The following is a 144,179-nucleotide window of genomic DNA, read 5'->3' on the forward strand; positions in this document are numbered from 1 at the left end:
GGACGGTGGCTTGATGTTCGGTGGTGGGGTCATGGTCCAGTGGGAGGTAGGAAGAAGTGTCCGTGAGTTGGCGTTGAGCTTCTGCAAGGTAGAGGTCGGTACGCCATACAACAACAGCACCACCCTTGTTTGCAGGTTTGATGACCATGTGGAGGTTAGACCTGAGAGAACGGAGTGCCTCAAGGTCAAAGAAGTGAGCCCGGAGGCGGAGGCGACGGAAGAAGAGCTCAATGTCATGCCGAGCACGAAATTCATTGAGGTGGGGGCGTAAGGGGATAAAACTGAGACCTTTGCTGAGTACAGAACGTTCAGCATCAGAGAGGGGGAGGTCAGAGGGTATAGTGAATACACAGCAAGGGGTCAGATAAGAAGGGGTGGGGTCAGAGGGAAGTGAAGCGGAAGGAGGATCTGAAGGGGCATTCATCCCCATCAGCTGCTGGAGCTTGCGTTCCTTGACAGCTGAAAGGAAGAAAAAAAGTTTTTTGTTAATGCGTCGGATGAGACGAAAGATAAAATGAAACTGCGGAGTAGAACAGCTTTGAGATAAGGTGAGGCGGTGCTGCTGGAGAGCGAGGTCCAGTGTGTGCATGTGTCGGCGCATAGCACTGAGTGTGGATCTCAGGATGCGGCGAGAGTAGCAGACGGAGGAATGTTGTATTTCTCGGAGATACCTGAAATTCTGGGTGGATTCAAAGCATGATGGGTGAAACTGCAGTTGGAATCCACGTGGAATAAGTCGGAGCCGGAGACAGTCACTGAGGAAGGAGATGTGGCTGTGAATATGAGTTTTGGTAGATACCTTATCAAACACCAGGAGGGACCAAATCTATTTTCCCTTCTGTAATTTATTTGTGTGTGTGTGATTTTCGAGTGCATGTGTAGTGTATTTTTAGTATTTTTAAATCGGGTTAGAGTGTTAAGTATAATAAACTTACCTCTGTCTTGTTTAAACTCAAGAAAACCTGTCCAATTGGTTCTTTCACAATCACAGTAAAGGAAAAAGGTAAAACAGTCTCAGAGGTGGTAAACATAACCACTGTTTAAAAGGAATAAACCCTGTTGCAATCAAATAATAGGGGCAAGAGGGGAGCCTGAGACCTCCTCCTCACCTGGCCGTAATAGAAATTTGGGGGCTATAGTCCAGGATCGTAACCCAATGACAAATGAGAAATTGGAAGTGGGAAACCAAATTGATCCCGATCAAAGTTCAGTACAGGTTTTCATGTGGCTTTTGCTGCTAGAATACTAACATGTCTACATCCGAGGCCAGTACCTTCCCAAGCCAGGGTGAAGTAACTTGGGATAGATTAAAGGCCCTAACTGTTGAAGAGTTGAGGGATGTAGTTGGCTAGTTAGGGATTACTTTCCCTGCAAAAGCTAAGAAATCCAAAATCCTAAGACTTGTGGCCAACCATTTTTCACTTGAACCTGAAAATTCAAAAACAGGGTTAGAGTCAGAAACAGACAGAGTAATGTTAGCAAAAGTACAATTAGAACAGAGGAGACTGGAGTTGGAATTCAAGAGCGAGAAAGAGCAGAAAGCGTATCAAGACATCCGACACTTAAGAGCCATGAGCACCCATGACAACCTGGGCGGCACAGTGGCGCAGTGGTTAGCACCGCAGCCTCACAGCTCCAGCGACCCGGGTTCAATTCTGGGTACTGCCTGTGTGGAGTTTGCAAGTTCTCCCTGTGTCTGCGTGGGTTTTCGCCGGGTGCTCCGGTTTCCTCCCACCACCAAAAGACTTGCAGGTTGATAGGTAAATTGGCCATTATAAATTGCCCCTAGTGTAGGTAGGTGGTAGGGGAATATAGGGACAGGTGGGGATGTGGTAGGAATATGGGATTAGTATAAATGGGTGGGTGATGGTCGGCACAGACTTGGTGGGCTGAAGGGCCTGTTTCAGTGCTGTATCTCTAAATAAATAAAATAAACCTCATGAACCCGTGCCAGCTGCAGTTGGCCTCTGAAGCATACCCAGTCCCAATTGACTGTGGCCAGTATAACCAAACTATAATGGGGGTAGTTCTCAGGATGCCAATGCTGGGCCAGCAACAATGGCTGGCGCCAGTATACTGGGTGGAAAATGTTGGGGTCATCTGAAATGGGGTACATGTGCTGCATCAAAAGGCTCCTCCGTATGTGGTTAAATGGGAGAGTTCCATGTCTGGCATGGACCTAAAAGGGTATCAGGAAAGGGGTGCGCATGTGGTGTTGTGCCCATACCATCTGAACGAATTTGACCGACCGCTGTGCGGGTTCGCATCGGAAGGTGCACACCCCATCAACTGCACTATGGAGGTGGTGGTTCAGGACCATGTTCCACCTCAGATGACATATGAGAGCAACGGAACATACTGTGTCACCACCAGCGCGAGCCGGTTTAGGCTAAACAATGACACCTGGTGCACTATCCAGGACCCGACCTTCTGTTTTAAGCCCCCGATGGAGGTTCAGATTTCGCAAGGAAAGGATAGTCCCCATCTGGGATCATACCTCAGTGAACCTCACCGTAGGCAGTGCCCTCCCAAACCTCCAAGAACACATAGCCCACTTTGAATATAATATTTCATCCCTGCCCGAGCACCTCACGAAATTGGTGAAGGAGGTGGAATTGTCTCAAAAACACTATTACACTCTTGAGCAGAGGAACAGAGACACAGGGAATGATATTAGGGAAATTGCCTCCCCATCCTGGTGGGATATTGGTTTCAATATTGAAATTCCTCCTAGATTTCAGTTGCTTCGCACATGTTGGTGATTGTACAAATGATTATAATATCATATGTGTTAAGATTGTCATGAAAACTGAAACGAAAAACCAAAGGCAAACATGGGGAAATGGTTAAGAAGGGGTTTGATAATGGATAAAGTGATTTGGCTGAGGCCACAATTCCCGTAAGCGACAGAAGATTTCATCTGAGGTAATACCTCTAGTATTCGAGATATTAAACAGGGGAGATGTGGGATTGGAATTCCTTCCCCCCCCCCACCCCACCCCAAAACTGGACTTTAAAACTGGACTTGATGAAATATGGGGCAAAACCCCAACCCACTCAGACAATAGTACTGTGAATAAAAGCCAAACCTCAACACAAAACAGGCAGGCTGCATTCCAAGGGGTCAATTTCAAACATTCCAACATCACAACAGACCTGATACTGTTAAAGGACTGGAATTTGGGACATTATCATAACAGTGACTCAAGATAACTGCCATTATGTAACCCAATTGAGGAGGCCATTGGTACAACTAACTGGTCCAAACCACAGCATTCACTCCTGTCAAGACAGGAGAGAAACCTTTTCATGTATATCAGCTCTGGAGCCTGGAATACCTCACCTTGGTGGAGTTCATTGTTCTTGGTCATGGAAATAACGTCAGCACCGAATGGATCTGTCTGGACCTGGCAGGTAACAGACGAAAGAGATTAAAAAGTGCTAAGCGCTGACCATCAAGCAGGATGGCTTCAGGGGATGTTTTTATGATATTTCGATAAGGATCATCATAAAAAGGACAAGATCAAAGGGTTTGGCACTGCAGTCATGAAGGAGGGTCAGGAACGGTCAACCTGGCTTGTGAACCTACAAATTCTCACCGGAAAGACCAACCGCATGGAGGATTGTATGTTACCAGCCAAATCCGAGGGGTATTTGGGGCTGAGAGTTTAAAGCAATTTTAGGTGTAACAACCAAATCCTGGGAGGGCTTGGGTTTTCACTTTCAGTGATCTGTGGACCTGTATGTCCACCTCTGACGTTCCAGTGAAAACAATCCGAGTTTATCCAACCTCTCCTCATCGCTAATACTCTCCAGACCAAGCAACGTGAGTTTGGGGCAGAAACATGGAGTTTTGCCTATGGTTTTTCAAAGAACAAAGAACAGTACAGCACAGGAACAGGCCATTCGGCCCTCCAAGCCTGCGCCGATATTGATGCCTGTCTAAACTAAAACCTTCTGCACTTCCGGGGTCGTATCCCTCTATTCCCATCCTATTCATGTATTTGTCAAGATGCCTCTTAAACGTCGCTATTGTACCTGCTTCCACCACCTCCCCTGGCAGCAAGTTCCAGGCACTCACCACCCTCTGTGTAAAAAACTTGCCTTGCACATCCCCTCTAAACCTTGCCCCTCGCACCTTAAACCTATGTCCCCTAGTAACTGACTCTTCCACCCTGGGAAAAAGCTTCTGACTATCCACTCTGTCCATGCCACTCATAACTTTGTAAACCTCTATCATATCGCCTCTCCACCTCCGTCGTTCCAGTGAAAACAATCCAAGTTTATCCAACCTCTCCTCATAGCTAATCTCTCCAGACCAGGCAACATCCTGGTAAACCTCTTCTGTACCCTCTCCAAAGCCTCCACATCCTTCTGGTAGTCTGGCGACCAGAATTGTACGCAATATTCCAAGTGTGGCCTAACTAAGATTCTGTACAGCTGCAGCATGACTTGCCAATTTTTATACTCAATGCCCCGACCGATGAAGGCAAGCATGCCGTATGCCTTCTTGACTACCTTATCCACCTGCGTTGCCACTTTCAGTGACCTGTGGACCTGTACGCCCAGATCTCTCTGCCTGTCAATACTCCTAAGGGTTCAGCCATTTACTGTCTACTTCCCACCTGCATTAGACCTTCCAAAATGCATTACCTCACATTTGTCCGGATTAAACTCCATCTGCCATTTCTCCGCCCAAGTCTCCAACCGATCCAAATCCTGCTGTATCCTCTGACAATCTTCATCACTATCTGCAACTCCACCAACCTTTGTGTCATCTGCAAACTTACTAATCAGACCAGCTACATTTTCCTCCAAATCATTTATATACACTACAAACAGCAAAGGTCCCAGCACTGATCCCTGCGGAACACCACTAGTCACAGCCCTCCATTCAGAAAAGCACCCTTCCACTGCTACCCTCTGCCTTCTATGACCTTTCGTAAAAGGTTTATCTTATAAGTTGTGGTGACTTGTGTGTTTGGGTGGGAGCTGAGGTTAAATCGTGGAGGGATTTAAATCGGACTAACCAATCAAAGTGTCATGTGGTGTCCTTTAAATTAGTTTAGAGATCTTTATATCAGGGTATTAGGAAGGTTTAATACACAAGTTTGTGGTTCAACCCTGTGTCTGTGCAATTTGTCCTTTATAAAAATCCTAAAGTCAAGAACCATCAGTAAGTGGGGAAATGGGAGCGGGAACCTCTTACAGAGACTTCACTGCAATATGGGAGCTACCTACCCTGCAGTTCTTAGGGCCTCTGAGCAGGAGCAGCAGCTCAATCTAGCCCAGCAGCCACAGCAACAGCTGCCTTCTCCACAGCCATATGCAGCTCCATGGGACAGAGGAAATGGACATAGAGCTGCACCTCGAAGGAGACGATACCCATAGCACAGGGTCTATAGGCCAAGGACCAGCTTCCTCGACATGTCTGAATAACGGTGCCTCATAACCTTAGGCTCTTGCAGCAGGTAATTACAGACATCTGCAGACTTCTGGAAGCAAATCTCTGCCCAAGAGGAGCAGATGCCCATGCACTGCCTGTGGCTGTCGAGGTGACCACCACCTCAATTTCTTTGTGCCCAGCTCCTTCCAGGGATCTGCTGGTGACATCTGCAGGATTTCACAATCTGCAGCCCGCCAACTATATTCATTTTGACACGGATGAGGCGATTCAAACCCAGAGAGCTGGCGGCTTGGCTTCATTCACAGGATTTCCAAAGGTCTAGTGGATGATTGGTTACACTCATGTGGCAAACAAGATGTCATCAGATCAGCCAGATGTATTTATTAATTGGAAAGGCTTCCACTCCCTTAATGTGCTGTTACCACCACAAGAACATCATGTATATCTTCACTATCTATCCAGGAAGCTGCAATGACTCTTTCATCCTTCGGCAGTCTATCGCATGTGTTCTCTCCATCAAACAACCTCAGTGGTTGTCTCCTGGGAAACAAGGGTTACGTACTCAAGACCTAGCTGCTGACCACAGTGAGGAACTCTACGACAGAGGCACAGGAGAGGTATAACAGGTGCCATGCCAGCACCAGTGCAACAATAGAGCTGTCCTGATCGATCCGGACCTGCTCTTCAACATGCCCCCACCAAAGGTGTCCAGGACTGTTGTGGTCTGCTGGGTCCTTCACAACATGGCACTGCAGAGGACTACAGTTGGCCCAAGAGGCAAGTGGAGTGTATCTGTCATCCTCAGAGGAGGAGGAGGATGTTGTGCCATCGGTGCCTTCAGCCGCATACCTGGCTGCCAGAGAAGCCCACAATGGACTCATCCAGGAATACTTCACTTGAAAAGTGTGCTTCCATCATTCTACGCTTTCCATTAAGACCCCTCTACAATACGCACCACCACCACACATCCCCCTCTCCACAACAAAAATACTTCCTTTCTGCAGTCGTCCAGCCAACCATCAAAGCCATACCCTTCCCTCCTCATCAAGTCTGATCATTACATTCACCGGAAGGAAACTGACCAAGGTAAATGGGGAATGCAACAAAGTGGAGGCCATGACAATGAGTAGTTCACATAATTTCATTGAAATAAAGAGCATTAATGAAACAGTTACACTGTTCTAAGCACCCAAGTGAACCCTTTTGTGCAACTAAGAAACTTCCTCTTATGCTATCTATTACTTATACATGGTGCTACCTCTCTGGCTTCAGCCGAGGTGGAGGCAGGCTGCTGTTTCCCTTTTCTGACTTGAGATGCCTGTGGCAGATGCCCTCTCGGTTTTGAAGCCTGTGAAGGCCCCGCCAAAGACTACCCCAACTGCAGACTTTGTCGTGGGGGCAGGAGGCAGCTTGCGTGGCTCTGTCTGAAGTGGGGTGGGAAAGGACCGAGAAGTAGGGGCACCTTGAGACAAGCCCCCCACTGCCATGTGCCCTTTCTCAATCTTCCCCCTCAGGGCCCAGCTGCACTTCCCTGCATGTGAATGTGGCATTCAGCCACCAAGGTGATGCTTTGATCAATCCTCTGTGAAGTGGCAGACAGAGTATGCCGGTCATTGGCCAGGGTCAGCAAGCACTTGGTGGCCTGCCAGGTCTGATTCTCCATGAGGGTGGCCACTCTTTCAATGGAGGAGGTCATAAGGGCAAATGCCTGAGACATCATGGCACTCATGCTTGAGATGAACTCCTCCATTCTCTCCGCAAGGGTGCACGCAGTCTCTGGAAATGCTGACAGAACCTCACACATTTCCCGTTGCTGTTCCACAAGTTCCCCTTAGTTGTTGACCCCTGAGGCTCAGCATCTGTATCCAGCTAAGTATACCTGGAGTGTCTTGTGCCCTCCATTGCTGTCTCTGTCTCCAGAACTTGCTTCTGTTCATGTGATCTGTTCCTCACCATGTGCCACCCGATCTATCTATACTGCTGGACCCACCAAAGTATGCATATTTGCATTGGTGGAGGATGTGCAGGAGTCACGTGATGGTGCATCCTCAGTGCTGATCCTCCTCAGAGAACTCTTCGGCCTCCTCTCTCATCTCCTCCATTGACCCCTCCATGAAATACCTGTGGAAAATGAAAGACACGTGTTTGTGCTGAACCTAAGTGAAAGAGGATTCCAGTTAGTATAGTGCAGATGATATTTCATGTCTTGGTGAGATTGATTCAACATGAGCCACAATTAAGTGCAAAGTAGCAGGGCTTCATCTAATCCTGTTGCTAGGTCTCTGGGCCACCGTCATCTCTCCATCGGCAGCAGCCAGTACTTGTGCCGCTCTGCCGATTCAAGTGCGTCCTCCTTCGTGGCCTGGGTGATATGGCAGCAGCTCCACCCCTGGTTCTCTGCCTGTCCTTACAGTTTGTGGGCTCTCTTATCCTGCATCGAGAGAAAGCAGATAGTTAAGAAAGTGAGAAGAGAAATGAGTGCTGAGGATGGACAGTAAACATTTGAGAAGGGTGATTGTAAGGAACGGGTATGACAGGGAAATAGGATGAGGTTGAGTGTGAATGCTGTCTCTTGAAATGGAAATTTGAGGAGGAAGGTGGAGAGAAAGGAATGCGTGAGATAACACAGTGCATTGGTCATTGGAGTGCTGTGCAGGAGAATGTGAGGGAGGTGAGACAGTGATGACTGCCAGGTGCAACAGTAACCTTGCTGGACTTCATGAGGTAATTAATCCTTTTCCAGCACTGGATCCAAGTCCTTCTGCTTACCGCCTCTGCTACTTGCAGCCACTCCTGCTCCTGGCTGGCCTCCTTCTACCATCCTCAGGGATGAGGACTTCTTTTCTGTTATATTTTCTATCATACTTAACACTCTAACCCAATTTAAAAATACTAAAAATACGCTACACATTCACGCACACATTCACACGAGAATCATATACACACAAATAGATTACAGGAGGGAAAATAGATTTGGTGGTTGGATTAAAGTCCAGAATAAATGGAACTTAAATACAGTCTGTAAAGTGGATGATCCAGTAGTCCTCAGATGAAGCTGTGTTTTTGAAGTTCTTGGTTGGTCAAAGTGTATTCTGGCTGGCTTGCTTTGCTCAGGGTTTTCCTGAAGACCAAATTTGTAGTTGGTTCTCTTCCCCTGGTTGCTGGCTGTAGCAGTCTGCAGGCTTGGAGGGTCCCCCAGTCACAGACAGTGTTTTAAACTTGATGTTTTCTCGGGAGAGAGCAAGAAGAGAGAGAGGGAGAGACAGAGAAGCAGCAGCCTTCTCCGCTGCTCAGTTATTCCTTGTCCACGATACGATACAGCCCCATATACAGCAGTTCGAATGCCCCTGCCCGAGCATAATTCCTCACCTTCTGATGAAGGATCACTGACCTGAAACATTAAGTCTTCTTCTCTCTCCACAGATGCTGCCAGACCTGCCGAGTATTTCCAGCATTTCTTGTTTTTATTTCAGATTTCCAGCATCTGCAGTATTTTGCTTTTATTATAATTCCTCACCATGATCTAGTCCCCTACCTTCCATTCCTGTACTCTCTGTGGCTCCAGCAGCATTTTGTTATTCTGATGCTGGCTCCCTATGTTATTCGCTGCCTCCCTATGTATTTCCCTCAAGGTCTCATAAAGATCCTTTACAAACCTATCCCGGTTGATCTCTCTGGTCTGGGTTTCGGTCAGGACTGGCACCAATACATGAGTCGGGGTCTGCATCGCCTTCCCGGTCATCAGTTCATGTGGAGAGTGCCCTGTGCTTTTAGAGAGGCTGACCCTGATGTTCATTAGGATTAGGGGCAGGACCTCGTCCCACTTCTTTGGGTGCTCCCCAGGAGTGGAAGGTAGGGGACCAGATTATGGTGAGGAATTATGCCCGGGTAGGTGCATTCGACCCGCTGTATATGGGGCCATACAGTATTGTGCACAAGGCAAGCCTTGTATACGCAGTGTGGCTCCCAAAATGGACAAAATGGTTCCATATTAACCAATGTAAACTCTATGACCCTGAGGAAAGGAAGGTAAAACAAATCAGGGCCAAAGGTACAATCATGAGCCTGATGAATGCGAGTCTTTCGCCCATGTTTTGGGATGATGACGAGGACCCAGACAACAGGGCGGTACGGAGGAGCAGTCGGACACCCCGACCCAGGGTACCTGGACACCTCCCCGCACACCAAACCCGAGCCGCAAGAGACCCCACCCTGATAGACAGGAAGGGGGAATGCGGTAAATGGGGCACCCCATGTAAATTTGTACATAACCAAAGTCTGACCTGTGGAGGGAGGACCCCTCACAGAGTAGTGCCATTTTTCTTCTTTTTCTCTTTTCTGTAGAAGAAAATCAGATTCAAGGTAACGAGATGGGGTGTACCCTGTGGCTGAGCATGGTGACAATCCTGGTGGGAGCCAGACAGAAGGATCGGGCGACACTGAGATGTTTTTCACCTACGGGTGTATGGGGGGAGCTGGTCCCATCGTAACACATTGGGGCAAGACAAGGGGCACAGATGGGGCAACGTATATTATTTATTTATTTATTATTTTTTTATTTATTTTATTTAGAGATACAGCACTGAAACAGACCCTTCGGCCCACCGAGTCTGTGCCGACCAACAACCACCCATTTATACTAACCCTACAGTAATCCCTTATTCCCTATCACCTACCTACACTAGGGGCAATTTACAATGGCCAATTTACCTATCACCTGCAAGTCTTTGGCTGTGGGAGGAAACCGGAGCACCCGGGGAAAACCCATGCAGACACAGGGAGAACTTGCAAACTCCACACAGGCAGTACCCTGAATCGAACCCGGATCCCTGGAGCTGTGAGGCTGCGGTGCTAACCACTGTGCCACTGTGCTGCCCCTGAGGGAAAATGGCTGGGTTGGTTGGGGTCAAATTCGACCAAATACTCCAACTCCACCGGATACCAGTTTGGTGAAGTATCAATGCCCTGCCCAAGGTTAAATATTACAGCCAGCAAGCTACAGGTGAAAGAGGGAAGGCAAGCGTGCCTGGAGTGCAGGGGGAGCATGGAGCAAGGATGGTGGTGGTGGTTGCGAAAAACGGATTGGACTAAGGGTGATGTATTTGAGTTCAATGCGAAGTCCCTCTCTGCCTCCCTGGGGAAACCATTGTTTCTGAGGTCGCAACATCAGATCTCCCTGTACCTTCACTTCTACCCCTGCTACCCTACCACAATCGTGCCAGTGGTTTGCAAATACGGCAAAATTATCTTGCACACACTTCCGATATGTGGCGGGGTATTTTGGACTAACTGTTCTAAATCGTAGCTTCCCCTCGGCTGCATAGTGCAGACATTACCCTTCACCTTGTTGTCCTCGGGGACTACAAAAATCTCCTCTAGCTCGTCTGAGTCCACTGCCCCCCATAGACAATGGTTTTTCATGTCTACAGTGACATGAAGTCAGTCCTCAGGACCCCCATGCCGGCCTGTTCCCATTGCATCAGCACGCATTTCCACTTAGTGGCAAGGGGTCCTAACTCTATTGACAGGGGGTTCGACACTGTTCCAGCCTTCTCTTTCCCTGTGAAGCCCATTAATTTAAACGGAGTCCCACTCGATCAGGGAGAAGTGGTCGGATTAGGTGAGTGGACTACTGTGCTGGAAGCTCTGGAATCCACTAGATACTCCCCCCAAATGTCCTGTACTTTCATTTTTACGCAGGGTCTCCCCCATTCATTGTATTTGAGTGGGCACAAGTGCTCAGGCTGGGCACGGCTTAGTCATTGGGAAGGAGTGGGTGTGTTGGGCCTCTCACTGCTCATTGCAGCGTCCAGTTTTCCCTGTCCTTTGCCCATAACCTGTTGTAATGCAGTCACCAGAAGTTTTACTGGGTCATCTACACTCTCCTCTGCCTCCACTTCCAGAAGCTCCGCTCCTGGGGAACCCCTGTTTACCTTCTCCTACTCTTCCCCATGGCTTTGGTCCTGAGGAACCCTCATTTCCTGGTTTCCTCTCTTTCGGAAATGTACACTCCCTGAGCCAGTGCCCTGTCCCCCCCTTCTTGCTTCCATTCTCTTCTGCCACCCCAACTTCCCTTCATCTCATGCATCCTTCCCTTCTGATTCAATCCCTCACCCCAGTCAGCTTTAAATGCTAGGGTCAGCTTCCTCAGTACCCCTGCCTCAGTGTTTGTTAGGTCTTCGGGGTCAAATCATGACTCCGCCATCGTTCTGATCCATGGCAGACTGTGGGTTACTAGGGTCCTCAGCCAATGGTTTCTGGAGGCCCCTACCAGTTGCAAATAGCCCTGGTTCCTCCCTGTAGCCAACAAATACACCGGCCATAATCTGTCCGCAAACACATCCGGTGCCTCACCCGCTAGCTGCCGGGTCTGCTTGACCTGTGAGAATGGGCTGCCCTGACCATGTCCCAACGCAACCAAAATCTCATCCTTCAGACCATTTACATTGCCCCTTCCCATCTTAGTGGCTGCAGACAAGCTTTGGTACACCTTCCCGTCTAGAGAGAACAAGATCAGCTTTTTCATCTATTCCTCATCGCAATTGTTGATCCCCCCCTATCTGCTGTCTGCTAACGAAGTGGACAGAGGCATCCCCTCGGTGTTTCAGCCTCGGCACGCCGGCCAGCATTTCCTGTAACTGTAGGATAGTATAGGGAACCACATAGTCACTCTGCAATGGCGCCGGACTGCCGCCTGCTGGGGGCGGGCCAAACTTCTGCTGTCGCAGGTGGGACATCGGTCTTGGTGGACCCGGTGCCTCGGGAACTGGCCGACTCCCACTGTACTGGATCCCGTCATCGGACTCTTTCCCCTTTTCATCCCGTCAATACCACCTTCTGGCGCCATGAGACAAGCCATACCCCTGGCTGCTGATAATGCGAGAGTTAGCTTCCGAATCGTCTCCCTACAGGATCCATGGTCAGCCTCTACGTAGGCCCGACTCTGAGCTACGCTGTAAGCTGCCTTGACATCTTTCAGCTACCCCTCAACCTTGCCAGCCCTCTCCAGATTCCTGGCACTTTGTTCACTGAGCCTGGCACTCTCTCCTACTCTCCGTAACCTAACACTGTAAATACTCTACTGCGCGTCTTGAAGTCTCCTCCTGCGCTTTCCTCTCCTGCCTTTCACTGCTTAATTCTGCCACCAGTTGATCCACCACAGCGTCTCTATCACCTGCTCTGTTCTCCAACTCCACCTTCTCCTCCTGTACCTACTTGAGTTTCTCTGTTAAAATCTGAATCTGCCTCTGCATATACAGTAGCCAGACTGCCTTTTGCTTTGACTTCTTGTGCGTGCTACTACCCGCCCATTCCATTGCTTGCTTCTCTGGACAGTCAGCACACATCAGTTCCTGCACCCATGATGCAGAAAGGTTTAACTTGCTTCCCACATACTTGGATACCCTATCCCCCATTGAGGATTTCTTGCCCTTGGTCCTATCCATAATTTGGCCTTGACCTTAATGTCCGGCGACTGTCGCCAGATATGTAAGTGGTTCCCGCTCCCATTCCCCCCCTTACTGATGGATCTTGACTTTAGGATTTTTATAAAGGACAAATTGAATAGACACAGGGGTGGGCTGAACCACAAACTTGTTTATTAAAACCCTCCTTACACCCTGATACAAAGACCTCTAATCTAATTTAAAGGACACCGCACGACACTTTGATTGGTCAGTCTGATTTAAATCCCTCCACGATTTAAGCTCAGCTCCCATCCAAACACACAAGTCACCACAACTTATAAGATAAACCTTTTACGAAAAACCATAGGCAAAACCCCACGTTTCTGCCCCAAACTCACTCAATTCAAAACCCAAACCCTCCCAGGATTTGGTTGTTACACTTAAAATTGCTTTAAACTCTCAGCCCCAAATACCCCTTGGATTTGGCTGATAACTGACAATCCTCCTTGTGACTGGTACTTCCGGTGAGAATTTGTAGGTCCACAGGCCAGGTTGACCGTTCCTGACCCTCCTTCATGACTGCAGTGCCAAACCCTTTGATCTTGTCCTTTTTATGATGATCCTTTTCGAAATACCATGAACACATCTTCTGAAGCTATCCTGCCTGATGGTCAGCGCTTAGCACCTTTTAATCTCTTTTGTCTGTTACCTACCGGGTCCAGACAGATCCATTCGGTGCTGCCGTTATTTCCATGACCGAGAACAATGAACTCCGCCAAGATGAGGTATTCCAGGCTCCAGAGCTGATATACCTGAAAAGGTTTCTCTCCTGTCTTGACCGGAGTGCATGCTGTGGTCCGGGGCTGATTAGTTGTAACAATGGCCTCTGCAATTACTTAATTGGGTTACGTGACAGTAGTTACCCTGTGTCACTGTTATGATAATGTCCCAAATTCCAGTCCTTTAACAGTATCAGGTCTGTTGTGATGTTGGAATGTTTGAAATTGACCCCTTGGAATGCAGCCTGCCTCTGTGTTTTGTGATGAGGTTTGGCTTTTATTCACAGTACTAGTGTCGGTGGGGGTTGGAGTTTTCCCCATATTTCATCAAGTCCAGTTTTAAAGTCCAGTTGCGGGAGGGGGAAGGAATTCCAATCCCACATCTCACAGGCAAGAAGTTGAGATTTGGCTCAGTAGACTCCAAGGGACTTGAAAGTCACTGGGCAAAGTGGCTATTCCCAAAGAAAATAGTGAATTCAGGCTGAAAGGCTAGCAATGACGCGAATAGTTCTTTCACTTTGTCCAACCACTAGCTTGCCAATTTCAGCCTTTATACTGTTGCTAGCAGTCAACAATGACTTCCTACTGTGCACTTGCCTCTTTCACCCTGGCAAGATGTTAAAACAGTGTGGAGCCCATGCATTGGCAGGGAAAGTCAGCGTGCCAGGTTGCAGATTGAAATGTCTTATTTGGTTTCCTGACAGATCCAAGGGGGTTCCCTGTTTGCCTCGGAACAGGCACTGGTGAAACCCGGAAGAGAGCGAGAAGATGTTGGGATCCCGATCCAATGTCCCTTTTAGGGGATTTAACTTCCCGCATGCAACTGAATCTGCCTCCCATTACCTGGGAAAATTCCACCGGATGATTCTATGATCATCCAATTGGAATACCCAAGCAGTGCTCCTGTTGTACTGTGATACTTTAAAATGAATGCTCAAGCGTAAATCCAATTTAAGAAATGTTGCCCTCGTGGTGTTCTCCTTCCCCCACCTCCTGCCACTTTCCTCCTTCCCTCCCAGCAAAAGCTGCTGACACTCCAAGAACATCCAACCACCCTTTGATAACTGACGGATAAAAATGTTGTCCTTCAATCTGAGCCTGTTGTAAACTCTGTGCCATGCATGTCAGAAAATAATTTCGTTAGCTGGGCTTATGTTATTGAGTGAGGTCTGATTTGTGCCCAGGCGCATTCATTACTTAAGGGCAGCACAGAAGCAGGATTGCTTTATCGATTGCTCAGTTTTTTCTGCTGCTTCTTAATTCCTCGTTTTCCTAATCCACTTTACTTGATTTTGTAAGTTGATTTGTATGTTACCCGCTTCTAAAGTTACAATTTGTTACTGGTTCCCAAATATAAAATTGTGAACCAATTAGCTTCAATATACCTTACCTTCCGGGAGCAGAACAGAGAGGAGCGGAGCGGACCTGTGGGGAAAACGCCAAGAGCGGAGCCTATAAATCAAACCCGAGGATCGAGGCCCAGTCTCTTACCTTCTGGGAATGGAGAGGAGAGGAGCTCTTCCGGCGCGCTGGAGTTTTGAAAAAAAAAGCGAACAGAGATGTCAGAGGAGAGCTGCAAGGTGATTAGATGGTGAGTAGCAGCTGTTAGTGTATTTAAATATCTTTAAAAAAATAAGGGGAAAGTTTGTTTTTTGTTGAAAAAAAAACCTCTGGTGATAAGGTGAGTACTACTAAAGTTTTTTTTAAGGACTTTAGATTGGAGTGGGTAGAACAAGGCCCCTAGTGTAATTAGTATTTTTTAATTAAGGGAGTAACTAATTAATCTAAGGGTAAGTCATGACAGGAGAGCTCAGCCCCGTGATTTGCTCCTCCTGTGCTATGTGGGAAATCAGGGATGCTTTCAGTGTCCCTGACGACCATGTGTGCATCAAGTGTATCCAGCTGCAGCTACTGGCTACCCGCATTATGGAGCTGGAGCTGCGGGTGGATTCACTGTGGAGCATCCGCGATGCTGAGGACGTTGTGGATAGCACGTTTAGTGAGGTAGTCACACCGCAGGTAATGGCTGCACAGGCAGAAAAGAGATGGGTGACCACCAGACGGAGTAGTAGGCGCAGGCAGGTAGTGCAGGGGTCCCCTGTGGCCATCCCCCTCTCAAACAGATATACCGCTTTGAATACTGTTGGCGGGATGACCTCCCAGGGGAAAGCAGCAACAGCCAAGTTCGTGGCACCACGGAGGGCTCTGCTGCACAGCAGGAGAGGAAAAGGGGTGGGAGAGCTATAATGATTGGGGATTCTATCGTAAGGGGTGCAGATAGGCGTTTCTGTGGCCACAAACAAGACTCCAGGATGGTATGTTGCCTCCCTGGTGCTAGGGTCAAGGATGTCTCAGAGTGGCTGCAGGACATTCTGAAAGGGGAGGGTGAGCAGCCAGAGGTCGTGGTCCATATTGGTACTAACAACATAGGCAGGAAGAGAGATGAGGTTCTGCAAAGTGAAAATAGGGAGTTAGGCAGAAGGTTAAAAAGGAGGATAAGGCAAATGAATGCGTGGCTGAAGAGCTGGTGTAGGAGGGAGGGCTTCAGTTACTTGGATCATTGGGATCTCTTCTGGTGCAGAGGTGACCTGTACAAGAAGGACAGGTTTCATCTAAACTGGAAGAGATCCAATATCCTTTTGGGGAGGTTTGCTAGTACTACTTGGGAGGGTTTAAACTAGTCTTGCAGTGGGGTGGGACCCAAAGTAGTAGTCTCTCTGATGAGATAGTTGAGGCAAATGTAAAGGTTAAAGCGAGCAAGTCCAGTAGGCAGGCTGGGCAGGGGCAGGACAGGGAGCGTGGAAGGTCTGGTAGGCTAAACTGCATTTACTTTAATGCAAGAAGCCTTACAGGTAAGGCAGATGAACTCAGAGCATGGATTGGTACATGGGATTGTGATATTATAGCTATTACGGAAACGTGGTTGAGGGATGGGTAGGACTGGCAGCTCAATGTTCCGGGGTACCGATGCTTCCGGCGTGACAGAGGTGGAGGTAAGAGAGGAGGGGGAGTTGCACTATTGATTAGGGAGGACATCACGGCAATACTTAGAGAGGATATCCCGGGGGGAATGTCCAGCGAGGCCATATGGGTAGAATTTAGAAATAAGAAAGGGGTGATCACTTTGATGGGATTATACTATAGGCCCCCCAATAGTCAGAGGGAAGTGGAGGAGCATATATGTAGGGAAATCACAGATAGGTGTAGGAATTATAGGGTTGTAATAGTAGGTGATTTTAACTTCCCTAATATTGACTGGGACTGCCTTAGTGCTGAGGGATCAGATGGGGAAGAATTTGTTAAGTGTGTCCAGGATAGTTTTCTGAAGCAGTATGTGGATAGCCCTACTAGAGAAGGGACTACACTCGACCTCCTCTTAGGAAATGAAGATGGGCAGGTGGTTGATGTGTCAGTGGGGGAGCACTTTGGGACCAGTGACCATAACTCTATTAGCTTCAAGATAGTTATGGAAAAGGATAGGACTGGTCCTCAGGTTGAAGTCCTAATTTGAGGGAAGGCTAATTTCGATGGCATCAGACAGGAACTCTCAAAAGTTGAATGGGAGAGGCTGTTTACAGGTAGAGGGACGTCTGGCAAGTGGGAGGCTTTTAAAAGTGAGATAGGAAGAGTTCAGGGCCGGCATGTTTCTGTTAGATGGAAGGGCAAGGCTGGCAAGTTTAGGGAACCTTGGTTGACGAGGGATATTGAGGGTCTGGCCAGGACAAAGAAGGAGGCATATGTCAGGTATAGGCAGCTGGGATCAAGCGAGTCCCTCGAGGAGTATAGGGGATGTAGGATTACACTTAAGAAGGAAATTAGGAGGACGAAAAGGGGCCATGAGATTTCCCTGGCACATAAGATAAAGGAGAATCCTAAAAGATTCTATAAGTATATTAAGTGTAAAAGGGTAGCTAGGGAGAGAGTAGGTCCCCTTAAGGATCAGTGTGGTAATCTATGTGTGGAGCCACAGGGAATGGGCGAGGTCTTAAATGAATACTTCTCATCTGTATTTACTGTGGAGTAGTTCATGGAAGCTAGTGAGTTCAAGGGAGGGAACAGCGATATCCTAGAGCATATCAACATTACAAAGGAGGAGGTGTTGGAGGGTTTGAAGTGCATTAAGGTGGATAAATCCCCAGGGCCTGACCAGGTGTATCCTAGGATGCTATAGGAAGCAAGGGAGGAGATTGCTGGGGCCCTGGCAGAGATTTTTGTATCATCGTTAGCCACAGGTGAGGTACCGGAAGACTGGAAGATAGCTAATGTTGTGCCTTTATTTAAGAAGGCAGCTGTGATAAGCCAGGGAACTACAGGCCGGTGAGCCTTACATCAGTGGTGGGAAAGTTATTGGAAGGGATTCTGAGAGACAGGATTTATATGCATTTGGAAAGGCATGGTCTGATTAGGGATAGTCAGCATGGCTTTGTGCATGGGAAATCATGTCTCACGAATTTGATTGAGTTTTTGAGGAGGTGACCAAGAGGATTGATGAGGCAGGGCGATGGACGTTGTCTACATTGACTTTAGCAAGGCCTTTGACAAGGTCCCGCATGGTAGGCTGGTCCAGAAGGTTCGAACACATGGGATCCAGGGTGAGCTAGCAAATTGGATACAAAATTGGCTTGGTGATAGGAGGCAGAGGGTGGTAGTGGAAGGTTGTTTTTCAGATTGGAGGCCAGTGACCAGTGGTGTGCCACAGGGATTGGTGCTGGGCCCTCTGTTGTTTGTCATATATATTAATGACTTGGATGTGATTGTAAAGGGCATGATTAGTAAGTTTGCAGATGACACCAAAATTGGTCGTATTGTGGACAGTGAAGAAGGTTGTCTAAGGTTACAGCAGGATATAGATCAACTGGGAAAGTGGGCAAGGGAGTGGCAAATGGAATTTAATGCAGAAAAGTGTGAAGTGAGGCATTTTGGGAAGTTAAACCAGGGCAGGACATATACAGTGAATGGCAGGGCCCTGGGGAGTGTTGTTGAGCGGAGAGACCTTGGGGTGCAAGTACATAGTTCCCTGAAAGTGGCAACACAGGTAGACAGGGTGGTGAAGAAGGCGTATGGCATGCTTGCCTTCATCAGCCAAAGCATTGAATACAAGAGCTGGGACGTCATGCTACAGTTGTGCATAACGTTGGTTAGGCCGCATTTGGAGTACTGTGTGCAGTTCTGGTCACCGCACTACAGGAAAGATGTGATTAAGCTAGAGAGGGTGCAGAAAAGATTCACAAGGATGTTGCCTGGTTTGGAGGGCTTGAGTTATAACGAGAGATTGGATAGGCTGGGTCTGTTTTCCCTGGAGCGAAGGAGGCTGAGAGGGTACATGATAGAGGTGTATAAATTTATGAGAGGCATAGATAGGGTAGATAGCCAGAATCTGTTTCCCATGGTAGGGGTGACTAAAACTAGAGGGCATAGATTTAAGGTGAGAGGGAGGAGGTTTAAAGGGGATCAAAGTGGTAAATTTTTCACACAAAGATTAGTTGGTATCTGGAATGAGCTGCCAGAGGAGGTGGTGGAAGCAGGAACAGTAGCAACATTTAAGAGGCATCTGAACAGGTACTTGAATGAGCAAGGCATAGAGGGATATGGAATTATTGCAGACAGGTGGGATTAGTATAGATAGGCATTATGGTTGGCATGGACACGGTGGGCCAAAGGGCCTGTTTCTATGCTGTACGACTCTATGACTCTATATTTGCACACACACAGGTAAGGTAGATATATAAATATAAATAATGGTGCCACAATGTGGCCTGAGCCATTTTAACACCCAGGTCTCATTAAAGGAGGCAACAGAGCTGGCGTGAGTGAATGGAAACCATGAGGTGGGAGTGTGATTTCAGACAGCAGTAGGCCTCTGCCAGGGTCCTGGAATTCAGGTAAGCTGATCAAAAGTGGGATACCAGGGAGATTGAGATGACTTTATATTCAGGGAAGATGAGAAATACCAGATCAGGGGAAGCATAATGTTTCCTTGCAGGGCCAGGAGGAGTACCCCTGCACCACCTGGCCAATGCTTGCTGGCCCCCAAGAAAACATTAAAAAAAATCAAGCTTACTTGAGCTGCTTCTGGCTCTGATCCTGCTTGCTGCTAAGTTATGGTGACTATTAGCACTTTGCTAAAAATGCATTGTAGTCTGAATGACATCATCGGTCCCTGATTTTTAAATATTATTGAGGTACCTGCTTGGGATGCCTTCTCCGTGGCCTAACTCAGCAGGGGGAGTGGCGAGAAAGTGACTGGAATGCAGAGGATAGTACCTAGCTGCCATATTAAACTTCTCCATCCAGACCAGGCGGGCAGGGTTAATATCGAGTCTATTAACATTCGGATATTGCAGATAATATATAGATAAATTTCATACAAGAATCTATGAGTCACAGAATTGTTGCAGCACAGAAAGAAGCCATTCAGCCTATTGTGTCTGCGCTGGCTCTCCAAAAGAGCAATTTACCTAATACCACTTCTCCTCCTTCTTCCATAGCCCTCCACATTTGTCCTTTTCAGATAACAATCCAATTCCCTCTTGAAAGCCTCAATTGAACCTGCCTCCACCGCACTCTCAAGTAGTGCATTCCAGATCCTAACCACTCGCTGCGTGAAAAAGTTGTTCCTTATGTTGCCATTGCTTCTTTTACCAATTACCTTAAATCTGCCGATTACCTTCATCGGCCGAAGCATTGAGTACAAGAGTTGTGAATCTTGTTCACAATCCTTCCACTAAATGGGAACAGTTTCTCCCTATCTACTCTGTCCAGACCCCTCATGATTTTGAATACCTCTATCAAATCTCTTCTCAACCTTCTCTTCTAAAAGGAAAACAGTCCCAACTTCTCCAACCTATCTACCTAACTTAAGTTCCTCATTCCTGGAATCATTCTTGTGAATCTTTTCTGCACACTCTCTAATGCCTTCACATTTTTCCTAAAGTGTGGTGCCCAGAACTGGACACAATACTCCAGTTGAGGCCAAACCAGTGTTTTATACAAGTTTAACATAACTTCCTTGCTTTTGTGCTCTATGCCCCCTATTAATAAAGCCTAGGATGCTGTAAACTTTATTAACCACTCGCTCAACATATCCTGCCACCATCAATGATTTATGCAGATATACACTTAGGACCCTCTGCTCCTGCACTCCCTTTAGAATTGTACTCTTTACTTTATATTGTCTCTTTGCGTTCTTCCTACCAAAATGAATCAATTCACACATTGTTTGCAATGCTTTTGAAATGCTTCATACTTAACAGAAGATCTCCTAGCAAGTCGGAGCATATGTTGTTTTGTAATAATAGGATTATTAAGCCATGTGAGGCACAATTTATTATCAGGATCAGTGATTTATGAGGAATGGTTCAGACTTTCCTGCACTCTGCAGTAGCTTTGCTGCCATAGCCGTGGCAGGGTGAACTTTCTGATCTAGCCTAGCCCAATTGACCAAACACTAACCACATTGAATTTGCCCCTGATATATGTGTGCATTGCAGACAGTCTTTTGTAGAAATAGTCTCTTGGATTGACTTGGAATGATATGATGAGATGCAAACTTAATGTTGTGATAACCTTTACTTCTGTGGGAAAATCTGTCCCTGATTCAGGTGTTGTGTGCCAATCATTGGGCAGCAGATGCACCAACATCAGAAGCCTGAGGATTGAAGTATATTTATCTTGGCCTCCTCAGACTAAATCATGGAGTTGTGGGCGCCAATCAGGCATTCCGATGCAGCTTGCTTGTTGGGGCATAGAGGGCTAACTTCACCCTACGCTGAGATACAGAAAGGGGAGGGGTGAGCAGGAGGAGTGGGAAGGGGATGAGGGCTGCTCCATCTGACTCCACAAATCCTAAAAAATTTAGACCTTTTTTGATTGGCCTTCAGCAGTTCGTTTAAGGCTGCTCAAGACCCGGGAATGCTAGTCAGAGTTTACGCATCGCTAGCCCCAACTAGGAAAAACAAATTTAGGGGCCTCACTTTAATATTGAAATGAGGCCTGTGCTCAGCGGCTGCCTGAATAAAGGCCCCAAGAAATTTAGGCATGATCCAAGCACCCATGCAAATTGGATACAGGCCTCTGTGCTGCTCAAATGATTATTGCTGCACCAGTTTTTGGCCCATGAAACAGCTGTAGCCGTGTTAAATTTAGACCCAGAGGACCGAATATTCGACTTGAACTGGCAGTAAAATTAGCACTAGGAGTGAATTTCCTCAGGGTTTCTTCCATTTTGCTGCCATAACTTTGGCAGACAGTAAACAGAATTTCTGCTGAACCTCCACCCAAGTTACAGCAGTGGAGTGAGAGAACCCCCAGAATCACAACGGAAATTAAGAGAGATTTATTGTCATGTTTGCCACAGGCAAAACATCAAACTGATGTCAACCCAATTTGACGATGTAGTATACTATATTGATGTATCTTACTTTATGGCAAAAATGGATTTTAAAAATTGATATATAAATTCTTCATGTCCTTCTGTGTCTTGCGTTCAGCTTCCTTCCCACACCAACCCATTATCAAGTCCACTTTAATTCAGCATTAAAGTACCACCAAGTTATGGCAGTGTAGCAAAGCAATGAAGAAATTCATCCCGATAGTCCATATTCATACAGTCATTGCGGCACAGCAGGAAGCCATTCGGCTCATCAGTCCATGCCGGCTCTCTGTAAAGCAATCCGGTCTATCCCCATAGCCCTGCAAGTTTATTTCCCTCAGGTGCCCATCCTTGTAGGCAGAGTGTTTTAGGTCATTACCAGTCGCTGCATTAAAAATAGCTCTTCCTCGTATCCCTCCTGCATCTCTTTCCCAAAACCTTAAATCTGTGTGTCCTAGTCCTTGTGTCACCAACTAATGGGAACAGTTCTTCTTTGTCTACCTTATCTAAACCTTTCATCATCTTGTATACCTATCAGATCTCCCCTCAATCTCCTTTGCTCCAAGGACGACAGCCTCAGCTTCTCTAACGTAACCTTGTAGCTAAAATCCCTCATCCCTGGAACCATTCTGGCAAATCTCCTCTGCACCCTCTTGGACCCTTATATCCTTCATAAAGTGAGGTGACCAGAACTAGATGCAATACTCTAGTTGTGGGATAACCTTAGCTTTATAAAGGTTCAGCGTAACTTCCCTGCTGTTGTACTCAATACCTCTATTTACGAAGCCCAAGATCCCATATGATTTGCTAACCACTCTCTCAAAGTGTCCTGCCACCTTCAAAGATCAATGCACTTAAACCCCCAGGTCCCTCTATGTTGGTACACTCAATTGTGCCATATAGTTTATATTGCCTCTCTCTATCCCTTCTGCCAAAATGCTTCATCTCACAGGTCTCTGTATTAAATTCCATCTGCCACTTGTCTGCCCATACTGCTGTCCTATCTATGTCCTGTTGAAGGTGATTGGAATCATCCTCACTGTCTGCCATACCTCCAGGTTTGGTATCATTGACAAATTTTGAAATTTTTCTCTGTATTCCAATATCCAAAGCAGTGGTCCCAGCATTGGCCCTTAGGGAACACCACTGTCTACCATTCTCCAGTCTGAAAAATGATCATTTCCACAACTCGCTGTTTTCTATCCTTAACCAATTTTTTTATCCAAGCTGACACTGACCCTCCTATTACATGATCCTCAATTTTGTTAACTAGCCTTTTATGTGGTACTTAGGCAACTGCTGTCTTAAAATCCACATGGACAACATCCCTTGTTTTCCCCACACTAACCTCTGTTACTTCATCAACATTTCAATTAGATTAATCAATCACAAAGTGCTTTTTACAAATACATGCTGACATAGTGGTAATGTCACAGAACCAGAAAACCCGGCTAATGCTCTGGGGTGATGGGTTCAAATCCCACTATGGCAGCTGGTAGAATTTAAATTCAATTAATTAGTGCTAAAAAAATCCAGCTGAAAGCTAGTCTCAGGTAATGGTGATTACGAAGCTATCATCAATTGTTGTAAAAACCCATCAGGTTCAGAAATGCCCTTTAGGGAAGAGAATCTGTCGTCCTTACCTGGTCTGGCCTACATGTGACTCCAGCACAACAATATGGGTGCTGTCTGAAATGGTCAAGCAAGCCATTCAGTTGTACAAAGCCACTGCACAAAAGTTGAAAAGGAATAAAACCATATGGAACACCTGGCATTGACGTAGGCACTGGAAATGACAACAGCAAACCCAGTTCTGTTGACCCTGCAAAGTCCTCCTTACTAACATCTGGGGACTTGTGCCAAAGTTGGGAGAGTTGTCCCACAGACTAGTCAAGTAACAGTCTGACATAGTGCTAGTCATGGAAGCATATGTTGCCTCCAATGTCCCAGACTTAACCATTCCTGGTGTATCCTGTCCCACCAGTCATTTCTAAAGCCTTACTCACCACTGATGATAAACTGACTGGCCTGTACAACAACAAATTTACATTTATAAAGCACCTATAACATAATAAAATGTCGCAAGGTGCTTCACAGGAGCATTATAAACAAAGTATGACACCAAGCCACAAAAAGGAGATATTAGGTCAGATGACCAAATGCTTGGTCAAAGAGGTAGGTTTTAAGGAGTGTCTTAAAGGAGGAAAGAGAGGCGGAGAGGTGTAGGAAGGGTTTTCCCGAGCTTAGGGCCTAGCCAACTGAAGGCGCAGCCACAAATAGTGGAGTGATTAAAATCAGGGATGCACAAGAGGCCAGAATTAGAGGAGCACAGATATCTTGGAGGGTTGTGGGGATGGAGGAGATTACAAAGATAGGGAGGGGCGAGGCCATGGAGTGATTTGAAAACAAGGATTAGTTACGAGGACTGCCCTTACACCCTTACTTGAACAAGGCACATTTGGCACTCTCCAATCCTCTGGCACATTCCCCATATCTAGGGAATATTGGAAGATTATGGCAAACCCCTCTGCTATCTCCACTCCCACTTCCTTTAGCAACCTTGGATGCATGCCATCCAGTCTAGGCAACTTATCCACTCTAAGCATAGCCAGCCTTTCCAGTACATCCTATGAATTTTCACCCCATCCATTAGCTCTATCATCTCCGCTTCTACCGATATTTTGTCAGCATCCTCTTCCTTAGTAAACACTGATACAAAATACTCATTAAGTATGTTAGCCTTGCGCTGTGGCTCTAAGCATATCAAGCTCTATGTCCCGAATAGGCCCCACCTCACCTCTTACTATCCACTTATGATTTGCATGCCGGTAAAAGATTTTTGGATTCCCTTTTATGTGAACTGCCATTCCATTCTCATATTCTCTCTTTGCCGGTCTTATTTTCCTCTTCATTTCCCCTCTCAATTTATTGTATTTGGCCTGTTTCTCAATTGAAAAATTCACCTGACATGCATCATACATCTTTTTTTGTTTCTCTACATTCTCTATCTCCCTTGTCATCTAAGGAGCCTTGGCTTTGCTTCCTTTACCTTTACCCTTGTTGGAATGAACCTAGCCTGTACGTGAAACATCTCCTCCTTAAAGATCACCCATTGCTCCATGACAGTTTTTCCTGTCAATCTTTGGTTCCATTTTACCCTGGCTAGATCCCTTCTCTTCGCTCTTCCAATTTAGAATTTCTACTTTAGATTGTTCCTTGTTCTACATTGCTCATCTAAATCTTTATGATGCAATGATCACTCTTACCAAAGTGTTCCCCCACAGATATTTGGTCCACTTGGACTACTTCATTCCCCAGCACCAGATCCAGCAATGCCTCCTTCCAGTTTGACCGAGAACATAGTGGTCAAGGAAGTTCTCCTGAACACATTTCAGAAATTCCTCCCCCTCCTTCCCTTTGCTATAACATTATCTCAATTAACATTTGGGTAATTGAAGTCCTCCAATATCACCACTCTATAGTTCCTGCGCATCTCTATGATTTCCTTGCAGATTTGCTCCTCTATCTTTCACTATTTGGAGGCCTATAGAATACCCTCATTACATGATCATACCCTTTTTGCTTCTCAACTTGCACCAAATTGATTCTGTCTTTGTCCCCTCAAGGACATCCTCCCTTTCCAACAAGACAATGTTTTCCCTAATCAGTACTGCCACCCACCTCCCTTTTTTCCTTCCCTGTCTTTTCTGAACAATTTGTATCTTTGAATATTAAGTCTCCAGTCCTCACTATTTTTAAGCCATGTTTCTGTTATTGCCACTACATCATATTCCTACAGGGCTATTTGTGCTTGTAGCTCACCAATCTTATTCACAACACTTTACAAGTTTACATACATGCATTGTAAACCTGTCTTTGTATTCCTCATAGTCCTTCTTTGTCTGCTTCTATCTAATATGGTATTACTTCCTTCTTTGATACAGTCAAACACATTCACTCCTTTATGCACTTTATTTTTCTTTCCTACGTCAATCTGCTGGTGCCCAGCCCCCTGCCAATTTAGTTTAAACCTGCCCCAACCACATGAGTGAAGGTCCCAGCCCTGTTGAGGTGCAACCCATCCCTTTTGAATAGATGCCTCTTGCCCCAGAACTGATCCCAATTTCCCAAGAATCTGAAGCCCTCCCTCCTGCACTAGGCCTCAAGCCATGCATTGATCCTCCCTATCTTCCTATTTCTACTCTCGCTAGCAGTTGGCACTGGGAATAATCCAGAGATTACAACCATCAAGGTCCTACTTTTCAACTTCCTGCCTAGCTCCTGAAAATCTGACTGTAGGACCTGCTGTCTGTATGTCGTTGGTACCAACGTGTACACTGGTTCACTCCCTTCCCCCTACAGAATATCCTGCACACTCCATGCTGTCCCTTACCCTGGCACGAGGGAGGCAACACACAATACGGGACTCACGATGATTGTTATAGAAATATCTGTCTGTCCCCTAACTATGGAATGAGCTATAATGATACATTTATTCTCTTTGCTAGTCCCTCCTGTGAAGTCCCTTGTCCATTGGTACCATGGTCTGAACTGCACTCCTTTAAGGTGTTGTCACTCCCAGCAGTCGCCAAAGCTGAGTACCAGTTTAAGAGTGGCACACACCCGAAGAATCCTGCAGCTCCTGCCTCTTCCTACTCTTCCGGATGGCCATCCATCTACTATCCTGATCTCTCACTGCCCATGGGGTGACCACCTCCTGCAACGTATGATCCAGGAAACTCTCATCCTCCCTCATGCTCCAGCTGGCCCTCAAGCTCGGAAATCCTGAGCTCAAGCTGCTGGGGACACGTGGTCCACCAAAACACAAGTAGTATCTTGAATTTCCCACATGGCACAGGAGTTGTAAGCAACAAGTCTCAGCTGCCTATCCATGGTCCAAAAAATCTCTATTTCCTCTTTTATAATCTAGTTAGTACTTTGCATAAACTATTAATTTTAATTATTACCTCTAGACCTGCTCTGTGCTAATACTCCTTTTAATTCACTCACTGTTGTACTTATCTCCATTGAAATTTTATTAATTAGTTTGTTATTGTAATTAATAAGCTATAAATTTAATACAGTACTTTATAGTTTTCCAGTCCTCGCTTAAACTGCCCTATTTTAGAGAGGGAAGAAAACCTTAAAACTCACCAACCAATCAATTGTGTAATATAGTTATAAACACACACAATTTGCATTTTCTCCACAATATTGCTAAAAATATTAAATTTTTCCTTCATATTTTACCTTTAGTTATTGTCCCCAAGTTACTTTTCTTTCTTTCATCACTAACTTAAATCTAGCACACTATCATTAGCTCTCACTGCAGGTGCACAAGATCTTGTCTAATGATATTGTGATTGGTGATACTCAAGTGCTTAGCAGTCTGCAGATTTTACATTAAGCTGTGTCCTTCTTCAAGCTTTAAGTAGGGCAACTTTATGCTGATTATATTGATCTTCTCCTTCCATTTCTAACCTCCAGTACTTCATTTCTCATTTATATGCGTGCCATTGGTATTATGATCCCGAAAGTCATTTCTCTTAATTCCCGATTTTTACCTGAAGAACATTTTGCACTTTACTAGTGCCTTTAATGAAAGTTCTTTTGGGCCTCCTTATCTCGAGAGACAATGGATACGCGCCTGGAGGTGGTCAGTGGTTTGTGAAGCAGCGCCTGGAGTGGCTATAAAGGCCAATTCTGGAGTGACAGGCTCTTCCACAGGTGCTGCAGAGAAATTTGTTTGTTGGGGCTGTTGCACAGTTGGCTCTCCCCTTGCGCCTCTGTCTTTTTTCCTGCCAACTACTAAGTCTCTTCGACTCGCCACAATTTAGCCCTGTCTTTATGGCTGCCCGCCAGCTCTGGCGAATGCTGGCAACTGACTCCCACGACTTGTGATCAATGTCACACGATTTCATGTCGCGTTTGCAGACGTCTTTATAACGGAGACATGGACGGCCGGTGGGTCTGATACCAGTGGCGAGCTCGCTGTACAATGTGTCTTTGGGGATCCTGCCATCTTCCATGCGGCTCACATGGCCAAGCCATCTCAAGCGCCGCTGACTCAGTAGTGTGTATAAGCTGGGGGTGTTGGCCGCTTCAAGGACTTCTGTGTTGGAGATATAGTCCTGCCACCTGATGCCAAGTATTCTCCGAAGGCAGCGAAGATGGAATGAATTGAGACGTCGCTCTTGGCTGGCATACGTTGTCCAGGCCTCGCTGCCGTAGAGCAAGGTACTGAGGACACAGGCCTGATACACTCGGACTTTTGTGTTCCGTGTCAGTGCGCCATTTTCCCACACTCTCTTGGCCAGTCTGGACATAGCAGTGGAAGCCTTACCCATGCGCTTGTTGATTTCTGCATCTAGAGACAGGTTACTGGTGATAGTTGAGCCTAGGTAGGTGAACTCTTGAACCACTTCCAGAGCGTGGTCGCCAATATTGATGGATGGAGCATTTCTGACATCCTGCCCCATGATGTTCATTTTCTTGAGGCTGATGGTTAGGCCAAATTCATTGCAGGCAGACGCAAACCTGTCGATGAGACTCTGCAGGCATTCTTCAGTGTGAGATGTTAAAGCAGCATCGTCAGCAAAGAGGAGTTCTCTGATGAGGACTTTCCGTACTTTGGACTTCGCTCTTAGACGGGCAAGGTTGAACAACCTGCCCCCTGATCTTGTGTGGAGGAAAATTCCTTCTTCAGAGGATTTGAACGCATGTGAAAGCAGCAGGGAGAAGAAAATCCCAAAAAGTGTGGGTGCGAGAACACAGCCCTGTTTCACACCACTCAGGATAGGAAAGGGCTCTGATGAGGAGCCACCATGTTGAATTGTGCCTTTCATATTGTCATGGAATGAGGTGATGATACTTAGTAGCTTTGGTGGACATCCGATCTTTTCTAGTAGTCTGAAGAGACCACGTCTGCTGACGAGGTCAAAGGCTTTGGTGAGATCAATGAAAGCAATGTAGAGGGGCATCTGTTGTTCACGGCATTTCTCCTGTATCTGACGAAGGGAGAACAGCATGTCAACGGTCGATCTCTCTGCACGAAAGCCACACTGTGCCTCAGGGTAGACGCGCTCGGCCAGCTTCTGGAGCCTGTTCAGAGCGACTCGAGCAAAGACTTTCCCCACTATGCTGAGCAGGGAGATTCCACGGTAGTTGTTGCAGTCACCGCGGTCACCTTTGTTTTTATAGAGGGTGATGATGTTGGCATCGCGCATGTCCTGGGGTACTGCTCCCTCGTCCCAGCACAGGCATAGCAGTTCATGTAGTGCTGAGAGTATAGCAGGCTTGGCACTCTTGATTATTTCAGGGGTAATGCTGTCCTTCCCGGGGGCTTTTCCGCTGGCTAGGGAATCAATGGCATCACTGAGTTCCGCTTTGGTTGGCTGTATGTCCAGCTCATCCATGACTGGTAGAGGCTGGGCTGCATTGAGGGCAGTCTCAGTGACAGCATTCTCCCTGGAGTACAGTTCTAGGTAGTGCTCAACCCAGCGGTCCATCTGTTTGCGTTGGTCAGTGATTATGTCCCCCGATTTAGATTTGAGGGGGGTGATCTTCTTGATGGTTGGCCCAAGAGCTCTCTTCATGCCATCATACATTCCTCTGATGTTTCCGGTGTCTGAGGCCAGCTGAATATGACTGCATAGGTGTTGCCAGTAGTCGTTTGCGCAACGCCTAGCTGTTCTTTGTGCAGTACTTCTGGCTGCTTTAAGTGCTGCGGATGTTAAATCGCTGGGGGCTTTCTTGTAGTTCAAAAGTGCAATGCGCTTAGCGGCTATGACAGGTTCCAGCTCTTCATTATGAGATTGAAACCAGTCTGCATTTCTCTTCGCACTTTTGCCGTAGGTGGTCAAAGCTGACTCATAGATGGCGTCTCTGATGTGGGCCCACTTGGTCTCAGCATCCCCTGTGGGAGTGTTTTGAAGGGCTGTTACAAGTGAATTTAGAAATTTTTGTAACAGCTGTGGGTGAGAAATTCTGCTCGTGTTGATGCGCGGGTGGCCCTTCTGCTTGGAATGATGCAACTTCTTTGGTCTGAGTCTAACCTTGCTGCACACCAGGGAGTGGTCGGTGTCGCAGTCCGCACTGTGGAAGCTGCGTGTGATTTGAACACTGTTTAAGGCGGCTCTCCTTGTGACAATGAGGTCTAGCTGGTGCCAACGACGTGATCTTGGGTGCCTCCATGAAACCTGGTGACAGGGTTTAGTGTGAAAGAACGAGTTGGTGATGCAGAGGTTATGATAGGTACACAACTCAAGCAGTCTCTGCCCGTTCTCATTCATCCTTCCAACGCCATAGCGCCCAAGGCAGGAGGGCCATGAGTCATGGTCGGCCCCAACCCTGGCATTAAAGTCCCCCAGCAGGAATAGGTGTTCGGTGTTGGGGATGCTGCTAATGATGTTATGGAGTTGTTCATAGAACTGGTCTTTAGCTTCAGGTGCGGAGCAGAGTGTTGGAGCATAGATGCTGAGTAGGTGTACTGGACCAGAGGTGGTGAGCAGTCGGATGGACAGTATGCGTTCCGAGCCATTTGAGGGAGGCTCTATCATGCTGAGCAAGGAGTTTCTGATGGCGAAGCCCACTCCATGCTGTCTTGGTTCTTCAGGATCCCTGCCCTGCCAGAAGAAGGTGTAGTCTTGCTCTGCTAGAGAGCCACTCGCGGGGAGGCGAGTCTCCTGAAGTGCTGCAATGTCCACATTGAATCTACTGAGCTCGTTGTTAATGATGGCGGTCTTCCGAGAATCGTTGATTTGTGTAAGGTCTTCCGACAGGCCAGGACACATAGTTCTGACGTTCCAGCTTGCAAAGCGAAGGGCTGGTACCTTCTTTCCTTTTTTCATGTTGTTTGGTGCGGTGTATCAGTCCACCTTTCGGGCAATGACCCTGAGCTCCAAGCACCCATTGAAGCAGGCAGACTGTGGCGGGACAGAACCTTATTGACCGGGGGCTGCCCGGTTTGAGGCGGGCGGTAGCTGTCCAGTGAGGTGCAATGACCTCTCCCACCGACAAAGGCAACCCGTGGCGCCCAGTTTCTACGCCAATTTATCTGGACTTATAACCCGTAACTGCTGCCTTCCGTGTTGTTTTAGTCGCTGTGAGGCAACTATGGAGTGACCTCTCCATGGCGCATGCCTGGGCAAATTTATGGAGGTTGAGAGTTGCCCAGTCGTCAAAACCCCCCTCTCGGCCTTTCTGGTGGGGTCCAAAGGAGTGCAGGACACGACGTTTGGCACCGGTATGGCTGCAGGAACTGCCGGAAACATGCCAAAGGTGACACATGACCGCCTACGGGGTTCCGCTCCGGATTTTCTGTTAGGGTTTACTCCCTTAGCCTTGGTCTCTCCCGAGACGCCCACAAGGCAGTGGGGTTGTTGGGGCCCCTACACAGGTGTAGGATGGTGCCGGTGGGAGGAGGGGATGCAAGGGGGAGGGGTAGAGGGAGGGGGTGGGGGGGGGGTGCAGGGGAAGGGGGTGCGGGGTGAAGATGGTGCGAGGGGGGGGCGGGCTGGGACGGGGTTGTGAGGGGGTGAGCTGAGAGGGTGGAGCAGGGAAGGGGACGGGGGTGGGGGGGGTGGAAGGGGGGTAAAGGGGAGGGGAGGGGGGGTGGAATCTGGTGCAGGTAATAAGCCATTTCCTCAGTGCCCACCATCGACGTATGTCCCAAAAGTATGTCCCAACATACTTTGTGGAGCGGCTTGAGGGGGGAAGAATGTAGAAAAATGAATAAAGGAGTGGATGTAAAGTAATAATGTGAGAGTTAGTAGAAGTGATCAAAAGCCTGATCAAAAAGTTGGATTTGAGGTTTCCAAAGGCAGAGAGAGAGATAGGAACATAGCAACATAGGAACAGGAGTAGGTCATTCAGCCCATCGAGCCTGCCCCATCATTCTATACGATCATGGATGATCATTCACTTCAATGCCTTTTTCCCACACTATCCTCATATACCCTTTTGTCATTGGTATTTCGAAACCTGTCACTCTCTGCTTTAAACATACTCAATGACTGAGCTTCCACAGCCCTCTGGGGTAGTAAATTCCAAAGATTCACAAGCCTTTGAGTAAAGAAATTTCTCCACATTTCTGTCCTTAGTGGCTTCCCCCTTATTTTGAAATTGTGTTCCCTGGTTCTAGACTCCCCAGCCAGGGGAACCATCTTAGCTGCATCTACCCTGTCTATCCCTTTAAGTATTTTGTAGGTTTCAATGAGATCACCTCTCATTCTTTGAAACTCTAGAAAATACAGGTCCGGTTTCCCCAATCTCTCTTCATAGGACAGTCCTGTCATCCCAGGAACAAATCTGGTGAACCTTTGTTGCACTCCCTCTATGGCAAGGGGGACAAAACTGCACACAGTACTCCAGGTGCGGTTTAACCAAGGTTCTATACAATTGAAGCAAGACTTCACTACTCCTGTACTCAAATCCTTTTGCAATAAATGCTAACATACCATTAGCCTTCTTAATTGCTGCTGCACCTACATGTTAGCTTTCAGAGACTTATTGACAAGGACACCCAGGTCCCTTTGTACATATACACTTTCTAATCTCTTACCATTTAAGAAATACTACCAAAGTGGATAACCTCACATTTTTCCACATTATATTCCTTCTGCCACATTCTTGCCCATTCACTAAGTCTGTCCACTTTGCATCTTCCTCACAACACATCTTCCCACCTAGTTTTGTGTCATCCACGAACTTGGAAAAACTACATTTGGTCCCCACATGCAAATCATTGATATATATTGTGAACAGCTAGGGCCCAAGCACTGATCCCTGTGGTACCCCACTAGTCACAGCCTGCCAATGCGAGAATGACCTGTTTATTCCTACTATCTGCTTTCTGTCTGTTAACCAATCCTTAATTCATGCCAGTATATTACCTCCTACCCCATGTGCTTTAATTTTGCTAACCAACCTCCTGTGGGGGATTTTATCAAAAGCCTTTTGAAAATCCAAGTATACCACGTTCACTGACTCCCCTTTATCAATTCTGTTAGTAACACCCTCAAAAAACTCCAACAGGTTTGTCAAACATGATTTCCCATTCATAAATCCATGTTGACTATGCCCGATCAGATCTTTATTATCCAAGTGGCCATTTATCACATCCTTTAGAATAGATTTGAGCATTTTCCCAACAACTGATGTAAGGCTAACAGGTCTGTAATTCCCTGTTTTCTCTCTCCTTCCCTTCTTGAATAGTGGGGTGACATTTGCTACCTTCCAATCTGCAGCAACCACTCCAGAATCTACAGAATTTTGGAAGATAATCGCCAATGCATCCATTATCACCATAGCTACCTTTTTCAACACTCTGGGATGTAGAATATCAGGTCCTGGGGACTTATCAACCTTCAGCCCTATTAATTTCTCCAATACAACCTTCTTACTAATACTAATTTCCTTCATTTTCTCATTCTCCCTAAGCCCTTGGATTTCTAATTCTGGGAGATTTCTTGTATCTTCCTCAGTGAAGACAGATACAAAGCAATCATTTAGCTTCTCTGCCATTTCTTTATTCCCCATTATAAATTCTCCTGACTCTGCCTGTAATGGACCCACGTTTGTCTGAGCCAAATGTTTCCTTTTTTTGTACCTGTAGAAGCTTTTGCAGTCCATTTTTATATTTTTTGCTAGCTTACATTCATATTCTATTCTCCCTTTCTTTATCAGTTTCTTCGTCCTACTTTGCTGTTTTTTAAAGTCCTCCCAATCCTCAGGTTTACTACTATTTCTGGCAACTTTATAGGCCTTTTCTTTCAACCTTATACAATCCTTAGCTTCCTTTGTTATCCACGATTGACTGCCTTTACCTTTGGGGTTTTTGTGCCTTGAAGGAATGTATAGTTGCTGTAAACTATGTAATATTTCTTTAAAGACTATCCATTGCCTATGTACTGACATACCTTTTAATGTATTTTCCAATCCACCTGAGCCAATTTGCCCCTCGTACCTTCATAATTTCCTTTGTTCAAATTTATCACCCTGGCTTCAGGTGAACTACCTCACTTTCAAGCATAATGTAAAATTCTATCATATTATGGTCACTCATCCCTAAATTTTTTTTACAACAAGATTATTAATTAGCCCTTTCTCATTACATAATGCCAGATCTAAAATAGCCTGTTCTCTCGTCGGTTCCTCAACATACTACTCTACAAAAGCATTCCTAACACACTCCAGAAAATCATCCTCCAGAACAATAGTGTCCATTAGGTTTGCCCAGTCTATATGCAGATTGAAGTCACCCATGATTACTGTATTACCCATGCTACATGCTTCTATAATCTCCTGATTAATACCATGCCCCACACTACCACTACTGTTTGGTGGCCTATAAACAACTCCTACCAATGTTTGCCACCCCTTGCTGTTTCTTAGCTCCACCCAAACAGATTCCACATTTTGTTCTTCCAATCTGAGATCCTCCCTTATTAATGTACTGATCCCATCCCTTAACATCAGCGCAACACCATCTCCTTTTCCTTTTTGCCTATCCTTCCGAAATGTTGAATATTCTTGAATATTCAGTTCCCAGTCTTGGTCACCCTGTAGCCACTGTTATGACCCAGTGAGAAAGAGGTCTAGGGGTGCCTCTCAGCCTTCACCTGGTCTTACTGTAACAGGGTTTTATTTTAAACATACTGTATTTTTAGCTCCCCCTTGGTGAATCCTTGTGCACCGCTTTCCAATTATCAGGCAAATAAACCAGCACAAACAGATTTTCTTAGGTTTAAAGAAGAAAAGTTAAAATTCATTAAACTTAAACATAAAATCTAATTCGGTTGACGCCTATGGATACACAACGTGCCCACGCTAGTGTGTGTATGTGACACACACATGCAAATAGAGACAGAAAAGAGCAGAAGAAAAAATAAAGTGGAAAAGCTTGACACAATATCTGAAGCGTTTTTGTTCCGGTTCTTCAAGCTCACTGCAGAGTCCTTGATTGTAGGTAGATCTTGCTTTTCGTTAAGGCCTAGTATTCTTCTTAAACCTTGTTCACTGTAGGAGGCACTTCTGTCTTGGGGTTCATGTGGCTTCAGTGGATTCAGAGGCTTGTGAGAAAGAGATGGGAGCAAACAGGAGAGATCTTCACAGTCCAGGAGCAAACTGTCTTTCTGAGTTCAAACTCTCTGTGGGCTAGTTTAAAAGAAAACTCTGGAACAGTCATGTGACCAGCTGGTCTAACCAGTCCTGGCCCTTGTGGATTGTATCCTCCATAGCAGGCCCTGGAATGCGCTTCCTCACCTTCGATGTCTGTTAGTATGTAAATGTTTTTTTTCCAGCCACGGCTGATCTGTTTAACAACAGATCACTCCAACAACAGTTAAAAATCAATCATCATAACAAAATTAATGTGCCTCATTCTTGGCAGGTGGGGGCCTAGCTTGACACCACATTTCCGTTATGACAATTAGATCATACACATTTACCTCTATTTGGGCCTTTAAATCATCCACCTTGTTGCGAATGCTGCGTGCATTCATGTAGTGTATCCTTAACCTTGTCTTTTTGACATTCTGCATTCTAAGCCTAGTTGATGCTCGCTTTTGTTTCGCCTGCCTTCTAATGTCACTTGCTGCTTTTCTACCTCCTGTTACCAGCTTTACTTCCTTCCAAATTGAGCTACCCCTCAGGTTCCCATTCCCCTGATAAGCTAGTTTAAACCCTCCCCAACAGCACTAGCAAATCTGCCCGTGAGGATGTTAGTTCCGGTCCTGTTAAGGTGTAGCCCATTCATCTTGTACAGGTCCCACCTGTCCCAGAACTGGTCCCAATGCCTCAGAAATCTGATGCCCTCCCTGCTACACCAATTCTCCAGCCATGTGTTCAATTGATCAATCCTCCTATTACTATGCTCACTGGCATGTGGCACTGGGAGTAATCCTGAGATTACTGCTTTGAAGGTCCTGCTTTTTAATTTCCTTCCTAACCCCTAAAATCTGCTCTTAGGTCCTTATCCTTCTTCCAACCTATGTCAATGGTACCAATGTGGACCACGACCTCTGGCTGTTCACCCTCCCCCACAAGGATGTCCTACAGTTGCTCTGTGACATCCTTGACCCTGGCACCACACACCATCCTGGAGCCACGTTTACTGTGGCAGAAATGCCTGTCTGATCCCCTGATTATCAAATCCCCTATCACTATTGCTCTTCCACTCTTCTTCCTCCCTTCCTGTGCAGTTGAACCACCAGTGGTGCCACGGACTTTGCTCTGGCTGCACTCCCCCGAGGAACCATCGTTCTCGCCAGTATCCAAAATGGAAAACCGATTAGCAAGCAAGATAGACTCAGGGGACTCCTGCACTGCCTGCCTGGTTCTCTTAGACTGCCTGGTGGTCACCCATTCCCCCTCTGTCTGCATGCTCCTATCATGTGCTGTGACTAGCTCCCTAATTGTGCTATCCATTTAGTCCTCTGCCTCACAAATGCACAACAGAGACTGCAGCCCCCGCTCGAGTTCCAAAACCTGGAGCCCAAGCTTCTGCAGCTGGTGACACTTGCTGCAGATGTGTTCGTCTAGGACATGTGATGCATCCATGATTTCCCACATACCGCAGGATGTATTTTCCACTTGGCCGAGCTGACCTGCCATAACGTAACTTTAAAAACTTTTTATTACAATGAGAAGTAAAATAACTTACCAGTTACTCACCAATCAACTTCTTCCCCTGTACCGAAGAGGGAGGCAGCTACTGGATGCTGATAAAGGGTAGAAGAAAGAAAGAAAGAAAGGAGCCCCTCCTTCAGGCACCAAACTCCCACTTTACAGTCTGTGCACTCAAATTTATTTTTTTCTTAATTTCTAGTTCCCCTCCTTACCAAATTCCCTCAATTACCAAACTCCCTTCATAACACTCTGTGCCCTCCTCCAGCAGCACCCAATGCAGACAAGCAACACTGAGAGTCCCCTGAATCTGTACTCTGAAAACAATGCTGTGTCAGCTCTGCTAGAGCTCTGCTGGAGCTCAGAAACCAGTTTAAGCTAGCTACCTAATTAACTAGCTACAGCTACTTTGAGTGTTCGTATGCCCCTGTTTAAAACTGCAAGAAACCTAACTTACCTCTTAACTGAAACAGGAATTTCAATTAATTGCTAGATGTAAACAAAACAAAACAAAAATTAGTCTCGAGAGATTAATCCTTAAAATCCACTCACTTACCAAACTCTCTTTTTCATACTTAGTGTAGATATGGGGATGGTGAGGGATATTTGGAGGGAGTTCTAGAAACTGGGTCCAACACAGTGGAAGGCTGTTTCCTCAATGTGGGGTGAAAGGTGATGCACAGAAAGCCAGAATTGGAGGATCTCCTCTAATTTCTCAATTCCTCAATTTCCTTATTACTTATCTAATCCAATTCTATGCACTTTGTGATGCTATATTTTGTTAATTAAAGACAGAAATAAAGGACATTTTATTCCTTTTAAAAGATAGGCATAAATTTTAAAATGGCACTACTTTGCTGTTGAAAATGGAAACAAGTCGAAGAAGTTTTGTGGGGAGAGAAACCTAAGACCTCTGTATGGTGCCATTGAGTCCTGATTTGAAACTCATTGATGATTTGCTGCAGGTTGAAAAAAGATATTCACTAATTCAAGAGCACTCAAGATGTCTAAAATCAAATGCAGCCAAAAGTCTGCAGCCCTTTTGGCACACTGCAGCTGCAATTCCAGCAGGAGTCTGGCAGAAGAGCTAGAAATTAGGCTGGACCAAGATACACTGGTCCTGGCCCTATGTGTAAATATGTAGGATGGTCTGTTAAAGGTGACTTTTCATTCTTGGTGGTAGGAGCAGAAAGTCACATATTTGAAATGAATGGTGTTGGCATAAAAAGGGAGGTGTGGTGATGAAATACTGCCGTGATTACCTGATGAATATCACTAGCATTTGACATGAAAGTTATTCTCTGAGTTCTCTTGATGCTGAGGAACCATTTCATGGCTAATCTTTTCTTAATGATGAGGCAATGAAGAGCACAGCAAACAACCAGAATGCATTAGCCACACTCAGGAGCATGTAGAAAAGCCCCTCCTAGCCTATCAATACTGTGGAACCTTGCCTTCAGTACCCCTGTAATCCGTTCAGTAACTGCTCTGGTGAGTGCATAGGCCTCACTGCAGGTTTCTTCTGCTGGTGAGTTTGACATTCGAATTGGGGTCATGAGCTGTCGAAGCAAGGTGGACCCTGTCACCCAGAAGCCATCCTGATACTCCACTGACTCCTTGAGTATAGATGGGAGGCTGGAGTTTCTCATGATCAACATGTTGTGACAACTCACTGCAGATTTGGCATCGATGTACAGAATTTATTGCAGCTGATCACAGACTATTGGGATATTGAGAAACTGGAATCCCTTTCCATTGAGGAAATTCAATGGTTCAAATGTAGGAACCTGCTGTGCTACGTCAGCACCATCTATTTATTTTTATTTTTATTTAGAGATACAGCACTGAAACAGGCTCTTCGGCCCTCCGAGTCTGTGCCGACCAACAACCACCCATTTTATACTAACCCTACAGTAATCCCATATTCCCTACCACCTACACTAGGGGCTATTTACAATGGCCAATTTACCTATCACCTGCAAGTCTTTGGCTGTGGGAGGAAACCGGAGCACCTGGCGAAAACCCACGCGGTCACAGGGAGAACTTGCAAACTCTGCACAGGCAGTACCCAGAATCGAACCTGGGTCCCTGGAGCTGTGAGGCTGCAGTGCTAACCACTGCGCCACTGTGCCGCCCCACTATTGCCCACCAATCCTCAGGAAAATTGACAAGCTGGAACTGAATCACCCTGTCAGGCTACTGCCTAGGAGTCATCACAAAATGGATCAGTTGTCCAGCTCTATTGGATACGTGAATGAATGTTAACTTGTCGGGAAAGGAGCATACCATCGTTCAAAGCCGAATGTGTCAATTTTCCACTCTGTTCCTGCTGAATCCCCATTTTATTGCCATTGGTTTCAACAGTGGATGAGGCTCATGGGCAGAGTCTAATTAATAAACACAATTAGAATTGCATGACATACATAGACCCAGGTGGAATTTTAACCCACTCTTGACTGATGCTGTCCCACCAGATAAAGCTGTCAGATAGCCAGTGAGCCTCTGAAATGTGTATTTTTAAAAGGAGGATCAGGACACGCAAGAGCTCCCCACCAGGAATGTCCAGGCCTCTGCTCCCTCTGGATCCCCATAGCTAGAGGACCCTTGCAACAACCAACCCACCCCCCTCAACCCCACTGCCCCCAACATCCCCTCCTTCCCAGAAATAACCCTTCTGCAAGCAACCATCTCTTGGTACCAGCAGGTGGCCTTTGGACCACCTAATCTTCCTTTCCTCTCTTGCCCCACACCCCCCCACACCTACTAGCCAGCTGGCACATTCTGCCCAAAACGGGCAGGCAGTTAAAATCTGTCAGGTTTCTGATGAAGGTTTCCATGTGGGATTGCTGTCCAATCCTGCCAGTTTCACATCAGAAGATAAATCGACTCTTTGGTATTGGTGACCTGTCATGTGTGGAACTGCACAGCTCCCTGACTGACATTGCATAAGCTCCGGTAGCAGTTTAGAGAATACGTGCAGCATTACTGTTGACTTTGACAGCCATAACAACTTGCATTTATATAACACCATTAATATAGTAAAATATCGCAAGGCATGTCACAGTAATCAGTAAAAAAAATTGTCACCAACCAAAGTGTTTGGCTACTTGACCGGGGTTAAAGGCACAGAATCACAGAATCGTTACAGTGCAGAAGGAGGCCATTTGGCACTTTGTGTCCACACCAGCTCTCTGAAGGAGCAACTCCCTCAGTTCCATTCCCCCGCCTTCTCCCCATTACCCTGCACATCCTTCCTTTTCATATAACTGTCTACTTCCCTCTTGAATGCTTCAATTGAACCTGCCTCCGCCACATTCTCAGGCAGTGCATTCCAGACCTTAACCACTCGCTGCGTGAAAAAGTTTTTCCTCATGTCACTTTTGCTTCTCTTACCAAATACTTTAAATCTGTGCCCTCTTGTTCTCAATCCTTTCACGAGAGGGACCAGTTTCTCTCTATCTACTCTGTCCAGACTCCTCATGATTTGGAATACCTCTATCAAATCACCTCTCAGCCTTCTCTTCTCCAAGGAAAATAGTCCTAACTTCTCCAATCTATCTTCATAACTGAAGTTCCTCATCCCTGGAGCCATCTCGTGAACCTTTTCTGTACTCGCTCCAATGCCCTCAGGTCTTTCCTCAAGTGTGGCGCCCAGAACTGGACACAATACTCCAGCTGAGGCCGAACTAGTGTATTATACAAGTTCAACATAACTTCCTTGCTCTTGTACTCTATGCCCCTATTAGTAAAGCCCAGGATATTGTATGCTTTATTAACTGTTCTCTCATCCTGTCCTGCCACATTCAATGACTTATGCACATATACCCAGGTCCCTCTGCTCCTGAACCCCCTTTTAGAATTGTACCCTTTATTTTATATTGTCTCTCCATGTTCTTCCTACCAAAATGAATCACTTCACATTTCTCTGCATTGAACTTCATCTGCAAGCTGTCTGTCCATTCCACCAACTTGTCTATGTCCTTTTGAAGTCCTACACCATCCTCCTCACAGTTCACGATGCCTCCAAGTTTTGTGTCATCTGCAAACTTTGAAAATGTTCCCTGTACATCAAGGTCTAGGTCATTAATATATATCAGGAAAAGCAAGGGTCCCAACATTGATCCCTGGGAACTCTACTACAAACCTTCCTCCAGCCCGAAAAACATTCATTAACTACTACTCTTTGTTTCCTGTCACTCAGCCAATTTCATATCCATATTGCTACTGTCCCTTTTTTTCTATAAGCTACAAGTTTGCTCACAAGTCTGTTGTGTGGCACTGTATCTAACGCCTTTTGAAAGTCCATGTACACCACATCAATAGCATTGCCCTCATCAACCCTCTCTGTTACCTCCTCAAAAATCTCCAGCAAGTTAGTTAAATTTGATTTTCCCTTAAGAAATCCATGCTGGCTTTCTTTAATTAACACTCAGTTGTCATTGTGACCATTAATTTTGTCCTGAATTATTCTTTCTCGAAATTTCCCCACCACCAAAGTTAAACTGACTGGCCTGTATTTGCTGGGCTTATCTTTACACCCTTTTTTGAACAAGGGTGTAATGTTTGCAATTCTCCAGTCCTCTGGCACCACCCCCGAGTCTAGGAACACTGAAAAATTATGGCCATGGGAACATAGATACTGGAGTGGAACTTTCAGCCCCTCAAGCCTGTTCTGACATTCAGTCAGATCGTGGCTGATCTGTATCTTAACCCCTTCTACCTGCCTTGTTTCCATAACCCTTAACACCCTTGCTTAATGAGGAAGAGGAAGGCAGCATAGTTCTTCCAGGGGCTTAGTAGTGAAGCAAAGTAGCTGAAGGCAGGGCTTTTTACTCAGTCCTTCATAAGATCTTTGTGGCCTATAACTCTTCTGAGGGATAATTGCAGATTGGCTTAATCCTCCTTTAATGCTGCCTTACTCTAATTTGTTCCTTTCTGGTCTTTTCAGCTTATATAGAAACACAGAAAATAGGAGCAGGTACAGGTCATTTGGCCCTTAGAGCCTGCTCCGCTATTCATTATGATCATGGCTGATCATCCAACTCAGTGACCTATTCCGGCTTTCCCCCCATATCCTTTGATCCCTTTTGCCCCAAGAGCTATATCTAACTCCTTCTTGAACACATACAGTGTTTTGGCCTCAACTGCTTTTTGTGGTAGCGAATTCCACAGGCTCACCACTCTCTGGGTGAAGAAATTTCTCCTCATCTCAAACCTAAAGGTTTACCCCATATCCTTAGACTATGACTCCTGGTTCTGGACTCCCCAACCATCAGGAACATCCTTCCTGCATCTACCCTGTCAAGTCCTGTTAGAATTTTATAGGTTTCTATGAGATCCCCCCCTCACTCTTCTGAACTCCAGCTTCTTCCAGTAGAATAGCCAACGGGAAACCTCCATTGTGACTTCCCATTCCAGTCAATCCCTTACTGTGGGTGGGGTGTCAAAAATAGGCTGTAAAGAAGAGACCTTCAGACTGCATTATAAGTATAGCTCAATAGCATCTCAATGCAAAAGATAATTCCACCCCACCAGGTAAAGCTGTCAGGAAGCTAGATTCTTCAAAAATGTTGGTAAATGTGAGAAATGGGCAAAAGTTCAGAATGTTGGAAGTGCCGTTAAAGCGTTCACTTTTGCCATTGCTTCAGCTGCTAAGAAAGCAGCACCTCATTTATATGTGTCTAACTTCCCCTGATAAAAATGATTTGTAATTAAGTGCACATCCCAGGAACTCTGACTGCTTCCCATAAAGAACTCATTAGCATGATGCCAGTGAAGGGGCAGATGTAGCTCCTGGATCTTTCCATAGCAACCAGGCTCATAATTTTCAGTGGCACCAATTATTAGCATAGTTCCCATGAAAGATGCTGTTAAAAATTCGACGGAGTTCACTGATGTCCTTCAGAAAGGAGAACCTGGCACTCCTAGCTGGTCTGGCCTACACATGACTCCAGCCTCATATTATGACAAGCCACTCAGTTATAACACACTTGTTTCCAGAAGAAAGTCCACCACCACCTTCTTAGGGCAACTAGGGATGGACAATAAAATGTTAGCTTGCAAGCATCACCCACATTGTTGCCTGTGGTCAAAATTAGTTAAGGGAAACCCATTAGTATTGATTTGAATGTTGGGAATCAAATAATGCCTGTTTTGCTTCCCATGCAAAGGAATGCTTTCCATCACCTGGTAGCAGCTGTTTCATAAATGATGTTTGATAAAGGAAAAAATGGCTGCATTTCCCCTTTGTCAATCAACAACAACAACTTATCTTTATATAGCACCTTTAGCATAATAAAATGTTCCAAGGAGCTTCACAGAAGCATTATAAAACAAAATATGATACTGAGCCACATAAGGTAGGTCAGATGACCAAATGCTTGGTAGGTAGGTTTTAAGGAGTGTCTTAAAGGAGGAAAGTGAGGTACAGAAGCAGAAAGGTGTAGGGAAGGTATTCCAGAGCTTAGGGCCTAGGTAACTGAAGGCACACAATAGTGGAGTGGTTAAAATCCGGGATGCTCACGAGGTCAGAATTAGAGGAGCGCAGATATCTTGGAGGGTTGTGGGCTTGGAGGAGGTTACAGAGATAGGGAGGGGCGAGGCTATGGAGGAATTTGAAAACAAGGATGAGGGTTTTAAGATCAAGATGTTGTTTGACCTGGAGTCATTGTAGGTTAGTGACGTGACTTGGTGCAAGTTGAGACACGGGCAGCAGAGTTTTAGATGACCTTAAGTTTATGGGGATGGAATGTGGGAGACCAGCCAGGAATACATTGGAATAGTCAAGTTTGGAGATAATAAATCCATGAATGAGGGTTTCAACAGCAGATGAACTGAGACGGGGTGAAGTCGGGCAATGTTACGGAGGTGGAAATAGGCGGTCTTAATGATGGCACGAGTATGTGGTCAGAAGCCCATCTCAGGGTTCAATGTGTCACCAAGGTTGCAAACAGACTGGTTTAATCTCAGATTGTTGCCAGGGAGGGGGATGGAGTCAGTAGCGAGAGAACAGGGTTTGGAGAGGACTGAAAACAATGGCTTTTTATGTTCCCGATATTTAATTGGAGGAAATTTCTGCTCATTAGTACTGGGTGTCTGATAAACAGTCTGATAACTTAGCAACAGTGGAGAAGTTGAAAGGTGGTGGTGAGGTAGAGCTGGGAGTTGTCAGCATACAACATGTGAAAACTAAAGGTGTGCTTTTGGATGATGTCGCTGAAGGGCAGCAAGGAGATGAGAAACAGGATAGATCCTTGGGGGACATTGCGGGAGCAGGAAGAGATGCAATGGCAACTGATTCTCCGGCTAATCAGAAAGATATTTTCACCTGTGCAGCAAGTGAAAAATACATAAGCGGATATTTCCATGATCCAGAACTCCCAAAGGAAAGTGGCACTTGAAGGTGATGGTGGAGGAGAGAGCCAGAGTGTTACAGAGGAATGGCCCCTTCAGAGACCAGAGAGGCAAAGCAGAGGGGAAAACGTGTTTGGTGTGGAATCATGTTGAAGGTGACAGAAATAGACAATGGTGAACTAGCAAATTCGAAGGCTGGTGGGGTGGACGATTGCCAAATTGTGCACAAGATAACAAAACAGCTAAAGAGATGAGTGACTAGTTAATCTGTTGAGTAGGAAGCATTATTGTGTCTCTTTCATGTCTTTTCAAGATTACAATGAAACTCTGGCCTGTTTTCCCTGCCCACTGTAGCCTGCCAGAATTAGACGTTACTCACTTAAGGGACAGAAGCCTAGTATTATTGGTCTATTCACTTTTTACACCAATATGGTCTGCGATCTGGTGCAGCTGGGGAGTTCACAAGGTGAATATCAGCCCCAGTGGATTAAAAGACTTCTTGACCACTGAGAATTTTACCTCTTCCTTGGTAGCAAATTTAGAAATAAAGAACTCACATTTATAAACCACCTTATCACATCACTCAGGACATCCTGAAGCACTTCACATACAATGAATTACTTCTTGAAATGTTGTCATTTCTAGAATGTAAACAAACATGGCATCAAATTTAGACTCATAGAGTTATACAGCACAGAAACAGGCCCTTCGGCCCATTGTGTCCGTGCTGGCCATCAAGCACCTATCCTAATCCAATTTTCCAGCAATTGGCCCATAGCCTTGTATGCTATGGCACTTCAAGTGCTCATCTAAATACTTCTTAAATGTTGGGAGGGTTCCGTCCTCGACCACCTCTCCTCCCCAGGCAGCGTGTTCCAGATTCCAACCACCCTCTGGATGAAAAGATTTTTCCTCAAATCCCCTCTAAACCTCCTGCCCTTTACCTTAAATCTATGCCTCCTGGTTATTGGCACCTCCGCTAAGGGAAAAAGTTTCTTCCTATCTATCCTATCTATGTCCCTCATAATTTTGTATACCTCAATCAGGTCCCACCTCAGCCTTCTCTGCTCTAAGGAAAACAACCCTAGCCTATCCAGTCTCTCTTCATAGCTGAAATGCTCCAGCCCAGACAACATCCTGGTGAATCTCCTCTGCACCCTCTCCAGTGCAATCACACCCTTCCTATAGTGTGGTCACCAGAACTATACACAGTACTCCATGCATTTTATACATCATAACCTCCCTGCTCTTATATTCTATGCCTCGGCTAATAAAGGCAAGTATCCCATATGCCTTCCTAACCACCTTATCTACCTGTGCTGCTGCCCTCAGTGATCTATGGACAAGTACACTAAGGTCCCTCTACCCTCTGTACTTCCTAGGGTCCTACCATCCATTGTATATTCCCTTGCCTTGTTAGTCCTCCCAAAATGCATCACCTCACACTTCTCAGGATTAAATTCCATTTGCCACTGCTCTGCCCAACTTACCAGCCCATCTATATCGTCCTGTAATCTATGGCTTTCCTCCTCACTATTTATGACACCACCAATTTTCGTGTCATCTGCGAACTTACTGATCATACCTCCTAATTTGATTTCACTATATGCAAATGAGATGAATGGCAGTTAATTTGTGTTTAATGGTGTTTACTGAGGGAGAAATATTAGCCAGGACAGCATGAATTAGAGAATTGAGAGCAGAGATATTTTTGCTCGTGCACATTGCTCCAGATTTTCCAGTGATCAAAAGTGCTGCAAATGGGGCTTGTTCACCTCAGTACATGGTTCACATTCACATTAAGTGAGTCTTTACACTCGAAGAAGACAGTTGCAATATTTACCGTTCTTTATTTACTTAAAATTGAGTTGATTTCACTGTCTTCCCTTTAGTGAATTTCTTGGAGTCAAAGAATTTAGCCATATATTTAACCACAGCTCTTACTGCAGGATGAATTTTTCAGAGCACTCTTATCACAGCCCAGCGCAGAGAAACCATAATGCTTCCAGCTGCTAAATCTGTGATACTCATTTTTGAAACTATTCAACCTTTGCTTAATGCCTAAATTGATAGTTAACATTATTGCTGGTTATCATCACTGACAAATGGTGCTCATCATCACAGACCAAGGGTGGTTATCATTACTATCCAATGATGATTATCACTGAAGATGCTGATGATTGCTGGGGGTAATTATCATTCATGGTGGTTATTGTCACTGTCTAGTGCAAGCTATCATCACTGATGGTGGTTAACATCACAGCCTATGAAGAAAGTCTTGCGTTTTTATAGTGTCTTTCATGACCTCAAGATGTCTCAAAATGATTTACAGCCAATTAAGTACTTTTGAAGCATAGTTACTGTTATAATGTAGGAAAAACAAGAGCCAATTTTGCATGCAGCAAGCTCTTACATAGAGAAGTATGATAGTGACCAGACAATCTGCTTTTTGTGCTGTTGATTGAGGGATAAGCATTAGTCAGGACACAGAATCACAGAATTGTTACAGTGCAGAAGGAGGCCATTCAGTCCATCATGTCTGCACCAACTCTGAAAGAGCAATTCCCTCAGTTCCATTCCCCTGCCTTCTCCCCGTTACCCTGCACATCCTTCCTTTTCATATAACTGTCTAATTCCCTTTTGAGTGCTTCAATTGAACTTGCCTCCACCACGTTCTCACGAGGCACATTCCAAACCTTAACCACTCGCTTCGTGAAAAAGTTTTTCCTCATGTCACTTTTGCTTCTCTTACCAAATGCCCCTTCTCCCTCTCCACCTCCATCTCTCCCACTCCTTCCCTCTCCCCCTCCTCCTCCCTCTCCCTCCCTCCCTCTCTCCCCCGCTCCCTCCCTCCCTCTCCCCCCCACTCCCTCTCTCCCCCACTCCCTCTCTCCCCCCTCCCCCTCCCTTTCTTTCCTTCCCTCTCTCCCCTTCCCCTCTATCCTTCACCTCCTCTCTCTCTCCTTCCCTTCTCTCTCCCTCCTCTCTCTCTTTCTCCCTCCCTCTCCTCCCCTCTCCCATTCTCTCTCCCCCTCTCCCTCCTCTTTCCCCTCTCTCTCCCTCCTCTCTCTCCTTCCTATCTCTCTCTCCCTCCCCTCTCTCACTCTTCCTCCCTCTCACTCTTCCTCCTCCCTCCACACATTCTTTATTTCCCCCTCCACCTCTCTCTCCTTCCCACCCTTCTCCCCCCTTCATCTCCTTCTCCCCCCCCCTCCTTTCTCCCTATCCCTCTCTCCTCTCTCTCTCTTTTACTCCTCTCTCTCCTTCCTCTCTCTCCCTCCTCCCTCTCTCCTTCCCTCTCTCTCTCTCTCTTCCTCTGTCTCCCTCCCCCCTCTCTCCTCTTCTCCCCTCTCTCCCCTTCTCCCCTCTCTCCCCCTTCTCCCCTCTCTCCCTTCCTCTCTCTCCCGCTCCTCCCTCTCTCCTCTCCTCTCTCCGCTACCACCTCTCTCCTCACTCTCTATCCCCTCTCCCCCTGACCCTCCCTCTCCCCTCCCTCTTTCCCCATCTCCCTCCCCTCCCTCTTCCCTCCCTCCTCCCCTCTCCCCTCCCCCTCCTCCTCTCCCTCCCTCCTCCTCCCCTCCCTCCTCCCTCCATCTTTTCTCCCTCCCTCCTTTCTCCCTCCTCCCTCCCTCCCTCCTTTCTCCCTCCTCTCTGAACATCTCTCTCTCTCTCCCTCCCTCCTCTCTCTCTGCCTTCCCTCTCTGTCTCTGACATTTGCAGAGCATGGGCACCCAGGGATAACTCCCCTCCCCATCTTTTAAATAGCACTATGGAATCTTTTACATCTACCTGAGAAGGCAGATGGAACCTCGGTTTAAAATCTCATCCAAAATACGACACATGGTGTCCAGCCTAGAATTTATGCTTAATCCACAACCTCAGAGGCGAATGTGTCGCCAGCTGAGCCACTGCTGGCTTGCAGTTGTTATCATCACTGTCTAGCAGTGGCTATCGTCACTGGTGGCGGTTATCATCATTATCAAATGGTTGTTATCATCACTGGATAGTGGTGGAACAGGCTCGAGGGGCTGAATGGCCTATCCCTGTTTCTATGTTCCCAGCAGTGGTTATCACTGTTTGGTTGTTGTCATCACTGTCTAGCAGTGGTTACCAACACTGTCTGTCTATGGTTATTATCACTGTCTCGTGTTGGTTACCATTACTGGTGAAGGTTGCCATCATTGTCTAGGAGTGGTTACTGTTACTGACTGTTGGTGGTTACTGTCACTGTCTAGCAGTGGTTACTGACACTATCTGCCATTGGTTATCATCACTGTCTAGTGTAGTTAACATTGCTGTCTCACAGTGGTTATCATTACTGTCTAGCACTAGTTACCATAAATTTCTGGTAATAGTTATCATTACTGTCTAGTGGTAACTGCAGTTACTGTCTAGCTGTGGCTAATGTCACTTTCTAGCGGTGGTCACTGTCACTGTCTTGCTGTGGTTACCATCATTTTTTTTTTGATTCACTCATAGTTTGTGGGCGCCACTGGAAGCCCAGCATTTATTGTCCATCCTTAATTGCCTTTGAGAAAGTGGTAGTGAGCCAACTTCTTGAACCACTGCAGTCCTTGTGGTGTAGATACACCTACAGTGCTGTTAGGGAAAGAGTTCCAGGATTTTGGGCCAGTAACAGTGAAGGAACAGTGATATATTCCCAAGCCAGAGTGGTGTTTGACTTGGAGAGGAACTTGCAGGTGTTGGTGCTTAATTGTGCCTGCTGCCCTTGTCCTTCTTGGTGGTAGAGGTCGCGGGTTTGGAAGGTGCTGTAGGAGAAGCCTTGCAGAGTTGCTGCAGTGCATCTTGTAGATGGTGGTGAATGGGATGCCAATCAAGTGGGCTGCTTTGTCATGGATGGTGTTGAGCTTCTTGAGTAATGTTGTAACTGCACTTATCCAGGCAAAGGAACATAGGAAGATAGAAACAGGAGTAGGCCATTCAGCCCCTCGAGCCTGTCCTGCCATCCAATGAGCTCTAGACCTTAGGACTCTTGTACCCAAACCCCAACCCCCAAACCCAACCGACCCCAATCCCACTTCTGTCACCTCTTAGATCTCTTTTGGTACATAAACTCCCCAAATGGTCCCCACCCCGAGACCTCCAACCCAACAATATGCCAATCCAAACCCTGGGAGCCTCCCCATCATGCTCCTACATTTCACATTCACTGCTGCCAACTATCACGCACACCATCTACAAATGTGCCATACTCTAAAATCACTCAATGCTACCAAAGCCCAACACTCACTTAACTTTTACAGAACAACCAGAACCAGCAAATGGAGAGTATTCCAACACACTCCTGACTTGTGCCATGTAGATGGTGAAAAGGCTTTAGGGAGGTGAGTTACTCACCACAGAATACCCAGCTTTTGTCCTACTCTTGTAGCCACAGCATTTATGTGGCTGCTCCAGTTAAAGTTCTGGTCAATGTTGAGCCCCCAGAATGTTGATGGTGGAACGGTAATGCCATTGAATGTCAAGGGGTTGTGGTTAGATTCTCTCCTGTTGGAGATGGTCATTGCCTGGCAATTGTGCGGTGCAAGTGTAACTTGCCACTTATCAGCCCAAGCCTGAATGTTGTCCAGGTCTTGCTGCATACAGGCATGGATTGTTGCAGCATCTGAGCAGTTGCGAATGGTACTGAACATAATGCAATCATCAACGAACATACCCACTTCTGACTTTATGTTGGAAGAAAGGTTATTGTGAAACAGATGAAGATGTTTCAGCCTAGGATACTACCCTGAGGAACTCCTGTAGCGAGATGATTGGCCTCCAACAACAACAGCCATCTTTCTATGTACTAGGTATGACTAACAAGTGGAATTTTTTCCCCCCTGATTCCCATTGACTTCAATTTTGCTCGGACTCCTGATGCCACACATATGCTGTCTTGGGGGCAACCCTAGCACGCACAACTCACAGCTCACACATACTAACAGCTGGTCAAACATGACAACCATATCACTCAAATATATGGCAGGACACTAACTGACATACTGATACTTCCCTCTTTCTTGCAGGAGAAGGTGGCACAAAACAGCAGCACTAGGAAAGAACTGGATGAGGGCCTGTATGTTTTAACGCTCTTGAAGGAAACTGTGCACGCCATAATGGGAATGGGCATCACTGAGGATGTGGCTATGGTGTGGCTGGAGGCATCAATGATGAGGGTATCTTTATATCTAACCCTCCTCCTGCTCAAAAGGGAGGGAGGAACTCAAAACAATTTCTATCAGCAAAGAAAAAGTACTTGGAAAACTAATGGGACTAAAGGCTGACAGGTCCCCTGGACCCGATGACCTGCATCCTAGGGTTTTAAAAGAAGTGCTGCAGAAATAACTGGAGACATTGCTTGTAGTCTTCCAAAATTCCCTAGATTCTGGAAAGGTCCCAGTGGACTGGAAAACTGCAAATGTAACAATGTAACACCTCTATTCAAGAAAGGTGGTGGGGGGGGGGGGGGGCGTGGGGTGCATTGGTGGGGGTGTGACAGAAAGCAGGAAATTATAGGCCAGTTAGCCTAACATCTATCATTGGGACAATGCTAGAATCCAATATTATGGAAGCAGTAGCAGGACATTTAGAAATCAAACAGAGTCAACATGGTATTATGAAAGTGAAATTGTGTTTGACAAATTTATTAGTGTTCTTTAAGGATGTAGCAAGCAGGGTGTATAAAGGGAAACCAGTTGATGTAGCACATTTGGATTTCCAAAAGGCATTCAATAAGGTGCCACATAAAAGGTTACTGCACAAGATAAGAGCTCATGGTTTTGGGGGTAGAGGATTAGCTAACTGACAGGAAACAGAGTCAGGATAAATGGAGGAGGTTAGCAAACAGTAATTAGTGGAGTGCCACAGGGATCAGTGCTAGGGCCTCAACTATTTAGGATCTATATTAATGACTTGGATGTTGGGACCAAGTGTATTGTAGCCAAATTCATTGACACAACAAAAATAGGCAGGAAAGCAAGTTGTGAGGAGAACACAAAGTGTCTGCAAAGAGATTATAGATAGGTTAAAGTGAGTAGGCAAAAAATTGACAGATGGAGTATAATGTGGGGAATTGTGAGGTTGTCCACTTTGGCAGGAAGAATAGAAAAGCAGAATATTATTTAAATGGAGAGAGACTGCACAATGCTACAGTACAAAGAGATCTGGGTGTCCTTGTACATGAATCACAAAAGGTTAACATGCAGGTACAGCAAGTAATTAGGAAGGCAAATGGAATTTTGGCATTTATTGCAAGGGGGATGGAGTATAAAGTGGGGAAGTCTTGCTACAACTGTATAGGGAACTGGTGAGACCACACCAGGGTTCTGCGTACAGTTTTGGTCTCCTTACTTAAGAAAGGATATACTTGCATTGGAAGCAGTTCAGTGAAGTTTCACTAGGCTGATTCCTGCCACAAAGGGGTTTTCTTATGAGGAAAGGTTAAGCTGGTTAGGCCTATACCCATTGGAGGTTAGAAGAATGAGAGGTGATCTAATTGAAACATATAAGATTCTGAGGGGGCTTGACGGGGCACAAGGCTGCAGGAGCCAGAGCATGGGGAAAGACTTCAATGGGCCAGGGTCCAGAAGAAGCCTGATGGGTGTACATACCCAAATACTTGGTGTACTGAAAAACCTGCCAGATAGTTTGCTTTCAGTGTCAAGAAGCATGGAGGACTCCAGCACCAACTTGGCACAAGTCTTTGCGCTGAGCTCAGAGACCATCCTTTCTATCAAAACCTCCAACAGCACACTGTGGAACCCCCCATGATACAACTTAATGGCTGATGTCACCACTTCCATCAAAGGTCTGAGTGCTGCCATGTAAGCTCAGACCTCTGCCATCATGGCTGCAGACACCACTGTTCAAAGGGGCTTCCAGTGTATCATAGAAGTCCATCAATCTGTTTCCCAACAGATCAGTAGGATTGCTGAGGTGCCACCCAGGTAGAGTGGCTGTAGCTCCATGGAACACAAGCCTGCTGTCCTCTCTCAGAATCACAGTATTCCTGCTCCCATCCTGACCACTCCACCAGTGCTCTTGCTGTTGCTGCCACCCAGGCCTAGCTGGTGCAGTCAGAAGCTGGGCCTCTAGTCCCAGAAATGCTTGAGATGGCCCTCAAAGATCATCTACAGTCTCCTCAATTAAAGCTTATCAGCCTTCCGCCATTCTTGCTGCAGCCATTGGGGAATCACCCTCAGTGGAGAACTAGGATAGACAAAGGTATACGGAAGACAGGCATTGAGGAAGTGCACAAGGGGGATTATTTTTGTATGCATTATGTCATGATTGAATTTATAAAATTGGCAATGTGCATTTTTTGGCAGTTCTCGTTTTTGTGTTGTCGGAAAGAGGACAAAGTGATGGTCAGTGATGGAGGAAAGGTAAGGAGCTGTTGGTGAATGGGAAGGTGTAATTGAGATTACTCGTTTTGCTTATTAATTATTTGAGCACATAGAGCCAGGACAGAAAGGAGCCTATCTATGTTGTAGCCTCCCTTCCTCTCCACATTCCTCCACTTCCTGATGGACTTCCTCTTCCTCCTCTTCCTCATGCTCCTCTTTCTCAGCTTCTCGCCTGCTAAGTGTTGGTAAGAGCTGTTCTTCATAAAGGCGAGGTTGCCCAGCATGCAGCATATTACTAGAAATCCTGCAGGGTTTCTCCAGAGCAGTGCAGGCAGCAGAAGTGTTGCTTGAAGACACTGATTGTTTACTCTATAATGTTCCTTGTGACAATATTGCTGTTGTTGTAGGCCTGCTGTGCATGTTAGTATGGGTTCTGGACAGGAGTCATGAGTGGATAACTCTTTCAGCCAGTAGCCAGCCTTGACTTCCTGTGGTGGATTAAATACTGACAGCACAGAGGACTGCTCCAGAGTGAAGCAATTGTGACTACTGCCAGGGTAATGAGCATTCACCTGCATGATGCACACTAGCTGCACATTGAGGGAATGAAATACCTTTCAGTTCATGAAAATGACCGAGTTCACATGAGATACATGCAAGGAAATGTGTGTGCAGTCAATGGCACTCAGCACCATTGGGAAGCCTGCAGTCTATGCAAAACCTTGTGCTCAGTCTGCCTGCTTGTCTCTGATAAAAAGGAATGAAATCAAACTGTGTCTCTGTGTATAGAGACACTCAGTAACCTCCCTTATGCAGCAGTATACTGCAAACTCTGAGATGTTGCTTTCTTCTCCAGCAGCAGCCTGGAAGGAGCCAATCACAGTCACCTTGATAGCCACAAGTAATGCTGCTCTTGCTCCACTTTGAGGTTGCCATTGTGGCTGCAGCAGTTGGCAGATTTCAGTCACATTGTCCTTTGTGAAGTGAAGAAGTCTCAAGCATTGGTCCTCATTGAGGTTGAGGTAAGAGACTTGCTCCCTAAAGACTCTCAACAGATATGGCCTCCTGCTGAGAGTCTTTCTCTCCACCTCCTCCTCCCTCTTCTAGCAGCTTGACCTTCTCTTCAGGGCCTCTCTTCATTCACCCAGTCATACTCAAATCCCAGAGGAAGCCCAATTCGGATACCCATGTTTGGAAGCAACTTGTTTCAATACAAGCTTTTAAATCTCAAAAAAGTACTTCAGCACCAGCCAGACCAGTCCTTGTAGATCATTCAAACTTTAGTCAAATATAGGAAAGCTTCGAAAGCATGTACACTTGCGCCCGCAGCCAGAAGAAATAATCCAGCAACTAACTTGTAAGTATGTAGTTTATGTACCTTTTAATGCTGTTAGGGGTGTTGGAAGGGCAGGGGGTTCTTTTATTTCGTTTCACGTCTGTTCAGCTGTGAGAAGTTAAGGCAGAGCGTAGGCTGAAGTGTGGAGTTCAAAAATGGCAGTGCTACTGTCAAATCAACACAGTACACTGATTGCATCATAATCTGCCTGCCCCGCATGCTGCCAGCGGTCATTAGGTGCACGTGCGCACAAACCCCTTTACCAGGATGGTGTCCAGCGCTCTTTTCATTGGATGTGTGCACAGTCATCTCCAACCCCATTTTCAAGTGTTATATGGCTGTGTAGCATCTAAAACACAGGTACTACAAAGCTCACTTTCTCCCATAATATTTACAGCACAAAAATAGGCCATTCAGCTCAATAGGTCCATCCCAATGTTTATGTTCCATAGGATCTTTCTCCTGTCTTTCTTTATCTAACCTTATCCTTCTATCCTTCTATTGCTTTCCCCCCCCATGTGCTTCTCTAGCATCCCTTTAAATGCATTTATGCTATTCACCTCAACAACTATTTGTAGTAGCAAGTTCTACATTCTCACCACTTTCTGTGTAAACACGTTTCTCCTGAATTTCCTATTGGATTTATTAGTGACTGTCTTATATTTATGGCCCCTCAGTTCTGGTTCCCTTGTAGGTGAAAACATCATCTCTACATCTGCCCAATCAAACCCTTTTTGTAATCTTAAAGAACTCTATTGGGTCACCTGTCTGCCTTTTCTATTCTAGAGAGAGGCCTAGCCTGTTCAATCTTTCCTGATAGGTATAATCTCTCGGTTCTGGTAGCATTCTGGTAAATCATTTTTGAACCTTCTTCAGTACCTCTATATCCTTGTTATAACATTGAGACCAGAACTGTTCACAGTGTGGTCTAGGCAAGGTTCTGTACAAGTTTAACATAACTTCTCTGCTTCTCAATTGTATCCCTGTAGAAATGAACCCCAGTGCTTTGTTTGCTTTTTAAACGCCCTTATTCACCTGGGCAACTATTTTTGGTGACCTATGTATCACTTGACTCTGGGAAGATTTAGTTTCCCTTGACAACTAATAAGCAGACTTAGGCTATGTTGATTGGATGCTAAATCCAAGCCACAGAGACCACCCTGATGTACGCTTCAGTTTTTCTCCATGCTCAACCTATATGGTACAATATTATATGGTTAACCCTGGTTTTTGGCTGCAAAGAAAGCGCCATAAAAGTAACAACAAAATAAATAGCAAAACTGTACTTTTACTTATTCATACACTATGCAGAACTTATTGAGTTAGTGAACATAGAAATAAATGTTTTAGCTGAATAAACTGGTAGAATGTTTGGTTAGGTAGCTAATGGCAAATTGTGTATATGAGTTAGCCATTGCATCTTCAAATATATTAAATATTGCAAAATGCTTTCATCTACTTAAATTGAATATTACTGTAAAATCAATCAGTGGGCAAAATGATCTTGTTCCCTCCACAGTACTGCAGAATATAGTTGAGAAGCTGGGATCTATGTTATAAATAGTCTGGTTCAGTCAGAAGCTGCTGCCGCAGTCTCTGTAGGTACTGCACCTGTGAGATGATGTATACTCGTCCACCTGAGTACTGTGTAGTCATATTACTCTGCTATGGTAGCTGGTTTCTTTTTCTGACTTGGGATTGCCATAGGTTCCACTCCAGACTGTCTGGATTGTATTGTAAACTGACATTATATCACCAGTTAGGCTGGGCGTGATCTGTCTGCAGCCTGGAGGAGTCTCTTTTAAACCTCCTCTACTCCCACCACCAGTTACTCTTTGACCGTGCTGCAGTTTGCCTTTAGTCATTTGTTTCCTAGAGAGAAAAACAGCAAGTCACGGGCAGGCTCTGAATATTATGAGCTTTATTCATTTTTTTCTTTGATTCACACTGTTACCAAGGTGACAGGGATGATCAGTCCCTCACTGAAGCAACAAAGGCATATTACACAGTTCTGATGATGGAGGAGTGCACCATTCCATAAAACTGGGATATAACAGGTAATTTTCTTTTCTTTTTAGACTTTATGTGAGCATTAAAAATGTAAGTCACCCTCAGAGCCAACTTGTCCCCGTAAAAAGATAAAACTGAACAGGAGCAGTCTGGTCTTGCTGTTAAACATGGCTAGATGATGCAAGTCAGAATGTTCCCTGGAAGAGTCTGTAACAAGACAGCAGACAGTTTATTTCATACAGATCAGATCTTCTACAAATATGAGTGCAACCTTTTGTAAATGAGCTTTGATGGAGGCCTGGTATTTTTCCATCATTATTGCATCAAAATACTGGCAGGTACCCAGCATGAAATGATGTTGGTGTAACATTTGAAAGATTTACAGCATGTTAAGAAAAAAGAACAATGGGGTATGTTGTAAGTCGTTACGCATGCATCTCAAAATAAATCCCATTTGATTGGAATCTGCAAACACACATCAGTTCTGTTTGGTCAATGATGCTGGATTTCAGCACTTGGTGCTTGTGCATTTGTTGATCACACCAGCACCAATGCAAGCTTCAAGGTCAATTCATATCTTCAAATTGGGGTGCAAATGGTACTGAGCTATGAATGTTAAGCACCCACAGGTTAGGGAGAGGAGGGGGAGGAAGGAAATGGGGATATAGAATTGCAAAAGTAGACTGTATGTTAATTTATTATTTCTCAAGCAAGATCAAAGCTGTACAAAGGATATAGCATAGTTGTCTCTTTCAAGCATAAAGAATGACTGACAAACTGTTCCGTGCTTCTGAATATTTTATAACACTAAATTTACAGAACATACGTTTTGCAGAGGAAAATAAAGTGTTTTTTTAAGAAAGCTAAAAGACCATGGAAATTTAAAGAGTTAATATCCAAACAGGCGAGAAGCAGATACACTATGCAGACCAATCCTGGTTAGTTTGGCGAGTTATATGAAAAAAACTTTATGGTGTCATTTGAGATGGTCTTCTAAAGTTTTCAGCTGGAATTTAGGCCACCAGAATCTCCTCTAGTCTAAAGGTGATCAATCATGCATGGGGAGCAAGGAAAGAAAATAATACAGTACAACACAAAAGATAGAGAAGAAGACTGTCAAAAACACTTGTATCTCTTTCACCTACCTGATTTATGTTGGAGCCCTATAATGACTAACTCTAAAGAACAGTTACAAACATGATCTTTCTTTTCCGAAACAGATGACAGACATAGTACTGCTCATTCAAAAAATACAGTGTGCTTGTATTGGATGGAAAATTACAAGTGTTAGACTGCAAAGGGAAACCTGTTTCCAATTCATGGGATTATAAATGCTTTGATCCCATTCATTGTAAACAGTTTTACTCAGCTTCTAATATTCTCAAAGCTTTTCATAAATAGCACATTCTGGGGGCACTTGGCATTTCATTGTGTATCTTGGTGCTTATTACAGGCATATTACATTTATTCTGAAGCAAGTGTTTGACACATTCAAATTCCAATGAAGGGCTAATATCAGAAATGGTGAAAATGCTCTGCAATTGTAGTCAATCAAAAAATTCCATTGGTTGTGAAATTGGCAACTTAATACAAAACAAAAATATATATTTTTAAAATCTTCACAAGCTGGAATTAGCCATGATGGTGGGTGGGATGATAAAATAACATTAAAAGCAACACAATTACTAATATTAAAAACAGGTTTTCCTTCCTGTGCAATTTATTTGCCCGTTGAACACCGTAAAACACTTTGAACACAGTAAAATGAAAAACAAACGTGAAGGAACCAGTGGCCGTGGTAGGGTTTTATGAGCAGCTGTATCTGCTTCTTTGTTCTAATCCACCCTACAGGCTAGGAACCACTGTAAAAAACTAATGACCTGCAGGTACAAATATGATTTCTGTTCTTTTTGCAAAATGTATACTGTGCAAAGAAAGATACAACACAAATGTCATTTTTGATCTTAACCTTTTTCAAATTGATTTTGTGGGATAGAAATTGGTAAGCTTTGTGCCCATTTTATATCAGAAAACAGGCGCAATGATGATGAATTTAGCAGTGCAATAGCCTGCACCGCATTTGCATGAGTGTTCGGACCACTGCTATTCATCTGGGCCTTTAATCCAGCATCCCTGGCAGTGGCCTAAAACAGGTGTAAGACTCCTTACACAAGTTAATGAGAGGCCTAACACCTGTTTTAAGACCCTTCTATGAAGTTGGACAGCCCTGAGCGGAGAACGCAATGGACAGGCCTACTCTGCTCACATTTTCCAGGTGTGGATGTGGCCTCGGAACTGGCTGTCATTGAAAAGGTCATTGAGTCATTATGGCACAGAAGGAGGCCATTTGGCCCATTGAGTCTATGCCGGCTCTCCGTAGAGCAATCCATTCAGTCCCATTCCCCTGCTCTATCCCTTTAGCCCTGCAAGTTTATTTCCTTCAAGTGTCCATCCAATTTCCTTTTGAAATTATTCATCTCCGCTTCCACCACCCTTGTAGATAGCGAGTTCAAGGTCATTACCACTCGCTGTTTAAAAAAAGTTCTTTCTCACATGCCCCCTGCATCTCTTGTCCAAAATCTTAAATCTGTGTCCCCTAGTCCTTGTATCACCAGCTAATGGGAACAGTTTTTTTCTTGTCAGCCTTATCTAAACCTGTCATAATCTTGTACACCTCTATCAAATCTCCCCTCAGTCTCCTTTGCTCCAAGGAGAACAACCCCAGCTTTTCCAATCTAACCCTGTAGCTAAAATCCTTCATCCCTGGAACCATTCTGGTAAATCGTCTCTGCACCCTCTCAAGGACCCTCATATCCTTCCTAACGTGTGGTGACCAGAACTGGATGCAATACTCTAGTTGTGGCCTAACCAGAGCTTTATAAAGGTTCAGCATAAATTCCCTGCTTTTGTACTCAATACCTGTATTTACGAAGCCCAAGATCCCTTTTGATTGAGTAATCACTCTCTCAATATGTCCTGCTACCTTCAAAGATCTATGCACAAAAACCCCCCAGGTACCCCTGTTCCTGCACACTCTTTAGAATTATGTCTATATTGTGCGATTATCCCTTCTGCCAAATGCATCACCTCGCAATTCTCTGTATTAAATTCCATTTAACACTTGTCTGTTCATTCTGCTAGCCTCTCTATGTCCTGCTGCAGTCAATTTGTATTATCCTCACGGTTTGCCACACCTCCAAGTTTAGTATCATTGGTAAATTTTGAAATTTTTCTCTGTAATCCAATATCCAAGTAATTTTACTCTGTATTCCAATATCCAAGGTAAGTAAAACAGTTTTTAAAAAAACATAATGCCGAGCCAGGAGGAGCACTGCTGCTTCTCCTAGTTCCACAGTACACCTGAGGGCTACTATCAGCCCATAATGCCATCCCCTCATATTTCCCATTACCACATGAAACATACCTAAAGGCTGCTGTCAGCAAGGAAAGTGGCTGGAATTGAACTGTTTGAAGTCAGTAGGATACCTCTCAATGCACAACAGGCACCAGCAGCTTATTTAAATTATGGAAATGTGTCCCAAGGCACCAATTTCATGTGAGCTTGGTCTTCCTGGTTGGGGTGCGCACTGTTAGTTATGCACCCAAAAATGGGTCATATCAAATTTCTACCCCAGTTCCTCTTGCAGGTATCATTGCCCTGGGCAGAACTATTGTGAAAACAAAAAGGAAATAGAAATTGGCCATTTCCAATTCTAGCAACAGGAGATAGGCACTTTCTGTTCCTATTTTATAATGTACCAATCATTCAAAGATGAAATAATGAAACAGCAGTTTTTGACTCTTGCAGTGAGCCTATGATTTGATTGTAGCTCTCTGCAAAATCCTGCCACTGCAGTTAAATTGAACTCTCATCATCCTTCTGAGCATATCCACCCACACCCGAATTATAATATTCTAAATTTCACCCAGCCAACCTAAATTGCTCATGGCAGGTTGATGGATACTATTTGTGTTTGAGGTCTCATCTCTAAATAATAAAGTTCCTGTGGGTAAATGGTGCCTTGGAAATCTGATGTAGTAAGAGAGCGAGTGCCAGCTCAGGACAAACGCATTGTGAGCAGAATAAATAGACGTGAATCATTAACTCTTTCACGGCTGCAGTAACATTTCTGCCATTAAATACCAATTACATCAAAGTGGCATATATTGAGATCTTAGATTTGCATTTAATTTTTTTTAAATTGTTTATAAAATATTAATTTTCACTTTAACAGTCTCAGAAGATGAATTATGCCAGGGATGGGAAACCATAGATTTGAGGAGAGACTTGAGATACTGGGACATTGTCACTGCAGCAGAGAAGGCGAAGAGGAGATGTAATAGGTTTTTTAAACATTGTGAAGGGTTTATATAGGGTCAATAGCAGAAGATTATTTCCTTTAGTTAACAAGTCAATGATGAAGAGTCACCAATTTAAAATTGAGAGTGAGGAAGAGGGGTTAGGAGAAATTTCTTTACGGAGAGAATTTTGAAGTGTGGAATGCTTTGCCACAAGATGTGTTTGAGGCATAGATTATTGTATATTTCAAGACAAAAGTAGATAAATACTGAAGTAACAGAATATACAAGACTATGGGGAGCAGGCAGGGCAATGGGATTAGTTTTGAATTGCTCCAACAAAAGCTGGCACAGTTTCAATGGTCCAGATAGACTCCTTCTATGCTGTAAATTCCTATAGTTCCAAGAGCAGAATGTCACACAAATGACTTGGTATCTTTCCACTGATCACTTAAGAGTTTTAGTTGTTAAGTGTGAGTCAAACCATAACAGACCTGACATCTGTAGCTGGTTGACTTTATTTGATTGACCTTAATGACTTTTCAGCAGTAAATTTACAGTATTAACATTGGGTTTGTTGTTTTCACTAAAAAGTAACACCATTAGCAGTAAATTATGCCAACCAAATGTAATCAAGCACCTGGAAATTAGCTTCTTTGCCTTTCCCAAAGGATTTGGCACTGCTTCTGTTATTCAAGGCTACGAGAAAACTAAGCTTCAGAAGCGCAAGCAATGGGGGAGGTGGTGGCATAGTGGTATTGTCACTGGACTACTAATCCAAAGACCCAGGGTATTTCTCTGCGGACATGAGTTTAAATCCCACCATGGTAGAAGGTGGAATTTGAATTCAATTAATAAATCTGGAATTAAAAACTAGTCTAATAATGGCAATTGTTGTAAAAACCCATCTGGTTCACTAATGTCCTTTAGGGAAGGAAATCTGCTGTCCTTACCTGGTCTGGCCTAAATGTGACTCCAGACCCACAGTAATGTGGTTGACTCTTCACTGCCCTCTGAAAAGGAGTAACAAGCCATTCAGTTGTACAAAACCACAGTGTGGCACTACCACTGTGCTAAATGGGATAGATTTTGAACAGATCTAGCAATGCAAAACAGGGCATCCATGAGGTGCTGTGGGCCATCAGCAGCAGCAGAATTGTAGTCAACCACAATCTGTAACCTCATAGCCCGGCATATCTCCCACGCTACCATTAACCATCAAGCCAGGAGACCAACCCTGGTTCAATGAAGAGTGCAGGAGGGCATGCCAGGAACAGCACCAGGCATACCGCAAAATGAGGTATCAACCTGGTGAAGCTGCAACACACGACTATCTACGTGCCAAACTGCGTAAGCAGCATGCGATAGAGCTAAGCGATCCCATAACCAACGGATCAGATCTAAGCACTGCAGTCCTGCCACATGCAGCCGTGAATGGTGTTGGATAATTAAACAACTTTCTGGAGGAGGAGCCTCCACAAATATCCCCATCCTCATGTTGGGGGAGCCCAGCACATCAGTGCGAAAGATAAGACTGAAGCATTTGCAACAATCTTCAGCTAGAAGTGCCGAGTTGATGATCCATCTCGGCCTCCACCTGAAGTCCCCAGCATCACAGATGGCAGACTTCAGCCAATTCGATTCACTCCACGTGATATCAAGAAACGACTGAACGCACCGGATACTGCAAAGGCTATGGGCCCTGACAATATTCCGGCAATACTACTGAAGACCTGTGCTCCAGAACTTGCTGCACCCCTAGCCAAGCTGTTCCAGTACAGCTACAACACTGGCATCTACCCGACAATGTGGAAAATTGCCCAGCTATGTCCTGTACACAAACAGCAGGACAAGTCCAACCCGGCCAATTACCGCCCCATCAGTCTACTCTCAGTCATCAGTAAAGTGATGGAAGGTGTAATCGAAAGTGCTATCAAGCGGCACTTGCTTAGCAATAACCTGCTCAGTGATGCTCAGTTTATGTTCCGCCAGGGCCACTCAGCACCTGACCTCATTACAGCCTTGGTTCAAATATGGACAAAAGAACTGAACTCAAGAAGTGAGGTGAGAGTGACTGCCCTTGAAATCAAGGCAGCAGTTGACTAAGTATGGCATCAAGGAGCCCTAGCAAAACTGAGGTCAATGGGAATCAGGGGGAAAACTCTGCTGGTTGGAGTCATACCTAGCACAAAGGAAGATGGTTGTGGTTGTTGGAGGTCAATCATCTCAGCTCCAGGACATCACTGCAGGAGTTCCTCAGGGTAGTGTCCTAGACCCAACCATCTTCAGCTGCTTCATCAATGACCTTCCCTGAATCATAAGGCCAGAAGTGGGGATGTTCGCTGATGATTGCACAATGTTCAACATCATTCACAACTCCTCAGATACTGAAGCAGTCCGTGCAGAAATGCAGCAAGACCTGGACAATATCCAGATAAGTAGCAAGTAACATTCGCGCCACACAAGTGCCAGGCAATGACCATCTTGAACAAGAGAAAATCTAACCATCTCCCCTTGACATTCAATGGCATTACCATCGCTGAATCCCCCACTATCAACATCCTAGGGGTTACCATTGACGAGAAACTGAACTGAAGTAGCCATATAAATACCGTGGCTGCAAGAGCAGGTCAGAGGCTAGGAAGGGTCACTGACCTGAAAGATGAACTCTGCTTCTCTCTCCACAGATGCTATCAGACCTGCTGAGTATTTCCAGAATTTCTTGTTTTTATTTCAGAATTGCAGCATCTGCAGTATTTTGCTTTTATTATCAGAGGGTAGGAATCCTGCTCACCTCCTGACTCCTCAAAGCCTGTCCACCATCTAAAAGGCACAGTCAGGAGTGTGATGGAATACTGTCCACTTGCCTGGATGGGTGCTGCTCCAACAACACTCAAGAAGCTCAACATCATCCAGGACAAAGCAGCCCGCTTGATTGGCACCCCATCGACAAACATTCACTCCCTCCATCACCGACGCACTGTGGCAGCAGTGTATACCATCTACAAGATGTAGTGCAGCAATGCACCAAGGCTCCTTAGACAGCACCTTCCAAACCCTCTACCTCTAGAAGGACAAGCGCAGCAAATGCATGGGAACACCACCACCTGCAAGTTCCCCTCAAAGTGACACACCATCCTGACTTGGAGCTATATCGCCGTTCCTTCACCGTCGCTGGGTCAAAATCCTGGAACTCCATTCCTAACAGCACTGTGGGTGTCCCTACCTCACATGGACTGTAGCGGTTCAGAAGGCAGCTCACCACCACCTTCTCAAGGGCAATTAGGGATAGGCAATAAATGCTGTCCTGGCCAGCGAAGCCCACATCCCATAAAAGAATTTAAAAAAAGAAATGGAGTCAGTATTTAATGCACTATGTAGTATTGGCTTCCACAAGACAGTGGGGTGATCTTGTTTCTGTCATCTTCTGAAAATGGTGCAGGTGGGGTGTAACAGAGTGCTAAATCAGATGGAAATCAGTTCTGTTTAACCACCTATGTTTAGTCCCACTCAAACTTCCATTTGGTTCTGGAGATGTGAGTTCACAGCATGTTAAAGTTATGTTTTTAGGCTATTTCTGAGCCTTTATTTGTTAGTCTTTCAGCTGGTACTCAGGATTTCATGATCCTTTGTGCCAGTTGTTAATTATTTTTGCTCCCACCACCACTCCTGACAGCTATTGGTTTTACTGGCTTATTTGGAAGAAGAGGGGAACCTATGGAGGAATGCCAGGCTGATTAGGCTGTCGAAGAAATGCTCCATGACTTCAGGCAATCACCCACCCTGACATATCTGCAAAGATGGGTGAAATTATCTAAATTTGGCACACGCAATGCTGTCGGAGACTCCTCTTCCCAAAGAAAGCTATACGAGCAAACCTCTGATTGTATTACCTGATATCTGATTGATATGTGGGTGCCTGTTGAAATGTTTGGCTGCATGCTTCTTCAGAAAACCTAATCACAGTATATTGTGCTGCACATGGTATTGTATGAAAGAAAACATACCTCAGTATGAACATAGAAGCAGAGGAGTCAGTCATACAGCCCCTTGAGCCTGCTGCACCAGTCAATTATATCATGGTTGATCTGCACCTCTACTCTATTTTCTTGTCACTGCTCCATATTCCTTGATACTCTTACCTAACAAAAATCTATCAATCTCATTCTTGAAAGCTCCAGATATCCTAGCATCCACAGCTATTTGGGGGAGAAATTTCCATATTTCTACTAGTCTCTTTGAAAGCATGCTTGCTAATTTTACTCCTGAATGGCCTAGCTCTAATTTTAATATTATGTCCTGTTGTTCTTTGATTCCCCCACATTAGCTGACCATCACGATGTCAATAACCATTTCTGCAGGTCCTGGCCCACCTACCTGGCAACCACCATGCAGACCAACCTTCTCGGCCTCTGGGTCAGTCGAGGCAGATGCAGAACTGCTGCAAGAACATCTGTAGCTACGCAGCATAGGTACATGCAGGGACATTAACACAGTCAGCCTAGGTCTGTAATTTAGCTGCACGTAGTGTTGCTGAACATTGAATGTTGGCTCCTCATATTATGAGGCATTAAGGCCTGAACTCCTAAGTGCCTCACTGTACATTAGAACATAACCCTGAATCACCCATTATGATTAGAGTCTGATTACCTGTTGTGTCCTATACTCATTAAGGCCCAAGTTTACATTATTAGTTGTTCCCATAATGCATCTGAAGTGCCTGCACATACCAGATACTCGGTGCCCATACAAAACAATTGCTTCTTGAGACACCTCTTTCATTTACATTCTTATTGTTAAAGGTGTATTTTTTTTTTGATTTCTGTGTAGCTCCTTATATTCATTGTTTTGTGATGTTATTGCTACTGGAGAAAAGAAATTAGCAAGACAATACTTATATAGAATAGAATCATAGAATGGTTACAACACAGAAAGAGTCCATTCGGCCCATCGTGTACATGCCGGCTATCTGTAGAGCCACTCAGCTAGTCCCACTTCCCCACCCCACCCATGCCCTTTCCCCTTAGCCCTGCAAATTTCTTCTCTTCAGTCCATTATTTAAAAGCCACGACTGAATCTGCCTCCACCACACTCAGGCTGTGCATTCCAGATCCTAACCACTCGCTGCGTAAAGAAGTTTTTCCTCATATCACCTCTGGTCCTTTTATCAATCACCTTATTGGATCTATTCTGGCAGCTTTTTGAAGTTGCACTGCTTCTTTTATATGTTCCTGCTTTCATAGTGAACAGCATTCTGTGCTGCTTTCAGAGCAGCCATCGGTCTCCCCTTGTGCATATCTCTTTGTCTGCAGGTTCTGGAGGAAGAGGATCACAAGACCCACGTCATTCAAGTGTTTGGTGCCTCAGGAGATCAGCAAGGACCTTTACACCACCAACTGTGTACACATCAATACTTAGACCTGTCAGATGAAGTCTGTATACAGATACCACCCCTCTCCAAAGAGGTCTTCACTGGACTTTGCATAATCCTGCAGAGAGACCACTTCAGCAACAGTGTTTAGGGTAATGCTTCAGTACTGCTCAGAAAAGATGTCCAATATTATTGTAGCCTGTTGTGTATTACATTAACGTTATCTGCAAAAGGGCCTGAACATGGAGTAGGCTATGGCAGGCACAGAATATTAGTGTCAGTAATGATGACCCTGGCTAACAACCAAAGACATGTCTGTCAAAGTAGCAGCAAATCAGCCAGCAAGGCAGTTCTAATGAAAGATCATTGACCTCAAAAGTTAACTCCGTTTCCCTCTCCACAAATGCTGCCAGACCTGAGTATTTCTAGCATTTTCTGTTTTTATTTCAGACTTTCAGTATCTGCAGTATTTTGATTTTGTGTTGTTGCAGTCAGCAAGACAATCTCTCATAGAAGATACTGTCATTTAACAGCATGAATAACGAAAGCACAACAGTCTTTAAACATGGGTTTAATAGTTCAGTCAAATAAAGTCACACTCCTGTTCTCCTGAGCCCAATCTTGAAGACTTTAGAATATAGCAGCATTTCATTGCCTTCACAGCATAAGTACTCCTAGGATACAGTAGAGGATGAGTCACGCTAAATTTTTATTCATCTCAACTGTGTGGTGCTAATGTATTCAGCCTTGACTCTTGCTCTTGCCTTCGAACTAGAAGGTTGTGAGTTCAAGACTTGAGCACAAAACTTAAGCTTACACTTCAGTGCAGTACTTAGGGAGTGCTGCAGTGTTGGAGGTGCTATCTTTCGGCTGAGATGTTAAACCAAGATCCTTTCAGATGGCTTTAAAAATCCCATAGCATTATTTGAAGAAGAGCAGGAGAGTTCTCCTGGTGATCTGATCATTTATTTCATTGCTGCGTGTGGGATCTTGCTATGTGAAAATTGGCTGCCGTGTTTCCACATTACAACAGTTAAAGTATTTAATTGGCTACGGAGCTGTTTGGGAGGCCTTATCGTCATGAAAGTTCTATAAAAATACAGGCTCGCTCTTTCTTTCTTTACCCCATGCTTCACCTCTGCAACAGTGTAAGGTCCATACCTCCTACTTCCTAGTCATGTGCTCCTTTCAGCTGTTTCCCCAGTGAAAAGTATTGATACATTTCTGATTTGTGGTACACCCAGACTGCTGGTTTGCCAGTAACAGAAGTTACCACTACAATTTATCGTCAGTTCAAAGTGTTTTCACCCTTTCTTTGGTGATAGTGTAATACGGGCAATATTGATTCAGCTGTCTGTTATATAGCTCTCCGGATTTTTATTTTGTTGAACTATTACACTATGATGCAACGTCAAAGTGACTTCCATGCAACATAAATAGTTTGTTCATGCTCTATCTGACCTTGAAGCACGACTAATTGAGACTTCCTCCTCCAGAGAGTCTCACTGCCCTTCATTCTGATGTCAGGTCATGCCTTAGCTCTGGATTCAGATTGAATTTACACTGCAGCATAGCGCAAACATTTTGTCCCAAACTTGTAGCATAAATGCTCCCTGAGAATATTCCTGCTATCCACTGGATGTTTCTTGGTCAGTCAGATATAATTTATTTATATTCAAGTAAATTACTGTCTCCCTGGGCTGGATAGTTTTTCTAAATTTCACACAATATGATGGTGAAATAAACACTAATATTAAAGTAACAAAATTACTCCAATACAAAAGCAAAATACTGCAGATGCTGGAAATCTGAAATAACAGAAAATGCAGGAAATACTCAGCAGGTCAGGCAGCATCTGTGGAGAGAGAAACAGAGTTAACGTTCGAGGTTGATAATCTTTCATCAGAACTGGGAAAAGTTAGAAATGTAATAGGCTTTGAGCAAATGAAAGGGGGAGGGTGGAAAAAATCTGCGAAAGGGTGGCGGGCAGGAGAGATTTAATGACAAAAGTGTGCATGGTGCAAGGCCGAAGGGAATGGTAATGGGACAAGTAAAGGAACAAAATTTCTCTAATGTTACAAGTTGCTTTTTCATTGTAGTTAGTCCCAAATAACTTGCAAACAACAGTTAAAACAAGGTTTTAATTAAAATTAAAGAAAACATTCTGCTCATCTTTCTAGCACCCATATCTTTTTATTTTATTAATTTTACTTTATTTGCACCTAATCTAACTGTCTAACTTGTTTTTATCCTTTTAAAGATTACATTTAAGACATCTTAAAGAAACACTTGCATTTATATAGTGCCTTTCACAACCTCAGGTCATTTCAATGTGCTTTACAGTCAATTAAGTACTTTTTTTTGAAGTGTAATGTAGGAAACATGGCAGCCAGTATGTGCATAATAAGGTCCCTTATACAATGTGATAATGGCCAGACAGGGCTTGTTTCGTGAGGTGTTGCTTGAGAGATTTATATTGGCCCTGACACTGGGGAGAACTCTCCTTTTCTTCAAAATAGTGTCACTTATTATATCCATCCATGAGGCCAGACAGGGCTCCCCACTGTGTACCTGCCTCCCTTCACCCGGTGTGCCCCAGACAATGCGTGCCGCCCGTGTGACCCCGCAAAAATCACAACATCCACCATTAACGAGCTCTTAATGAGTTCCTTAACCAGCTTAATTCGTCTTAATCAGGGATCAGGCCGTATGCGGGGCCTCAGTCCCCTGCCCTGGTGACATGGCCGGTGCTGGGCAACCAACATGCTGAACAGTGCTGGTATTTTGGATCCTGGCCGCCTCCGACCTGAAAATCCACCCCTATACCTCTTCAGTCATTTAACCATCACCTGTTTTCCATTTGAAGCTTTTTAGAGGTCACTCTCCTTCCTCTCTCATGTGTATGTGAATGACTATTTTTCTCTCCCTTTTCTCTTTGTTATATTTCTTTTGAAAGCTATTCATCTGCAATTGTTTTCAGTTCTAACGAAGGGTCCACGCCTGAAGCCGTAACATGTCAGGTTCTCTTCATAGATGTTGCCTGACTTGCTGAGTGTTTCCAGTATGTTCTGGGTTTTATTTCAGAATTCCGGTATTTGCAGCATTTTAATTTTAATTATCTTAACTGGAGTCTGAGATAAAATGGATATCTCAGTCAGGTGGCATGTTCAATGAATCATGAACAATACAGTAGAAGCACGCTTGGCAGGAACTTGCAAATGATTTTGCAAAACTTATGATCGTAAGAGACCCCTTTCTCTCCCTTCCAATCACAGCACGAGGCATAAAATTAGCCATATTGAATGATATAGGATTTGCAGCACAGAAACAAGCCATTTGACCCACCTGGTCTAAGCCAGTGTTTATGCTCCACATGACCCTCCTCACACCTTACTTCATCTATCCTTATCAGTTTAACTCTCTTCCGTTTCCCTCATGTACTTATCTAGCTTCTCCTTAAAAACAATGCTATTCAACTCAACGCACTCCAGTTCCAGACAACCATATCTGCAGTAAGTCTCTTCGGCTCAGAGTTGTTGAGCTGGAATCTGAGTTGCAGACATTGCGAGGTATCAAGGTGGAAGAAAGTTACCTGGATGCTTTGTTCCGGGAGGCAGTCACACCCCTTAGGTTAAGTAGAACTTTAGAGTTGGTTAATGGTCAGGAACAGGAGGGTGTGGCTATGAGTCAGGTAGGTATGGGGATCCAGCATGTAGTGGTGGAGGAGCCTCAGCCCTTGACTTTGACCAACAGGTACAAGGTGCTTGCTACCTGTATGGATAAGAACAAGGACTGCAGGGTGCATGAACAAGTTGACCAGGGCATCTTAATCCAAGATGTCATTCAAATGGGGGGACTGAAGAGGAATATGGTACTGATTGGGGACAGTATAGACATGGGCATAGATACTGTTCTTCGCAGCCATGGCCGGGAGCTCTGAAGGTTGTGTTGCTTGCCCGGTGCCATGGCTAAGGACATCTCCTCACAGCTGATGGCGAACTTGGAGTAGGAGGGGCAGGATCCAGTTGTCATGTAGGAACCAACAACATAAGTAGAACTAGTAATGATGTTCTGCTGAGAGAGTTTGAGGAGTTAGGGTCTAAATTAAAATGCAGAACCTCAAAGGTAATAATCTCTGGATTGTTGCCTGATCCATGCGCCAATTGGCACAGGCTCAAGCAGACTAGAGTATTAAACACGTGGCTTAAAGAGTGGGTGTGGGATGAAGTGGTTTCGATTCATGGGGCACTGGCACCAGTACTCGGGAAAGAGGGAGTTGTTCCATTGGGATTGGCTGCACTTAAACCGGGCTGGAATCAGTCTCCTGGAAAATCGTCGGGCTTTAAACTAACAGAGGTGGGGAGGGTTCAAGTGAAGGTAGTTTTAGAAATCCAGTGAGAAATGTTGGGACAGTAGAACTGTGTAGCAATGTGAGTAAAAACAAGCAGAGTGGGACAGGAAGCAACAGAGTGTTTAATGGCAATAATGCATCAGTGAATAAGCTCCATGAAAAGAATAGTAGTAAAAAAAATTAAAGGCTCTTTATCTGAATGTGTGAAACTTCCCCAATAAGATAGATGAACTAGTGGCACAAACAGAGGTAAATGGTTTATATCTAATCGACATTACAGAGTCTTTATTTGATTCGCTCATCGAATGTGGACATCGCTGGCTGGGCCAGCATTTATTGCCCATCCCTAATTTCCCTTGAGAAGGCAGTGGTGAGCTTCCTTCTTGAACTGCTGCAGTCTTTGGGGTGTAGGTACACCTACAGTGCTGTTAGGAAGGAGTTCCAGGATTTTGACCCAGCTACAGTGAAGGAACAGCGATATAGTTCCAAGTCAGGATAGAGGGCGGCTTGGAGGGGAACTTGCAGATGGTGGTGTTCCCATGCATCTGCTGCCCTTGTCCTTCTAGATGGTAGAGGTCGAGGGTTTGGAAGGTGTTGTCGAAGGAGCCTTGGTGAATTGCTGCAGTGCATCTTGTAGACGGTACACACTGCTGCCACTGTGTATTGCTGGTGAAGGGAGTGAATGTTGAAGGTGGTGGATGCGGTGCCAATCAAGCGGGCTGCTTTGTCCATGGTGTTGAGCTTCTTAAGTGTTGTTGGAGCTGCACCCATCCAGGTAAGTGTAGAGTATTCCATCACACTCCTGACTTGTGCCTTGTAGATGGTGGACAGGCATTGGGGAGTCATGCGGTGAGTTACTCACCGCAGAATTCCTAGCCTCTGACCTGCTGCTTTAGCCACAAGATTTATGTGGCTGATGTAGTTCAGTTTCTGGTCAATGGTAACCCCCAGGATGTTTTTTGAGGGGGATTGAGTGATGGTAATGCCATTGAACATTAAGGGCGATGGTCAGATTCTCTCTTGTTTGAGATGGTCATTACCTGGCACTTGTGTGGTGTGAATAGTACTTGACATTTATCAGCCCAAGCCTGAATGTTGTCCAGGTCTTGCTACACCTGGACAGGGGCTGCTTTATTATCTGAGGAGCCGTGAATGTTGCTGAACATTGTGCAATCATCAATGAACATCCCCACTTCTAACCTTATGATTGAAGGAAGGTCATTGATGAAGCAGCTGAAGATGGTTGGGCCTAGGACACTACCCTGAGGAACACCTGCAGTGATGTCCAGGGACTGAGATGATTGACCTCCAACAACCACCACCATCTTCCTTTGTGCTAGATATGACTCCAACCAGCGGAGAGTTTTCCCCCTGATTCTCATTGTCTTCAGTTTTGCTAGGGCTCCTTGATGCCATACTCGGTCAAATGCTGCCTTGATGTCAAGGGCAGTCACTGTCACCTCACCTCTTGAGTTCAGCTGTTTTGTCCATGTTTGGACAAAGGTTGTAATGAGGTCAGGAGCTGAGTGGCCCTGGCAGAACCCAAACGGAGCATCAGTTAACAGGTTATTGCTGAGCAAGTGCTGCTTGATGGCATTGTTAACGACCCCTTCCATCACTTTGCTGATGATCGGGCGTAGACTGATAGAGCAGTAATTGGCCGGGTTGGATCTGTCCTGCTTTTTCAGTACAGGACATACTTGGGCAATTTTCCTCATTGTCGGGTAGATGCCCATGTTGCAGCTGTACTGGAACAGCTTGGCTAGGGGCGTGGCTAGTTCTGGAGCACAAGTCTTTAGTACTATTGCCGGAATGTTGTCAGGGCCCATAGCCTTTGCAGTATCCAGACCCTTCAGCCATTTCTTGATATCATGTAGATTGAATCAGTTGGCTGAAGACTGGCATCTGTGATGCTGGGGACCTCTGGAAGAGGCCGAGATGGATCATCCACTCGGCACTTCTGGCTGGAGATGGATCATCCACTTGGCACTTCTGGCTGAAGATGGATGCAAATGCTTCAGCCTTGTCTTTTGCACTGATGTGCTGGGCTCCCCCATCTTTGAGGATGGGGATATTTGTGGAGGCTCCTCCTCCAGGTAGTTGTTTAATTGTCCACCAACATTCATGACTGGTTGTGGCAGGACTGCAGAGCTTGGATCTGATCTGTTGGTTATGGGATTGCTTAGCCCTATCACATGCTGCTTCCGCTGTTTGGCATGAAAGTAGTTCTGTGTTGTAGCTTCACCAGGCCGACACCTCATTTTTAGGTATGCCTGGTGCTGCTCCTGACATGCTGTCCTGCACTCTTCATTGAACCCGGGTTGGTCACCTGGCTTGATGGTAATGGTGGAGTCGGGGATATGCTGAGCCATGAAGTTACAGATTGTGGTTGAATACAATTCTGCTGCTGCTAATGGCCCACAGCGCCTCATGGATGCCCAGTTTTGAGTTGCTAGATCTGTTCAAAATCTATTCCATTTAACATGGTGATAGTGCCACACAACACGATAGTGGATATCCTCAATGTGAAATGGGCAGATGCATCTGTGACAGGTAGATTGGCGAGGACAAGGTCAAGTAGGTTTTTCCCTCTTTTGGTTCCCTCACCACCTGCTGCATACCCAGTCTAGCAACTATGTCCTTTAGGACTTGGCCAGCTTGGTCAGTAGTGGTGCTACCGAGCCATTCTTGATGGTGGACATTGAAGTCCCCACCTAGAGTACATTCTGTGCCCTTGCTACCCTCAGTGCCTCTTCCAGTTTGTGTTCAATATGGAGAAGCACTAATTCCTCAGCTGAGGGAGCGTGGTAGGTGGTAATCAGCAGGAGGTTCCCTTGCCCATGTTTGACCTGATGCCATGAGACTTCATGGGGTCTGGAGTCAATGTTGAGGACTCCCAGGGCAACTCCCTCCTGACTGTATACCACTGTGCTGCCATCTCTGATAGGTCTGTCCTGCCGATGAGACAGGACATACTCAGGGATGGTGATGGCGGTGTCAGGGACATTGTCTGTAAGGTATGATTCTGTGAGTATGACTATGTCAGGCATTTGCTTGATTAGTCTGTGGGACAGTTCTCCCAATTTTGGCACAAGCCCCCCAGATGTTAGTAAGGAGGACTTTGCAGGGTTGACTGGGTGGGTTTGCTGTTGTCGTTTCCAGTGCCTAGGTCGATGCTGGGTGGTCCGTCTAGTTTCATTCCTTTTCTTACACTTTGCAGCTGTTTAATACAACTGAGTGACTTGCTAGGCCATTTCAGAGGGCCTTTTAAGAGTCAACCATATTGCTTTGGGTCTGGAGTCACATGTAGGCCAGACCAGGTAAGGACGGCAGATTTCCTTCCCTAAAGGACATTAGTGAACCAGTTGGGTTTTTACAACAATCGACAATAGTTTCCTGATCATGATTAGACTAGCTTTGTTTTCCAGATTTATTAATTGAATTCAAATTTTATCATCTGCTGTGGTAGGATTCGAACCCATATCCCAGAACATTAGCCTGGGGCTCTGGGTTACTCGTCCAGTGACATCACCACTATGCCACCGCCTCCCCTGAACATTGCTATAAGGTGACTAAGATTGGGAAATAAGTATTTCAGGTGTACAACATTTCAAAAAGACAGAATGGAAAAGAAGGAGGAGTTACCCTGACTGTAAAGGATGACATAAGGACAGTAATGAGAAATGATCTTGGCTCAGAAGATCAGGAAGTATAGTCAGTATGGGTGGAGATTAGGATTAGCAAGGGTTAGAAAATGCTGGTGGGAGTAGTTTATAGGCCCCCCCAATAATAGTTATACCGTTGGACAGAGCATTAAGCAAGAAATTATTGAGCTTGTAACAAAGTAATTGTGGGTGACTTTAATCTTCACATCAACTGGACCAATCAGATTGGCAAAGGTTGTCTGGAAGATGCATTTATAGAATGCTTTTGTGACAGTTTCCTAGAACAATACGTTGTGGAACCAATCTAGGGATAAAGCTATTTTAGATCTAGTATTGTGCAATGAGGTAGGGTTAATTAGTAATCTCATAGTAAAAGATCTGCTGGGAAAATGTAGTCATAATACAACTGAATTCCATGTTATGGTTGAAAGTGGCAAACTCCAATCCCAAACACGAATCTTAAACTTGAACAAAGTCAATTACTTCGGTATGAGGAGAGAGCTGGCTAAGGTTGATTGGATAAATAGACTACAAGGTATGACAGTAAATAAACAGTGCGAAACGTTTAAAGAAAGAATTTAAAATGTTCAACAAAATTACATTCCATTAAAAATAAAAACTCAGTATGAGAGATCCATCTGTAGCTTACTAAGAAAGTTAAGGATAGCATCAGATTAAAAGAAGAGGCTTATAATGTTTCAAAGGATAGTAGTAAGCCTGAGAATGGGAAGTGTTTTAGAAACCAGGAAAGAGCCATCAAAATAAAAACATAAAGTGCTGGAAATACTCAGCAGGTCTGGCAGCATCTGTGGAGAGAGAGAAAGAGAGAATGTTTCAGGTCGATGTCCTTTCATCAGAACTGGCAAAGGTTAGAAATGTAATAGGTTTTGAGCACATGAAAGGGGGGAGAGGGAAAGAAGGACAAAAGGGAAGCGTGTTTCAAAAGTCCTCTTCAAACCTCCAACAGAAGGTGAAAAACAGAAGGTGAGTATGCCTTTAAGTAGCACTCAAAATCCTCAGCAACAACTTGTTTACTCCTCCTCAGCTGGTCACTGTTTGGAAAGGGTATTAGGTCAAGTGCTATCCACCAAAATGCCATGCAACTTCTTTCATGAGTGTTAACAGGCAATTTAGTAACAATCAGTGCCTTAATAATCTTCTGCTTGGCTGTTCATACTTCAACTCCTTTACCAAGATGTTGTCTTGTGCTAAATGTGGGCTAAACTGGGATTTCAGCTCAAGACTCCACGTTGGCCATCTCAGAGGCTCTTTAGTGCTGAAAGGAATCAGTGAAACTGAGGAACCCCACCAGCACCATGTCTTTGTTTATTTTAACCTTGAAGTTAGAGCTAGGCCATTCAGGGGTAATGTCAGGCAGCAGTTCTTCACTTAAAAGGTAGTGGAAATCTGGAACTATCTCTCCCCCAAAATGCTGTTGAGGCTAGGTCAATTTAAAATTTCAAAACTGAGGTTCGTAGAATTTTCTTGGGCAAAGGGTTAAGGACCAAGGCAGGTAGATGGAGTTAAGATATAGATCAGCCCTGATCAACTGAGTGGCAAAACAGGCTCTGGGGACTGAAAGGCCTACTCCAATACTACATGCTGGTAGTCCTGCCACTGCTGGTCCTCTCGTGTCTACCAGGTGTCACGAGAGTTTTTTTTTTAAACTGAGAAGTATGTATGCCTTTAAGATTGAGAAAAAGGATTTCTCTGAGAACAGTGAATGCTGAACTGGGTGGGGCAATTGCAAGGCAATCTGTTTTTCCAAGCCACTCAGCAGAGAGAAATGACTGTCACATGACTGGCTGCTGGGGCATTTTTAGTTTCTCTTTTGCAAGAAGAGACCAGTTTTGGCTGGAAACTGTTTTGGAGACCAGAGAAAGAGACCTCTATCTGAAAGAAAGTAAAAAACCAGTTTGCTGTTATAAACTGGGTAGGAATACAGCCCAGAAAGCTTTATCTCTTGGGGAATAATTCCTGTATTAAGTGAAATTCAAATTTCTTCATGAAGTTAAAGAAACTTTTGAAGGAATTGCAAATCTAAGGTATGGGAGCTAAAACCCTTGTTGCTGTTTATGCCTGAAGAGAGAGAAAAGACCCAGGAAGAGGAGTTGTAACATTCTGTGGAGAATCACTGCTTTGGAGAAAGGCTCCTTTGATGATAGGAAGCCTTGCATTGTGAAGGGTGGAAAGATTTCTGTTGTCTTCAGTCTCTGGAAACTCTCTGCCTCAAAAGTGAGTCCGGTTGCCTTTTTTGTGTGATTGAAAGATCCTGAAACCTCAAGAAAGCTTCTGCTGTTGGACTGCTACTTCTACATCCAAGTAGGGCTGTTGCTGCAACCTTTTGCTGGGAGATCTGTATGACACTTACCCAGTAGAAACTGCTCACTAATTTCACCTGGAAACTTCGAGTGGCATCTGACTATTCAACTCTGGGACACCTCACCATTCTGGAAATACTCTACCAGAAGTTACAACCTAGTTATTTTGTTATTCCTAAGAAACCATTGCAACTTAAGCCAATCTTTTAAAACCGGCTAACCGTTGGGTTTTGAATGTATGTGTGTGCATGAGGGATAGGAAGAATAAGAAGTTATAAAATCTGTTCATACATATGAATTTATCTCATCATTGTTTAAAATTGGTTTATTAAGAAATAGTTAACTTGCTGTTTAAAGAAACCTGGTTTGGTATGCTTTATTCTGGGGAATAAATACAGTGTTTACTTTGGCTAATTTCTGGTAGGTGGGAAAATTTACTAATATATTGTGACCTGTGGAGTAGTGGGACTGAATTAACAGTGCATTACTCCTGCCTTGGTCGTAACACAGGTAAAATATTTGTGGTTTCCATGCTGCCTTGCCATAGCTGCATTGCATTGTTAGTGTGCCACTGCAAAGGATGGGCGACCCGTTGTATGCAGATAATCTTGCAATTGTTGGTTGTATCATTGATTTCCAACAGCTCCAGTACATATCCTTCAGGATTCGGACTGGTAGGATATTTGCACTAGCTCTGGAATCAATCTTAATCTTGAATGTATGTTTGCCAGCTTTCTTTGGGCGTGTGATGTTAATGGTAGCAAAAGTTTCCAGTTGTTTGACTTTATCAACATGATGTGTCAGGTTCACAATGTGGAATACTTGCTCATCTTCTGAGTCTTGTCTTGGGTCTGTTTTGCTGTGGACTTCGTGTATCTGCTTGCATTTAAGCAGGTCTCCAGCGCTTTCCTTGCTGTTGGTGGCCTGTTTTCTATTTATTTGTGTCTTACCATGACTTCTAGCTGTGTCGTTGGAGCCAGATTTCTTGCATTGGTGGGCCCAGTGTCCTTTTGCACTGCATGCCTTGCACAGGTCTTGAAATGCAGGGCAGTTTCGCGGTGAGGGGGGCCAACCACACTTATCACACAGCTTGCTTGCCCTTTTCAACCTGGTTATGGTGCCGATGCTGTTGGCTGCAGCTAATGCTTGTAGATGCTGTTGTCTAGCTACAATGGCTTTGTATTTTCTGCCATCTTCTAGCAGTGTATCAATGCTGTGATCTTTTTCCCCAAGAGGTCTGTCTCAACATCCATTGAAGGGTTTCAGACAATCACTAGTTCCATTATTCGGTCCGATAACTCAGTTTCTGAAAAATCACATTTACTGCCCTTACTATGGCATCTACTGATGAATCAATTGATTCCTGTGGTTGTTGCCTGTAGGACATCAATTCCAGGTAGTGAATTCTAAAATTCACTCTTAATCGGAGCTGATCTTCTAGCACTTTCCATATCTTTGCAGGATCTTTCTGGTCCTCTTCAAATAAGCCAGACATATTGATTCTGTGTAATCCCTCATTTCCAACTGCTCTTAGTATTTTTACAGCTTGTTTTTCTAGTTCTGCAATCACTTGGTCTGTGAAGCATAACTGTGTTCTTTGGTTGAAAAGTAGGAACTCAGGCTATCCATGGCCTTTCAGTTCATGCTGGGAAATTTGGTATCCATCTTTCTGCTGTTTTTCTGCTGAAAACTTGCTTTAAGACTTGTTCTATAATTCTGCGTTGTTTCCCCTTTAAGAAACTCTTATTTAGACTAGCTGCTTGGATTGAGAGGAGCAGATGTTTGGCAGTGCTCTGTGTTTATCTTGCTTGTAGCACTTAAGCCTGTCTGTTTATATAGCTGTTCAGTTGCTTTTTTTTTGCTATAGTTTAAGTTCTTCACGCTCAAGTGATTTAATGGCATTTTATAGCTGTGGCTGCACAAATGGAAGATCGTCTTCACGCTCGAGTGCTTTAATGAGTTTTTAAAACTTTTGGCTGCATGGATGAGGCTCTGCAGTGATTGGGGTTTTGCTATTGGACGACTCCTGTAATGGCATCGACTTCAATCAGCTTGGGAGAAGAATCGCATTTTCCCCGTTTTTTTTTTATGGCTAGTTTAGAAAAAGCAATCTTTTAAGCTTTTTTTTTAAAGCAGTATCCCTCGACGTTCAGCACAATAAATCACCCGATTTACTTGTAACCTGCCATTCTGTGCTCTGTCTTCTACAGCCGGAGGTGAGTTCTTTTTTCTGTCCACTGTTTAGGCCAGTATTTCTGTTGAACTTTCTCTCTAGTGGCTGTAGGAAGGTCGTTTCCAAAGCTGTTTTACCTGCGGTCTTCAAACTTAGACTTTGTCTTTTCACCACAGCTGCCACCATGTAATGAGTTCTTTATATTGTCTGATGCAACATAAATGAGATGCATAGGGCCCAGTTATGCTGAAGATCTCTAACAGGTTTATTACAGCTAAATTATTATGTAGAGAGCAAACTATTTACAGAACCTTCCTCTGTGTTGCAGAGCGACTCTGGATTATAGTCACATGACTGCATCCTGGTATTTAGCTCATTACCATGCTAATATCTTAAAAGGACATCACTCTTCAAGGCAATCACACACCAAACCCATGCTGTATAATTTTGGTGTCCAGAGTTACTGTGTTTCGTGATCACATTCGCCTTGGTTTTTGCTCCCAGGCAGAATGCAGAAAAGTGATTCATGTGCTCATCCAGGAACGACTTAGTTGATTTTAATGGCCCATTCTCATTGATATTTGACCAGCAGACATCCCAACCAAAACAACTGGGAGATTGGTGCCAGACCATAAAATTCATGCTGGTTGGAAGCAGCTACCAAGGACAAAAGGAAACTGTCCCTGGAGTTTGTAAGTAGATAAGTTCAGGTAGGAGAAGCCCAAGATTTCGTTATGCATCCTGGAGGAGCATTCCTGCTCTTCCTGACTCACAAGAAAACTAATAAACAACTTACCTTAATAGAAAATCATAATACTTTGGATGCTGGAAATCTGAAATATAAACTGAAAATTCTGGAAATACTTAGCAGGGCAGGCATCTTCTGTGGAGAGAGAAAGTTAATATTTCAGGTCAATGACCTTTCATCAAAACTGGAAAAGATTAGAGATGCCACAAGTTTTAAGCAAATACACAGGCAGGGAAAACTGGGATTTGTGAAGAACAAAGGGGAAAGTCTGTGATAGGGTGGAAGGCTTGTGAGATTAAGTGACAAAAGGGATGATGGTGCCAAACAAAATGAGATAGTAATGGGACCAGTAAAGAAGCAAAAGGGGCTAGAGGAGTTGTAAATGACAACAGCAGAATCATTAACAGCAGCTGCTGTCTAAGAAAATGGGGGCAGTGGCAATGATCAAAATTGTTGAACTCAGTGAGTTCAGGAGGCAGTAAAGTACCTTATCCAAAGATGAGGTGCTGTTCCTCGAGCTTCTGTTGAACGTCATTAGAAAATTATAGGAGGCTGAGGACTGAGAGGTCAGAGTGAGAGTGGGGCGGAGAATTAAAATAACACCTGTTCTGCCACTGAATTTGCAGGATCTTGTAGAGGCAGCACTGGTGATATCTCTCCAAGGCTTTAAATTTTTATTGCAACTTAATCAAATTGATCAACTACTAAGTAAGACTAGATCAATGAATTAGTATAAAACTAAAGCCATCTTGATAATTTATCTTATAGTTACAATCGGTGTTCAATTAATCAAATTTAGGGATAAAGTTAAAATTAAATAGAAAGGGAGAGCAATACTAAAGGGTTCTGACTTTTTCATTAAATTAAAATCTGAGGTATATGGATAATAAGACTTAAATAAATCATTTAAGTTAACATCCCTATAAAACAAAGTGAAGTCAGCTGAATGATGAATAGTCGCTGAACAAAGAACAAAGAACAGTACAGCACAGGAACAGGCCATTCGGCCCTCCAAGCCTGTGCCGATCTTGATGCTTGCCTAAACTAAAACCTTCTGCACTTCCGGGGAAATCTTTATTTATTTAAGTATTAGGTTTACTTCTGTTAAGTGAGATAATTTTCTAATAAATCGAAGTATGGCAGGGCATCTCAATCTCTTGGCATGCACATTCTGTTCCAAGTGGGAACTCCAGGACAATTCTCATATCCTGGACAACCACATGTGCAGGAAGTGTCATCAGCTGGAGTGGTTCAAGCTCCAAGTTTCGGAGCTTGAGTGGCAGGCGGCATCACTGTGGCGTATCCGTGAGGTTGATGGTTTCATGGATATTATGTTTCTGCTTACTGTTATACCACTTTAACAGTCTGAGTACTTCACACATCATCACAGGAAGTGTCATCAACCAAGACGTGATAGCTCAGTTGAAATTGTTAGTCACCTAGTCAAATGCGTATGATAGAGCTCTCTAGTAAACCTGTTACTTAATAGTAAAGAACCCATTCTTTAATTACTTTTCAACTCAAGATTGTTTGGTGCCTTATTGCTGAAGAAGGCAGTAACACAACAGTCACCCCTCAACTTAAGGTTATGCAGGCAGATAGTAAATGGGTGACCACCAGGCAGTCAAGGAGGACCAGACAGGAACTCCAGGAGTCCCTTAAGTGCATCAGGCTCTCCAACCAGTATTCTGTTCTGAATACTAGTGAGAGTGATGGTTCCTCTGGAGAGTGCAGCCAGAGCCAAGTCCACAAAACCACGGCTGGCTCAGATGTACAGGGGATTGGGAGGAAGATTGGGAAAGCAATAGCGATAGGGGATTCTATAGTTAGGGGAACAAATTGCTATTTCCGCAGCCATAGACGTGAATCCAGGATGGTATGTTGCCTCCCTGGTGGCAGGGTTCAAAGATGTCACTGAGTGACTGCAGAGCACTCTGAGGGGGGAGGGTGAACAGTCAGCGGTGGTGGTCCATATAGATACCAACGACATAGGTAGAAAGAGGGATGAGTTTTTTCAGGCAGATTTTAGGAAGCCAGGAAAGAACTTAAGAAACAGGATCTGTAAGATCTTGAGGTTATTTCTGGTGTCACGCGCTAGTGAGTATAGAAATAGAAGGATAGAGCAGATGAATGTGTACTGGAGAGATAGTGCAGGAGGGAGAGCTTTAGATTCCTGGAACATTGGGAGTGGTTCTGGGAGAGATGGGTTGTACGGGCCGGATGGGTTGCACCTGAATAGAACCAGGACCGATGACATTGCGGGTCAGTTGCTAGTACTATTGGGGAGGGTTTAAACTAACTTGGTAGAGGATGGGAACCAAGAGGCAATATTATAGAGAAAAATGAGGTACACAAAGAATTGGGAGAAACAAAGCACTCGACTAAGAAATAGTAAAGTATTAGGTGGGGTCAGAGTAATAGGGAATAAGGTCTAAATTAGGTTTACAGTATATGTATGTAAACACATGGAATGTAGTAAATAAGGTAAGTGAGCTGTAGGCGTAGGTAGCCGCATGGGAGTATGATGACGTGGCAATAATGGCTCAAAAAAGGGCAGAATAGGTACTAAATATTCCTGAATACAAGCTGTTCAGGAAAGATAGGGAATGAAAGAAAGGAGGAGGGCTGGCAGCATTGACTAAGGAGAATATTATAGTACTGGAGAGAGAGGATGTCCTAGAGGGGTCAAGGACAGAATCTATTTAGTTAGAGATAAGAAACAATATGAGGTACCATTACACTACTGGATGTATTCTATAGGCCTCCAACAAATTTGCAAGGAAATTGCAGAGAGTTACAAAAACTATAGAGTCGCTATAATGGAGGACTTTAATTATCCTAATATAAACTGGGATAGTAATAATGTAAAAGGCAGAGAGGGGGGATAGTTTCTAAAGGCTGTTGAGAATTTTCTACATCAGTATGTTTCCAGTCCAACGAGGAAGGAGGCATTTCTGGATCTGCTTTCTATGGAATGAGGTGAGACAATTGGATCAAGTGTCAGTAGGGGAACATTTAGGGGACAGTGATCATAGTATCATGAGGTTTAGCTTAGCAATGGAAAAGGACAAGGAGCAATCCAGAGTAAAAATAATTAATTCGGGGAGGGCCAATTTCAATGGGGTAAGAATGGATCTCGCCCAGGTAAATTGAACAAGATGAGTAAGATGAAGCAGAAAAAGGGGGTGTATGACAGATGTCAGGTTGATAATACAAGTGAGCACCAGGCTGAGTATAGAAAGTTCAGAGGAGAAGTGAGAGAAGAAAGAAGAGCAGCAAAGAGAGCAAAAGAGAAGAGATCGGTGACCCACATAAAAGGGAATCCAAAAGTTGTCTTGTGGTATATAAATGGTAAAAAGGGTGTAAAAGGAGGAGTAGGGGCAGTTAGGGACCAAAAAGGGGATTTACGCATGGAGGCAGAGGACATGGCTGAAGTACTAAATGACTACTTTCATCTTTCTTTACCAAGGAAGAAAATTCTGCCAAAGTCTAAGAAAGAGGAGGTAGTTAAGACACTGGATGGGCTAAAAATTGATAGAGAAGATATTAGAAAGGCTGGCTGTACGTAAAGTAGATGAGTCACCAGGACTGGATCAGATGCATCTGAGGATACTGAGGGAAGTAAGGGTGGAAATTGCAGAGGCACTGGCCATAATCTTCCAATACTCCATAGATTGGCCAGAGGGCTGAAGAATTGCAAATGTTACACCTCTGTTCAAAAAAGGGGTTAAGGATAAACCCAGCAACTACAGGCCAGTCAGCTTAACCTTGGTGGTGGGAAAGCTTTTAGAAACGATAATCTGGAACAAAGTTAACAGTCACTTGGACAAATGTGGGTTAATTAATGAAAGCCAGCACAGAGTTGTTAAGGGCAAATTGCGATTAACTAACTTGATTGACTTTTTCGATTGAAGTAACAGAGGGTTAATGAGGGTAATACAGTTGATGTAATATGCAAGGAGTTCCAAAAGACGTTTGATAAAGTCCAACATAATATGCTTGTCAACAAAGTTAATGCCCATGGAATAAAAAGGACAGGGACAACATGGTATGAAGTTGGCTGAGTGACAAGAAACAGAGTAGTGATTAATGGTTATTTTTCAGAGGGATGTGGCAAGAATTGACCACAATAGACCAGTGGGAGCCAAAGGTCAGCAATGTGTCCGTACATGAACAGCAGTGTCTGTGGTAAAAATTTTGAAGTTCATGACTAGTAATTTCGGGGATGAGAAATTTCCCACTGGCTTCTTCCAGACTAGTCTGACTTTTAAAAATTCGCAACGTCAGTTTCATAGCTGACAGATACCTAGAGCAGAGACGATACCTCTGGACTTAGAACAAGTTCGTGATTTTCAGGCGGGTTCCAATTGATTTTAAAAGTTGCGAGAGGGAGAGGGACCACATATCTCACTAATTAGGGAGAAATGCATTTTAAATCAGACTCTGTTTTGATGGCATTAGGATGGCTGTACACTTTATACACAGATTCATTGCCCCCATGTCCGTGGCTGAGTCAATAGTTTTGTTAAATGTCCATGGTGCAACATGTTGGTGCCTATCCCACTTTATTATCAAACAAGACTTATCCAGTAATGAAGCAAAGCTTTAACACACATTGAAATATGAAAGTTCCCCTTTTAAACTCCCCACACACATACTCATGTACACACTGAAAAAAATACAGAAATTCTCTCTGCAGAGGTCTGTTACAAAAAAAAGACAAAAATGAATACTTTAGCCAAGACTTGCTAATTCTTGAAGAAAAAAGAAAAGATAAGGAAGGAAGTCAGTTGTCCCTTTTGGTCTGGTGTCCAGGTATATGGAGACAGGTCACTGGGATGTTTTCAGAAGCAATTCACTCTGGAGATGTTTAGAAATCAGGAGGAAATCGTGTGGCATCAGAAGTTTCATCCAACACGCACTTGAATCGCAGGGTTTTTCCAAAGGCAGGAGGAAAGAGGAGCTGACACATTGTCCTTCTCAGGGTCTCTTAGAGAAATGCAGGCAAAATGAGTTGGGGTTTCTATTTTCCTTGGCAGTCAAAACACCAACTGTCTTCAAAACAGTTCACAGTCCAACTGAAAAAAAACAATATCCAAACCCCAAACAGCAGTTCAGAACCTCCTGACCATTCATAAATCTCAACATGTCACTTCTCTGTAAACATCTTCCCCAGGTTGCCAAGGTTTCTGTTTATTGAGCATAAAGCACATGATTACCAGCAAAGGTTGTTTTCAAACAACATCTCAAGTGTCCTTTCAGTGGACTTGGTAAAAAAAAAACACGTCCACGACATTTTTTCAGTCTGAAAACACAAGTCCTCAAAAAAAAACTAATGGAAGCACTTCCATAACACTTCCAGCCTTGGATGAATGAAACACCATTTTTAAATGCGTCTCATTACATAGAGTGAAAAAAATATGAAAACACGTTTTCACACTCATGTTCATTCACTCTTTACCTGTAGCCAATACAGTTCTGCTTTGTACCATCTTGCACTCAGATAACCCAAAGCAAAGTTAAATTCTAAATAAAGGATCTGCAAATTACATTATTTTTCCCTGCAGTGTGGATAATCTTTAAGTGATAAGGCTGTAATAGTAAACTCCATCAACAAAAGCTAGGGGTTATGATCAATATATACCAGTGTGTCTCTGTAGTCGTGGCGGACATAGACTTCAAAATGCTTAAGTGCTAGTAATAAGCCCAGGGTTTCTTTTTCCACTGTTGAATATTTTTTTGGTGTTGATTTAGCTTTTTGGAAAAGTATCCCACTGGCCTTTCTATGCCTGATTCATTGTCTTGTAACAGGACTGCACCGACCCCCAGGTCACTAGCATCAATTGCTACCTTGAAGTGCTTAGTGAAATTTGGAGCAGCCAACACTGTTTCATTAATCAAAATGGCTTTCAGCCTCTCAAAAGATGCTTTACACTTCCCTGACCACACTACTTTGGTTTTCTTTATTTTGAAGCAAATCCATCAGTAGAGCAGCTATAGTATGAAAATTTGGTACAAACTTGCAGTAGAAACCACACATCTCCAAAAACCTCACGATTTCTCGCTTAGTCTTAGGGGTAGGGCACTCCACCAATGCTTGTGCTTTTGCTGTTCTTGGCAACACTTATCCTTGCCCTACTATACGCCCGAGGTAGGTTATTCTTGCTTTTGCAAATTCACTTTGGCAAGATTTATCACTAAATCAGCTGATTTGTAATTTTCTAAACAGAGTTTCTAGTTGTTCCAAGTGCGCTTTCCAAGGATCCCTATATACCAGCACATCATCAAGGTAAACCACATAGTTAGGAACACTGACTACCATTTGGTTCATTAGCCTCTGAAAAGTGGCTGGAGAATTATTTAGCCTGAATGGCATCACTCGGCATTGGAAAGGACTGTCTGATGTGCCAAAGGCCGATATTTCTTTAGCTCGGGGTGTTAAAGGAACCTGCCAGTATCACTTTAACAAATCTATTTTGTAAGAAATGTGGCACTGCCCACTCTGTCAATACAGTCTTCCAATTGAGAATTGGATAGGAGTCTGCCTTTGTTACTGCATTAACCTTTCTGCAGTCTATGCAAAATCTAGTTGAACCATCAGGTTTAGGCACTAACACCACTGGGAAACTCCAGCTGCTTTGACTGGGTTCAATTAGGTGGTTTTAAATATGTATTGGATTTCTGCTTTTACCTGGGCCTGTTTCTCTGGACCTAAGTGATAAGGATGCTTTTTTATAGGAAAGGATTCCCCTACATCCACATCATGTGTGGATGAAATTGCACATCCTGGCTTGTCCCTACAGACTCTTTTAAATGCTACGAGTAGCCTTGTTAGATTGTCTCATTACTCTGCATCTAAATATGAAAGCATAGTGTCCAATCTCTCAAACAATTCAGTATTAGCTAACCGGATAGTAGGAGGTTCAATTTGATAATTGTCTAGGTCTCCTTCTGCCTCATCCTCACTATCCCTTTCATCCTTCACTGTCCCTACTACGTGACATACCTGTGCTTGCTTATGCTCCTCCTGGTGATGATATTGTTTCAACATATTGATATGACACAGCCAATTCTTTTTCTGGCGATCTGGGATATCAATCAAATAATTCACTTTACCAATTCTTTTGACCATTTTATATGGACCACTGAACCTGTGTAGGACCTTTACCGAAAACAAAAGCGGGGCACCAACATATACTCACTGTAAAGACAGTAACACTAACATCTCATCCTCCGGTTGAAACATTTGGGTCTTGGCATGCTTGGCTTCCCATTTCTTCATGGTTGTTTGGGAAGCTTTCAGGTGCTCCAGAGCCACTTTGCAGACTCTCATGAGCCACTCCCAGAACACTGATACATAATTTAACACAGCAATTTTGTCCCTTTGTGCTAAAAACTTTTCTTTGATTAGTTTTAGAGGACCTCTTATTTCATGTCCATAAACTGATTCAAAAGGACTAAAACCAGTAGACTCATTAGGTGAATCCCTAGTGGCAAACAAAAGAAATTCTAGCCCTTTATCTCAATCATGGGGATATTGATGACAGTATGCTCTGATCATCATTTTGAGAGTCTGATGGTACCGTTCTAAAGCCCCTTGTGTCTGTGGGTGGTAGGCTGAAGACTTTAACTGTGTTATACCCAAATTATTCATAACTTCCTGGAAAATTCTGGACATAAAATTGGAACCTTTATCTGACTGAATCTCAATCGGTAATCCATATCTAGCGAAGAAATGGGTTAACTGCTTTACCACTACCTTAGCAGAAATTGTTCTCAATGGAATAGCCTCTGGGAACTGAGTAGCCATATCCATGATAGTGAGTATATGTTGGTGCCCCACTTTTGTTTTCGGTAAAGGTCCTACACAGTCTACCAACATCCTATTAAATGGTTCCCCAAAAACTAGTATGTGAATTAGACATGCGGGGTTTATGGCAGGTTGCGTTTTTTCCACAATCTGGCATGTATGGCACATTTTACAAAACTGTACCACGTCCTTCGAAAGACCTGGCCGGTAAAAATGTCGACCTATACGTGATTAGGTCTTCCGGATCCCCACATGTCCCGCTATAGGAATTCCATGCGCTATCCTTAATATTTCCCGGTGATACTTGGGTGGTACCACTATCTAGTAAACAACTGTCCATTCTTTGTCCGCAGGTCTGTGAGGAGTACTCCACTTCCTCATCAGAATCCCATTTTTAATCTAGTAGCCTTTCGGAACTCCCTTTGCCTCAGCTACTGTTAGAGCTGATTGTGCCACTTTACTTAACTCTGGTTCGGCTTGCTGAGCCTTGATCAGAGAAGATTTACTGAACATTTCCTTCGGATTATCCAAATCACCAAAGAAAGTTTCAGATATTCGGCTATCTGTCTGTGGTGCCAATCTGATCTCTGACAATGAAACTTGTTTAGCCATTGCTTGGGTCACTACACATGAAGGAAAAATTCCTGGAACCTTTTCCTGCAACTTTCTGTCTCTTTAACTTCACTTGGTTTTTCCTTGACGACTGGAGAAGCTACTACCTTCACTCCAGCCAAGTCATTCCCCAGGAGTAGGTCAGCTCTGTCTACAGGCAAACTATGGACAAATCCTACAGTTACCATTTCAGACATTAGGTCACACTGCCAGTGCACCTGATACAAAGGTACTCCCTGCTGATGCCATTCACTAAAACTTTGGCATTCAATGCGCTCTCTGGTGGAAAAGTTATGCCTTTCCCCAGCAAAAGAGTTTGTGTGGCTCCTGTATCCCTAAGTATAACTATAGATTTACCTGCCTCACTTAAGGGATAAGGAGTTACTTTTCCTTTCGACAAGAATTCCCTATAACTCTCAAGTATCTATTCACATCCCCTGCCTTATAGCTGCAGTCAGAGCTATAGCCTGGTTTGTCGTACTCTCGGTCAGGGGCCTTTCTCTACATTTGCCTTTTGCACCCCAATAAATTCCCTGGGTTTACCCTGCAACTTCCAGCATTCTGCATGAAGGTATCCCACCTTGTGGCAATGTTAACACTTAGGCTTGTAGACCTCACTTCTACACTCGGCATCTTCCTTTCTGGCCTGGCAAGGAGATGCCTGGCTGTTCCCAGCTCTCCCTTCTTGTCCCCGGCCACTTGCATTTTTTTCACGCTCTTACCTTCTATCCTTCTTGGGTTTGTGCGGGTGATGAACAAAGGGATTGGGCTTGTAAACAAGCTCGTAATCATCAGCGATTTCCGCTGCCTGTCTGGCTGTTGAAATGTTCTCGTTCTCTACATGGGTTCTTACTAACGGAGGGAGTGAATTTTTAAATTCTTCCAGGAGAATTATTTCCCTAAAGTTCTCATACATGGCCCCTACCTTTAGTGCCCACCTCCAACGATTAAAATTAATTTGCTTTACCCACTCAAATTCTAGTTTGCCTAGGCTATCTCTGAAGGTTCCAAAATTTCTGCCTGTACGCTCAGGGACCAACTCATAAGCAGCGAGAATAGCCTTTTTTGCCATCACATAATCTGCAGAAGCCTCCTCAGAAAGTATGGCGTAAACTTCATGAGCTCTGCCCATCAACCTGCTTTGCATACGCAGTATCCAGCTTTCTTTCGGCCACTCACCTGTCCAGCTATCTTTTCAAAAGAATTGAAAATGCCTCTACGTCCCTTTCCTCAAACCTCGGGAGGGCTTGTACAAATTTAAACACCTCTCCACTGAGTCCTGGGCTGGTGTCAGATCTTTCCCCATGAAAATTTTCACTGGAGTCAAGACCACCCCTTTGTCTTAGTTCCATCTTTTTAAATTCAAATTCCCTTCCATCTCTTTAACTTTCTCTTTGAAATTCTAGTTCAAGTTTTTTCATTGTCAATTCTCTTTCCCGTTCAAGCTTAACTTTTTCCAATTCTATTTCTTTTTCTTTGTCAAATTCAAGATGTCTCATCTGCAACTGAATTTTAGCTGATCCAAATGCACTACCATCTGGTTTGCCTTTGTCTTCTTCCAATTTGAAATGGTGTACTATTGCCTCAATTATATCTGCTTTCCTAGCTCCTGGTTTTAACCCTAAAACCAACTTTTCTGAAAATTCCTTTCGTCTAACCTTGGTTAAGTTTCTCAAATCACTCAGGGATATATCCTCCTTCCCCAGAAAGGTCATAGCAGCTAACAAAAACATTCCGGTAGTGTAAACTTTAATGCACAAGAAATCTGTTTTTTATACTTTTCCTCTTTTCAATTATTATTACCCCACTGACAATTGCATGTCGTCGGTGTCCGGTTATCCCGCACAGAGTCCCCAATTATATGTTACGACCGAGGTGGAAGGAGTGCACTATCTTTTCCAGTCCCACTTCTCTGCAGGTCACAATATATATTTTAAAAATGTTAACCCAGTTACCAATACGGTCAACCATATACTCTATTCTTTATCCCAGAATAAAATACACCAACCAGGTTTCTTTAATAAACAACAAAATTATCAGTTTATTATCAAACAAGACTTATCCAGTAATGAAGTATTAAATATTAATATTAAAAATATAAAAAAATAAAATATTAGAAATATTAAAAAATGAAGGCACTTTCGTAACAGTATTCTACCTAATACTTTTTTTTGACACCTCCCACTATTCAAGCTTAGTTTTATTCATTATTAGTTCTGCCCAGTCTATTGTGGTCAATTTATGCCTCATTCCCTCCAAAGTCAGCCTTATCTAAATTTAAGATCTTGATTCATGACTCACCGTTCGCCCTCTCAAACCTAATATTGAATTCTATCATATTATGGTCACAAGATGTTCCCTTACCTTTAGATTTTGACTAATTCGGGCTTATTACTCATTACTAAATCTAATATGGCCTATTCTCTTGTTGGTTCAAGAACTTATTGAGAGAAATTTTCACCCCCAAGAACGGGTGGTTTGGGGGTCAGCCTCTGGCTGGCAGCTCCGGAGGCAGAGCTTGTCTCTTAAAGGGACAGTGTTCCCAACGGCGGGAAGTTAATTGGTTGCCGGCTGTGGAATTCCATCGGGATACAACAGAGCACCGAGGCATGGTCACCCTCTGCCTTCAGGCCTGCTGCCAGGAACCCCATTGCCAGAATAAAATTCTGGCTTACTTGTGTAATTTTGTTTTAATTTGTCCTTGGGATGTGAGTGTCGCTGGCAACACCAGTATTTATTGCCATCCCTGATTGCCCTTGAGAAGGTGGTGGTCAGCTGCCTTCTTGAACCGCCAAAGTCCATGTGGTTTAGATACACCCACAGTGCTGTTAGGGAGAGAGAGTTCCAGGATTTGACTCAGCCACAGTGAAAGAATGGAAATATAGTTCCAAGTCTGGATGGTGTATGACTTGGAGGGGAACTTGAAAGTGGTAGTGTTCCCATGTTTCTGTTGCCCTTGTTCTTCTAGGCGATAGAGGTCGCAGGTTTGGAAGGTGTTGTCAGAGGTGCCTTGCGAGTTGGTGCCATGCATCTTGTAAATGGTACACACTGCTGCCACTGTGCGCCAGTGGTGGAGGGAGTGAATGTTTAAGGTGGTGGATCGGATGCCAATCAAACGGGTTGCTTTGTCTTAGATGATGTTGAGCTTCTTGAGTGTTGTTGCAGCTGCACTTATCCAGGCAAGTGGACAGTATTCCATCATTTTCCTAACTTGTGCCTAGTAGATGGTGGACAGGTTTTTGGGAGTCAGGAGGTGAGTTACTCACCAAAGAATTCTCAATCTCTGACCTGCTCTTGTAGACAACATATTTATATGGCTAGTCCAGTTCAGTTTTTTGGTCAATGGTAACCCCCAGGATGTTGATGGGGATTCAATGATGGTAATACCAATGAACGTCAAGGGGAGATGGTTAGATTCTCAGGCCTCACAGTGGAAGCCTGTGACCAGTGGTGTACCACAGGGATCGGTGCTGGGACCCTTGCTGTTTGTAGTGTACATTAATGATTTAGACGTGAATGTAGGAGGTACGATCAGTAAGTTCGCAGATGACACGAAAATTGGTGGTGTCATTAATAGTGAGGAGGAAAGCCTTAGATTACAGGATGATATAGATGGGCTGGTAAGATGGGCAGAGCAGTGACAAATGGAATTTAATCCTGAGAAGTGTGAGCTAATGCATTTTGGGAGGACTAACAAGGCAAGGGAATATACAATGGATGGTAGGACCCCAGGAAGTACAGAGAGTCAGAGGGGCCTTGGTGTATGTGTCCATAGATCACTGAAGGCAGCAACACAGGTAGATAAGTTGGTTAGGAAGGCATATGGGATACTTGACTTTATTAGCCGAGGCATAGAATATAAGAGCAGGGAGGTTATGATGGAGCTGTATAAAATGCTAATTAGGGCACAGCTGGAGTACTGTGTACTGTTCTGGGCACCACACGATAGGAAAATGTGATTTCACTGGAGGGGGTGCAGAGGAGATTCACCAGGATGTTGCCTGGGCTGGAGCATTTCAACTATGAAGAGAGACAGAAAAGGCTAGGGTTGTTTTCCTTCAAGCAGAAAAGGCTGAGGGGGGACATGATTGAGATATACAAAATTATGAGGGGCATTGATAGTTTAGATAGGAAGAAACTTTTTCCCTTAGCAGAGGGGTCAATAACCAGGGGGCATAGATTTAAGGTAAGGGGCAGGAAGTTTAGAGGGGATTTGAGGAAAAAAAATTCCACTCAGAGGGTGGTTGAAATCAGGAATGCACTGCCTGAAGAAGTGGTAGAGGCAGGAACCCTCACAACATTTAAGAAGCATTTAGATGAGCACTTGAAACACCATAGCGTACAAGGCTATGGGCCTAGTGCTGGAAAATGGGATTAGAATAATTAGGTGCTTGATGGCCAGCACAGACACAATGGGCTGAAGGCCCTGTTTCTGTGCTGTATAACTCTATGACTCTAACCCAAACCTGAATGTTGTCCAGGTCTTGCTGCATGTGGGCATGAACTGCTTCAGTATCTGAGGAGTCGCAAATGGTACTGAACACTGTGGTATCGTCAGCGAATATCCCCACTTCTGAAATTATGTTGGAGGGATAGTCATTTATGAAGCAGCTGAATATGATTGGGCCTAGGACACTACCCTGAGGAACTCTTGCAGCAATGTCCTGGGGCTGAGATGATTGACCAACAACAAAGAGAGTTATCTTCCTTTGTGTTGGGTATGACTATAGTCAGCAGAGAGTTTTCCCCTGATTCCCATTGATTTCAATTTTGCTCGGGCTCCCTGATGCCACACTTGGTCAAATGTGGCTTTGATGTCAAGGGCAATCACTCTCATGTAATGAGGTCTGGAGCTGAGTGGCTCTGGCAGAACCCAAACTGAGCTTCGGTGAGCAGGTTGTTACTGGGTGCGCAGCATTTGATAGCACTATCGATAGCACCTTCTGTCACTTTGCTGATGATTGAGAGGAGACTGATAGGGCAGCAATTGGCCTGATTGGATTTGTCCTGCTTTTTGTGGATAAGATTTACCTGGGCAATTTTCCACATTGTCGGGTAGATATCTGTGTTGTAGTTGTATTGGAACAGTTTCAGTACAGGATGTTGTCAGGACTGATTAAACGACCTTGCTGAACAAGGGAAGTTAGAGATAGTATGAAAATAAAAGAAAGGGCTTATATAAAGATGAAACACATTAAAGATCCTGTGAACTGAGAGATATAAAAAGAACAGCAAAGGGATGAAAAGAAAGTAATTAGAGCTGCAAAGAAGGACTGCAAGAAAAAACTTGCGAGTGATATCAAGGAAATCACTAAAGGTTTTTACAAGTATATTAAAAGAAAGAGGGTGACTAAGAGTAATGTGGGCCCCTTAATAACAGACACAGGAAATGGCATACTTACTAAAGAGCTACTTTGTATCAGTCTTCACAGTATAGGATGAGGATAAAGTACCAGAGATACAAGAAACTGAAAATAAATCAAGGGGAGGAACTAACTAGATTCAATATAAGTTTTTTTTAAAAATGTTGATGGAAAAACTAATGTTAGTAAAGATAGTCAACTCTCGAGGACCTGATGGTTTCCACCCCAGGGTGTTAAAAGAATTAGATGAGGAAATTGTTGATGCATTAGTCATAATCATTTGAAACTCTCAATTCAGGAATTGTCCCCCTGGATTGGAAAACTGCCAATTCCATTCCATTATTTAAGAAAGATTAGAGAGATAAATTAGGAAATTGTAGGCCTACTAGTTTAATCTCAGTTGTGGGGAAGTTACTAGAATCTGTTATTAGGGACAAAGTGACTTGAGTTCTGATGGAAGGTCACGACCTGAAACATTAACTCTGTTTCTCTCTTCACAAATGCTACCTGAACTGTTGAATATTTCCACTATTTTCTGTTTTTGTTGCAGAGTGACTGAGCATTTGGGCAAAATAAGCTGATCAGACAGTATCAGTGTGGATTTGTAAAGGGTAAGTCATGTCTAAGAATCTAGATGAATTTAATGAGGAGGTAACAAATGTGGTAGATCAGAGAGTGTCTATGGATGTTAGTTATGGGAACATAAGAAACTGTTAACAAAGATGCAAGTGTATGGAATTAGAAGCAACTATATAAGACAGGATGTCAGAAATGCTCCATCCATCAATATTGGCGACCACGCTCTGGAAGTGGTTCAAGAGTTCACCTACCTAGGCTCAACTATCACCAGTAACCTGTCTCTAGATGCAGAAATCAACAAGCGCATGGGTAAGGCTTCCACTGCTATGTTCAGACTGGCCAAGAGAGTGTGGGAAAATGGCGCACTGACACGGAACACAAAAGTCCGAGTGTATCAGGCCTGTGTCCTCAGTACCTTGCTCTACGGCAGCGAGGCCTGGACAACGTATGCCAGCCAAGAGCGACGTCTCAATTCATTCCATCTTCGCTGCCTTCGGAGAATACTTGGCATCAGGTGGCAGGACTATATCTCCAACACAGAAGTCCTTGAAGCGGCCAATATCCCCAGCTTATACACACTACTGAGTCAGCGGCGCTTGAGATGGCTTGGCCATGTGAGCCGCATGGCAGATGGCAGGATCCCCAAAGACACATTGTACAGCGAGCTCGCCACTGGTATCAGACCCACCGGCCGTCCATGTCTCCGTTATAAAGACGTCTGCAAACGCGACATGAAATCGTGTGACATTGATCACAAGTCGTGGGAGTCAGTTGCCAGCATTCGCCAGAGCTGGCGGGCAGCCATAAAGACAGGGCTAAATTGTGGCGAGTCGAAGAGACTTAGTAGTTGGCAGGAAAAAAGACAGAGGCGCAAGGGGAGAGCCAACTGTGCAACAGCCCCAACAAACAAATTTCTCTGCAGCACCTGTGGAAGAGCCTGTCACTCCAGAATTGGCCTTTATAGCCACTCCAGGCGCTGCTTCACAAACCACTGACCACCTCCAGGCGCGTATCCATTGTCTCTCGAGATAAGGAGGCCCAAAAGAATATAAGACACTAAAATAAGACACTAGTTCGGCCTCAGCTGGAGTATTGCGTCCAGTTCTGGGCATTGCACTATGGGAAAGATGTGAGGGCATTAGAGCGAGTGCAGAAAAGATTCATGAGAATGGGTTGGATGAAGAACTTCAGTTATGAAGATAGATTGGAGAAGGTGGGACTGTTTTCCTTGGAGAAGAGAAGGCTGAGAGGTGATTTGATAGAAGTATTCAAAATCATGAAGGTTCTAGACAGAGTAGATACGGAGAAACTGTTCCCACTCATGAAAGGATGAAGAACGAGAGGGCATAGCTTTAAAGTAATGGGTTAGAGAAGCAAAAGTGACATGAGGGAAAACTTTTTCACGCGGCGAGTGGTTAAGGTCTGGAATGCACTGCCTGAGAGTGTGGTGGAGGCAGGTTCAATTGAAGCATTCAAAAGGGAATTAGACTGTTATATAGAGTCATAGGGTCATAGAGAGATACAGCACTGAAACAGGCCCTTCGGCCCACCGAGTCTGTGCTGACCATCAACCACCCATTTATACTAATTCTACATTAATCCCATATTCCCTACCACATCCCCACCTTCCCTCAATTCTCCTACCACCTACCTACATTAGGGGCAATTTACAATGGCCAATTTACCTATCCACCTGCAAGTCTTTGGCTGTGGGAGGAAACCGGAGCAGCCGGTGGAAACCCACGCAGTCACAGGGAGAACTTGCAAACTCCGCACAGGCAGTACCCAGAACCGGAGCTGTGAGGCTGCAGTGCTAACCTATGAGAGGGAAGAATGTGCCTGGTTACGGGGAGAAGACGGGGGGATGGCATTAAGTGAATTGCTGTACCGGAGAGCCGGTACAGACATGATGGGCTGAATGGCCTCCTTCTGCACTGTAACAATTCTGTGATTCTGTGAACTTGTTGGTTTAGATAGGGAATTTGTTCGGAGATAGAACAGAGAGTAGGGTTAATGGGTACTTACTCAAATTGGCTGAATGTGACTAGTGGTGTCTGCCAGGGATCTGTCTTAAAGCCTCAGATTTTCACTCTATTTATAAACAACTTTAATGAAGGAATAAAGAGCAGTATATCGAAGTTTGCTGATGACACTAAGTTAGATGGCATAGTAAATAGTGTAGTCAGGGAACAGAAAGTTGCAAAGAGACATTGATTGATTAAGTGGGTGGGCAAAACAATGGCAGATGTAGTTTAATGTGGGAAAGTGTGAGATCATCTACTTTGGACATAAGAAATTTAGATCAGAGTATTTTCTAAATGGCAAGATGCTAAAAACTGTGTATGAACAGAGAAATTTAAGGGTCCAAGTACAGAAATCACTAAAAGCCAGGACGAAGGTACAAAAAATAATTAAAAGGCTCTTGGAATGTTGGCCATTATCTCAAGAAGACTGGAATACAAAGGGGTAGAAGTTATGCTACAACTGTACAGAACTCTGGTTAGACAGAATCTGGCATATTCCATTCATTCCTAGACCCCGCACCACACAAGGATATATTGGCCTTGGAGCAGGTGCAAATCAGATTCACCAGAATGATACACAGGCTAAAAGGGTTAACTTATGAGGCCAGATTGCATTGACTAGCCTTGTATTCCCTTGAGCATGCAAAAGTAAGGGGTGAACTAATTGAGGTGTTTAAGATGATCAAAGGAGTTGATGGGGTAGATAGAGAGAAAGTATTTCCTGTGGTGGGGGAGTCCAGAACAAGGGGGCATAACCTTAAAATAAGATCTGGGCCATTCATACAGTCATAGAGTTATACAGCACAGAAACAGGCCCTTCGGCCCATCGTGCCCATCAAGCACCTAACTATTCTAATCCCATTTTCCAGCAATTGTAGCTTGTATGCTATGGCGTTTCAAGTGCTCATCTAAATACTTAATCGTTGTGAGGGTTCCTGCCTCTACCACCACTTCAGGCAGTGCGTTCCAGATTCCAGCCACCCTCTGGGTGAAAAGCTTTTTCCTCAAATCCCCTCTAAACCTCCTGCCCCTTACCTTAAATCTATGCCCCCTGGTTATTGATCCCTCCGCTAAGGGAAAAAGTTTCTTCCTATCTAACCTATCTATGCCGCTCATAATTTTGTATACCACAATCAGGTCCCCCCTCAGCCTTCTTTGCTCTAAGGAAAACAACCCTAGCCTTTCCAGTCTCTCTTCAAAGCTGAGATGCTCCAGCCCAGGCAACATCCTGGTGAATCTCCTCTGCACCCTCTCCAGTGCAATCACATCCTTCCTATAGTGTGGTGCCCAGAACTGTACACAGTACTCCAGCTGTGGCCTAACTAGCGTTTTATACAGTTCCATCATAACCTCCCTGCTCTTATATTCTATGCTTCGGCTAATAAAGGCAAGTATCCCATATGCCTTCCTAACCACCTTATCTGCCTGTGTTGCTGCCTTCAGTGATCTATGGACAAGTACACCAAGGTCACTCTGACCTTCTGTACTTCCTAGGGTCCTACTATCCATTGTATATTCCCTTGTCTTGTTAGTCCTCCCAAAATGCATCACCTCACACTTCTCAGGATTAAATTCCATTTGCCACTGCTCTGCCCATCTTACCAGCCCATCTATATCATCCTGTAATCTAAGGCTTTCCTCCTCACTATTTAAAACACCACCAATTTTCGTGTCATCAGGGAATGAATTCAGAAAATACTTCTTCACATAAAGGTAGTGGAAATCTTGAACTCTCTCCCCCAAAGAGCTGTTGAGGCCAGGTCAATTGAAAATTTTAAAGCTGAGCTTGACAGAATTTGCTTGGCAAGTGTATTAAGGGTTATAGAACCATGGTAGGCAAATGCTGTTAAGATACAGCTCAGGCATGAGCTAATTGAATGGTGGAACAGGCTCAAGGGGCTATATGGCCTACTCCTATTCCTCTGTTCTTGTTAGAGTCATCAATGATTATCATGTTGTTAAAAGGGTACTTACACTATTAATTACTAGACTTAACTTTCTGTTGCAAGTTTAATGGGTGATTAACGTGCAAATGCAGCAACTTCATTAAAATAACAGGGACGTTAAGGGCCAGCGGCACGAATCGGCCAGCAACTTGTGATAATTCCAATTTCATGGGATATCTCTTCCTTGCCACAAGTTGTTGACAGATTTTCCCATTAACAGCAGCATGTGTCGTTCATACACATTATATTTTATTCAAATCTGGTTCATTGTGCTGGACTTGTGGGCCTGAATTTTATGATGGGCAATAAATATAATGGAGGTTGTAGCTTTTTTAACCTGGTGCTGACAAGGATTTACAAATTGGCATTAGTTCCACACAACTTGATCATTTTGATGCTGCTATTCTTTTGGACACATGTAGCATCCTAAGCAGGGCAAGATTGCACCAATTTACTGCAAAAAATGAAGCAGAAGCGTGATTAATACATTCGTAACATTGAGTGGAGACTTGCTGTCATCAGCCGCGTGATCCAGCATGGCACTGTCTACGGAGGATCTGTGGCATGTGTGAGCTAAGAAAAGCTACAACATGGCTCTTCAACCAGTCAAATTGAAGAATCCTCACTGAAACACCCAGAGTCTAAACCCGGAAGTATAAACTAGGAATTATAAATTAGATTTAAATCATGTACAGAAAGTGAAATAAAGATCGGGAAAGAAAGATAGGTGTAAGGGAGAGAGACAAAAGAGACAGACAGCAAAAGTAAAAAAAAAACCACACTAACTAAATTCTGAAAGAATGAGACTCCACACATGTAAAATTAAATTTTCAGGGCCAGAGAGACTGTTTCACAGTAATTATGACTGATCACGCCATTAAAACTTCACTTACACCTGAGTGTACCAACCCTAACTTGTGCCATGTTTGGTGGGTAACTAGTGGGTAGGTGGAGCATTTTCATGCCCTTACATAGATTCCAGTGCAAAATCTATCAGCAAAGTATTGCCATAGCACAGCCTGTGGAAGAGCTGGGTAACTCGAACTGCAACTTCCAAATTTCCGCATTTAACTGGGCGTGTGCGTACTCTGGAAGTTGCTGTCCAATTTACTCCCTAATGACAGTAAGCGCTGATAGCCTTACCCTTATTGTCCTTGCAAAATCTGGACTATTGTAAATTTTTAACGTAGAGATATTAACTTTACCTTATTATTTTTACTTTTGGTAACTTGTTCTTTATTTTGTTTCAAACTAGCATCCTCCACCAACTACACAAACGTGCTTCAATGGAAACAACCTACAGACAGATGAGGAATCTCAAAAGACCAAATAGATTAACAACTCATTCGGTTCATTGCTGTTCATGCGATCTTATGGTGTACAAATTGCTGCCACATTCACCTACAAAGCAACAGCGACTGAACTTCAAAGTAAATAATTGTATGTAAAGTGCTTTGGGATGTTCTGAAAGATGTGATAACTTGCTGTATAAATACGATTTCTTTCTTTTTACCGCTTGTTCCCAGACAGCTCTTTATTATGTGGAAATTCTAATAATAGACTTTCCATTTAAACTGTTAATTTACCAGCTCTTCTCTATGCAAAATGATGGTAAATGTTTTACATGTGAATTGTGAAATATAATTTATGGGTCTTCATTCATAGTTCAGAGCCTCATTCAGTTTGCCACATAAAAATCAGGAGCACTGACCTCTGTGTCCCATTCTCCAATCTATGATCCTATTGAAGGAGGCCTTGCACAGGGAGTAGAGTTTGCAAAAATTACCTTACACTCTGCACTTTAAACTGAAATGCTGCCATCTCTGAAACTTGATACAGTGGCTTATTATAGGCCACATGGTGGAACCATAGCAAGGGGGGCATTCTTGTATAGAGCATGATATTGTGAATAACAGCTTAAGTAGAAAAAGTAAAGGTTGAGACTCGGCTATTCCTTTAGAATTCTAACTTTTCCATTATTACACGAGGGCCACATGCGGCCTTGAACCTTGGCAATAACCCAGGCAGCTCATTCCTGTTTGCACTTATATTTCTTGGATCAACTGTATTTTAATATTGAGAAGACCAATGCATTGTCTTCAATGCCTGCCACAAACTCTGTGCCATTGTCATTGATTCCATTATCTCCCTGACGCTGTCTCAAGTTGAATCAGACTTTTTGCAACTTTGGCATCCTATTCGACCCTGAGCTGAGCTTCCAACTCCATAGCCACTCCATTTCAAAGACTACCTAATTCCACCTCTGTAACATCGCCCTTTCCCACCTCTGCTTCAGCCCATCCTCTGCTGAAACTCATCAATGCCTTTGTCACATCGTGACTTGACTATGCTGTTCAAGCTGGTCTCCCATATTCAATGCTCTGTAAACCTCAGCTCATACAAGAGTTTGCTGCCCATATCCTATAATCCACCAAGTCCCACTCTGTCATCACTCCTGGTTTGCCAGACCTACATAGGCTGCCAGTCCCCTAACACTTCTAATTTATAATTTCATTCTTGCTTTTAATTCCCTTCACTGCCTTGCCTCTCCCTATCTCTGGAACCTCCTGCAACCCCACTAACCCACCACCCACCCCTGCCACCCAAACTCTCCATTCTTCTGACTCAGGCCCTCTGGTGCAATCACCCCTTCCCTTTGCCTCTCCACTGGTGGCCATGCCTTCTGCTATTTTGGTCCCATACTTTGGACTTCTCTCCATAAACTTGTCTGCCTCTCTATCTACCCCTCTTCAAGACCCTACTTAAAACTCACCTTTTTGACCAAGCTTTGAGTGACCTCTCCAAATGTCCACTTCTTTGGCTCAGGAGAATCCTTCCATCCTCCCTCAGCTTGACCACCTCTATAAGAATTTCCTGTATCTTTTAATAGTGCGCTTCCTAGTGGTATGGATGTAACTATTGCCAGTCAAAACAACATAACTTGCCCTGACCCTGCAACCATTGGTAGGATCAGCTGTGGTTGTCCCAGATGAGTTCACCTCAGCACTTATGCTGAGATGTGGTGCACCGCCACCTCCCCCCACCTCACCCCCTGCAGATTTTTGGAGCTACTGAGATCTGTTGGTGTCAGCAACTTTAAGTATGTTCAAATTAATGGGAACATATAGTTTTAAACTGTGGATGTGCCCCCCCCTCCCCCCCCATCGCCATGGTATGCACCTATTAGCTTCACAAAGATGAAAGCTTGGGTATCCCTATATTAAAGTATCCACCTGCATTCCAAATGTTTGAAGTATTTCTGCCTCTACCAGATTGCAGATTGTTCCAAACATTAGCAGTATTTCAATAAGGCAGCTCTTGCTGATAACTGTTTTAAATTTATTATTTACTTGTTTATATTTCCATCCTTTGATTCTATTTTTCTGACTTAATCATTGTAAGTTCTTCCAGACCTTTAGGTGAAGTTTCACCTTATTTGCCTTCTTCGTGTATCAAGCAGTGAATACATCAACAAGTACAAGTAAATCTTAATCATTTTTGAGCTGCATTGCCATAGCTCAAATACAAGAGTAAAGTTAACAATCTTGCACTCCTGGTACAGAGCCTCACCAGATAGGTGTGCAGGTCTGAGATGGGCTCAAGCACTGTAGTGCTAATTCCCCAATCAGTGTTCGTATTGAGGCTCTTTGCTGGCAATGCACATTTGCTGAATAAACCCTGTAGAGCATATAAATAGCTAGCTACTCATTGGTTAAAATTAGAATCCAAACACCCAATCGAGAACCATCCACTTGCTGAGTAATAACAATTAAATCCATTGTTTTTCTGGGCCATATTTGAAGTTTCAGTACAATGAACAATGTGTAACTTATTTTTCTCCCTACAGATAGCCTGACAGTTTACTTACACGGATCACAATCATCAAATGCAGTCTGCCCACTTTCTCAGAAATAATGGGGGGCAGGTGAAGGATTGTCCACCAGCAGCACTGCCTCCTGTCTGGATTTACTGACATTAAAGTTGAAATCACAAACTACCTTCTGAAATAAACCACCACCATTGTGGTTGAATGGTCGCTATGAATTGCCAGACTACAGAGGATTCTGCAGAAAAACAGCTGTTTTCTTCTGAGGAGCTGGAATGCAAAATCTGTTACAATCCTTACAATCTGAAGAACAGGAGACCCAAGTTGTTGGAATGCTTTCACAGGGTGTGTGCCAAATGCCTTTATAGGATTGTAGACCTTGGAGACTCCTCCCAAAGTATAATTAGCTGTCCTTTCTGCAGGTATGAGACAAGTGTACTAGATGATGAAGTTGGTGGACTTCCGGATGACAGTAATGTCCTTGCTGCACTTACATGCAAGGAGAAAAATAGAAGGTTTGCCTTGGACAACACATCTGAGCTTCTGCTGACTCCAAAACGGTTAGGCTCCTTTGCAAGCCCCTCCCATAGCTCCTCAAACTGTCTGGTTATCACCATCATGGAAGTTCAAAGGGAATCCCCACAATCACAGAGCTCAGCATCAGTCATGGAATTCTACAACTCCAGTTTTGATTCAATGACCTCAATGTCCCAGCAATGGGCAATTTGGAATTGCACTCCCCTATTCTGCCATACAATAGGCAGGATTCTAGTCTGGATACTAGGACTGCTGTACTTCAGCTCTTTGCCTCTTGGAGTTTACCTGCTAGTGATTCAGAAAGTCACACTAGGGATCATATTTGTCAGTCTCGTTCCCTCCAGTCTTGTTATACTTATGGTCTACGGTTTCTGTCAATGTTTATGTCATGAGTTTTTGGATTGCATATCTTCCTGAAAGCAAAATCAAAAAGTAAGTATGAAGTTACAATAGCACATCTTGGTTATAGGAATTCAGGTTTTTTTGTCTTGTATTAACTCTCGCTTATGAACTGTGTAATTCTGCCATTATGCGTGTCTGGAAAGGCTGTTCTTCCAGTAGAAAATTGTAATATAAAGTGATAGTTGTGTTCCTTGGTGTGCAATATATTCTTATTGCACATTATTTTGTTCAAAAGTGAATACAATCACAATCCGAAAAGCACGAGGGAAAGTAAATTGCACTAGTTATTATGTCACTGTTTGAAAGCTGTGAAAGAAAGTATTGTTAAACTTCTTAATAGACCTTTAAATCTAATCAGGGTCCTGATAAAGGTGCACTAATCTATTGCTATATATCATTTGATAATCCTAATCAATATATTAACATATAACTTAAAATGTTTTGGCAAACAAGTTATACATTTTTCAGGAACTCCGCTTATAAAGAGATTGAAAAAGAATGAGTTGAACAAGGTTCTATGAATGCACTAATCTGACACCTTAATGGAAGTGGGGAATGCTTTTATGTGAGGGTAGTCCCAACAGTGCAACATATACATAGGTTGCAGAAGTGGATAAAGGAACAGGAATCTTTGTGTGGGGACTGCAGTAGAATTGAAAGTGGACCTGTAATTGTGACTGGTGGTGGTTGAGCACGGTTTTACACCTGGAGAGGGAACAGCATTAAAGGTCATTTTTGAATTTATGTATAAACATTCCAACACTACCATCAAAAAGCTGACATCAGCATTGAAAATAATACTTCTAAGTAGGACTGACTGATACATGTCTGTCAGTACGCCATTTCGAAAAAGCACAACAATGATGAAAAGAATCTGAAAATGCAAAATACTCTGGACCAGAAGCTGTTAGGACATAAAGGAGCTACATAGAATTGGTTCAATTCAGATAATTAATTTTAAAGCTGAAGAGATTTTATCTTTTCACGTTCGTGCATTAACTTGCCAAAAAACCTACTGCAGTGAGTTAGGTGAGGAAGCTGCAGACCCTTTATATCCTTCCTGAATCTGATAGCTTAGTGAAGAAAGGAGACTGTGTCTCAGAGAAATGCAAGCAATACACTTTGGGATTAATTAGAGCGAAACACATTGTGGAAGATCAGAGAGATACATATTGTAGATGATTTGAGGGATATACATTGTGGGATATTGGAGATACCCTTTTAGGAAATTGAAGAGGTGAAAATTGTGGGAGATTGGTGCCACACATTGTAGGAGATCGGAGAGCTGCACATTGTAGGAGACTGGAGAGCTGCACATTGTGGGAAATTGGAGATACAGACGGTGTAGTAGTTTGGAGAGATACACTTTGTGGGAATTTGGAAGGATAAACATTGTGCAACCTTAATTCAGTAGGCATTGTGGAACATTAGAGATAGGCATTGTGGAGGATTGGTGAGATACACATTGTGGGAGATGACAAATAAATATTTTGGGGGATTAGAGCAGCACACAGTCTATGGGATTGTAAATACTCTTTGTGAGTGTTTGGTGATATAATTTTTTGGGAGGTTTGAGATACGCATTTTGGGAAATTGAAGAAAGGCATGGGTGATTGGAGAGTTACACAGTGTGGGACATTGGAGTGATACACGTTTTAGGAGATTGGAAAGATACACATTTTAGGAGATGAAGAGATACACATTGTAGGAGATTCAGGAGATGCAGGAAGATTGTAATGGTACACATTATGGGAGATTGGAGATACACAATGTGGGAGATGAAGAGATACATTTTGTGGGAGGTTGGAGAGATAAGCATTGTCTGAAGTTGGAGATACAGATTGTGGGAGATTGTAGATTTATAGTGTGGGAGCTTGAAGATATGTATCATGCGAAATAAGAAAGATGCACATTGTGGGAGAATCGATCTTCGTATTATGGGAGATTCACTAATGTCCTTTAGGGAAGGAAATCTGCTGTCCTTACCTGGTCTGGCCTACATGTGACTCCAGACCCACAGCAATGTGGTTAACTCATAAATGCCCTCTGAAATGGCCTAGCAAGCCACTCAGTTGTACTTAACCGCTACAAAGTCAATAAAAAGGAATGACAGCAGACGGACCACCTGGCATCAACCTCAGCACTGGAAACGACAACGGCAAACCTAGCCCTGTCAACCCTGCAAAGTCCTCCTTACTAACATCTGGGGGCTTGTGGCAAAGTTGGGAGAGCTGTCCCACAGACTAGTCAAGCAACAGCCTGACATAGTCATGCTCACGGAATCATACCTTACAGACAATGTCCCAGAAACTGCAATCACTATCCCCGGGTATGTCCTGTCCCACCAGCAGGACAGACCCAGCAGAGGTGGCGGGACAGTCATCTACAGTAGGGAGGGAGTTGCCCTGGGAGTCCTCAACATCTGCTCACGACCCCATGAAGTCTCATGGCGTCAGGTCAAACATGGGCAAGTAACCTCCTACTGATTACCACCTACCGCCCTCCCTCAGCTGATGAGTCAGTACTCCTCCATGTTGAACACCACTTGGAGGAGGCACTGAGGGTGGCAAGGGCACAAAATGTACTCTGGATGGGGGACTTCAATGTCCAGTGGCTTGGTAGCACCACTACTGACCGAACTGGCCAAGTCCTAAAGGACATAACTGCTAGACTGGGTCTGCGGCAGGTGGTGAGAGAACCAACAAGAGGGAAAAACATACTTGACCTTGTTCTCACCAATCTGCCTGTATTGGTAGGAGTGACCACCGCACAGTCCTTGAAGTCCCGACTTCACATTGAGGATACCGTCCATCGTGTTGTGTGGCACTATCACCGTGCTAAATGGGATAGATTTCGAACAGATCTAGCAATGCAAAACTGGGCATCCATGAAGCGCTGTGGGCCATCAGCAGCAGAAGAATTGTACTCAACCACAATCTGTAACCTCATGGCCCGGCATATCCCCCACTCTACCATTACCATCAAGCCAGGAGACCAATCCTGGTTCAATGAAGAGTGCAGCAGGGCATACCAAGAGCAGCACCAGGCATACCTCAAAATGAGGTGTCAACCAGGTGAAGCTACAACCCAGGACTACTTACATGCCAAACTGCATAAGCAGCATGCAATAGACAGAGCTAAGCGATCCCATAACCAACGGATCAGATCTAAGCTCTGCAGTCCTGCCGCATCTAGCCGTGAATGGTGGTGGACAATTAAACAACTAACTGGAGGAGGTGGCTCCACAAATATCCCCATCCTCAATGATGGGGGAGCCCAGCACATCAGTGCGAAAGATAAGGCTGAAGCATTTGCAACAATCTTCAGCCAGAAGTGCCGAGTTGATACTTCCAAGTCAAACCACCAATGGAGGATCATGCCATAGAGATAACCAGGATTGCAGATCAGGAGGAAGTCGTCCCTGGTAAATTGGGAACTCCTGATGGAGATTGTAAATACAGAGAGCAAAACGCTCATTAAGGGAGTCCATCACATTCTACTCTGTTCGACAGCATACTGAACACTGAGTTGTTTGGGAAGCCTCAGCACAGCAGAGGCTTTAGCTCTTGAAGGCTAGCTCTTATGGTCTCTTCTTGTGTCTCTCATAGGTGCAGATGTTAAACCCTCAAGACCATCTCCCTCTCCCTCCATGGCAGAACAAGAACTGTCACACCTTACAAGCGCACTATCCACCAACACAGATACTATCACCTTAGTGGGTCCTGGTGCATGTTTAGATAGGGTGATACTGGGTGAGGAACATGGCACTAAAGTTCAGGAGAAGGTGCCAGAAGCAGAGGCAGCTGTGGTCAGTTCCCCTCGGAAGAGGTAGGACAGACACAGCCCTGCTCAGCTGCGTACAGATGCAGGGTCTCAGGAGTCACAGGAAAGAAGGCTCAACCTAGATCAGCAGCAGCAGGAGATGTGCTCCCACATGTTGGAGTTCCCGACACTCACACAACGAGGACGACTGCCATGTGCATCTCAGCCGCAAACCAAGAGAAGTGAGCAGGCTGCCTCCACCTCCTCCGAGGCCACAGAGGGAGTACCGCATAGAAGTGGGCGAGTGTGGAAGCCACTGCATTGTGCGGACCACTTAGTGGGTCACTGAAATGTCTTCTTATTGTTTCTGTGCACTGTTTTCCTTTTTGAGCACTATGTTAATAATGACATTTTAAGCCACAAGTCTGAAACTCCTTTTATTGATGGCGGGACAAGAAAAGAGGTATGAGGTGGTGAAGGAGATCAAGGGTTCCTCAACGTTAACAACAAAGCTTTGGGGCAGATGCACATCCTTCATTCGTGATAAGAGCTTAGATGTTCCAGGCTGCATTTTCAATGGATATAACAGCTCAGAGTGACATGCAACCCATTCCCTTCATCCTGGGTCAGAGGGACTCAGCTGAAATGTTCCTGAATAAGATGATCCCTGATATTCATGGCATCCAGCCGAAACCTTCATGCCCCACTTCCCAAGGCAACAGGAGTGCCTCATTGTTCTGCATCCTCCACTGCTGCCTCCTCTTCCTCTTCCTCTCCCGCCTCTTGCCCTTCCTCTTCCTCCAATGAGCTATGTCCTTCCAGGGCCTCACCATCCTCAAGGTCCACACCTCTCTGGAGGGCCATGTTATAGAGAGTGCAACAGATCACCACAATGACCGAAATTCTTGCAGGAGTGTATTGCAGGGTGCCACCTGACCAGTCCAGGCACTGGAAGCACATCCTCAGAAGCCCGATGGCCTGCTTAATTGTAGTCCCAGTGAGCAGGTGGCTTTGGTTGTAGAGCCTTTGCTTCTGTCTGGGGCTCTCGAAGAGGGTGACTAGTCATCTCTTCAATGGATATCCCTTGTCCCCCCAGGACCCATCCACAGACTTTGGGGGGGTTGGGGGGTGGAGTGAAGAGCTGCAGTGGCCTGAACTGATGGAGGATGTAGGAGTAATGGCAGTTGCCAAGAGAGCGAGCACAGACATGGAGGAAGCTCTTGTTGTGATTGCGTACCATCTGAACATTGTGGGAGTGGAAGCCCTTCCAATTGATGAATCTGAGTGCCTTGATGACCACATGGGTACAATCCATGGTGCCCTGCACTTGGAGGAATCCAGTGATGGCGGCGAAAACTAATGCCCTCTGTGCCTGTGAGATCTCATCTGTTGTGAACTGAATGTACTGTCCAGCAAGATGCAGTGGTGTGCAGCCATTTGTGAGATGCCACCATGTTCCGTAGCTGATCCTTGGAAGCAGTCAGAAGTGAAGAAGTTCAAGGCCACAGTGACTTTGACAGCTATTGGCAAAACATGGTGACCAGTGCTGTGAGATGCAAGGTTTTAGTGATGAGGGCACAGATGTTGGTGACCAATTGCCTGGAGAGTCGCTGTATCCTGCGGCACTGGTTCTCAATCATCGGTACGTAGATCCTATGCTGTGGGTGTGGTCTCTGTGTCCTTTCTGCCCCTCAGTCCTCTCCCATACCCCCCTACCGGTGGCTGAACTCTGCCCTTCCTGCGAGGGTGTGACTCCTCATCGTTACTGGGCCCAAAATCTGAGAGTCACGCCCTCATTTCCAGCTGCAGCCTTCCTTGTACTCAGGTGGCCCCCCTCAGTTTTCCTTGGCAATTTGCCCCTTCCTCTTCTGCCCCCGCAATGCCAAGAGGGTGACGACCCATTCAATGCCCAAGCGCTTACTGCCCACTCTCTCTGCCACCTGCACAGTGCCAAGGGCACCTGCTTCCCAATGGACTAGTCACCCTCTGTGCCGTTTGCCATTATTTGGTCTGAGGTAGTTGCCTGTGGCGCCCATGACTGACTCCCCATTGTGTACTTGCCTGCCTTCACCTGGTCTGCCCAGAGAGCGCGTGCAGCCCATGCGCCCTATGAAAATCTCAATGTCTCCACCACCACTACCCCCACCCCCCACCATTAACAAGCTCTTAATCAGTATTTTAGGGCCCAGTCTGCCTCCGATCCTAACCCAGCATGATCCAAAAGTTAAGCCCTTTTCATCTGTCTTCACAGCAGAAGACACAAGTTACATACCAGATAGTAATTAATGAACTAAAAAGAGTGAGGAACTTAAAGTAATTAATATCAAATGAGAAAAAATATTGGAGAAACTTAAAGACGAAAAGCTGATAAATCCCCAGAACCTGATGGCCTACATCCTAGGGTTCTAAAAGACATAGCTGCAGAGATAATGGATGCACGAGTAGTGATTTTCCAAAGTCCTAGATTCTAGATCAGTCACAGTGAATTGGAAGTTAGCAAATGTAACTCTGCTATTCAAGAAAAGAGGGAGAGAGAAAACAAGGAACTACAGGCCAGTTAGCCTGACATCAGTCATCAGGAAAATGCTGGAATGTATTATTAACAAATTCTTAACAATGCACTTTGAAAATCATAGTATGAAACAAGGATGGAGATAGTTTAAGCTCTGACCACAATCTTTAATCCTCCCTTAATTATTGGAGTGTTGCCAGAGGACTGAACAGGTCACAGGTTAGACCACATAGAATCATAGAATGATACAGTGCAGAAGGAGTCCATTCAGCCCATTGTGCCTATGCCAGCTCTTTGCAAGAGCTACACAAATAGACTCACTTCCTGCTCTATCCCCACAGCCCAGCAAAAGTTTTTCCTTTAAGTATTTATCTAATTTCCTTTTCAAGTTATTATTGAATTTGCTTCGACCACTCTTTTAGACAATGTATTCCAGATCATAACAACTCACTGCGTAACATTTATTTTCCTCATATTGCATCTGGTTCTTTTGCCAATGACCTTAAATCTGTTCCCACCGGTTACCAACCCTTCTGCCATGGGGAACAGTTTCTCCTTATTTACTGTATCATGATCTTGAACACCTCTATCAATTGTTTCCTTAACCTTCTCTACTCAAAGGAGAACAACCCCAGTTTCTCTAGTCTCTCCACGTAACTGAAGTCTTTCATTCCAGGTAATATTCTAGTAAATTTCCTCTGCACTCTCTCAAAGGCCTTCACCTCCTTCCTAAAGTGTGGTGCACAGAATTGGCCATAATACTCCAGTGTTTTATAAACATTTAGCATAACTTCCTGCTTTTGTACACTATGCCTTTATTAAAAAGCCAAGAATCCTATAAGCCTTTTAAAAGTCCTTCTCTACTTGTCATGCCTCTTTCAGAGATTTGTGTGTGCACACCCCCAGGTCTCTCTCTTCCTGCACTTCTTTAACATTGTACCATTTAGTTTATGTTGATTCTCTTCGTTCGCCTACCAAAATTAATGACTTCACTCTTCTCTGTGTTAAATTTAATCTATTCTGAGTCTGCCCACTTCACCAGTCTGTCTATGACCTCCTGAAATCTATTACTATGTTCCTCACTATTTACATTTACATTTCTGAGTTCTGTGTCATCGGCAAAATTTGAAATTATGCCTTACATCCAAGTCCAGGTCATTAATATATATATAAAAAGCAGTGGACCCAACATTGACCCCTAGGATCACCACTGCACACTCCTCTCTGGTCTGAAAAATAACTGTTCACTATTCTCTGCTTTCTGTCCTTTAGCCAGTTTTGTAGAACATGCAGTCCTTTAATCCCGTGGACTTTAAATTTGCCAACAAGCCTACTTTGTGTCATTTTATCAAATGCCTTTTGGAAGTCCATATACACAACATCACCTGCACTACCTGATCCACCATCTCTATTACTTCAAAGAGCTCCATCAAGTTAGTGAAACATGGTTTGCCTTTCACACATCGGTGCTAACTTTCAATTATTAGCTATACTTTTCTGAATGCCAATTCATTTTGCCCTGGATTATTGGGTCTAAATGTTTCCTGCCACTGACATTCAGCTGACTGGCCTATAGTTGATGGGCTTATCCATCTCATCTATTTTTTAAAAATAGTGAAAGATTATTTTCACTGGTTCACTCCATATGCAACAGGGGAGTGGCCCAGTGCAATGAACACAGCAAATGTCCAAGGTAAGTTGCAAAAGACCCATGTGTTAGAGCTTGCCGCTCCCTGAACCAAGCTGTTTCAATGCAAACATGACGATGGCATTTACCTGTTAATGGAGAGGGTCACCTAGAAAAGCAAGATAACTGTAACATGGCCACCTTTGGCCTACCCGAACGACTTCCTTCTAATCATCAGTTGAGTGATAGGATATCAAATGTTGGAAATGCTCAGCAAGTCAAAATAAACACTCTGGATGAGAGCTGTGGTGACCGATGGAGCATTGTGTGCAGGTCATGGATTGTTAACTGGTTTATTGCATAGAAATTCTGGGGGGCAGGGGGTGAGTCACCTTTTACATTACAAAGTGACCAGTGGCAGTGCCATTCATGACTTTTGGATTTTGTTCAGTCCAATGATATCACACATGCACTGGGCTTTCTGAGAGATCAATTCACTGCCATTCATGGTCAAGAGTGTGGTTGAGGTTCAGGGGGAGGAGAGGGAGAACATGATGCAGGTGTAAAAAAAATGCACCATGGAATGGTGGGGAGCATATGGGTTTAAATTTGCGATTTGTACAACCGTGGCACTGAACTTAACTGTGTCCATTAAAATTAATTTTAACTGTGGGATTGTCCTGAATTAGCGCCGTGGCATGAAGGCTCAAACTATAATCGAATATGGCCTATTCTGTTCAATGAGAGATGCAGAAGGTAAAACTGTTCCTTGTGATTACACCCTGCTAGCTTGTTTTGACTTTTGTAACCACATACCCTTGTATGTTAAACTGATTCTGGAAGATAAGTTTATAAATGTTGATTTGCTGCTATGTTTGGATATTACGACTCTGTATTTATATAAATCTGAAATCTATTATGATTTTTCAAATAAGGAGAAAAAGAACCAAAAGGATTCAGGCCACTAGAGAATTGTTGAATTAGTTTATGAAAAAAACAGATTGGGAAGGCAATTTCAAAAGATTTTCTTCAAATCAAAGTGTTACATAATTCAAATCCTTAATCGCTGAAGTTTAATATTATAACAAATCTGGCACAAAAACTAACTCAATTCCTCACTAGAGATTTAACAGTTGCAGCAATTTATGACCTTCAGTTGTCTTCCAAAATTTCTAGCCTCTGGTGTTTTTCTACTTTAAAAAAACTCTAACTATGTCTTGTGCTATATATTGTTGCTACTAGGAGATAGGTTTGATTCCTCTAATGACTCTTGTCTTTTGCGGGTCTGCCCTTATGCCCTTGCTACGAACAATGTGCCCTAGGAAATGAATGTTTTCAAGAATTAACATTTTTCATTAAGTGTCAGGCCTTCTTCTTATAGGTGATTCAGAACTGCTCTAGCCCTCAGGTCATGTTCTTTGACAAATTCACCATGTACTAAGATGTCTGTCCATATGGCTTATTACTCCTTTAAGGCCTTGGAGAATGTTCAACATAGTTCTTTGGAATATTTCCGGTGCTGATGTTATACCGAATGGTAAACGATTAAAACAAAACCTTCCAAATGGAGTGATGAAGGCATCAGTAATCTTGACTTTTTGTCCAATGGGATTTGCCAAAAGCCACTATTCGCATTCAGCTTTGTGAACATGATACTTTTGGATGATTTCACCAAACTTTCACCTACTGACGACATTGGATGGATTTATCTTGCAACAGCCTTATTAAGTCTATACAAATGCGAAGATTACCATTTGGTTTAGGAACTGGAACCATTCCCCAGTGCCCCTCTGTTGGTTTGGTGCCAAGAGAAATTACTTCCATCCTGGTCATCTCTTCTCGCTGAAGTTGGACTTGCTTCATTAGTGGGTGTGGTATCTTTCTAGGCTTAAAAAGACATATGGGTATAGTATCTTTTCTCAACATAATGCTGTATTCGGTCTTAAGTCTTCTCAGATGAGTAAATAATTTTGGAAAGTCTTTTTGGAAGTGATTCCCAGATTCTTGCCACTTAATTTCTTCCACCTTCTTGATAAGATGAAGGTCTATACAAGCTTTTCTACTTAAAAGAGAAAATTCTTGATTCTGTAAGATACACAGTGTTTCCAATATCTGCTTTCCCTTATACTGGAGTGTTGCCTGTGGCTTTCCCTTGACTTTCAGTTCGATCGCTCCTGGACCGTGTAGCTGAGCATCTGTTGGTTGTAGGCAGTACATCAATAACCACAGTTTGTTGTCTGGTAAATCCGTCACACGAGCTCCAGTGTCCAGCTTAAAGTTGGTGATATGTCTGTTGACATATATATATCTGCAGTCCAGAATGCATGATTAGGACCATTGATCTCACCAAGGAAGTCTTCTGATTTCTCTTCCAAAGGAGATTGTTCCACTTCATTAATGACTCTATGTGTAAAGACTTTTTCTTTGGAACTTTTTAAAGTAGAGGTTTTACTTCATCACATCTTCCCAAATGGACAACTTTCTTGCATTTAAAGCATTCTGCTTTGTTTGCAGGACACTGTTCATGCCTGTGGGTCTTTTTGGCGCCACAGTGCTGGCAGAGTTTAATGGTGCCCTGCACCTTCTTTTCTGGTGCTTCTTTTACAGTTCTGGGCTTCAGTAACTGTATGGTCATTGGAGGTTTCCTGACCCAAAGATTTTCTTCACCTCTCTGGATTGCTCTGTTCAGCTGATAGATCTCTGCTTGTCTCACCAGCTGTATTGCTTTTTCCAGGGTTAGGTCTTCAGTAGACTGCAATAAATCTGATAAGTAATCATCAGCAATACCCACTATCAATTCTGACTTTAGGTCTCCATATTCACATCCTTCAATTAGCCTGTAAAGATCCTGAATAACAGCATCTACTGATTCACCTGATTTAGAACATAGAGCATAGAACAGTACAGCACAGTACAGGCCCTTCGGCCCATGATGTTGTGCTGAACCTTTAACCTACTCTAGGATCAAACTACCTACATACCCTTCATACTACTATCATCCATGTACCTATCCAAGAGTCGCTTAAATGTCCCTAATGTATCTGCTTCTACTACCACCGCTGGCAGTGCATTCCACGCACCCACCACTCTCTGTGTAAAGAACCTACCTCTGACATCTCCCCGAAACCTTCCTCCAATCACCTTAAAATTATGCCCCCTGGTGATGGCCCTTTCCACCCTGGGAAAAAGTCTCTGGTTATCCACTCATGCCTCTCATCATCTTGTACCCCTCTATCAAGTCACCTCTCATCCTTCTTCGCTCCAATGAGAAAAGCCCTAGCTCCCTCAACCTTTCTTCGTAAGACATGCCCTCCAGTCCAGGCAGCATCCTGGTAAATCTCCTCTGCACCCTCTCTAAAACTTCCACATCCTTCCTATAATGAGGCGACCAGAACTGAACACAATATTCCAAGTGTGCTCTAACCAGGGCTTTATAGAGCTGCAGCATAACCTCACGGCTCTTAAACTCAATCCCCTTGTTAATGAAATCCAACACACCATATGCTTTCTTAACAACCCTATCAACTTGGGTGGCAACTTTGAGCGATCTATGGACATGGACCCCAAGGTCCCTCTGTTCCTCCACACTCCATCTGCCACTTCTCAGCCCAGCTCTGCATCCTGTCAATGTCCCGTTGCAACCTACAACAGCCTTCCACACTATCCACAACTCCAGCAATCTTCGTGTCATTGGCAAACTTGCTAACCCAGCCTTCCACTTCCTCATCCAAGTCATTTATAAAAGTCACAAAGAGCAGAGGTCCCAGGACAGATCCCTGCGGAACACCACTGGTCACCAAGCCTCAGGCTGAATACTTTCCATCTACTACCACCCTCTGTCTTCTATGGGCCAGCCAATTCTGTATCCAGACAGCCAACTTTCCCTGTATCCCATGCCTCCTTACTTTCTGAATGAGTCTACCATGGGGAACCTTATCAAATGCCTTGCTAAAATCCATATACACCACATCCACTGCTCTTCCTTTATCAACGTGTTTTGTCACATCTTCAAAGAATTCAATAAGGCTTGTGAGGCATGACCTGCCCCTCACAAAGCCATGCTGACTGTCTCTAATCAAACTATACTTTCTAGACTCTTCTGTTCAATCTGGCCCTTACTAGGATTTTATTGTTCCTCAAGTTAAAATACTTGTTGAAGGCTTGTAAAACTTCATCAGATTTGTTGGATGTTTCATTAATGCCCTGTCTAGCAAAAACATTATCTGCTATTGCTCCTACCGAGTACAGTAATGTATTTACTTGTTCTAATTCTGACTTGCTGTTTAATTGAGAAGCATTTCAGAATCTCAGGAATTTTTTTTCCTCCACAGAATCCAGTTTTGAATTTGATTCATTCCTTTCATGTTTCAAATCTCTCGAGTAGCTTAAATTGAGGTTCCATAGCTTCCCTAAGCTTTTAAGTATTTTACTTTTTAAAACATTTTCCTTCCCATAATGGAAGTTTTCCCATGGTTTTCAGGAGTTTTCCTGCGATTTTCAGGAGTTTTCCTGCGCTTTTCGGCCTCGCGGTCCTCTCGCATAATGACCGCCGCCTTTGAATTCGCCCATTCTAAGGATTTGGCTTTGGCAATGCTGCCTATCTAGTTCACTTTAAAATCAATTTGTACCCTTTCCAAGGGTTGCTCACCAGATCCCGGCTGTTGCTTAATTCTCTGACTCCAGCAATTGCTGGACCGTGATTTCCCTTACAGACACACATGCTTTTGTGGTGCAGCCTGAATGCCTCTGCATGCCGACTGCCTGACTTTCTGTGCCTTCACTTTGTCCATGGAGCCACTCTGGAGCTCTTTCCAGTGGCTTCACAAGTTCTGTAGTCTTTTGGCACTACTTGTGCAGGTAAGTAGTTTTCTTTAAATTTTTCTGTTGTTCACCGTTGCCACCATATTGTATACAGTTGCTACTAGGAAATAGGTTTGATTCCTCTAGCTTGTAGAGATGACTAAGTCTTTGTAAGGTTTAAAACAATAACTCATTTATTGCATTTTAGAAACTATTTACACTTTCTCTTAAGCATGTCTAACTCACTGCTGACATGATGCTGTTTCTCCTTCTTGAGTCTCTACCACATGTGATCTCTGACATCTAGGGCCTTTAAAAAGGTGGCTGCTGCTAGTGGATGCATTAGTTTTAATTTTCCAAAATTCCCTAGGTTCTGGAAAGGTCCCATCACATTGGAAAATAGCGATGTAAGTCCGTTATTCAAGAAAGGAGTAAGACAGAAAGCAGGAAACTACTAGCCAGTTAGCTTTACATATGTCATAGGAAAGTGCTGGAATTTATTATTAAGGGGCTATAGCAGGTCATTTAGAAAATCTCAGTGCAATCAGGCAGAGTCAACATGGTTTTGTGAAAGGGAAATCGTGTTTGACTAATTCGTTGAGGAAGTAGCGTGGATAAAGGGGAACCTGTGGATGTGGTGTACTTGGATTTCCAAAAGGCATTTGACAAGGTGCCACATCAAAGGTTACTAAACAAAATAACAACTCATGGTATCGGGGGGTAACATATTAGCATGGATAGAGGATTGGTTAGCTAATAGGAAGCAGACAGTAGGCATAAATGGGTCATTTTTGGGTTGGCAAGCTGTAACTAGTGGAGTGCCAGGGATCAGTGCTGGGACCTCAACTATTTACAGTCTAAATCAATGACTTGGATGAAGGGACAGAATGTATGGTTGCTAAATTTGCTGATAAGTTGTGAAGAGGACAAAAGGTGTCTGCAGAGGGATATAGATAGGTTAAGTGAGTAAGCAAAGATTTGGCAGATGGAGTATAATGTGGGAAAATGTGAACTTGTCCACTTTGACTGGAAAAATAGAAAAACAACATATTATTTAAATGGAGAGAGTTTGCAGAACTCTGAGATGCAGAGAGATCTGGGTGTCCTAGTACACAAAACACAAAATGTTGGTATGCAGGTAGAGCAAGTGATTAAGAAGGCAAATGCAATGTTGACATTTATTGCAAGGGGAATGGAATATAAAAGTAGAGATGTTTTGCTACTGTTGTACAGGGCATTGGTGAGACCACATTTACAGCATTTGTGTATAGTTTTGGTCTCCTTACTTAAGAAAGGATATAATTGCATTGGAAGCAGTTCAGAGAAGGTTCGCTCGACTGATTCCTGGTCATCTTATGAGGATAGGTTGGGTCTTAATTCATTAGAAGGATGAGAGGTGATCTTATCGAAACATATAAGATCCTGAGGGGACTTGAGAGGATGGATGTTGAAAGGATGTTTCCCCTTGTGGGAGAGACCAAAACTAGTGGGCACAGTTTAAAAATAAGGGGTTTCCCATTTAAGACAGAGATGAGGAGAAATTTTTTCTCTCAAATGGTGTGAGTCTGTGGCACTCTGTTCCCCAGAGAGCAGTGGAGGCCGGGACATTAAATGTTTTAAGGCAGAGGCAGACAGATTCTTAACAAACAAGGGAGTCAGGTAGGCAGGAAAGTGGAGTTGAGTCCACAAACAGATCAGCCATGATCTTAATGCTGGAGCAGGCTCGAGGGGCCAAATGGCCTACTGCTGCTCCTAGTTTGTAGTTCGTATTTACAGCATCACAATGGGATGTGTTACTCAAACTGTCCCAAACATTAACCCTTTCAAACCCTTATACTACATCCAGCAGTTCCAATTTTAAACACTGGGCAAAGTGGGTAAAACTGTTGTTATTTTTCAGCGTGCAATTTTTCAGACTGCAAAGATTTTTAGCAGCCAAAATGAAATATTTATAGTACTCCGAAATAAGTAAAATTATTTGAGTAAAAAAATTGACTCAAAAAAGAAAGGTGGGAGGAAGGAGTAATAAAAAATCATGACAAACATTAATAGAACATTGTACTTAGATCTGAGAGTTAAACCATGTGTGGGACTGGAGCTATACTTTGTGTTAGAGTGGAGATACAGGCCGGAATTTTACCTTCGAAATGCAGACATCATTGGAGATGGGGCGGACGAAAAATGCGACGTAATGACATCAGCTCCGACTCCTCAATGTTCAACTCGTCTGTGACCACAGCTGCCGCTGCTCTTTGTTCCCCACTGCGCACCTGGATACTCGGTGACAGGGTTACCCACTGAAGAGATGGCTGATGATATCAGTGAGGAACCCATGGAACAAGGCAGAGGAATCCTACAATGTAAGCCACACGATGACCCAAGATGAGATTTAGGTGCCTGGATTGCTTGGGTGGCGCCCTTCATTATGCAAAAGCAAGAATCTCCTGGATTGTAGTTGTCTGCTGTGCCTTGCACAAGCTGGCACTACAGAGTGGGGAGGCCCTGGCTACTGAAGATACGGAGAAGCGTGAGGCATCCTCGGACGAGGAGGGTGAGGAGGGTCCTGAAGAGGAACCGCAGTACCCTGACTGGCCTGCAGGATCACTTGGAGGGCCTCAAGATGTAGGTGCCAGGAAGGCCTGGGAAGCTCTTATACTATGGCATTTCTCCTGAACTGCAGCACGTCAGCCACCTAGTCTACCATAGATCCACATTCTAGGATCACCACAGCCACTCACGTCTGCTGATTGGCTGGCCGGCCGGCTGGCGCACAATTGTGGCAGGAGCGGAAGTCGGAGCAGCAGGACCTTCACCACCTGTTTCCATTTCCGGACCTGTGACCCCGCTGAGTCGTGTTAAATTACGGCCACCTTTTCTGGGAAATTGAAGAGATGCACATTGTGGGAGATTGGAGACACTGGGGGAGTTTTAACCTTAAAAAACAAAGAGTTTGGGTCAGGTGAGGGGTGTTAAAGTCTTAAAATCCAGATTCCCAACCCAAACCCCCCTCCAACCAGTCCATTTCTGGCTTTAACTGAGGAGCGAAAGTGGGGAGGGGGAACCAACCTGATCCAAGGAGGCGGGTTGGCACTTTAAATATGATAATAAGGCTGCAAACCTCATTGTTATGCAACTTTTCTACTTTAACTGTGTTTTGCCAAGTTTCCCGTGCTCAGGAAACTTTGAAGCTACATCCTGGCAAGTTCTTGCCGGATCCAGGAGGTGAGTTCCTTTTGGATCCAGCATGCCTGCCAGGGCAACCATTTCACCAAGCAACTCCGCCCACACCCTTGACCTGCCCCACGAGGCGTCTGACCTCCCCACCCCCCCCCAGGCCTTCGATCTTCCTCCTCAGGACTCTGATCCCTTTCCCATCCTTCCGTTTCTCTTCCCTCAACCCCACAGGCCTCTGACCTCCTTCAAGGACTCCGATTACCCCAACACCCCAGGCCTCTGACCCCCCTTCCCCCTCAACCTCCACCATCAAGACCACCAACCTCCTTCTCCCCTTTCCTCTTTACCTCCGATCGATCATCCCCCACCTCCGCTGAGATCGCGCCGCCTGCCTCCCATCTGGCATGGACCTACCTTATCCTGTGGCCTTCACGACCTGGTTCCCTATCCAACTGGAAGCCAAACCTGTCAACCAGGCTAGCTTCTAGGCAGGGACCCAATTGGTGACATCACTTGCACACTGTGGAGTTGCAGGAGATTGGAGAGATACAGTTTGTGGGAGATTGAAGATACAAATTGTGGGAGTTTTTTTATCTGTTCATGGGATGTGAGTGCCGCTGGCTAGGCCAGCATTTGTTGCCCATCCCTAATTGCCCTTGAGAAGGTGGTGGTGAGCTGCCTTCTTGAACCACTGCTGTCCACGTTGTGTGGGTACACCAACAGTGCTGTTAGGGAGGGAGTTCCAGGATTTTGACCAAGCGACAGTGAAGGAACGGTGATATAGTTCCAAGTCAGAATCTTGTGTGACTTGGAGGGGAATTTGCAGGTGATGGTGTTCCCATGCACCTGCTGCCCTTGTTCTTCTGGGTGGTGGAGTTTGGAAGGTCAAAGAAGCCTTGGCGAGTTACTGCAGTGCATCTTGTAGATGGAGATTGGAGATGCACATTGTGGGAGATTGGTGATAAACATTATTGGAGATTGGAGAGATAGACATTGTATGCAGATGGAGAGATTAAAATTGTGATATATTGGAGAGATACACACTTTGGGAGATTGGAGAGATACACAATGTGGGACATTGGAAAGATATACACTGGTAGAGACTGAGACTAACACTTTTTTTAGAATTTGGAGAGATACACATTGTGAGAGATTGGAGGGATATACTGTGTGGGAGATTGGACATACACTTGGTGGGAGGTTGGGGAGATACACTTTATGAGAGATTGGAGTTAACCTTTGTGGTCATTTGGAGAGATACAAAGTATAGGAGCATGAAATTCACTGCTATAGTTCCTCTGAAGGCGACACAATGGAGGCCTGACACTGCTTTGTTGGGACGCAATGCGCTGCTGTCCGCTTCCTGCACGGCCCGCGCACCATTTTATCAGGAAAAGGGTGAATGTGGGAGGCGTCCCCACTGTGCACCAGAAGACTGTGAATGCATGCTATCCTGACATCACACAGCCCAACCAACCAATGTGGAGCCAGAATGCCTCATTTGGACCATGCTGGTTCTGACAACGAATTTGCGCATCACTCTGCAAACAACAAGTGCAGAGATGCAAGATGGGCCCTGCACTAGCATTCCTTAAAGGGCCAGACACCCAAATTGAAGGTAAGGTCATTTTTACGAACTTCTGTTGCAAGTGTCTGGAGTTACTCTGGATTGTTTTTGGAGGTGGTGTGGTGAGTTTCTGGATTTGCCAGAGAGTGTTGCTGCATCATTGGTGAGCTATCGACACAAAGGCTACAACAGATATGGGGTCAGCAGAGGTAGTGCCTCTGGCTCTGCAACACAACAAGGGAAATGGAGCAGAGGCTGTGAAGAGGGGAATTTCTGTGCCATGTCCTCTGCCAAGTTGGAGCCGACTCCTCCATACTCCTTGACTGTTGCAGGAGGCTGTCTGGCAGCATCTCGGTGTACATGCCCATCAGCATTCTCCTGCATACCTCCACTTCAAGGTCCTCATCTAACTCATCAGTGACCTCACCCTTCAGAGAGCTGGCAAACGAAGCATCCTTTCCCCCTGGCCTGGCTGCAGCCCGTTCGTGCCTGCATGACTTACCACATGCTGATCCCAACTCTATTCTATCCTCCAAGGTATGTGCAGTGCCAGTATCTGGGCTGCTGTGGCTGGACAGGTGGCAATTTTTGGGTGCCTGAAAGCAGTATATCAGAAGGGGAAGGTTTGGGTGAGGGAGGGGGATGGGCTGGAAAGCAATGTTCCATGTAAGCCACGCCGCCGTGCAGCAACCCAAAAAGTCCCCACGCGGGCCACGCACAAGTCGTCCCCTTTAAGTTACCATGCATGCGCGGCCATGAAAAATAATTATAGAACGTACATTATTGGGAAACAATAGGTCCATGGTCACACCATCAGCAGCTTGCACATCATACCAGATGGCAGAATGAGGGTGAGCTGAGAGTTGAGAAGGGGCACAAGGCAGGAAAATACTGTCATCCTCAATGCTCTCAACAAGGCTGGATGACACTCTGCTCTGTTACTGCCAGCCCCATGATGCCATCATGGGTGCCCATGGTGCCATCTTCTCCATTGGGCACAGCACATGCAGGCATCCTTGTCCACAGCCAGTTTTGCTCTGCTCCCTTCCTTTTGTGTGCCACCTTGTCCCACAAGGGAGAGGGCAGAATGTCTGGGATTGTGCAGAACTGTGTTTGGGTGATGTTCTTGCTTTAACTGCATAGCTTGAAGTATGTGGCAGCAGCTAGTGTGAGACTGGCAGCATTGGATGTCTTGAGAGGATGAGGTGGAGTATCTGAGTGCTGATGGGTGAGTGATGGGGTTGTGGTGCATCGAGCATGAGAGGTTGATGGTGTGGTGGCTCAGAGATGTCTTGTGAAACTGCACTCACTGACCTTGACCATCTATGTGAGGTCATTAGACTTCTTTTGGCACTGCTGCCAAGTCCTTGGGTTGCAAGACTCTTAAACAGGGGGTCTCACTTCCCTTTAAGGTCCTGACCCCGTACTGAGTATCAATCACATGAACAAACTTTGGATGCAATTTCCACTTTACATGGAAAACCTTTATTAACCCACTAAACAATAATATATACTTACAACATCAGTTGCTTAGTTAGACCCACGTACAGGAGCTCATTCCCGAGTGGTCAGATCCTCTGAACAAATTCTTCCGCACGACTTCCTATGACTGACCAAGTCACACTTCCCAGCTGCAGCAACAATGTCCTTGTGAGCTGTCGCTTTCTACCCCTTTCCAACCCTGGTCCCTTGACATATAAGATAATGTCTTGAATTGGGTCATCCAATTGGGTTTCAGTGCCTTATCAATCGCACCATGGCTATGCAGGACCGCCTGCATGTTGTCATTTCCTGCTCTCAGCAGGAGAGGTCTTGGGTGCATACCAGCTATGGATGTGATATCTATACCTTGATAAAGCAAGAAGGAAACCATTCACACATATTCGAAGAGGCCATTCTCCATGATTGTGGTGTAGACAGACAGTCTGATGTTGTAATAGCCTACGGCTACCAGATTAGTGGCATGGCCTGACGTGTGTGTGTGTATGTCTGTCTGTCTGTTGTGTGTCAGTGTGTGTGTGTGTGTGTGTGTGCGGGTCCTTGTTCAGTTACACTGTCTTTAATTTTAAAACATTCATTATGAACCCCAGCGATGATGCCTTCAGTCAGAATTCTTCACCCTTCGTCCCGATGTCCTCCACACTCCATGTTTTTTACCACCGGGTGAGCTCCAGACGCTGGTCCACACCACAACTGGTTACATTTTACTTATAAACAGAAATGCAAGAGACATTAAAAATGCTTTACAGCATAACAGAAATACAAGAGATATCTAAATGCCTTACAGAGTCCAGACATCGGGAATTGACCTCCCTGGCCACCTGCTCCCACTACCTTCTGAGGGTAGTCCTTGTGGTCCTCCTGACACCGCCACCCCTCCTGTCACCATGGAACCATGGCATCTCTCCTCCTGCCCAGTTCCACCACTAATGCCTCCAGCAGCACATCCGTCACCTGGAACCCGCTCTCTGCCCTTATGTTCAATTTTCTGTCATTTAAATTCCATCAGTATTATTCAGTGTGGTTTTCCTTTAAGAGGGACACCCTGTCTTAAAGAACAGCAGGCTAGCTGCACCACATGTTATCTGCACATACAGTTCAACCCCTTGTTGTGTGCAGAGGCGGTTGGCAGCACAGAGAAGGAGGAAGCGGGGTACATACTCGGCCATATGGTGCAATCATTTGGATGAGGTGGGTGCACCAAATTTGTGGGCTGCCCACCTTAAACAGAACTGGAGCTGCAAGTGGGGAGGTCCATGCCCCGAAACCGGGTCACATGAGTTTCTAGCCCTAGGAGTTTGGAAATACACACTGTGGAGTTTAAAAAGCTAACCAGAACACTGACACACAATTTGTGGGAGACTGAGTTTGGAGATTGGGGAGATATACTTTGTGGAAATAAAACATACATTTTGCAGAGAATGGAGCAATGAACTAAGTAGAAATTTAAGAAATATACCTTTTGGCAGCTAGGCGTGGTTCTTTTGATGAGAGATTTTAGAGATGCACAACATGGGTGATTAGAGAGATACACTTCATGGAAGGCTGGAGTGATATGTTTCAGGAGATTGGAGATACACTTTGACCTGTAATTTGCGATGAGAATAATGGTGAGGCTATCAGCACTCACCATTATAATGAAGGAAATCTGACAACAACTTCTGGAGTAAGCACATATATAGTTAAATGTGGAAATCTAAACGTTTCTGTCAAAGATATCCTGTTCCTCCACAAGGGCGCTGTTGCTGTTCTATCCGATAGACTCGACATTGAAATGACTACAAAGACATGAACTTGCTGTAGTTGCCCACTGGTTCCACACTAAATACAACTGAAAATGTTAGAGCTGGTGCATTCAGTAGTAAGTGAGTTTTTAATGGCATGGTAAGTGATAATTACTGCTGAATATACCCTCTGGCCCTGAAAAATAATTTTAAACATCTGGACTCAAATTCCCTCAGAAGAAAAATAATGTGGGCAACTAAAAAAAATAATTTTTTTTTACTTTTTCTATCTGTCCCTTTTATCCAATCTGTACATCCCAGTCTTTATTTCAGTTTCTGTACATCGTTTCAATCTAATTTTTATTTCTTGCTTTATACTTCCTGGTTTGGACTTTGCTTCTCAGTGAGGATTCTTCAATCTGATTGGTTGATGAGCTTCGCGGTTTCTTGTCTTGCTCACAGATGCCACAGATCACCTGTAGAGGGCACTGCAATTGAACAGGCACCAGGCAGAATTTTGGGCACAGAGGTGGGGCTGGGGGAACAAAAAGGCAGGGGGTGCCGTTCCCGATGTTGCTCGGGCCTCCAGTATCCAACATTTTTATTATTTTGGGTCTTCAAGGTGCTTTGTAAGATGTGGGACCTGCATCCACTCCTAACAAGATAAATGATGGACCAGGGATGAGGTCAGTATACCAGGGAGGTGATGCATACCTGCCTCCATCAAGGCACATGTGGACTACCTGGTCACGTCCAGCACTGACCGGAAGCCTGGACTCTCAAAAACAGACTTTTCCAGTTTCATCCAGATCGACTGCCTCATTCAGGGGATCAGCAGAACAATTGCTGGGGTTGAGGTCTGGTCTAGAAAAGATGCCCCTACACCCTCAAGATGGAACAAGAGCAGAGCTCCCAGCAGCAATGGGACAGAAACGTGCCAGTGATGCACTCACAGTGGCGCTTGTGTCAACCTGCCCCATATTAATACTGAAGGATTAAGGGACAGAAATCAGAAAATAGCAGTGAACAGTTATTTTTTAGACTGGAGGGAAGTATGCAATGGTTTTCTCCAGGGGTCGGTATTGGAACCATTGCTTTTTCTGACATATATTAATGACTTGGACTTGGGTATACAGAGGATAATTTCAAAGTTTGCAGATGATATGAAACTTGGAAATGGAGTAAACAATGAGAAGAATGGTACCAGGAGGACATAGACAGACTGTTGAGATAGAAATCAGCAGAAGTATGACAGATGAAATTTAATGGAGAGAAGTAAGAAGGGATAAGTACACAAATCTTTGAAGATGGCAGGAGAAGTTCAGAAGGTTTTTAAAAAAATATATGGGAACCTTGACTTTATTAATTGAGGCATAACGTGCAAAAAAAAGGAAGTTACACTAAACCTTTATAAAATGTTGGTTAGACCTCAACAGGAATATTATGTTCATTTCTGGACACCAAACTATAGGACGGCTGGATAGCCTACAGAAGAGATTTTCTAGAATGGTACCAGGGATGAGGGACTTCAGTAATGTGGAAGACTGGAGAAGCTGGGATTGTTCTCCTTAGAGCAGAGAGGTTTAAGAGGAGATCTGGTAGAGGTGCTCAAAACCATGTATGTCTTTGATAGAGTAAATAAAGAGAAACTGTTGCCAGTGGCAGAAGGGTCAGTAACCAAAGGACACAGGTTTAAGGTGATTGGCAAAGGAACCAGATTTGAGAAAACAATTTTTTTACGCAGCATGTTGTTGTGATCGGGAATGCATTGTTTGAAAGTTTGAAGCAGTTTCAATAGTAACATTCAAAAGAGAATTGGATAACTACTTGAAGGAGAACAAATTGCAGAGCTGTGGGATAGGAACAGGGGAGTGAAATTAATTTGGATAGCTCTACCAAAGAGTCAGCACAGACACGATGGGCCAAATGGCCTCCTTCTGTGCTATATCATTCTATGACTCTAATGAAGTGCTTCCCATTGGCTGTGCAAACTCCAGCAGTATCAGTGCTGGAGCCTTGCAGAGTTCCATCTGTGGTATGTAATCAGGAGAGTGACAAATCACTCCTAATTTTGTTATATTGATGCACCAAAGTGGCCCATTTAGGCATCTAATAGAATAATGCACCAGTCAACATCAACAGTATTGTATGAGCATTGGGCCAGCTGTAGAAGAGCAATACTTATACTAACTGCCTTCCTTTCATTTACAAGACTATCACTGGTTAGAACTAAGCTAACAGGTGAAATTATAAGTTCGTCTTTGACTTGGGATTCTTTTTAAAGTATTTTACTAAAAAATTGACAGTTTCATACCTTTTGAATATTAACATGTTTTTTATTTAATTCTTTGTGGAAAAATATTTATTTGATATAAACAAGAAGTAAATTGATCCAGGAACTGATCAACTATTTCATAACAAGAGTCTGATTTATTTGCTGTTGATGCAAAATGGCTGCTGTATTAGGCACAAGTAAAGTTTCATGCAATTCAGCAGCCAGTGAATAAAAGAATAGTATATGAGCCTAACTCATTCAATTACTTCTGGTACATTAATACATGCAATTCAAAGGTATGTGGTCAGCTGAGCCAATCTGCTCACTGGGTAAAGATTGAGCTCTCAACCCAGGTTCAACGGAAATAGCCAAAAATATTGGAAAAGTGAGCTCTTGCCATAAAAAAGGTGTTGACACAGATCAGTGGGCATGTGATATGGAAACAGATATATGCATTATAAATGCTCTGGGAAGCTATGTCATCCCTGACTTGTGTTGGTTGTGGATCTGGCAATACTCCCATGGTGATTTAAGATCGAATTCCAGTGGTCCAGTTTCGCTGTTGGACTTCAGTTAACATGAAAAGAATCATTCTAATAGGGATAGTGTTGAATTAGCAGTGAGTTTCTATGGTAACAGTGAATCACGACAGTCAGTGATTACTGTTGGCGGAAACAAAAAGTGTCTCAGAGTTATGCTGCACTGGTCTTAAAACAAGCCTTCCTCTGTGATAACTCTTTTGTTAACATAGATTAACTATCTACAATACTCAGCGGTGCAACACAACTTGCTTTATTGCAAAGTGCATGGATGTAGGTTCATGTGAGTGAATTCCTCACGTACCAAACTCCTCAGCTCGGTGCTGCCCCAGGGCAAGGTGGCTAGTTGAGCCCTAGCACTTCCCCATTGGGAGGAAGAAGTAAATCACCCCACGCTGCTCTTCTGAATCTCCTAGTCGCTTGCTCAACAGTTTGTCTTCCAGACTCATTGGTCATATCATGGTGCACAGTGTTGGGGAGGGGAAAAGGAGGAGTGGAAATGACAGTTAACAAATGGGACGGAGTGACACAAGAATAAAATACAAATCATGTACAAATATAGCAATATTTATTGGCCTATTAATTGTATTTGTCCATCACTAACCAGGGCAAGCTAGACCTATCTGTTAAAAACAAGATGTGTATATATATATAATGTTAAATACATATGGTGCTGATGTGTGTATCTATTATTGTTAAATCTATGTGAGTTTGGCTCAGGCTGATGTGTAAAAGAGGAATAAACATTTACAAAGTAAGTTGGCTGATCTAGACTGTTTAATCTCCCTTCTATAGTGCCAAAACAAAAGTTCACAAAAGCATGTTGAGCAGTTCATTTTTTTTTTTACATTTAATCATTTGGCCTATGCAAAGCGTAAATAATGCTTAAATGGCGGAGCAGGCTTGAGGGGCTGAGTGGCCTACTCCAGCTCCTAATTCATATGTTCGTATGGAAGTGTTCTCTTTGAACTGTCATAATGAACACACATTATGGCACAAGGTTTTTATGAAATCTTCTCACGTCAATCCATTGGATCGTATAAACTATGATACTTTAAAACATGGTTTGGTTGTGGATTATTTAACACCTGAAGCGTATAGGCAAAAGTTTATGAAACCAAGAAAAAATCTGCTCAGTACATATAGAGAAATAGTTATTGTATTGTAAAGCATATGGGGGGAGGGGGGAGGGAAATCATAAGTCCACTTACCCAATGGAAATAGGGCAGAACAGCCCTGAAAATGAAGGGGAATGACTTACCTGCCATAGCTGTTGCCATAGCAATCCTCCTCTGGGCTTACCACTGGGTGGTAGAGGATCCCACAGATAAGTCTGAGTTTATTTTTATTTTTGGGTGGTGCGGGGGTGCCAGGAGGAGCAAAAAATACTGCAGTCCCTGACCAGCACAAGCTCGCCCCTTCTCTCCTGACCTTGCCTCCCTGCCCACCCATGACCTAAACTCCCACCCTCATGGCTTTGCCTCCCCCACCCCCCCCCATGGCCTCGCCTCCTCATCCTCCAACTATGGCCTTGCCTCCCCCGTCTTTAACTTGTGGCCTCGTCTTTCCGTCCCCACCCATGGCCTCACTCCCTCTCACCCCCATGGCCTCAGCATCCCCCCCTTGGTCTTCTCCTCCTCTCCCCAATGACCTCATGCTCCCGCCCTCACCGTGGCCTCGCCTCCAACTGCCGCCCAAGGCCTCCTCTTCCCCTATGGTCTCCTCTCCCCCACCATGGCCTGCCCATCCACTCCCCCATGCTCTTTCTTTCCCCCTCCCATGGCTTCGCCTGCCTCCCCCCCCCTCCCCGGCCTCACTACCACTCACGTATGGTCTTCCCCACCCCCCTGGTGTCACCAACCCCTATGGCCTCCCCATCCCTCCCATGACCTCACCTGAATCTGTCCATGGCTTCCTCTCTCTTTCCAATGTTGTCGCCTCCCCACAACCCCAAGGATCTTTGTGTAGCTATCGCCTATGTCCCAGCTAGTTGAAAGTTCTGTAGCCCAATACTGGCACGCTGCCCTGGGATGCTCGTTTGGAATCTACAGCTCATGGGTTTAAATGAAGCCAAGGCCTCAAAGCTACAATGACCACATCACCAGCATTACAGGGCTGTCACCCAAAGTCAAAATCGACCCATTGTAATTTTGGTTAAAACAAAAATGTAATCGGCTACAGAAATTAATTTAAGGTTAAGAGATAGATTTCTGGAATGAGCTCCAGACAATTTAAGAATTTAGTTAGTTGATCATGATTGGAAAACGTTTAAGCAGTTAGGTGAATGCACTGATTAATTATGGCCCCAAGTGTGCAAGTGAACCTTCACAGGGATGGAAAATCAGATGTTGCTCACCATTTCACAGATGAATTTCTTGGTAAAAAGACTGTTCAGCCCAAGTGAAACTGAACAGAACTCAGAGGATAGAGGTATTGAAATCAGGAGGGCTGTCAATTTGGCATATGTGTTAGGATCCACCTGACGGTGACCCTACAGAGGGGAGGGTCATCTCATTAAAATAGTGGCAGCAGGTGCAAACATCACTAGATGTGCCTTTCAGGTGCTCACCTGCCCCAGGAAGTGGGGAATTCTGGCACAGTATGTCAATTCATTCGGGAGAATTGCTGAATCCCCACCATAGAAAGAAGGTGCAGGTGCCTCCTTTGTAAAAAGATCGAACTTTACCTCTAAAATATTTTTTCTTCAATGTTTCAGACTGCATCCCAAGCTCTGACCCTCAAAGTGGGCCCACTTCTGTCTTTTGGTTAGTCAGTCTGCCTGCTGCCACTCAGCAAGAATTCCTGGCCTACAGGGTCTCAACCTCCGACCACAGCCCCTCCTATGTTGCTGACCCTCTTTCTATTGGCTGGAGGCTCTGGATTTTAAAAGGCCCCCCAAACAGTTCTGGGGACCAGATGATTCCCTACCTAATTCACGGCCCTTCTGCCACTCTCCAATAGTTATGGTGGGAATGTGCCAGAAGGACAGCAGATTTTAGGCACTCATATGTTTTAAACATTGCAATGGGGGCCATCATGCAAGTCTTTGCTGGTCTTTTAGAAATCCTGTGACACAAGTCTGGAAACCGCGTTAAGCTTGAAAGGTATGAGGTAGTAATGCAGTGATTGCAGATGTAGACAGGTTGACTCCTTAACTTTGCATGGTCTCACTGAATGAAATGTACACAAAGGAGTTACAGGATACCACAGTAGTACTTGCCCACCTGGTGCAGAATCACCACTATATGTGGAGAAAAGTTGCTTGTATTCAGGGAATTTGGTAAACGACAGAAATAGCTGCAGGCAGTGTTTGGCTGTAATGTTTCAGTTTCTCATGGGTGACAGAAGTGAGAATCTATTTATCTACACCATTCGAGGTTTTCATTGGGAATGATATAGATACTAAAATGGTTATAGACAAACAGCTAAGGGTAGAGGGATACAGCATGAGGCAGAAAAGGATCGCAATGTTACTCCAGTCAAGTTGGCTGTGGAAGGCACTGGCAGAGTGGCACAATCTACAGGCTTCTATCACTTGAACAACTCAATGGGACAAAGCTATTTTAGGCAGAGGGCTTCTATGATTCATTGTGAGTGTAACAGTGATGTGCAGGGCAGTGGCAGGTTCTGTGACAAATTATTTTACGAATTTGACTGCCCAGGGAAACCTGGGATGTACAAGCCGAGAGAGCCTTGAGGAAGTGCAGTTAGCTAATCACAGTCGAGGGTTGGAGGAAAGGCACAGAGAAAACTTAGACCTCATTTCACTGTTTGAATTTAAAAGGCACTTTATCTAGATGGTGAATTCTTTTAGTTTAGAGATACAGCACTGAAACAGGCCCTTCGGCCCACCGAGTCTGTGCCGACCATCAACCACCCATATATACTAATCCTACACTAATCCCATATTCCTACCACATCCCCACCTGTCCCTATATTTCCCTACCACCTACCTATACTAGGGGCAATTTATAATGGCCAATTTACCTACCAACCTGCAAGTCTTTTGGCTTGTGGGAGGAAACCGGAGCACCTGGAGAAAACCCACGCAGACACAGGGAGAACTTGCAAACTCCACACAGGCAGTACCCAGAATTGAACCCGGGTGGCTGGAGCATTGAGGTGCCCAATGTGGCTGGAAAGCAGTTATACCATATATCATGCAGGATGGATTAGCTTTATGTGTCTTACCTGATCATGGTGAAAATATTAGAGGTCATGTGAGGTCTCACTCTCTGGTTAAGACCAATTTCACCCACACTAGAAGTCTAATCCCAACTATAACATGTAAGTGTCTTGGTCAACATTTCTTCCTCAACTGATGCCACCAAAAATGAGTGAACTGATCATTCATCTTATTGCTGTTTGTGACACCCTGCTGTAAGCAAAATTGACTTTTGCATTTGCAACCTGGAAATAAAGATCATGAGAGATATAAAATGCACTGCCAATTCACTATCACCTGCTTTACACTATTGCACAAGATCAGAATTATCCCTGGTACCTAGATAGAATGACATTTCTATTTATTGGCTATGTCTCCATTTATGTACAATTGGAAAGAGCATACAATGGGAAAGTTTAATGTTGCCAGATTTATAAAGAACAACAAGGGAATGTGCTGGCTCAGGAATTCACAATTCCAGCACCATCACTGATCACTTCCTTTGTATTGTCTTACCATTATTGCAAAAGGTAAGAAGAAACAATTTAAAACAACCCAAACGATTAAGACTGAACAAATTTGAAATATTTATAATGACATTTCCAGTCCAATGTCCCAGCAATAGAATTTCTGAAAGCATCTCTTAATGAGTTGTTATTGAACCTATGACTGTGGCGGGAGCAACGCACTGTCAATTCAGTCCTATCACTCCACAGGTCACGGCATATTATTAAGCTTTCACACCCAATAGGAAAACAGCCAAATTAATCACTCTGGTAACCCCAGAATGAAACAGACCAAACCAGGTATCTTTAGACAACAACAAATTAACTATTTATTAAAAAAACTAAATCTTAAATACTATTAAGATAAACCTTTGTCTAAAGAGCTTATAATTTCTTATTTTAATCTAACTCCCCCATTCACACACATACACTCAAAAATTAACCGTTAACCAGTTTTAAAAGTGGAGTTTTTAAAAATTAGCTGTTTTCTTGAGAATAAATAAAATAAGCAAGTTTTTTGTAGGTTACATTCCTGATGGATGAGGTCTTCTAATGTGGATTTGATGAAAATAGTCCTTCAGAAGATAAGCATTCAACTCTTTGGCTGCAGTAAGCATTGAATAGTTCTTTGAATGATGAGTACAACAATACAAACAATTTCTTGAAAAAGAAGGCTTTTCTTCTTTACACAGGGAATTAACTTGGCTTGTAGCTCCTTGTAGAATTTTTTGCTGAGAGGAAATAGACAGCTTCTTTCTCTTCAGTATGCTTCGCTGGAAAGTCTCTCTAATACTAACTGGTTTCAGCTGGTTTCTGCCAGTTCATCGCACAGCCAAGTGGAAACATTACCATGCCTGTGGGGTGAGTGCAGCAGAAGGCACTGTCCCGAGCCTGCGGGAATGGTCTCTGGCAGGCAGGTAAGTACTGGGGGCCGGGGGAATGTAGTTACCAATGGGGTGAGGACAGTGAGGAAAATCCCAGGGCACAAATGGCCCAAAGTTTTATCGTGGGGCCCAGAGGAGCACTCCTATACCTTGTGGCACACAAACAAGCTTATAAATATTGAAATTGACTTATCTTATCAGTCCTCTTACGCAGCCACTGCTCCTTGCTGCTCAGTGTTCTCAAGAAGGCTTACACCAGGAGTTAAATCCGTGACTACATGTCAGGCTCTGAATTACATCTTCAGACTTTGATGCTTACCTTTTAATGAGGCCCTTTTCTGTAACGAGGGCCTAAAGCACCTCTGGAAACCCAACAGTTAAAATGCCAGCCAGCGTGACTGTCATGCCAAGAGGAGGGCATGACTCCAAATCTATTTTACCACCTCTCCCACCGCATACCCTGTTTCACCACGCGTGGGGTTTAAATCAGCCCTATTGTGTCTGAATGGCCTGTTTCTGGTCTGTAACATTCTTTGCTGGCACTGGGAAACCACTGACCAAACTTCCACAAGCTTAAATACCTCACCCACAGGGAGAAGAAGGTTTGGCAGATTGTGGGGAGTCACACAGTTCTTGCTGTGAGAGATGCTGAGGTTGGTGGGATCTTGCTGACAGCAGAATACCAACTCAGCACCTGGTCTGTCCCATTACCATTCGACTAAAGCACCATACAGCCACAACTATCCACCTGTTTCTCAGTCTCAATACCAACAGAGTGATGCTTACCCATTCTTGGCTTCTAGCCTCCTCTCTTGCTGATTTACCAAAGCAATACAGGAGGACGAAGCTGATGGTCAAGGTGACAATGATGAGGACGAAGTCAGTTAGGAGTTGCGGCTGGATTGGACTTGCGTCTATCAGGACAGCAGCACATGCTGGGTCTCCAGCCACTGCACCAGTGCAGTGTGAGACGTGACACCAAGCTGCTAAAAAGCAAGCTGCTACGAGACGAAAACCACCACAGCCCCATGAATATTTTATAGAGCATGAGCAGTCAAGCAGCTCCCACAATCTTTGCCCACATGTGGCATCTGGAAGAAGCATGGGAATAGGTAAAATAGTCAGGTGTAGGCACCAGGAGTATGCAAGGTGTGAAAAAAAGGTTGATTGTGTCCACTTCAGAATAAAATAAAATCGGGGGCTGAATTTAGTGAGCCCGTTGCGGGTCCTGGCAGTGGACCCAAAAGTGGGTGCAGTCTCTGCCTGCGATCTGTGCGGCCGGCTGACCACAACCACACAGAGGGCAGCCAGTTTACATAATGGAGGCGAAGCGTCAGATAACTGCAATGCAGGCACTAGTGCCATATTTAAAGTGCTGCCAGCCCTGCTTGTAATGCTGACTTTCGCTGAATCAATGAATCTGGATTTCTGGTAGATCTGTTGAGCAGCTGTTGGAACCCCTGAACCCCCCGCCACCCCCCATTCCGGCTAAGGACGTTGGCACATAGCGAAGTGACTGGGCACTAGAACTGAGGCAAGACACCAGGTGGCCCCACAGTTTAGCGATGCTTCCCTGGAGATTCTCCTCCAGGCTGTAAGGGAAAGGCGGGTGATCCTCTTGCCCAGGGATGTCAGGGAGATGTCGTCCCCGCTGACCAAGCAAGCCTGGGTGGAAATCACAGAGGAGGTTAGCCAACATAACTGGGTCCAGTGCAGGAAGAGAGTCAAAGATCTCCTTTGTTCTGTCAAGGTGACTGCTCCATACCTCCCTCCTCTTTGGGGCTTGCATGTGGTTACGCGGGAGGCACAGCAACATCAGGAGGGAATCACCACAAAGGCGATGGCGAGGGTGGGGGGGGGGGGGTGGTGGGTTGGAGGGTGAGGCATCACCACATCCTGGCAGATGTATGGCTGCATCTCAGTGACAGGCCACCTTCCTTCACAGCTCAGACCCATGACATCGCTTCAGAGCGACTTGGGGAGAAGCCATGTAGGAAACCCCATCAGGAGACGAGGGGCTACAACTGGCATAACTTCTCTTGCTCTTCCTTTGACATCTTACCATGTCCCTCTTTCCACTTACAGGACAAATGAGCCTATAATGTCAGGGGGACCTCACGGACTAGCGGCAGAATACCAGATATCCAGCCTCTTTCCGAGGAGGAGGCACTGGAGCTAGTGGGGGCCTCGGGTGGCCGCTCAATAGTGGGTGAGACTGGAGTCTCTGTACAAGAGAGTGAGATAGTCTTCATTTGACATCCACCACACTTCTGGAGATCTATGTCACGCATGGTTGACATGACAAGATCTGCACAGCCTAACCTACAGATTTCAGTTCTACAGTGTTCTCTCATGCGGATCGTCATCTGCAGGAGGCTCCAGCTGAAGGGGGACAGCTGTCAACCTTTGAGGACAGGGAACAGTCAGAGGATGCACCATCACATGATTCGCCTGCACCTTCCACCAGCATAGAGACATTCACCTCAGGGGGTATGTGCTTAGCCTTAGAATCAGGGTCACAAGCTGGTGAGAGCACTGCACACGCGCCCGAGTAGCTGATGGAGGCTGTGACAGCTGAGGCCACTGAGTCGGAAGACTGTAGATGGCCAGGCCCATGCTGAGCCCCAGGATGATGACGAGCCTCTGGTGTTGACAGCATGCTGGAGTTGAAAAGAGAGCTAAGGCAACATCTGATGGAGCTTCCAGTGGCAATGTGCAGACGGTGGAGGATTCCATCCATGCCATGAGTGCTGCCATGTCTCAGGCATGTGACTGCATGGTTTCCTCCATCGAGAAGTTGGTGACCCTCATGGAGAGACAGATCCAACAGATGTGCGCAGACCTACACACCATCACCTTGGCCATGAGCTCAACGCAGCAGTGGCAAGGCAAGAGAAGGACAAGGCGCCTGGAGTCTTCTCAAGATCTTTGTCCTTCTTTGGTCAGCAGGGAGGTTCAATTCAGCCTTGAAAGGGAGGAGGAAAAGCTGACCTCCTCATCTGGGCAACGCTGAGGCTGTGGCCACTGGTAGCATTAAAGGGATCAAGGATGAGAGTATACATGTTCCTCCTTCTGTCATCACAGTATTCTCTCATCCCTCAATCTCTTTCGATTCACCAGGTGCAGATGGTGTAAGCACACACTTGGTACTTTCTCCTTCTGCTAGCTACAACTCAACCCTTGTCCTTTTTCCTTTCAGATACCCAAGAATTGGAGCCTTCCCAGTCTAAGGAGGAAGAGGAAGAAGATACTGAGGATGGAGAGACACTGTCACCCAATCTCACACTTGCAGCCACAATCCCAGATACTGATGCTGTGATTGATTTATAGATTAGCGGAGAGGAGGGATCTGCACCATGGTAAGAGACCGTGCATGTGTGCAGGAGCCAGGGTGGAAGGAAATGATTGTGCAGGTGACAGCTCGCTAGAGTTCAATGTTGGACACTAGTTCTGCTGCAGAGGAGTCAGATGAGGATTTTGAGGCCAAGGTTACAGAAGAAGGCTTATGGATGTTACAATCAAATGCTTGGTGCATTGGAAAGCCTGTCAGAAAACCTTGCGCACAATATCAAAGAGCATGGAGGAGTCCAGTGCCAACTTGGTTCAAGGCTTTGCACAGAGTTTGAAGCCTGTTGTTTCTGACATGGAATGGGTGGTCACCTCCATCAGCACACCTTTGGAACCTAGTATGATGCAACATCTAATGATCAATGTCACAGCTTCTATCAAAGGTCTGACTGCTGCTTTGGAAGCTCAGACTGCAGACATTGTGGCTCTGGGCACCACATTGGAAAGGGCTTCCAGGGTGTCACTGCAGTCCAACAGATCACCAGGATTGCTGAGGCACTGGTCAGGGAGAGTGGCAGTGGCTCCATGGCACAGGAACCTGCTGTTCTCTCTTAGGATGTCCTGCTGTCACCCTTGCCACTCCACCACGTCCTTGCTGTTGCCTGTTAGCTATCCCAGACTGCTGCAGCTCAGGCTGAGATGGTGCAGTCTGATGATGGGCCCTCCAGACCCAGAGCTGTCAGGAGCTTTCCACCTCCCATGCTACAGCCACAGGGGAAGCACCTCATAGGAACACTAGGACAGGTAAAGGCACACAGAAGACAAGCACTAAGGGAATGCACATGGGTGATTAATTTGTATGCATTATTTGATGAGTGAATTTATATAATTGGAAATGAATATGCATTTTCTGACTTGTTATATTTTTGTGTTGTTAGAAAGAGGACTATGTGAGGATCAGTGATAGAAGAAAAGTAAGTAGTGTGGGACTGTTGGCGAATGGAGAGCTTATTGGTACCACTCATGAAATATTTGATATCCATAGAGCCCAGGCAGAAAGGGGTTGTCTATGTTGTAGCCTCCCTTCATCTTCCTCTTGCATCGCTTCATTTTGCACATCCTCCACCTCATCTTCCTCGTTCTCCTACTCCTCAGCTTCTCGCCTAACAGGTAGTGGCAAGAGCTGCTCCTTACGAAAGGCCAGGTTGTGCAGAATGCATTATGCGACCACAAATTTTGATACCAGCTCAACTGAATATTGCAGGGCTCCTATAGAGGCAGTGGAACTGTTGCTTGAAGACAATGAATGTGTGTTCTATAATGTTTTTTGTGGTGGCCTAGCTCTCATTATAGGTCTGCTGCACATATGAACGTGGGTTCCAGACCAGAGTCACCCTTGTCACCCAGTAGCCAGCCTTTGACTTTCCATGCTGATTTAAATACATGTGGCATAGAGCACTGCTGTAGAATGAAAGAATCATGATTACTGCCAAGATAATGAGCATTCACCTGCATGAGGTGCTGCCTGTGGTTACACATCAATTGAGGGAGTGGAATCCCTTTCAGTTGATAAAAATAGCCGAGTTCACATGAGCAGCTGCAAGACAATGTGCGTGCAGTCAATGACACCCTACGCCACAGGAAAACCTGCAAACTATGCAAAACATCATGCTCACTCCACCTGCTTTTCTTTGGTAAGAGGGAATGAGTTGAGGGAGGCGATGGCGTAGTGGTATCGTCACTGGACTAGTAACCGAGAGACTCAGGGTATTTCTCCGAGAACATGGGTTTGAATCCCACCACAGCCAAAGGTGGAATTTGAATTCAATTAATAAAATCTGGAATTAAAAGCTAGTCTAATAATGGCCATGGAAATATTGTCGATTGTTGTAAAAACCCATCTGGTTCATTAATGTCCTTAAGGGAAGGAAATCTGCTGTCCTTACCTGGTCTGGCCTACATGTGACTCCAGACCCACAGCAATGTGGGTCACTCTTAAATGTTTCTTAGCAAGCCACTCAGTTGTATCTAACTGCTACGAAGTCAATAAAACAGAATGAAACTGGATGGACCATCTGGCATCGACCTAGGCACCGGAAACGACAACGGCAAACCCAGCCATCTGGACCCTACAAAGTCCTCCTTACTAACATCTGGAGGATTGTGGCAAAGATGGGAGAGCTGTCCCACAGACTAGTCAAGCAACAGCCTGACATAGTCATACTCACCGACTCATACCTTCCAGACAATGTCCCAGACACTGCCATCACCATCCCCGGGTATGTCCTGTCCCACCGGCAGGACAGGCCCAGCAGAGGTGGCGGCACAGTGATATACAGTCGGGAGGGAATTGCCCTGGGAGTTCTCAACATCGACTCTGGACCCCATGAAGTCTCATGGCATCAGGCCAAACATGGGCAAGGAAACATCCTGCTGATTACCACCTACCCCCCTCCCTCAGCTTGGAGAAAGCACTGAGGGTGGCAAGGGTGCAGAATGTACTCTGGGTGGGGGGCTTCAATGCCCATCACCAAGAGTGGCTCGGTAGCACCACTACTGACCGAGCTGGCCGAGTCATAAAGACCATAGCTGCTAGACTGGGTCTGCGGCAGGTGGTGAGGGAACCAACAAGAGGGAAAAACATACTTGACCTCGTCCTCACCAGTCTGCCTGCTACGGATGCATCTGTCCATGACAGTATTGGTAGGAGTGACCACCGCACAGAACTTGTGGAGACGACGTCCCACCTTCACATTGATGTTGTGTGGCACTATCACCGTGCTAAATGGGATAGATTTCGAACAGATCTAGCAATGCAAAACAGGGCATCCATGAGGCGCTGTGGGCCATCAGCAGCAGAAGAATTGTATTCAACCACAACCTGTAACTTCATGGCCCGGCATATCCCCCACTCTACCATTACCATCAAGCCGGGGGTTCAATGAAGAGTGCAGGAGGGCAAACCAGGAGCAGCACCAGGCATACCTCAAAATGAGGGATCAACCTGGTGAAGCTACAACATAGGACTACTTGCATGCCAAACTGCGTAAGCAGCATGCGATAGACAGAGTTAAGCGATCCCATAACCAACAGATCAGATCTAAGCTCCGCAGTCCTGCCACATCCAGCCTTGAATGGTTGTGGATAATTAAACAATTAACTGGAGGAGGTGGCTCCACAAATATCCCCATCCTCCATGATGGGGGAAACCAGCACATCTGCAACAATCTTCAGCCAGAAGTGCCGAGTTGATGATCCATCTCGGCCTCCTCCTGAAGTCCCCAGCATCACAGATGCCAGACTTCAGCCAATTCAATTCACTCCGCATGATATCAAGAAAAGACTGAAGGCACTGAATACTGCAAAGGCTATAGGCCCTAACAATATTCCAGTAATAGTACTGAAGACCTGTGTTCCAAAATTTGCCACGCCCCTAGCCAAGCTGTTCCAGTATAGCTACAACACTGGCAATGTGGATAATTGTCCAGGTATGTCCTGTGCACAAAAAGCAGGACAAGTCCAACCCGGCCAATTACCGCCCCATCAGTCTACTCTAAATCATCAGTAAAGTGATGGAAGGTATCATCAACAGTGCCATCAAGCGGCATTTGCTTAGCAATAACCTGCTCAGTGATGCTCAGTTTGGGTTCCACCAGAGCCACTCAGCTCCTGACCTCATTACAGCCTTGGTTCAAATATGGACAAAAGAGCTGAACTCAAGAGGTGAGGTGAAAGTGACTGCCCTTGACATCAAGGCAGCATTTGACCGAGTATGGCATCTAAGAGCCCTAGCAAAACTGAAGTCTGCTGGTTAGAGTCATACCTAGCACAAAGGAAGATGGTTGTGATTGTTGGAGGTCAATCATCTGAGCTCCAGGACATCACTGCAGGAGTTCCTCAGGGTTGTGTCCTAGGCACAACCATCTTCAGCTGCTTCATCAATGACCTTCCTTCAATCATAAGGTCAAAAATGGGGATGTTCGCTGATGATTACACAATGTTGTGTACCATTCGTGACTCCTCAGATACTGAAGCAGTCCATGTAGAAATGCAGCAAGACATGGACAATATCCAGGCTTGGGCTGATAAGTGGCAAGTAACATTCACACCACACAAGTGCCAGGCAATGACCATCTCGAACAAGAGAGAATCAAACCATCTCCCCTTGACATTCAATGGCATCACAATCACTGATTTCCCCCACTAGCAACATCCTAGGGGTTACCATTGACCAGAAACTGAACTGGAGTAGCCATATAAATATCGTGGCTACAAGAAAGGTAAGAGGCTAGGAATCTTATGGCAAGTAACTCACTTCCTGACTCCCCAAAGCCTGTCCACCAACTACAAGGCACAAGTCAGGAGTGTGATGGACTACTCTTCACTTGCCTGGATGAGTGCAGCTCCAACAACACTCAAGAAGCTTGACATCATCCAGGACAAAGCATCCCACTTGATCGGCACCCCATCGACAAACATTCACTCCCTCCACCATCAACGCATTCTGTACCATCTACAAGATGCACTGCAGCAATGCACCAAGGCTCCTTAGACAGCACCTTCCAAACCCGCGACCTCTACCAACTAGAAGGACAAGAGCAACAAATGCATGGGAACACCGTCACCTGCAAGTTCCCCTCCAAGCCACACACCATCCTGACTTGGAACTATATCGCCATTCCTTCACTGTCGCTGGGTCAAAATCCTGGAACACCCTTCCTAACAGCACTGTAGGTGTACCTACCTCACATGAACTGCAGCGGTTCAAGAAGGCAGCTCACCGCCACCTTCTCAAGGGAAATTGGGGATGGGCAATAAATGCTGGCCTAGCCAGCGACCCCCACATCCCATGAATGAATTAAAACAAAAAGAAGCTGTCTCTCTTTGTATGGAGAGTTTCATTGGACTCCCTTGCAGTCTACTGCAAACTGTGAGATGTTGCTTATATCTGCAGCAGCAGTCTAGAAGGAGTCAGAAGTATAAAAATTAAGAGCAGTGGTCAACTTGACAGCCACAGGCAGTTGTGGTTGCAGCAATTGTGTAGCGAAGATGTCTCAAGCATTGTCCCTGACTGAAGCTGGCATTGGAGGAGTCTGAAAGAATGCTACATTAACATCACCATCCTGAGAACCATCAACATCTGTCACTAGTCTTCAGCACAAACTAATTTGAGCTAATGGCCAGCGTCACAGAGAGACCAAATCGTCCCTTTTTAGTTTAGAAGTCCCTGAGCTATGTTGTTACTAATGTTGTCTCACAAGGTTACCTGTTGAAGTAGTTGCAACCACCACCCCATATGCCATTATTGCTCTCGCACAAGTTGCACTGTTCCATCTTTCCAGCTTTCTCAGCACCATTTGACAACACTCCTTTCACAGCCACCACTCTGCCCCCCACTCCCAACATCCTTCAGCATACAATCACAGGAGAACACCAACGCAACCATTTCTCATTCAAAACACATACACCTCTTCCTTTGCCTTCTTCATGCCACACAATAACACCATTCTCTTCTCACATGCTGCCATTTGCACAACCAACAACTCTTCCCAGCACAATTTCAACAGAGACTCACTAACTCTCACCCACTTCTTCTGCAAGACAAGCCGGCAGAGAGGCTGCAAACCTCATCCAACCAGAGCAGTAGGCCAGGTACAGCCTTGAGTACTGGGAAAGGTGATGCTGGTGGCTTTCATCAGTAGGGTGTCTGCATTTTACTTGTCTCTTTTGATTCACCTCTGCAAACATACAACAATCTTCCAATTTCAAGTTGCATTCTTGGCAGTAAGAGATGACAGCGGAAGATGCGTTGGCTGGTGAAGGAAAATCATCTTGATGCACCGTCAGATGCTCCATACCCCCACCAGACACCAGCTCAGATGTTGGCACTCCGCATGTGTTCAAAAGGTCTGCACATGGTGAACCAGGAGTGCCTACATGTAGAAGGAATAGCCCAGGAGACTGCTTTGCTAGAGTGACCATGTTTATTGGGATAACCCCTGTCTCCCAGCAGCCATCCTGTCCCAATCCTGACTGCTGCCATTCCTCCGCAATACCTCCCACTCCCGGAGATCCTTCCCCATCCTCGTCCCCTTCTGGAGAGCATTCCCTCCCTGGAAATTATTCCCTTTTCTTGCCCTTTCAAGATCATATTCCACCCCCCACCACCCCCATTCCCCCACCGGAGATCATTACCCCTCCAGAGATAGTTCCCTCCTCAGAGATCATTCCTCCCCCACCCCCGCACCCGAACTTCGGAGATTATCCCCCAACACCATGATCATTCCTCCTTAGAAATCATCCCACTGCACCACCCCAGCCCAAGAGCAGGACACAATCATGCTGCACAACCTGCTGCCACCAGTTGGGGTCCAGTTAAGCAATTAAACATTTTTAACAACCACCTGTTGTGGTCACCACCCCTCCTTGCAGAGATCATCAACTCCCCTCCAGATCATCCTCATGCTCCCAGAGATCATCTCCCCACCACCCACCCTGCCTTCCTGCACCCCCCGCACCCCCAGATTAGTATTGACACTATTAAGTCAGTAATCCCAGAATTAACTTTCTGAGTGTCACAGACAAATTTACTCTTCCAGGCAATGTCACGCTGTGGGAGCCAGCAAACCTGCTTGTCAGCAGCATGAAGTTTAATTTGGTTGTGATCTTTATGTGAAAGGTTGACTTGGCTTAATACATCATGTAACCATGCCAATCTTCAGAACGGTGTTTTTAAGTGGCTGGGAAATGAACTCACATCCTCTGAATGCTTGTTGCTCCATTATCCACCTGACCGCATTTGTCAATAAATGAGGCATAAACTGATCATAGAAGATTAAATTGATTCGGTCATATGAGGGCGATTTTAACCCTACTCACTTGGTGGGCAGTTAAAATGCCCTGAGTTACCTATCCACCTTGGACCTAGGATCATGCCATATGCAATTTTAACCTGCTTTCAAGGGCACCTTCTCAAAGCCAGTGAGGTCCTTCTTTACATATATAAGTTAGGTCCCAATGATGTCATTAACTGCAACTTTAACTCCGGTTTGAGTGGGGAAAAGCTGCTCTGGCTTTCCCACTTGGCGAATTCGGGACAGAAAAGGATCAGCAGCAGAAGAAACCAATAAGGGTAAATGTTTTTCTTTTCCTTGTGGGCTTGGAAGAGCAGCAGTGCTCCTTTGAGCCCCATAAGGAAAGGTTAGGCCTCCTCAGTCCCAGACCTCCATGCCTTTGTCCCAAATGTGACACTGCAACAATTCTATCCACCACATACATACAGTCAGTGGGCAACTTCTGAGCCGTATGATTTTCCACCACTTCCCACTCTTCCCCAGCTGCAAGTTGGACAATGGGATTTAAATGAAGCCTGGGCTGTAAAATCAACCATGCCTCAATCTTCCACAGGCGGGTGGTAAATTAATCACTAGCACGGTTGTCCACCAGAAACCCATTGGCAGTTAAAACCTAGACCATAGAATGGACATGTATAACTATACCACACTCACTGTGGAGGATGTGCCATTTTACTTAGATGTTGAAATTATAGAGGATTTTAACCATAGTGGAAAATTCCAATGTTCTAGGACCAGTTGAGTTCAAAGTCCTGACTCTGTGATCTAATGCTTCAAGCAGGGAGTGCTGCTCACACAGAACACATCTCAGGGGACTGTGGGTGGGCAGCATAAGATTTTCCAGCCTTTGAAATGAACGAACAGAAAATAGACCGCAGGCCTGTAATTTTCCCAAGATGCACTACCTGTGATGGGAGTGTTGGATAACAAAATCATTCCTTATATGCATTCAAACAGCATGGGCAGGGTTTAGTTAACTGTCTCTGAGGAAAGTGACAAGAGACACCACAAGCTACCTTTTCATAAATTTAACAATGCCATTTGCTTCTCTTATATTATGGAGCAGGACTTCTTTAAAAAACATTAAAAACACAAATCATTTGAAAAAGTTTAAAAAGATAACCTTTGAAGACAATAATCACCTTTAAATCACCAATAATGTGCAGTGTTAGATAGTATGGTTGGAAGTCATCTCACAGACTGCTGTTTGTGAAATGCTGATAATTAAAGGACAGCTTGATTACTTCCATTTCATTAATTTTAATATATAATTTCTCAATGTTTACTTTTTAAAGCACGCAATAGCCAGGTAAACAACTGTTATGAAGCTCCACAGGAGCAACTTTGCATATATCTGTAGAGATTTGAAAAAAAGATAGAAAACAAAGAGACCTCCCAATGGATTAGACTAGCACTCTAAAACATTGACAGCAGCAGGTGGCTGTGTGGTATATAAGTCTGTGAATTGTATTTGAGTGGATAAAAGTTGGGAGATCCCTTAAAAGGACTATGACCCAAGTCAGGCTTCTTCATAACTGTAAATAATTAATTGAACAATACATTTAGTTAATTAGTGAGGCAAGGGGTGTGCTCATGCTGCTTCATTGACCAAGTCTTTGGACTATAACATCTACTCTATTCTTGGATGTGTGGTAGCCTTTTGGCAACCTACGTGTAGTATCTAAGGGGTACATTTTCAGCTTTACTGACTGCCCATTGTGGAATCCACCTGATTTTTATTCCATTGCTTCCACCAGGCAATGGAGACAAAAATTTATCTGCATGTCTCTTGCATTTTATTTCAACATGTTATCTTAAAACCAATAAGAACTGAAATTGTGAGATTCGTCGGCCACTATGGAGTTGGCTCAACAGAAGCCCAGGTCCAATAGTTGGTTGTAAAAATCAGCCCAATTATCTGACCATTAATAATAGCCTCTGCATCTCATTCTCCAATCTGCACTCCCGTTGAGAGAGGCTCAGAGGTAGAAGTGGAATGTTGCAATTTCAGGATCACCGTTCAAAATCATTGCATTTGTGGCATGTAAGTTAACATTTACTTTCATCACTTGAAGCTAAAATCAGAGAAAATTATCTTTGAAGACAAATTTCCTAAACATGGAAATGAGCTGTTGCTCAGTTGGAACCCCTTTGAAATTAATTATATAGACCTGTCATTCCTGCTCTTGGGTATTAGATCACAGGCTTTATGACAGCTGTGGCTCACGAAAACGTTTTTACTTCTTGCATACTGATTATAAACCATCTTTCATCATTACCTACATGATAAAATTACACAATGCTGTGTAATGTGACTAATCATTCAAATTTAAATAGACAGCAACTTATCGTGACAGTGGTTTCTGATCACTGAGACTTAGCTGTGGTTTAAAGCTGATTTCACTCAGTGTGTACTGAAGACACTATGCTCCTCTCATGGGCCTTGAAATGCTCCACAATGGTAATTCTGTGTGTTCAGACAGTATAATAGGGTGGCTGCCACTGCATTTAACTATTCACCAAAAGGAAACTTCAGAGGTGGGGTAGTTATGTGAAACCAGACTGCTGGTGGGGAACTTCGCCAATTGGCAGCATTTATTGGAAAATCGTGGGTGACGTGTGCCCAATTTTCCCACATGCACTGCCAATGGGCAAAGGTCCCTGCTGGCAGCACAGCCTCGTAATATTGTCCTTATATTGTTAAAACAAACTAATGAATAAGCAAAGCTATATTAATTGGGTTTGAATTATTTTGCTGAGACATATAACATAATACTTCAGGACAACCTTTGGATTTTGTTTTATGACTGAAAAAGATCTTAAATAAGTGACACATTTGTGAATTAAGAAGGATTGTATAACAAAGGTGGAAGTAGTTATGCTGACTAGTTTCCCACCTGCTTTTCTCGCTTCCGCTCCTGGATGTGCTGGCACGGGACGTACAATTGATTCAATATGTGCTGGCAGCCCCTGTCACACTACTTGGTTTTCTGTTCTGCATGTCTGACTCTAAACAGCGATGGTATTTTATCATTGGGAGCCATTCTTTTAACAATTTACACTGTCTACTCAGTAAAATTGATGGCACATTTTGACAGAGGGATCTGCAGTGGGTGTATGTAGACTAAGGGGAAAATTTTTAACTTGAAGAATCCCAGCAAAGAACTTTGCTTGTCGAGTATGCATATTGGAAATTGTGCATTGATGGCAGAAAACTCCATTGTTTATATCTACAATTGTACTGTCATTGGGAAGCAGTTTTGTTTTGCACTGATGCAAAAGTTACCATTGAAAAAAAGCATCAACCTGGAGTCAGTGCCTGGTCCCTGGACAAGGGAAT

The 144,179-nt window shown here is 44.5% G+C and overlaps 1 protein-coding gene across 2 annotated transcripts; it reads left to right on the plus strand.

Annotated features, from left to right (window-relative positions):
• The first annotated feature begins 13,552 nt into the window (after nt 1-13,552).
• On the plus strand, nt 13,553-101,994 carry LOC137379454 (E3 ubiquitin-protein ligase RNF182-like). 2 transcript variants are annotated; one of them, XM_068050294.1, is made up of 5 exons: nt 13,553-13,598; nt 14,996-15,183; nt 92,899-92,959; nt 98,153-98,337; nt 100,745-101,994. In XM_068050294.1, exon 5 carries the CDS (start codon nt 100,928-100,930, stop codon nt 101,675-101,677), a length of 750 nt encoding a protein of 249 aa, XP_067906395.1. In that variant the 5' UTR covers nt 13,553-13,598; nt 14,996-15,183; nt 92,899-92,959; nt 98,153-98,337; nt 100,745-100,927; the 3' UTR covers nt 101,678-101,994. The 2 variants fall into 2 exon arrangements, with proteins under 2 accessions (XP_067906395.1, XP_067906402.1); XM_068050301.1 differs by having other exon boundaries at nt 98,153-98,327.
• Nucleotides 101,995-144,179: the final 42,185 nt, after the last annotated feature.

Source organism: Heterodontus francisci, chromosome 2 (genome assembly GCF_036365525.1).
Source record: "Heterodontus francisci isolate sHetFra1 chromosome 2, sHetFra1.hap1, whole genome shotgun sequence".
Classification (NCBI taxonomy): Eukaryota; Metazoa; Chordata; class Chondrichthyes; order Heterodontiformes; family Heterodontidae; genus Heterodontus; species Heterodontus francisci.

Coding starts and splice junctions, on each gene's coding strand:
- LOC137379454 (XM_068050294.1), top strand. CDS start 100,928: ATGGTCGCTATGAATTGCCAGACTACAGAGGATTCTGCAGAAAAACAG.